This window comes from Somniosus microcephalus, chromosome 12 (assembly GCF_052327205.1).
Source record: "Somniosus microcephalus isolate GS21.2 chromosome 12, FLI_Smic_1.0, whole genome shotgun sequence".
NCBI classification, from domain to species: Eukaryota; Metazoa; Chordata; class Chondrichthyes; order Squaliformes; family Somniosidae; genus Somniosus; species Somniosus microcephalus.
Window position 1 is genome coordinate 44,786,094 of NC_140998.1, and position 144,179 is coordinate 44,930,272.

A 144,179-nucleotide genomic window follows, 5' to 3' on the forward strand; every position below is an offset into this window, starting at 1 on the left:
CAGTGCAACTCATTCACTGACACAATGCAACTCATTGACTGACACAGAGCAACTCATTGACTGACACAGTGCAACTCATTGAATGATACAGTGCGACTCATTCACTGACACAGTGCAACTCATTGACTGACACAGTGCAACTCATTGTCTGTCACAGTGCAACTCATTGACTGACACAATGCAATTCATTGACTGACACAATGCAATTCATTGACTGACATAGTGCAACTCATTGACTGACACAGTGCAACTCATTCACTGACACAGTGCAGCTCATTGACTGACACAGTGCAACTCATTGACTGGCACAGTGCATCTCATTGACTGAAACATTGCAACTCATTGTCTTTCACAGTGCAACTCATTCACTGACACAGTGCAACTCATTGACTGACACAGTGCAACTCATTGACTGACATAGTGCAACTCATTCACCGACACAGTGCAACTCATTGACTGACACAGTGCAACTCATTGACTGACACAGTGCAACTCATTGACTGACACAGTGCAACTCATTCACTGACACAATGCAACTCGTTGATTGACACAGTGCAACTCATTCACTGACACAATGCAACTCATTGACTGACACAGTGCAACTTATTGCCTGACACAGTGCAACTCATTGACTGAAACAGTGCAACTCATTGACCGACACAGTGCAACTCATTGACTGACACAGTGCTACTCATTCACTGACACAGTGCAATTCATTGACTGACACAGTGCAACTCGTTGACTGAGATTGCAACTCATTGACTGACACAGTGCAACTCATTGACTGACACAGTGCAACTCATTCACTGACACAATGCAACTCATTGACTGACACAGTGCAACACATTCACTGACACAATGCAACTTATTGACTGACACAGTGCAACTCATTCACTGACACAGTGCAACTCATTCAGACACAATGCAACTCATTGACTGACACAGTGCAACTCATTGACTGACACAGTGCAACTCATTGACTGACACAGAGCAACTCATTGACTGACACAGTGCAACTCATTGAATGATACAGTGCAACTCATTCACTGACACAGTGCAACTCATTGACTGACACAGTGCAACTCATTGTCTGTCACAGTGCAACTCATTCACTGACACAGTGCAACTTATTCACTGAGACAATGCAATTCATTGACTGTCACAGTGCAACTCATTGACTGACACATTGCAATTCATTGACTGACACAATGCAATTCATTGACTGACATAGTGCAACTCATTGACTGACACAGTGCAACTCATTCACTGACACAGTGCATCTCATTGACTGACACAATGCAACTCATTGACTGGCACAGTGCAACTCATTGACTGACACAGTGCAACTCATTCACTGACACAGTGCAACTCATTCACTGACACAGTGCAGCTCATTGACTGACACAGTGCAACTCATTGACTGACACAGTGCAACTCATTCACTGACACAGTGCAACTCATTCACTGACACAGTGCAATACATTGCCTGACACAGTGCAACTCATTCACTGACACAGTGCAACTCCTTGACTGTCACAGTGCAACACATTGACTGAAACAGTGCAACTCGTTGACTGACACAGTGCAACTCATTGACTGACACCGTGCAACTCATTGACTGACATAGTGCCACTCATTGACTGACACAGTGCAACTCATTGACTGACACAGAGCAACTCATTGACTGACACAGTGCAACTCATTGAATGATACAGTGCAACTCATTGACTGACACAGTGCAACTCATTGACTGACACAGTGCAACTCTTTTCTGTCACAGTGCAACTCATTCACTGACACAGTGCAACTTATTCACTGACACAATGCAATTCATTGACTGTCACAGAGCAACTCATTGACTGACACAATGCAATTCATTGACTGACACAATGCAATTCGTTGACTGACATAGTGCAACTCATTGACTGACACAGTGCAACTCATTCACTGACAGAGTGCAGCTCATTGACTGACACAGTGCAACTCATTGACTGGCACAGTGCAACTCATTGACTGACACATTGCAACTCTTTGTCTTTCACAGTGCAACTCATTCACTGACACAGTGCAACTCATTGACTGACACAGTGCAACTCATTGACTGACATAGTGCAATTCATTGACTGACACAATGCAATTCATTGACTGACAGTGCAACTCGTTGACTGACACAGTGCAACTCATTGCATGACACAGTGCAACTCATTCACTGACACAGTGCAATTCATTGCCTGACACAGTGCAACTCATTCACTGACACAGTGCAACTCATTGACTGTCACAGTGCAACTCATTGACTGAAACAGTGCAACTCGTTGACTGACACAGTGCAACTCATTGACTGACACAGTGCAACTCATTGACTGACATAGTGCAACTCGTTGACTGACACAGTGCAACTCATTGCCTGGCACAATGCAACTCATTCACTGACACAGTGCAACTCATTGACTGAAACATTGTAACTCTTTGACTGACACAGTGCAACTCATTGACTGACACAGTGCAACTCATTGACTGACACAGAGCAACTCGTTGACTGACACAGTGCAACTCATTGGCTGACACAGTGCAACTCGTTGACTGATACAGTGCAACTCATTGACTGACACAGTGCAACTCTTTTCTGTCACAGTGCAACTCATTCACTGACACAGTGCAACTTATTCACTGACACAATGCAATTCATTGACTGTCACAGAGCAACTCATTGACTGACACAATGCAATTCATTGACTGACACAATGCAATTCGTTGACTGACATAGTGCAACTCATTGACTGACACAGTGCAACTCATTCACTGACAGAGTGCAGCTCATTGACTGACACAGTGCAACTCATTGACTGGCACAGTGCAACTCATTGACTGACACATTGCAACTCTTTGTCTTTCACAGTGCAACTCATTGACTGACACAGTGCAACTCATTGACTGACACAGTGCAACTCATTGACTGACATAGTGCAATTCATTGACTGACACAATGCAATTCATTGACTGACAGTGCAACTCGTTGACTGACACAGTGCAACTCATTGCATGACACAGTGCAACTCATTCACTGACACAGTGCAATTCATTGCCTGACACAGTGCAACTCATTCACTGACACAGTGCAACTCATTGACTGTCACAGTGCAACTCATTGACTGAAACAGTGCAACTCGTTGACTGACACAGTGCAACTCATTGACTGACACAGTGCAACTCATTGACTGACATAGTGCAACTCGTTGACTGACACAGTGCAACTCATTGCCTGGCACAATGCAACTCATTCACTGACACAGTGCAACTCATTGACTGAAACATTGTAACTCTTTGACTGACACAGTGCAACTCATTGACTGACACAGTGCAACTCATTGACTGACACAGAGCAACTCGTTGACTGACACAGTGCAACTCATTGGCTGACACAGTGCAACTCGTTGACTGATACAGTGCAACTCATTGACTGACACAGTGCAACTCATTCACTGACACAGTGCAGCTCATTGACTGACACAGTGCAACTCATTGACTGACACAGTGCAACACATTCACTGACACAATGCAGCTCATTGACTGACACAGTCCAACTCATTCACTGACACAGTGCAGCTCGTTGACTGACACAGTGCAACTCATTCACTGACCCAGTGCAACTCATTGACTGTCACAGTGCAACTCATTTACTGAAACAGTGCAACTCGTTGACTGACACAGTGCAACTCATTGACTGACACAGTGCAATTCATTGATTGACACAGTGCAACTCATTGGCTGACACAGTGCAACTCATTCATTGATACAGTGCAGCTCATTGGCTGACACAGTGCAACTCATTCACTGACACAATGCAACTTGTTGACTGACACAGTGCAACTCATTCACTGACACAATGCAACTTGTTGACTGACACAGTGCAACTCATTCACTGACACAATGCAACTCATTGACTGACACAGTGCAACTCATTCACTGACACAATGCAACTTGTTGACTGACACAGTGCAACTCATTCACTGACACAGTGCAACTCATTCACTGACACAATGCAACTCATTGACTGACACAGAGCAACTCATTGACTGACACAGTGCAACTCATTGAATGATACAGTGCGACTCATTCACTGACACAGTGCAACTCATTGACTGACACAGTGCAACTCATTGTCTGTCACAGTGCAACTCATTGACTGACACAATGCAATTCATTGACTGACACAATGCAATTCATTGACTGACATAGTGCAACTCATTGACTGACACAGTGCAACTCATTCACTGACACAGTGCAGCTCATTGACTGACACAGTGCAACTCATTGACTGGCACAGTGCATCTCATTGACTGAAACATTGCAACTCATTGTCTTTCACAGTGCAACTCATTCACTGACACAGTGCAACTCATTGACTGACACAGTGCAACTCATTGACTGACATAGTGCAACTCATTCACCGACACAGTGCAACTCATTGACTGACACAGTGCAACTCATTGACTGACACAGTGCAACTCATTGACTGACACAGTGCAACTCATTCACTGACACAATGCAACTCGTTGATTGACACAGTGCAACTCATTCACTGACACAATGCAACTCATTGACTGACACAGTGCAACTTATTGCCTGACACAGTGCAACTCATTGACTGAAACAGTGCAACTCATTGACCGACACAGTGCAACTCATTGACTGACACAGTGCTACTCATTCACTGACACAGTGCAATTCATTGACTGACACAGTGCAACTCGTTGACTGAGATTGCAACTCATTGACTGACACAGTGCAACTCATTGACTGACACAGTGCAACTCATTCACTGACACAATGCAACTCATTGACTGACACAGTGCAACACATTCACTGACACAATGCAACTTATTGACTGACACAGTGCAACTCATTCACTGACACAGTGCAACTCATTCAGACACAATGCAACTCATTGACTGACACAGTGCAACTCATTGACTGACACAGTGCAACTCATTGACTGACACAGAGCAACTCATTGACTGACACAGTGCAACTCATTGAATGATACAGTGCAACTCATTCACTGACACAGTGCAACTCATTGACTGACACAGTGCAACTCATTGTCTGTCACAGTGCAACTCATTCACTGACACAGTGCAACTTATTCACTGAGACAATGCAATTCATTGACTGTCACAGTGCAACTCATTGACTGACACATTGCAATTCATTGACTGACACAATGCAATTCATTGACTGACATAGTGCAACTCATTGACTGACACAGTGCAACTCATTCACTGACACAGTGCATCTCATTGACTGACACAATGCAACTCATTGACTGGCACAGTGCAACTCATTGACTGACACATTGCAACTCATTGCCTTTCACAGTGCAACTCATTCACTGACACAGTGCAACTCATTGACTGACACAGTGCAACTCATTGACTGACACAGTGCAACTCATTGACTGAGAGAGCAACTCATTGACTGACACAGTGCAACTTATAGACTGACACAGTGCAACTCATTGACTGAAACAGTGCTACTCAATGACTGACACAGTGCAACTCATTGACTGACACAGTGGTACTCATTCACTGACACAGTGCAATTCATTGACTGACACAGTGCAACTCGTTGACAGACACAATGCAACTTATTCACTGGCACAATGCAATTCATTGACTGTCACAGTGCAACTCATTGACTGACACAATGCAATTCATTGACTGACACAGTGCAACTCATTCACTGACACAGTGCAATACATTGCCTGACACAGTGCAACTCATTCACTGACACAGTGCAACTCATTGACTGTCACAGTGCAACACATTGACTGAAACAGTGCAACTCGTTGACTGACACAGTGCAACTCATTGACTGACACCGTGCAACTCATTGACTGACATAGTGCCACTCATTGACTGACACAGTGCAACTCATTGACTGACACAGAGCAACTCATTGACTGACACAGTGCAACTCATTGAATGATACAGTGCAACTCTTGTCTGTCACAGTGCAACTCATTCACTGACACAGTGCAACTTATTCACTGACACAATGCAATTCATTGACTGTCACAGAGCAACTCATTGACTGACACAATGCAATTCATTGACTGACACAATGCAATTCGTTGACTGACATAGTGCAACTCATTGACTGACACAGTGCAACTCATTCACTGACAGAGTGCAGCTCATTGACTGACACAGTGCAACTCATTGACTGGCACAGTGCAACTCATTGACTGACACATTGCAACTCTTTGTCTTTCACAGTGCAACTCATTCACTGACACAGTGCAACTCATTGACTGACACAGTGCAACTCATTGACTGACATAGTGCAATTCATTGACTGACACAATGCAATTCATTGACTGACAGTGCAACTCGTTGACTGACACAGTGCAACTCATTGCATGACACAGTGCAACTCATTCACTGACACAGTGCAATTCATTGCCTGACACAGTGCAACTCATTCACTGACACAGTGCAACTCATTGACTGTCACAGTGCAACTCATTGACTGAAACAGTGCAACTCGTTGACTGACACAGTGCAACTCATTGACTGACACAGTGCAACTCATTGACTGACATAGTGCAACTCGTTGACTGACACAGTGCAACTCATTGCCTGGCACAATGCAACTCATTCACTGACACAGTGCAACTCATTGACTGAAACATTGTAACTCTTTGACTGACACAGTGCAACTCATTGACTGACACAGAGCAACTCGTTGACTGACACAGTGCAACTCATTGGCTGACACAGTGCAACTCGTTGACTGACACAGTGCAACTCATTGACTGACACAGTGCAACTCATTCACTGACACAGTGCAGCTCATTGACTGACACAGTGCAACTCATTGACTGACACAGTGCAACTCATTCACTGACACAGTGCAACTCATTCACTGACACAGTGCAATACATTGCCTGACACAGTGCAACTCATTCACTGACACAGTGCAACTCCTTGACTGTCACAGTGCAACACATTGACTGAAACAGTGCAACTCGTTGACTGACACAGTGCAACTCATTGACTGACACCGTGCAACTCATTGACTGACATAGTGCCACTCATTGACTGACACAGTGCAACTCATTGACTGACACAGAGCAACTCATTGACTGACACAGTGCAACTCATTGAATGATACAGTGCAACTCATTGACTGACACAGTGCAACTCATTGACTGACACAGTGCAACTCTTTTCTGTCACAGTGCAACTCATTCACTGACACAGTGCAACTTATTCACTGACACAATGCAATTCATTGACTGTCACAGAGCAACTCATTGACTGACACAATGCAATTCATTGACTGACACAATGCAATTCGTTGACTGACATAGTGCAACTCATTGACTGACACAGTGCAACTCATTCACTGACAGAGTGCAGCTCATTGACTGACACAGTGCAACTCATTGACTGGCACAGTGCAACTCATTGACTGACACATTGCAACTCTTTGTCTTTCACAGTGCAACTCATTCACTGACACAGTGCAACTCATTGACTGACACAGTGCAACTCATTGACTGACATAGTGCAATTCATTGACTGACACAATGCAATTCATTGACTGACAGTGCAACTCGTTGACTGACACAGTGCAACTCATTGCATGACACAGTGCAACTCATTCACTGACACAGTGCAATTCATTGCCTGACACAGTGCAACTCATTCACTGACACAGTGCAACTCATTGACTGTCACAGTGCAACTCATTGACTGAAACAGTGCAACTCGTTGACTGACACAGTGCAACTCATTGACTGACACAGTGCAACTCATTGACTGACATAGTGCAACTCGTTGACTGACACAGTGCAACTCATTGCCTGGCACAATGCAACTCATTCACTGACACAGTGCAACTCATTGACTGAAACATTGTAACTCTTTGACTGACACAGTGCAACTCATTGACTGACACAGTGCAACTCATTGACTGACACAGAACAACTCGTTGACTGACACAGTGCAACTCATTGGCTGACACAGTGCAACTCGTTGACTGATACAGTGCAACTCATTGACTGACACAGTGCAACTCTTTTCTGTCACAGTGCAACTCATTCACTGACACAGTGCAACTTATTCACTGACACAATGCAATTCATTGACTGTCACAGAGCAACTCATTGACTGACACAATGCAATTCATTGACTGACACAATGCAATTCGTTGACTGACATAGTGCAACTCATTGACTGACACAGTGCAACTCATTCACTGACAGAGTGCAGCTCATTGACTGACACAGTGCAACTCATTGACTGGCACAGTGCAACTCATTGACTGACACATTGCAACTCTTTGTCTTTCACAGTGCAACTCATTCACTGACACAGTGCAACTCATTGACTGACACAGTGCAACTCATTGACTGACATAGTGCAATTCATTGACTGACACAATGCAATTCATTGACTGACAGTGCAACTCGTTGACTGACACAGTGCAACTCATTGCATGACACAGTGCAACTCATTCACTGACACAGTGCAATTCATTGCCTGACACAGTGCAACTCATTCACTGACACAGTGCAACTCATTGACTGTCACAGTGCAACTCATTGACTGAAACAGTGCAACTCGTTGACTGACACAGTGCAACTCATTGACTGACACAGTGCAACTCATTGACTGACATAGTGCAACTCGTTGACTGACACAGTGCAACTCATTGCCTGGCACAATGCAACTCATTCACTGACACAGTGCAACTCATTGACTGAAACATTGTAACTCTTTGACTGACACAGTGCAACTCATTGACTGACACAGTGCAACTCATTGACTGACACAGAGCAACTCGTTGACTGACACAGTGCAACTCATTGGCTGACACAGTGCAACTCGTTGACTGATACAGTGCAACTCATTGACTGACACAGTGCAACTCATTCACTGACACAGTGCAGCTCATTGACTGACACAGTGCAACTCATTGACTGACACAGTGCAACACATTCACTGACACAATGCAGCTCATTGACTGACACAGTCCAACTCATTCACTGACACAGTGCAGCTCGTTGACTGACACAGTGCAACTCATTCACTGACCCAGTGCAACTCATTGACTGTCACAGTGCAACTCATTTACTGAAACAGTGCAACTCGTTGACTGACACAGTGCAACTCATTGACTGACACAGTGCAATTCATTGATTGACACAGTGCAACTCATTGGCTGACACAGTGCAACTCATTCATTGACACAGTGCAGCTCATTGGCTGACACAGTGCAGCTCATTCATTGACAGAGTGCAACTCATTCACTGACACAGTGCAACTAATTCATTGACACAGTGCAACTCATTGGCTTAAACAGTGCAACTCTATGACTGACACAGTGCAACTCATTGACTGTCACAGTGCAACTCATTCACCGACACAGTGCAACTCATTGACTGACACAGTGCAACTCATTGACTGTCACAGTGCAACTCATTCACTGAAACAGTGCAACTCATTGACTGACACAGTGCAACTCATTCACTGACACAATGCAACTCGTTGATTGACACAGTGCAACTCATTCACTGACACAATGCAACTCATTGACTGACACAGTGCAACTTATTGACTGACACAGTGCAACTCATTGACTGAAACAGTGCAACTCATTGACCGACACAGTGCAACTCATTGACTGACACAGTGCTACTCATTCACTGACACAGTGCAATTCATTGACTGACACAGTGCAACTCGTTGACTGAGATTGCAACTCATTGACTGACACAGTGCAACTCATTGACTGACACAGTGCAACTTATTGACTGACACAGTGCAACTCATTCACAGACACAATGCAATTCATTGACTGTCACAGTGCAACTCATTGACTGACACAATGCAATTCATTGACTGACACAATGCAATTCATTGACTGTCACAGTGCAACTCATTGACTGACAGAATGCAACTCATTCACTGACACAATGCAACTTATTGACTGACACAGTGCAACTCATTCACAGACACAATGCAATTCATTGACTGTCACAGTGCAACTCATTGACTGACACAATGCAATTCATTGACTGACACAATGCAATTCATTGACTGACACAGTGCAACTCATTGACTGACAGAGTGCAACTCATTGTCTGACACAGTGCAACTCAGTCACTGACACAGTGCAACTCATTGACTGACAGAGTGCAACTCATTCACTGACACAGTGCAACTCATTGTCTGTCACAGTGCAACTCATTCACTGACACAGTGCAACTCATTGTCTGTCACAGTGCAACTCATTCACAGACACAGTGCAACTTATTCACTGAGACAATGCAATTCATTGACTGTCACAGTGCAACTCATTGACTGACACAATGCAATTCATTGACTGACACAATGCAATTCATTGGCTGACACAGTGCAACTCATTGACTGACACAGTGCAACTCATTGACTGACACAGTGCAACTCATTCACTGACACAGTGCAGCTCATTGACTGACACTGTGCAACTCGTTGACTGGCACAGTGCAACTCATTGACTGACACATTGCAACTCATTGTCTTTCACAGTGCAACTCATTGACTGACACAGTGCAACTCATTGACTGACACAGTGCAACTCATTGACTGACACAGTGCAACTCATTGACTGAGAGAGCAACTCATTGACTGACACAGTGCAACTCATTGGCTGACACAGTGCAACTCATTCACTGACACAGTGCAACTCATTCACTGACACAATGCAACTCATTGACTGACACAGTGCAACTCATTGGCTGACACAGTGCAACTCATTCACTGACACAGTGCAACTCATTCACTGACACAATGCAACTCATTCACTGACACAGTGCAACTCATTCACTGACACAATGCAATTCATTGACTGACACAGAGCAACTCATTGACTGACACAGTGCAACTCATTGAATGATACAGTGCGACTCATTCACTGACACAGTGCAACTCATTGACTGACACAGTGCAACTCATTGTCTGTCACAGTGCAACTCATTCACTGACACAATGCAACTTATTCACTGACACAATGCAATTCATTGACTGTCACAGTGCAACTCATTGACTGACACAATGCAATTCATTGACTGACACAATGCAATTCATTGACTGACATAGCGCAACTCATTGACTGACACAGTGCAACTCATTCACTGACACAGTGCAGCTCATTGACTGACACAGTGCAACTCATTGACTGGCACAGTGCAACTCATTGACTGACACATTGCAACTCATTGTCTTTCACAGTGCAACTCATTCACTGACACAGTGCAACTCATTGACTGACACAGTGCAACTCATTGACTGACATAGTGCAATTCATTGACTGACAAAATGCAATTCATTGACTGACAGTGCAACTCGTTGACTGATACAGTGCAACTCATTGCATGACACAGTGCAACCCATTCACTGACACAGTGCAATACATTGCCTGACACAGTGCAACTCATTCACTGACACAGTGCAACTCATTGACTGTCACAGTGCAACTCATTGACTGAAACAGTGCAACTCGTTGACTGACAGTGCGACTCATTGACTGACACAGTGCAACTCATTGACTGACATAGTGCAACTCATTGACTGACACAGTGCAACTCATTGACTGACACAGAGCAACTCATTGACTGACACAGTGCAACTCATTGACTGACACAGTGCAACTCTTGTCTGTCACAGTGCAACTCATTCACTGACACAGTGCAACTTATTCACTGACACAATGCAATTCATTGGCTGTCACAGTGCAACTCATTGACTGACACAATGCAATTCATTGACTGACACAATGCAATTCATTGACTGACACAGTGCAACTCATTGACTGACACAGTGCAACTCATTCACTGACACAGTGCAGCTCATTGACTGACACAGTGCAACTCATTGTCTTTCACAGTGCAACTCATTGACTGACACATTGCAACTCATTGACTGACATAGTGCAATTCATTGACTGACACTGTGCAATTCATTGACTGACACAATGCAATTCATTGACTGAGAGTGCAACTCGTTGACTGACACAGTGCAACTCATTGCATGACACAGTCCAACTCATTCACTGACACAGTGCAACTCATTGGCTGACACAGTGCAACTCATTTATTGACACAGTGCACCTCATTGGCTGACACAGTGCAACTCATTGACTGACACAGTGCAACTCATTCATTGACACAGTGCAACTCATTCACTGACACAGTGCAACTAATTCACTGTCACAGTGCAACTCATTGGCTGAAACAGTGCAACTCTTTGACTGACACAGTGCAACTCATTCACTGACACAATGCAACTTATTGGTTGACACAGTGCAACTCATTCACTGACACAATGCAACTCATTGACTGACACAGTGCAACTTATTGACTGACACAGTGCAACTCATTGACTTAATTAAGTGCAACTCATTGACTGACACAGTGCAACTCATTGACTGACACAGTGCAACTCATTGACTGTCATAATGCAACTCATTGACTGACACAGTGCAACTCATTGCCTGGCACAATGCAACTCATTCACTGACACAGTGCAACTCATTGACTGAAACATTGTAACTGTTTGACTGACACAGTGCAACTCATTGACTGAGACAGTGCAACTCGTTGACTGACAGAGTGCAACTCATTGGCTGACACAGTGCAACTCGTTGACTGACACAGTGCAACTCATTGACTGACACAGTGCAACTCATTCACTGACACAGTGCAACTCATTCACTGACACAGTGCAGCTCATTGACTGAAACAGTGCAACTCATTGACTGACACATTGCAACTCATTGACTGACATAGTGCAATTCATTGACTGACACTGTGCAATTCATTGACTGACACAATGCAATTCATTGACTGAGAGTGCAACTCGTTGACTGACACAGTGCAACTCATTGCATGACACAGTCCAACTCATTCACTGACACAGTGCAACTCATTGGCTGACACAGTGCAACTCATTTATTGACACAGTGCACCTCATTGGCTGACACAGTGCAACTCATTGACTGACACAGTGCAACTCATTCATTGACACAGTGCAACTCATTCACTGACACAGTGCAACTAATTCACTGTCACAGTGCAACTCATTGGCTGAAACAGTGCAACTCTTTGACTGACACAGTGCAACTCATTCACTGACACAATGCAACTTATTGATTGACACAGTGCAACTCATTCACTGACACAATGCAACTCATTGACTGACACAGTGCAACTTATTGACTGACACAGTGCAACTCATTGACTTAATTAAGTGCAACTCATTGACTGACACAGTGCAACTCATTGACTGACACAGTGCAACTCATTGACTGTCATAATGCAACTCATTGACTGACACAGTGCAACTCATTGCCTGGCACAATGCAACTCATTCACTGACACAGTGCAACTCATTGACTGAAACATTGTAACTGTTTGACTGACACAGTGCAACTCATTGACTGAGACAGTGCAACTCGTTGACTGACAGAGTGCAACTCATTGGCTGACACAGTGCAACTCGTTGACTGACACAGTGCAACTCATTGACTGACACAGTGCAACTCATTCACTGACACAGTGCAACTCATTCACTGACACAGTGCAGCTCATTGACTGAAACAGTGCAACTCATTGACTGACACAGTGCAACTCATTGACTGACACTGTGCAATTCATTGACTGACACAATGCAATTCATTGACTGAGAGTGCAACTCCTTGACTGACACAGTGCAACTCATTGCATGACACAGTGCAACTCATTCACTGACACAGTGCAACTCATTGACTGTCACAGTGCAACTCATTGACTGAAACAGTGCAACTCGTTGACTGACAAAGTGCAACTCATTGACTGACACAGTGCAATTCATTGACTGACACAGTGCAACACATTGGCTGGCACAGTGCAACTCATTTATTGACACAGTGCAGCTCATTGGCTGACACAGTGCAACTCATTGACTGACACAGTGCAGCTCATTCATTGACACAGTGCAACTCATTCACTGACACAGTGCAACTAATTCACTGACACAGTGCAACTCATTGGCTGAAACAGTGCAACTCTTTGACTGACACAGTGCAACTCATTGACTGACACAGTGCAACTCATTCACCGACACAGTGCAACTCATTGACTGACACAGTGCAACTCATTGACTGACACAGTGCAACTCATTGACTGACACAGTGCAACTCATTCACTGACACAATGCAACTCATTGATTGACACAGTGCAACTCATTCACTGACACAATGCAACTCATTGACTGACACAGTGCAACTTATTGACTGACACAGTGCAACTCATTGACTGAAGCAGTGCAACTCATTGACTGACACAGTGCAACTCATTGACTGACACTGTGCTACTCATTCACTGACACAGTGCAATTCATTGACTGACACAGTGCAACACGTTGACTGAGAGTGCAACTCATTGACTGACACAGTGCAACTCATTGACTGACACAGTGCAACTCATTGACTGACACAGTGCAACTCATTGACTGAGAGAGCAGCTCATTGACTGACACAATGCAACTCATTGGCTGGAAAAGCGCAACTCATTCACTGACACAGTGCAACTCATTCACTGACACAATGCAACTCATTGACTGACACAGTGCAACTCATTCACTGACACAAAGCAACTTTTTGACTGACAAAGTGCAACTCATTGACTGACACAGTGCAACTCATTGAATGATACAGTGCAACTCATTCACTGACACAGTGCAGCTCATTGTCTGACACAGTGCAACTCATTGACTGACACAGTGCAACTCATTGAATGATACAGTGCAACTCATTCACTGACACAGTGCAACTCATTGACTGACACAGTGCAACTCATTGACTGACACCGTGCAACTAATTGACTGACACAATGCAATTCATTGACTGACACAATGCAACTCATTCTCTGACACAGTGCAACTCATTGACTGACACAGTGCAACTCATTGTCTGTCACAGTGCAACTCATTCACTGACACAGTGCAACTTATTCACTGACACAATGCAATTCATTGACTGTCACAGTGCAACTCATTGACTGACACAGTGCAACTCATTGACTGACACAGTGCAACTCATTGCCTGGCACAATGCAACTCATTGACTGAAACAGTGCAACTCGTTGACTGACAGTGCAACTCGTTGACTGACACATTGCAACTCTTTGACTGACACAGTGCAACTCATTGACTGACACAGTGCAACTCGTTGACTGACACAGTGCAACTCATTGGCTGACACAGTGCAACTCATTGACTGACACAGTGCAATTAATTGACTGACACAATGCAATTCATTGACTGACATAGTGCAACTCATTGACTGACACAGTGCAACTCATTGACTGTCACTGTGCAACTCATTGACTGAAACAGTGCAACTCGTTGACTGACAGTGCAACTCGTTGACTGACACATTGCAACTCTTTGACTGACACAGTGCAACTCATTGACTGACACAGTGCAACTCGTTGACTGACACAGTGCAACTCATTGGCTGACACAGTGCAACTCATTGACTGACACAGTGCAATTAATTGACTGACACAATGCAATTCATTGACTGACATAGTGCAACTCATTGACTGACACAGTGCAACTCATTGCCTGGCACAATGCAACTCATTCACTGATACAGTGCAACTCATTGACTGACACATTGCAACTCTTTGACTGACACATTGCAATTCATTGACTGACACAGTGCAACTCGTTGACTGACACAGTGCAACTCATTGGCTGACACAGTGCAACTCGTTGACTGACACAGTGCAACTCATTGACTGACACAGTGCAACTCATTCACTGACACAGTGCAGCTCATTGTCTGACACAGTGCAACTCATTGACTGACACAGTGCAACTCATTGACTGACACAGTGCAACTCATTGACTGACATAGTGCAGTTCATTGACTGACACAATGCAATTCATTGACTGACAGTGCAACTCCTTGACTGACACAGTGCAACTCATTGCATGACACAGTGCATCTCATTCACTGAAACAGTGCAACTCATTGACTGTCACAGTGCAACTCATTGATTGAAACAGTGCAACTCGTTGACTGACAGTGCAACTCATTGACTGACACAGTGCAGCTGATTGACTGACATAGTGCAACTCATTGACTGACACAGTGCAACTCATTTCCTGGCACAATGCAACTCATTCCCTGACACAGTGCAACTCAATGACTGACATATTGCAACTCTTTGACTGACACAGTGCAACTCATTGACTGACACAGTGCAACTCGTTGACTGACACAGTGCAACTCATTGGCTGACACAGTGCAACTCGTTGACTGACACAGTGCAACTCATTGACTGACACAGTGCAACTCATTGACTGACACAGTGCAACTCATTCACTGTCACAGTGCAGCTGATTGACTGACACAGTGCAACTCATTGACTGACACATTGCAACTCATTGTCTTTCACAGTGCAACTGATTCACTGACACAGTGCAACTCATTGACTGACACATTGCAACTCATTGACTGACATAGTGCAATTCATTGACTGACACAATGCAATTCATTGACTGACAGTGCAACTCGTTGACTGACACAGTGCAACTCATTGCATGACACAGTGCAACTCATTCACTGACACAGTGCAATTCATTGCCTGACACAGTGCAACTCATTCAGTGACACAGTGCAACTCATTGACTGTCACAGTGCAACTCATTGACTGAAACAGTGCAACTCGTTGACTGACACAGTGCAACTCATTGACTGACACAGTGCAACTCATTGACTGACACAGTGCAACTGGTTGACTGACACAGTGCAACTCATTCACTGACACAGTGCAGCTCATTGACTGACACAGTGCAACTCATTGACTGACAGTGCAATTCATTCACTGACACAGTGATTTTTAAAAGTATGTGGTGTATAATTCCATCAGCAATGCAAAAGTCTTTACTTGCAGATGCGCTGTATGGACAGTGAACTATACTCATTCGATGCACATCCACAGTATTCTGTTGACAGTCTGCATTTAAAGTCATTTCCATAATCATTTTGGGCTGGCTAAATTGTTGAAATGATTTGAATTTCTTTGTAAATACTCCTGCATAGAGAAATTATTAATATAGTTTCCAAGTATATATTTTATATTGCTAATAACTGTTTTGCTCGCCTGAGGAATTGTTTTCCAATATCATCCCATAAATAAAATTATATCGTTATTTCTGATTAGCATAAAGCAGGTCAAGTTAAATTTTATTCAGGTTATTTGCCAGTTGTAAATGAGGCTAATAAATCATCCTATTTATAATACATAGATGCCTTTGTTTCTTACTTATAAGACCCTTTGATCAAAATAACCAGAGATCTTCACAACAATTCCTGACACTAACAGCTAAATGTATCACTTAAAAAAAATTCTATTCAATGTTATAACTAGGATGGATTGGTACTTAATGTGCTGAATAGTTTCTTTACAAAAGAGCTGGATAAATATGGAGATTGAATGTTGATTATCTTAGGGGTCAGGGAGAAATTTCACAGAGGTTTATCTTCTTAGAGGTTTTACATGTAGTTAATCATGTCTCTTAGCAGGTTAAATTGGAGGCTAAAGGCCCTAAAAAAGTTCATTGGCCAATTTTTTGTTCTATATTTTCTTAAGCCTTGCATTACTGAAAATGGAACCTCTGACAAAATAGCTTGTTGCAACATACCAATTCCTAGATCAACGCTGGATAATAATGTCAAACACTGACTTGGTTGCATTGTAGGAAATTTGCCTTTAATGTGTCCTCAAAATGGAATCAGTAATCAGATTGAATGCTGGGAAAGGGCAGGGCTAATGCTAATTAAACCATGAAGGTTTATATACAAATAAAACATTCATTACCAGGCAGAGTAAACAAGCCATTAAGACCACAGGCCCAGAAGCGGCTCAGTAAAGGGGGCATAAAGATGTCCTAACTTCTGTGGATCTGCCTGTGACCATTTTGTCAGTAAAGACCTGAGAAAGTAGGGACTAAACAGATGTGGCAGGCTATCTTCACTGAGGGACAGTAGTGAACCATTTGTTTTTTTTAAATAATCAAGGAGCTTTCTTGGTCACCTTTTTCTGATGCCAGCCTATAAATTACCAGCTTCCACTGAAATCAATATCACAACTTGACATAGTGGTATCTGAATTCATGACTTTTGCTCAGCTAGTCCAGTGCCATAACTGGTAAGCTACCATACTTGCTACAGTTATCAAAATAAAAGAGTAGAGACAGTAGGGAAGAAAGGAAAAGACAAAAGCACCTCAGGAAGAAGCAAACACCCCAAAATTATGAACATATGAACAATGACAGACTGGAAAAGATCCTCTTGCCCACCCAGCCTGTCTCACACAAATTTGATACCTTGTGCATCACAATATATACATTCCCCACCTATTGAGCTTATCCCAGTCTTCCATTAAACTAGTGGCCATCAATATAAGATAGTCACCAAGAAATCCAATAGGGAATTCAGAAGAAACTTCTTTACCCAGAGAGGGGTGAAAATGTGGAACTAGCTACCACAGGGAGTGGTTGAAGCAAATAGTATAGATGCATTTAAGGGGAAGCTAGATAAGCATATGTAGGGGGTTTTGGTTTGGGGTTTGTGTCTGGCCAGTCAGTCGTGTCTGAGCTGCTCCAGCCCTGTGCGGTTCGAATCGCTTCCCCCTTTTTAGTTCTGACCACCGGACTTATTTACAAGTAACGATATAGACAAACGAGACCAGTGGTTCGGTGCAAAGAAAACCAATGTTTATTAAAATAGAGAAACAATTACTCTACAGAGAAAATCACTATGGATGCAACACTTAGCGGGGAAGGAGAAACAGACACATCGAGGGAAAAATGACTAAAATGACAATTTTAGCAATCCCCTTAACTCCCACCCTTTACACCTATCTAGGTTACCTTGTGATGGGCCAGAAAATTGATGCTCACCAGTCTAGGATGTTGGAACGCCTGCTCCGTGCCCCATTGCCTGCTGATGCCTTTAGGGTTTTCACCGCCCAAAGCAGAGATACCCCAGTGATTTAAATGTAACTGCGGATATCCTGCTTCCCTGGATGGGCTCTTCATCAACGATCCTCTCGCTGGGTTGATAATACGGCAGGGCACTGGAGGCGAGGCGAGAGAGAGAGAGAGAGATGGCTTCCCGAGGGACTAGTTATACCCCTCCTGGGAGTCCTTATCTCCCGCCAGATCAGCTTGTTCCTTTGTCTGACCTGGACGTGTTGAAGCTTATACAAAGGAAACCAATCTGGGCCCATCGACCTGGATGGCCAGTTAATCGGTTTTTGAACATCTCATAAGTGTTTCCCTTTGTCCCACTGGTTTCATGATGGGGCCATTCCAGCTTGAATGCCCTGCTGATCGTTTGCAAATGGTGTTGATGTCCTCTAACAAAGGCCTGAATGCTGCTATTACATATTGATTGACTGTGCAAACGGCCTTGATGGGTTTTAATCGGAGGCCCGAATGCCACTGGTTTGCTTCTCATGCATAACTGCAGAAGGTTTGTCTGCCTTCTAATTTCTGGAAAGTTCCTTCTTTGTCAGTCCAAACTGAAACTTACAGGCCTTGGCCATGAGGTTGACCGCAGCCATCTTGTTGAGCCCTGGAGCCCTGGATTTTAAACTCAGTCCAATAAGCCAAAAGTAAATCTTCGGGGGAGACATGAAATTTGCGAATCCTTTCACATATGAGGGAGAAGGTTATGCTGATAGAGTTAGATGAGGAAAGACAAGAGGAGGCTCAAGTGGAGCATAAATGCCAGCATGGACTGGTTGGGCTAAATTACCTATTTCTGTGCTGTATATCCTATGTAATCCTATGTAATTACATTTCAGGGCCAAAATCTTCAAACTTTTTTACTTTTAGAAAAATATGTATATTTTTAAAATAAAATTAATATTGCAGTAATAAACTTGCTTCTGACATGTGAATAACTTCTTCACTGTAAATTGCGATTTGTTTCCGCACCAAAGATTGTGATATGAATTGTTTTTAAAAATGGCTAGCCCAGGGAGTTTAGCTTTACTTGGAGCTACTGGCATTCAAATTGTGAATATGATACTTTCACTGAAGTTTTAACTATTTTTATCGAGCAGACCATAAAATGTGTCCCAGAGACTCATCCCTGCGTCATAGAAACCAGGAAGGTCCTGGACTCAATTCCCAATCGGAACTCAGCTGTGTTAGTTGATTTTAGCTGAAGACGCTCTACAAGGAAACTGCAATTAGCTGCAGTACTTTTAGGTTGAGGAACAGAAATTTGCTCACGATTCCTGCTCCTGATCACTAAACTGTAGATAAGTGTGAGTAGACGGGAGTGAGGACAAGATCTAATTGAACAGTGAGGTCCTCTGCAATTGGATAGCCTGCTGGTAATCATCCGTCAAGGCTCACTCGCGATAATGGCCCTTTGGGTGAAGCACCACAGGGCAACTTGGCTCGACAGAACCATATTCCAGTGAGCAAAGAAGAGTAGGGAAGAAAGTTGGAAGGGAAACATAATAGAGGTAATTCCATGATCCAGTGGTCCAAGCAGGGAGCTGCACCCACAGGGAGCACAAGTCAAAGAATCGAGGCTATAATATTATAGCCCTATCTCCAACCTTTGCTCTTTTTGAGTACAGCGTCCCTGCTGAGAATAATCTTACTGGATAGAAGGGTAGAAATTTTGCTTTTGTGTTTGCCAGCCCCCAATTTTTCCTTCTTCATTCAACAGATGTGGGCATTACTAGCAAGGCCAGCATTTATTGGCCATCCCTAATTGCCCTGAGGAGGTGGTGGTGAACTGCCTTCTTGAACCATTGAAATGCATTTATTTTTTGCCGTGGCTTGATACAACTAAGTGGCTTGCTAGGCCACATTAGAGGGCAATTAAGAGTCACCACATTGGTGTGGGACGAGAGCCACATATAGGCCAGAGCAGGTAAGGACGGCAGGTTTCCTTCCTTAAAGGACACTAGTGAACCAACTGGAATTTTATGATTTTATGGGTACTTTCCCTGATGCCAGCTTTTTATTTTCAGATTATTTAAAAAAAAACTGAATTAAAATTCTCAAACTGCCACATTTGAACTCATGGTCTGACTGAATTATAAGTCCTGGCCTCTGATTACAGCCCAGCAACATAAACACGACGCCACCATACCTGTACTTGCCATTAAAGTGAATAGACGGAAAATCATCAGTTAGCAATTCAGAAGTAGAATTGTTACCCCAGAAAGTTTATTCAATATCCAATATGGCAGCAGCCATGGAATCAACATTTTCATTATTTAAGATAGTTACAATGACCTTGACTAGCTGCTGAACTAAATTGTTGCATAGCAGACTGAATCAGATTGGGCAAATAATATTGAGAGGGTGTATCAAATAAACCAGCGCCAAATGCAAAAAGGTCAAATGTGCTCAAAGCAGTTCATCTGAACCCGAATGAACTTTCTTCGGGGTGATTACTGCAGTGCATTTTTATCATCTTGGGAGAGGGAAATTTATGCATATTGTTTAATATGCTGTTTAAAACTTACTGCTGGTTGAGCAGAGAACAAGCTCACCATTTGAAGATATTGATGAGGCCATTATACGAATTACCTATTTCCCGTGGTTGCATACAGTTGAGCTCATAAGGGGGATAAAAAGAGTTGAAGGCCTATGGAATAAATAAATTAAAATGTAAATTCAATGAAAAACAAAAATGTGATTACATTTATGGAGTGGTAACTTGCTCGCTTGTTTCCTTCCAAGGGCTGAATTTTTAAATTCAACTTAAAGCATAATTGTCACATCGATTACAGTCTAGTGGAGCTGGATCTAGTGATCCATTGTAATCTATGGCTTTGTGATGCTTGAATACCCTGGAGCCATGCTCCCGCGCTGTGCTGTGCATAATCAAACATGAGGAAAAGTACACAAAAATAAACTACCTAACACCGCAGCGATTAATCAGGTTTTGGTTTCAGTAATTAGCCTTAAGTGAAAGCATCAAACTAACATGGTTTTAAATGAATGATCAGCAAATTCTAAGAAACTCATTTGTCATGCCCCGTTTTTGCTGCTACTGAAGGATGATAATATTTTATAATATTATCAGGGCCACTGATTCAAAGTGAATGAAACAGAAACACAATTTGACTCATTCAGAGTATTGTAGGAAGGATGGGGTAGATCTTCCCTCTGTGTGGTTTTCAGGCAGTGGGAGGCCGGATCCATTGAGCGATCCGGGGCAGCCCACCAACTCTGGGCCTCTGCAATATCGGGCGGCCCGGCTGACTGACCCAGAGAAATGTAGGTCGGGGGGTTCATTCTCAGGTTGGGGAGGGAGCTTCTGGTGCATCTGCAGCTCGGGTTGCTTAGAGGACCACTCCTGCTGAAACCATGCAGATCGTGCATGGCGCACGCACCACCCAGTTGAGCCCGAAGCTGGCAATCGGGGTCTTATGTACGTCTTTGGACGCTGATTTGCATATTAAGAGGGCTTACTGCCTGACTCAGGCCAGCACTTTGGCCGTCCAGTGGTAGGCCCTTGGGAGTATGGCATCAGCTGCACCATCAGTGGGAAGAGGGTAGTAAGTCAGACCCCACCAGTTTCACAGCACCACCACTCCATTTCCATCAGGCCTCAAAATCTCCTGTTTCAAATTCTATGCTTGGGTGCATATTTTCTTGAAAACTGTAGGGGCAGTTTTCTCCTTCACTACCTGGGCAGTTATCTGACACAGCAACTCGCCCGCTCGCTATAAAACCCGTCAGATTGTCAACCGATTGAAATCGGCCATCCAACCTAAATGCACCCCATTCTCGACGGGTAGGTTATGTTGAAATTGGAACATAGGAACAGGAGTCAGCCATTGTGCCCCTTGAGCCTGCTCCGCCATTCAATGAGATCATGGCTGATCTGCCACCTAACTCCATATACCCGCCTTTGCCCCATATCCCTTAATACCTTTGGTTGACACAAAGCTATCAATCTCAGATTTAAAATTAACAATTATTCTAGCATTAGTAGCCATTTGCAGAAGAGAGTTCCAAACTTCTACCACCCTTTGTGTGTAGAAGTGTTTCCTAATTTCACTCCTGAAAGGTCTGGCTCTAATTTTTAGACTATGCCCCCTAGTCCTAGAATCCCCAACCAGCGGAAATAGTTTCTCTCGATCTACCCTATTTGTTCCCCTTAATATCTTGAAAGCTTCAATCAGATCACACCTTAACCTTCTAAATTCCAGGGAATACAACCCTAATTTGTGTAATCTCGCCTCGTAATTTAACCCTTGAAGTCTGGGTATCATTCTGGTAAACCTACGCTGCACTCGCTCCAAGGCCAATAGATCCTTCCTAAGGTGTGGTGCCCAGAACTGCTCACAGTGCTCCAGGTGTGGTCTAACCAGGGCTTTGTACAGCTGCAGCATAACTTCTACCCCCTTGTACTCTAGTCTTCTAGATATAAAGGGTAGCATTCCATTAGCCTTTTTAATTATTTGCTGTATCCGTTCATGACGTTTTAATGATCTATGTACCTGGACCCCCAAGTCTCTTTTGACCTCCACTGTTTTTAGCTTTTCACCATTTAGAAAGTACCCTGTTCTATCCATTTTAGGTCCAAAGTGGATGACCTCACATTTGCCTACATTGAAATCCATTTGCCACAGTTTTGCCTATTCACTTAATCTGTCGATATCCCTTTGTAATTTTATGCTTTTATCTACAATGCCGCCTATGGCATAGTGGTTAGCACTGTTGCCTCACAGCGCCAGGGACCCGGGTTCGAATCTGGCCTCGGGTGACTGTCTGTGTGGAGTTTGCACATTCTCCCCGTGTTTGCGTGGGTTTCCTCCGGGTGCTCCGGTTTCCTCCCACAGTCCAAAGATGTGCGGGTTAGGTTGATTGGCTATGATAAAAAAAATTGACCCTTAGTGTTAGGGGGATTAAATACGTGGGGTTACAGGGATAGGGTGGGATATGTGTTGGTGTAGGGGTTACGGGGATCGGGTGGGATATGTGTCGGTGCAGGCTCGATGGGCCGAAATGGCCTCTATCTGCACTGTGGGGTTTCTGTGATTCTGTGATCTTTATGTCATCGGCAAATTTGGATATATGACTTTCAATGCCATCATCTAAGTTGTTAATAAATACTGTGAATAGTTGAGGCCCCTACACTGATCCCTGTGGGACACCACTAGTCACATCCTGCCCATTAGCATGCCTACCCATTATCCCTACTGCTTGTCTCCTGCCGCTCAGCCAATTTCCTAACCAGGTCAATAATTTGCCCTCAATATCGTGTGTTTCCACCTTAGTTAACAATCTCTTATGTGGAGCTTCATCAAATGCTTTCTGGAAGTCCAGATAAATAACATCCATAGACATTCCTCTGTCCACTACTTTAGTCATGTCCTCAAAAAATTCAATCAGGTTTGTCAGGCATGACCTACTTTTCACAAATCCATGCTGTCTCTTTCTGATCAACTGAAAATTTTCAAGGTGTTCAGTCACCCTCTCCTTAATTACAGCCTCCGACAACAGATGTTAGGCTACCCGGTCTATTATTCTCTGGTTTCCCTCCCTTGCCATTCTTAAATAACAGAGTGACATGTGCAATTTTTCAATCTAAAAGAACGGTTCCTGAATCGAGAGAACTTTGGAAGATTATAGTTAGGGCATCTGCAATGTGCTCACCTATTTCCTTTAAAACCCTGGGATGGAAACCATCTGGCGCTGGGGATTTGTCACTCTTTAGTGGTACTATCTTCTTCAATACTGTTATTTTACTTACATTAATTTTATTGAGTCCCTGTCCCTGATTAATATAAGTTTCCTTGGGATTTCTGGCATGCTCTCTTCTTCCTCGACTATAAATACTAATGCAAAGTAATTATTCAACATGTCTGTCTTTTCCTTATTATCATTGACAATATCACCGTTTTCAGTTTTTAAGGGGCCAGCATTGCTCCTAACTACCCTCTTTTTCCGAATATAATTGTAAAAATTATTTGTGCTGATTTTGATATCCCTTGCAAGTTTCTTTTCATACTCCCTTTTTGCAGCTCTTACTATCTGTTTTGTGACCCTTTGCTGTTATTTGTATCTTTCCCATTCGCCAGGGCCTGTGCTATTTATTGCAGTTTTGTATGCTTTTTCTTTTAGTTTTATGCTATCCCTTTTCTCTTTAGTCATCCATGGCTGTTTCTTTTGGAAAGTATCGCTCTTGCCCTTCAGGGGTATAAACTAGTTCTGTAGCACATTAAATTATTTTTTGAATATATCTTCTGTTGTTTTACCCATTAACAGATTTGCCCAGTATACTGTGGACAGTCTCTGTCTCATCCCGTTGAAGTCAACCTTACCCAAATCTAGAATCTTAGTAGCTGTTTCATGTTTCTCCCTTTCAAACGCTACTTTGAACTCAATCAGGTTATGATCGCTCTTGTATAAATGTTCACGCAGAGTTAGGCTGTTAACTAAATCTGGCTCATTACTCATTACTAAATCCAATATAGCATGTCCCCTTGTTGCCTCTAGCACTTATTGTTGTAGAAATCTATCCCGGAAACACTCAAGGAATTTACTACCTTTTTGACAGGTGCTAGTCTGCTTATCCCAATCTATACAAAAGTTAAAATCCACCATTAAAACAACTTTGCCTTTACTACACGCTTGTCTAATCTCTGCATTTATACAATCTAGCATTTCACAGCTGCTACCACGGGGCCTATACACATCTCCCACTACAGTCTTAGGGGGAATAATTGAGTTGCGCCCCCTTTGGGGCACTAGCGCCCCAAAAAAATTAGAGCCCCCGCGACCAAAGTTCATTGGTAGTGCCCCAAGAGGGAAGCGGGGTGCTACTGGAAGTGCCTCGCCTCCCTCTTGGTGCACTGCGAGTGAATATCATGGTGCTATGTGCCGCAGCGCCATGCCCTGCGGCACATTGCGCCGCGGTACTGCAGGCCTTCCTCCCCTTCTTAAAGGGGAGCGGCCTTGCGCAGCGCGACCCGGGGCCCAGCTGGGCCACCAGGGATCAGAGTGCCAGCAAAAGAGCCTGGCACAAAAGAGAATTGCCAGGCTCATGCAGTGCAGCTGGCATTCCGTGGGGGGGCTTCAGAGGAGGCTGGGGATGGCAGAGGGGGCAGGTGCTGGCAGGCAGCCAGCAACAAAAATGACCGCCCGGCACCTTCCCATTAATTAACGCCACCCCGGCCGCAGGTAGGCCCTCCTGACCCCGTCAGACATAGCGTCCGGCAGTAAGTCAGGGGGCCCTACCGAAGATCGCGGCCGGGGCGCGAGGGGGACATTAACCTCCCGCTGAATTTCATGGGAGGCATTGGCGGCGCTGCACCTGTGCGCTTGTTGCTTTGCGCCCCATTAGTGCCCTCTTAGAGCGCTAACGGGAGGCGCAAAGCAATCGAATTTTTAGGCCTTAAATCCTTCCCTATTTCTTAATTCTATCCATAAAGTCTCCACTGCCTGCTTACCTCTCTTTATATCTTCTTTTATCATTGAAGTGATTTCATCTTTAATCACTAAGGCTACTCTTCTCCCTCTGCCATTTTCTCTATCTTTCCTGTAGGCCTTATAACCTGGTATATTTAGTTCCCAGTTCTGACTGTCTTGTAGCCATGTCTCAGTAATGGTTACCATGTTATACCCTCCAATTTGAATTCGTGCCTGCAGTACATTCAATTTATTCCTTATACTCTGTGCGCTTGTATAAAGAATGCTTATTTGGGCCACACACCCTAACCTGTCCTTCAGCTCTGATGTTTTACTTACGTTTCTTATTTCTCTCTCCTAGTTTAATCGCTTTACATCTTTTAGCTTTCCCTTTACCTGTAGCGCCTAAACGCAATTTCTGACTGTTACTCTACTCGCTTCCCTTTTGTTTGTTTTTGAACTACTATTTGTACCACAATTTCCACCAGAGCCCCCTCTCCCCCATTTACTAGTTTAAAGTCCTTGTGACCGCCCTATTTATCCTTTCCGCTAGGACCCTGGTCCCAGACCGGTTCAAGTGGAGCCTGTCCCAACGGTACTGTTCCTTCCTGTCCCAAATACTGGTGCCAGTGCCCCATGAAATAGAACCCCTCTTTCCCACACCACTCCTTTACCCCTGTGTTCACTTCCCTAATCATCCCTATGCCAATTTGCACGAGGCTAAGGTAATAATCCAGAGGTTATAACCCTTGAGGTCCTGTTCTTTAATTTAGCTCCTGGCTCCTGGTACTCCCCAAACAGGACCTCTTGCCTACTCTTCCCTATATTGTAGGTCCAACATGGATCACAATGTTTGGTTCCTCCCCCGCCCTCTCCAATATCCTATCAAGCCGGTTCGAGATGTTCCTCACCCTGGCACCAGGTAGGCAACATATCATGTGGGACTCTCGATCTTACTTACAAAGGATGCTATCTGTCCCCCTAATTATAGAAATACCTACAACTACCACATTACACTTCCTCTCCTCCTCCTCCTCCCCTCTTAGGATAGTCTCCTGCTCCAAAGTGCCAGGGTCTGCATTCTGGGTTTCCTTCCGACAGTCTTTATCCTTATCCTCACAGGTAGCAAGTACATTGTACCTGTTGGATAGGATCAGTTACTGTAGATCCTCGTTCTCTTTCTTACCTGGGTTCCCCTTACTCTGCACACTATCAGTCACACCAACCCCGTTCTGAACCTGTACCTCTCTTCGAGGTGTGACTGAAGTCTGGAGCAAACTGTCCAGATACTCCTTCCCCTCCCTTATGTGCCAGAGCGTCTCTAACTCGTACTCCAGCTCAACGGGTTGGATTTTACAAATCTCAGCGGGTCCGTGGCGGGTGACGTCGATGGCAGGTCCCAGCCTCGCTGCTAGTAAGCCCGTCCAGTGCGTTTGCCGGCCGGTTGAAGGAAGCGGGTTTGATGACGTCATTCGATATGCTTACGGAGAGAGTCACAGCACGCAGGGAGGTTCTCTTCCCTTCCAATGGGCGGAAGTGACTTCCCCAGGAGACCAAAGCAGCCTGGTTGCACATTGCACAGGAGGACACAAGCAGGGATGTCGTAAGGAGGACCAGGCTGCAGTGGCGCAAACCTTTCAATGATCTCAGTATATCACAAAACGTTACTGCAAAGCCACACTCAACCTCATCCTGCTGTGCCACTCATCACATCCCCATCACTCTGCCTTCTCTACCCTACTCCTGCACATCCTCACACACACCAACTTACCTTGCACCTCCACCTATCCCTCTCTATCTACATTATCACTTCCCCATCTCACTAGCCACCCCTCGCACTCACCCTCATCATAGCCCAATCATACCAACTAACAACACACAAGGGTAGGCACTTGTGTGTTTTAGCCAATGTTCATGTGAAGTTTCTGTTAATGTGCTGTCAAACATTGAAATCTTTATTTTCAACACTTTGTATTCATGGACAGATTTGTGTGAACCTTTGGAAGTGGCTTAGTGAGTTGCAGTGAATGGTGAGGCATAACGGTTCCCCCCGCAATGGTGATGAGTGTGAAAGGAATGGCTTGGGCATTGTAGGGATGCTTTATGATGTTGGGTGGTGCTAACCTGGCGCATCATGTGCCAGCCAGGATGTACAGCGTCAAGTGAAGTAAATCTGGCCATTGTGAGGCCATCCCTGGCGTCCCAGGCAGCAATGTGGTCGGATGCTGATGCCCTGTGTCCTGTACAGCATCAGTTGATTGCGGAGAAGGTTGGTGCTGTTGTTGCTGCTGCTGGTGTGCCTGGTGCTGCTGGTGTTGGGGCTGATCATCGTGGGATTCTGAGGACCAAGGTGAGACAGTATAAACCATACCCATTCTGATGTAATAGATGGCAGGTGAAGTTGAGATGACAGAAGCGATCTGTCAATGGTGAGAGAGGTTGTTCCAATGAGGTGACACTGGATAGAGAGTTTACTCTAAACACTTGCAACCTGCATAAAGCTCAATCTGTCTTCCAATTGCAGTAAGCAACAGCTTCTGAGCTTAGAAAGTAAACAACTGTGAGATGGGAGCTTTTATAGCACATTTGCAGCTGTCAAATAATGAGATGATTCCATTGCCATTCAACTCCCGCCCTGCTTATCTGACGTGATCCCTGAGCAGTGTAGACCCTGTGGGCGACCTGATAAACTCTGAAGGTGAGCTGAAAATACTTCTTAATCCTCTGTTAACAAGGTCATAATGACTTGAATTGTCTCCCCCACCACTGTGTATCAGGTCTGCTCAACAATGACAGACCCGACATCGGGAAAGATGCGTGGCGGCGGGTTGACAGCAGATTCCCGACCCGCTGCCAAAAAAAAACATTTTCCCATCCGACCTGCCACCGATCGCGCCCGCTGATCCCCCACAAAATTCCCCCCAATGACTCTGAGCCGGAGAAATTCGAGATGGATGCATCTACTGCAGATGTGTACACTTGGGACAGTCTTGCTGTCCACAAACTCCCACATACTGCAGTCTAGACATACAACCTGCTCTGCCATATCGTAGTCTAACATTGTTATATTTCATAGAATGATACAATGGTTACAGCACAGAAGGAGACCATTTGGCCCATCGAGCCTATGCCGGCTCTCTGCAAGAGCACTTCAGCTAGTCCCACTCCTCTGCCCTTTCCCTGTAGCCCTGCAAATTTTTTCCCTTCAGCTACTTATCCAACTCCCTTTTGAAAGCCGTGATTGAATCTGCCTCCAGCACCCTTCCAGGCAGTGCATTCCAGATCCTAACAACTCGCTGTGTAAAAACGTTTTTCCTTATGTCGCCTTTGGTTCTTCTGCCAATCACCTTAAATCTGTGCCCTCTGGTTCTCGACTCTTCCACCAATGGGAACAGTTTCTCTCTATCTACTCTGTCTAGACCCCTCATGATTTTGAACACCTCTATCAAATCTCCTCTCAATCTTCTCACCTCCAAGGCCAACAACCCCAGCTTCTCCAGTCTATCCACGTAACTGAAGTCCCTCATCCCTGGAACCATTCTTGTAAATCTTTTCTGCACCCTCTCTAAGACCTTCACAACCTTCCTAAAGTGCGGTGCCCAGAATTGGACACAATACTCCTGTTGAGGCCAAACCAGTGTTTTATAAAGGTTCATCATAACTTCCATGCTTTTGTACTCTATGCCTCTATGCCTCTTATCGAAACATATAAGATTGTGAGGGGGCTTGATCGGGTGGATGCAGGGAGGATGTTTCCACTGATGGGTGAGACTAGAACTAGGGGGCATAATCTAAGAATAAGGGGCTGCGCTTTCAAAACTGAGATGAGGAGAAACTTCTTCACTCAGAGGATAGTAAATCTATGGAATTTGCTACCCCAGAGAGCTGTGGAAGCTGCAACATTAAATAAATTTAAAATGGAGATAGACAGTTTCCTAGCAGATAAGGGAATTAGGGGTTACGGGGAGAGGGCAGGGAAGTGGACGTGAGTCTAGATTCAGATCAGCCATGATCCTATTGAATGGTGGAGCAGGCCCGAGGGGCCGTATGGCCTACTCCTGCTCCTACTTCTTATGTTCTTATGTTCTTATGAAGCCCAGGATCCCGTATGCTTATTTAACCGCTTTCTCAACCAGCCCTGCCACCTTCAACGATTTGTGCACATATACCCCCAGGTCTCTCTGTTCATGCACCCACTTTAGAATTGTACCCTTTAGTTTATATTGCCTCTCCTCATTCTTCCTATCAAAATGTATCACTTCGCACTTTTCTGCATTAAATTTCAAATGCCACATGTCCACCCATTTCACCAACCTGTCTATGTCTTCTTGAAGTCTATCACTATCCTCCTCACTTTTTGCTATACTTCCAAGTTTTGTGTCATCTGCAAATTTTGAAATTATGCCCTGTACACTCAAGTCCAAGTCATTAATATATATCAAGAAAAGCAGTGGTCCTAGTACCAACCCCTGGGGAACACCACTGTGTAACTTCCTCCATTCCGAAAAACAACCGTTCACCACTACTTTCTGTTTCCTGTCACTTAGCCAATTTCATATCCATGCTACCACTGTCCCTTTTATTCCATGGGCTGCAATTTTGCTGGCAAGCCTATTATGTGGCACATTGTCAAACGCCTTTTGGAAGTCCATGTACAGCACATCAACCGCATTGCCCTCATCAACTCTCTCTGTTACCTCATCAAAAAACTCAGTCAAGTTAGTTAAACACGATTTGCCTTTAACAAATCCATGCTGGCTTTCCTTAATTAATCCACACTTGTCCAGGTGATTGTTAATTTTGTCCCGGATTATCATTTCTAAAAGCTTCCCCACTACCGAGGTTAAAGTGACTGGCCTGTAGTTGCTTGGTTTATCCTTACACCCTTTTTTGAACAAGTGTGTAACATTTACAATTCTCCAGTCCTCTGGCATCATTCCTGTATCTATAGAGGATTGCAAGATTATGGCCTGCAGCTCCCCGATTTCCACCTTAACTTCCCTCAGCATGCTAGGATGCATCCCATCTGGTCCTGTTGACTTATCTACTTTAAGTACAGCCAGCCTTTCTAGTACCTCCTCTTTATCAATTTTTATGCCATCCAGTCTCTCCACTAACTCCTCTTTCACTATGACTTTGGCAGCTTCTTCTTCCTTGGTGAAGACAGATGCAAAGTACTCATTTAGTACCTCAGCCATGCCCTCTGCCTCCATGCGTAGCTCTCCTTGTTGGTCACTAATCGGCCCCATGCTTCCTCTTACTACCCGTTTACTATTTATATGCCTATAGAAGACTTTTGGGTTCCCTTTTATGTTAGCTGCCAATCTAGTCTCATACTCTCTCTTTGCCGCTCTTATTTTGTTTTCACTTCCCCTCTGAAATTTCTATATTCAGCCTGGTTCTCACTCATATTCTCAACCTGACAGCTGTCATTCGCACTCTTTTTCTGCTTCATCTTACTCTCTACCTCTTTTGCCATCCAGTGAGCTATGACTTTGGTTGCCCTACCTTTCCCCTTCATGGGAATGTACCTCCACTGTACTTGAACCATCTCCTCTTTAAAGGCAGCCAATTGTTCAATTACAGTTTTGCCTGCCAATCTTTGATTCCAATTTACCCGGGCCAGATCTGTTCTCAACCTGCTGAAATTGGCCTTCCTCCAATTAAATAATTTTACTCTAGATTTCTCCCTGTCCTTTTCCACAGCTAGTCTAATCCTTATGATACTGTGATCACTGCTCCCTAAATATTCCCCTACTGACACTTGCCCCACCTCATTCCCCAGAACCAGATCCAGCAATGCTTCCGTCCTTCTTGGGCTGGATACGTACAGAACAAGAAAGTTCTCCTGAACACACTTCAGAAATTCTTCCCCCTCTCTGCCCTTTACAATATTACTATCCCAGTATTTAATTATTTCAAATGATTATTAATAGTTATATTAATTAGTTTATCTAGTTAAGTTATTAATTTAATAAAGTACGTTATAGTTTCCCAGCTCTTAGCTGAAACCACTGTCCTAGCTTAGAGAGATAAAAAAAAGGAAATTCTCAACAACCAATCACCTACCTGCTGTCCTGTGATGTCACACCTTGTTTCTTTGTTGCTTTTCAATTCGCCGGAAGTGTACTGCCTCCTCAGTGCTGCCATCGCTCAGGTCGACACTGTCCTCACCTCCCGCTCACTCTAAGTACTGCCTCCTCAGTGCTGCCATCGCTCAGGTCGACACTGTCCTCACCTCCCGCTCACTCTAAGTACTGCCTCCTCAGTGCTGCCATCGCTCAGGTCGACACTGTCCTCACCTCCCGCTCACTCTAAGTACTGCCTCCTCAGTGCTGCCATCACTCAGGTCCACACTGTCCTCACCTCCCGCTCACTCTAAGTACTGCCTCCTCGGTGCTGCCATCGCTCAGGTCCGCACTGTCCTCACCTCCCGCTCACTCTAAGTACTGCCTCCTCAGTGCTGCCATCGCTCAGGTCCACACTGTCCTCACCTCCCGCTCACTCTAAGTACTGCCTCCTCGGTGCTGCCATCGCTCAGGTCCGCACTGTCCTCACCTCCCGCTCACTCTAAGTACTGCTCCTCAGTGCTGCCATCGCTCAGGTCCACACTGTCCTCACCTCCCGCTCAGTCTAAGTACTGCCTCCTCAGTGCTGCCATCGCTCAGGTCCACACTGTCCTCACCTCCCGCTCAGTCTAAGTACTGCCTCCTCAGTGCTGCCATCGCTCAGGTCCATACTGTCCTCGCCTCCCGCTCACTCTAAGTACTGCCCCCTCAGTGCTGCCATCGCTCAGGTCCACACTGTCCTCACCTCCCGCTCAGTCTAAGTACTGCCTCCTCAGCGCTGCCATCGCTCAGGTCCACACTGTCCCCACCTCCCGCTCAGTCTAAGTACTGCCTCCTCAGTGCTGCCATCGCTCAGGTCCACACTGTCCTCACCTCCCGCTCAGTCTAAGTACTGCCCCCTCAGTGCTGCCATCGCGCAGGTCTGCAAAGTTCTCACCTCCCGCTCACTCTAAGTACTGCCTCCTCAGTGCTGCCATCGCTCAGGTCCGCACTGTCCTCACCTCCCGCTCACTCTAAGTACTGCCCCCTCAGTGCTGACATCGCTCAGGTCCGCACTGTCCTTACCTCCCGCTCAGTCTAAGTACTGCCTCATCAGTGCTACCATCGCTCAGGTCCACACTGTCCCCACCTCCCGCTCAGTCTAATTACTGCCTCCTCAGTGCTGCCATCGCTCAGGTCCGCACTGTCCTCACCTCCCGCTCACTCTAAGTACTGCCTCCTCAGTGCTGCCATCGCTCAGGTCCGCACTGTCCTCACCTCCTGCTCAGTCTAAGTACTGCCCCCTCAGTGCTTCCATCGCTCAGGTCCACACTGTCCTCACCTCCCGCTCACTCTAAGTACTGCCCCCTCAGTGCTGCCATTGCTCAGGTCCGCACTGTCCTCACCTCCCGCTCAGTCTAACTACTGCCTCCTCAGTGCTGCCATCACTCAGGTCCACACTGTCCTCACCTCCCGCTCAGTCTAAGTACTGCCTCCTCAGTGCTGCCATCGCTCAGGTCCGCACTGTCCTCGCCTCCCGCTCAGTCTAAGTACTGCCTCATCGGTGCTGCCATCGCTCAGGTCGGCACTGTCCTCACCTCCCGCTCAGTTTAAGTACTGCCTCCTCAGTGCTGCCATCGCTCAGGTCCGCACTGCCCTCGCCTCCCGCTCAGTCTAAGTACTGCCCCTCAGTGCTGCCATCGCTCAGGTCCGCACTGTCGTCACCTCCCGCTCAGTCTAACTACTGCCTCCTCAGTGCTGCCATCGCTCAGGTCCGCACTGTCCTCGCCTCCCGCTCAGTCTAACTACTGCCTCCTCAGTGCTGCCATCGCTCAGGTCGACACTGTCCTCACCTCCCGCTCAGTTTAAGTACTGCCCCCTCAGTGCTGCCATCGCTCAGGTCGGCACTGTTAAATCTGTGAGTTGTTCAAGTAATTAATACTCAGACTTAATCAGTAACAATAAAACAGGTCTTTACTGGTTGGAGGTAGGGACTATACGTAGGTCTTTACTTCATGCCCACAGGCGGGAACTGAGGGGAGATCAGTACCCACAGTACTATTTATACCCCTATGGCCAGGAGTGGTACTGCGTATCACTACGCCCAACAAGTAGTGCAGTCCTGTCCATAGGTTCAAAGTAGCACACATATTACATACACAACATTCCTCCCTTCCTAGCTTTACAGTCATCTCCCCATTTAACATAACGTAATAACATATATACATATATAACTTCAGGTTTACATAACAGAATAACATAGATACATAGATAACTTCATGTCAAAACAGATCACAGATTCAGTCTCTGCGGAAAACAGTTCACAGATTCAATCTCTGTGGTGGAGTCGGTTCACGTTGCTGGAGTGACTCATTCAATAGTCCTTCCATGGATTTAACAGTTTGAACTTCTGAACTGAATTGGCTCCGTTCGGAGGGACCACGTGTGTGATCTGGTAGAGGTGATAATGGTTCAGATGGGTCATCTTCTGTTTTTACTTTTCCTTTTCTGCTTCTTGGAGACTCTCTGGGCTCCATTGTCAGCTGCCACAGCTGCCAGCTGCATGCGCAGTTCCTCCTTCTCTTCCTCCTGTTTCCGTCGTAGAGCCAGCTTCTCCCGATGTTCCGTAGACTTTTGGTGCTCCTCCATGATTTCTGCACTTTGGGAGTCGAAGTTACAAGCTGGGCAGGACAGGACATCGTAATATTCGGTGTCGTCCACCAGGTCATAGTAATATTCGGTGTCGTCCTGAGCTAGACCAGTGAGAGGGTCGTCTATTTCCTCCATACCCAGCTGGACGTTAGCCAGCTCTTGTTCCAAATCCAGACATCTTTCCTGAAGAGACTTCTTCATGTGTACCTCTGCATCCAGCTTTTTCTGGGCTTTCAGCAAGTCGTTTACTGGTGACCTCATTTGTGATTTTAATACTTCAACTTCCTTTGGAGATTGATTGATCGGACTATGCAATCCCTCTACCGGAGCAGCTGTTTCAGCGGTCTGTTGTTCTACGTTGACGTGAGTCAGCGTACTTTTGGCATCCAAGGGCTGCTCTGTTGCAGTCATCTCAGTCTGTGTTGCCACCTCAGCTCTTCCAATAACCTTTGAGAGCTCCGAACCCCTTTCGTTTGAATATTGAAGTTCGTGTTCAAGTTTTTCCCATTTCAGAGTCCTGTCCTTCAGCATATGCAGGAGTTGGCTGACCGTTAACTCCTCTGACATCAGACGTTTTGTGTGCTCCTGTTCCATTTTCTCCATCAGCTGCTTCTGTTGTCTTTCCAGATTCTCCAACTCTGTATCAAAGAACTCTTTCGTTGCATTCAACTCTTGCTCACAACGGCGAAGCATTTGTTCTAATTGCTGTTGTAGTTTGAAATGGAGTTGAGTTCGAGCCCGGTGTCCCTCAGAAATGGGCACATCAGTAGACTTGCCAGACTCAGAATCCACAGTTAAACTATGTTGTTGTTGCTCAGTGGAATTCTGTGCTGAAACTTTGTCTTTTGCACCTGAGTTGGGCTTACCATCATCCGTTCCAGAGTCTGGGCCGACTATCTTCACCGAGTTCTCACTCGTTATTGTTTGTAGGAAATGCCAGTCCATATTCATTTTCCTAATCCACTCCCGTCCTAGTAGTGGAGGACCTCCTTCAGATATCACATATAAGTCCATTATTTGACTGTCTTCGCCCTTGTGGACCACTGCAACCTCTATTTTCCCGATGGGGTACACTCTTTGCCCCGTGTATGTTTCCAATATAATCCCCGTATCCTGTAGGGGAATATGTTGGAATAACTTTCCGTAATCTTTCTTATTTATGACCGTCAATGCCGATCCAGTGTCCAATTCCAGTTTTACTTGGACTCCTTCTATCTGAAGAGTGACCCAAATTGTCTGGAGGTCTGCACCCTTACCAGCGTTGAGTACTCTTAAGCTAGCCAGTTCATTACTGCTAGCGTCTGAATCGGACTCCTGTTCGGTCACCTTGTGTACCTTTGCGTATTTTCCTTGCGGTGACTTCTTGTTGCTGGTCTTCTTCGCTGACCTGCATACTCTAGCTATATGTCCAAGCCTACCACAAGTTCTACATTCTTGGTTTTTAAACCAACACTGGTTCTGATCATGCGTTGTCTTTCCACAACGATAACATTTGCCAGAACTCACACCCAATTTGTGTGCACTGAGCTCCAGTGACCGTAGCTGCATTACTGCCGTGCCTCTCGCTGCGGCTTCGTGTGCTGCTGCCATAGTGACCGCCTTCTCAAGCGTCAGCTCATTCTCCTCGAGCAGTCGCTTTTGTGTATCCTGTTTAAATAAACAACACACAAATTTGTCTCGAAGTGCCTCTGTCAGTCCCGTTCCAAACTGGCAATATTTCGCTAATTTACGCAATTCCAGCAAATAATCAGCATTGCTTTCATGCTGTAGCTGCCTTCTGTCGTAAAATTTAAATCGTTCCGCTAGCATCAGCGGCGTGGGGTTTAGATGATCTTTCAGGACAGTAACAATCTCATCGAACGTCTTATCCGCCGGTTCATCTGGTGATAACAGGTGTTTCAATTGCCCGTATGTCTTCGCACCCATTAAATTTAATAATGTTAGAGCTTTATCTTGGTCACAAATTTTATTGGCCTTACAATAATTTTTTACTCTTTCAACATATATGGCCCAATCTTCGAGGTCACTATCAAAGGTGCTAATATTCCCGTGTTTAGGCATTGTAGATTTGCAATTTCTCAGATTTTTTTTAATTTTTTACTGCTATCCAAGATGGCGGCTTCCCGCTCTTGCCGTCGTCCTCCGCCCACAAAATGGCGGTTTTCCCGCGCTTGGCGGTCTTCACCCGTCCCCCAACGCCGTCTCCCTTCAGCCCCCGAGTGCGGCCCTTATCTTCGCCGCGATCGCCCGAGTGCGGCCCTTATCAGCGGATGCGATCGCTGGATCGCGAAGCGGCTCTCGGCTCTTATCAGGAGATGCGATCGCTCCGTTGAAACGCCTCCCGCTCGAAGCGGCTCTCGCGCCCTATTCCTCCAGCTCCCCCAGCCCCGTTCGTGCGGCCAACGCGGTCGACTGCCTGTCGCGTCGCTGCCCGGCTCAGACAACGGCATACCCACCACCAAGCTGGAGAAGAAGCTGACGGTCGCCGATGGAGGCTCCGAGGTCAGGATGTCTTCCAGTGGGGTGGAGAGGGTGGAAACCTCTCTGCAACGTCCTGGCTGTGGACGAAGCTGCCGTGGAGTGACTGCCGCAGGGTCCGAATCAGACTCGTCGCCAGTGTTAAATCTGTGAGTTGTTCAAGTAATTAATACTCAGACTTAATCAGTAACAATAAAACAGGTCTTTACTGGTTGGAGGTAGGGACTATACGTAGGTCTTTACTTCATGCCCACAGGCGGGAACTGAGGGGAGATCAGTACCCACAGTACTATTTATACCCCTATGGCCAGGAGTGGTACTGCGTATCACTACGCCCAACAAGTAGTGCAGTCCTGTCCATAGGTTCAAAGTAGCACACATATTACATACACAACAGGCACTGTCCTCACCTCCCGCTCAGTCTAACTACTGCCCCCTCAGTGCTGCCATCGCTCAGGTCCGCACTGTCCTCACCTTCCGCTCACTCTAAGTACTGCCTCCTCAGTGCTGCCATCGCTCAGGTCCGCACTGTCCTTGCCTCCCGCTCAGTCTAATTACTGCCTCCTCAGTGCTGTCATCGCTCAGGTCCGCACTGTCCTCGCCTCCCGCTCAGTCTAAGTACTGCCTCATCGGTGCTGCCATCGCTCAGGTCGGCACTGTCCTCACCTCCCGCTCAGTTTAAGTACTGCCTCCTCAGTGCTGCCATCGCTCAGGTCCGCACTGTCCTCGCCTCCCGCTCAGTCTAAGTACTGCCCCTCAGTGCTGCCATCGCTCAGGTCCGCACTGTCGTCACCTCCCGCTCAGTCTAACTACTGCCTCCTCAGTGCTGCCATCGCTCAGGTCCGCACTGTCCTCACCTCCCGCTCAGTTTAAGTACTGCCCCCTCAGTGCTGCCATCGCTCAGGTCGGCACTGTCCTCACCTCCCGCTCAGTCTAACTACTGCCCCCTCAGTGCTGCCATCGCTCAGGTCCGCACTGTCCTCACCTTCCGCTCACTCTAAGTACTGCCTCCTCAGTGCTGCCATCGCTCAGGTCCGCACTGTCCTCGCCTCCCGCTCAGTCTAATTACTGCCTCCTCAGTGCTGTCATCGCTCAGGTCCGCACTGTCCTCACCTCCCGCTCAGTCTAAGTACTGCCTCGTCGGTGCTGCCATCGCTCAGGTCCACACTGTCCTCACCTGCCGCTCATTCTAAGTACTGCCTCCTAAGTGCTGCCATCGCTCAAGTCTGCACTGTCCTCGCCTCCCGCTCAGTCGAAGTATTGCCCCCTCAGTGCTGCCATCACTCAGGTCCGCACTGTCCTCGCCTCCCACTCAGTTTAAGTGCCGCCCCCTCAGTGCTGCCATCGCTCAGGTCCGCACTGTCCTCACCTCCCGCTCAGTCTTATTACTGCCTCCTCAGTGCTGCCATCGCTCCGGTTCACACTGTCCTCGCCCCCCGCTCAGTTTAAGTACTGCCTCCTCGGTGCTGCCATCGCTCAGGTCCACACTGTCCTCGCCTCCCGCTCAGTCTTATTACTGCCTCCTCGGTGCTGCCATCGCTCAGGTCTGCACTGTCCTCACCTCCCGCTCAGTTTAAGTGCCGCCTCCTCAGTGCTGCCATTGCTCAGGTCTATAGGCACATATACAAGGAGAACCCAATCTACAATATCCTTCTCTCATCGAATGCATTGATAGTTATTGGTAACGGTCAACACGACTACAGATACAGCTGGCTCAAGTCTTTTTTAAGTCAGTACTTATATCGAATTAATACATAAACATAAAATACAGAAATCTTCCGGTTTTGAATCAGTAGGTTTGTGAACTTCATAAATATGAATACATCTTAAAGTTTTATTGCTTGATAAGTGTCACATTCCTATTAAAGCAAAGGTGGTATCTCAAATGGTAGATTTATTTAGCAGCAATGACGAAGTAAAATGAACTGTCACTCATTTGCCTCATAATAGAACTGAACAGGTCGCAAAAATACTTTAGTGCTTTGTGCCTTTTATTAGTTTGGTTCATACTGACATTTAATTATGGAGTTCTAACTATGGAGTTGTAGGGGGTTTTGCACAGGCGTGTTTGGGTCAGTCAGCTTTGCCTCTTGACTGCCTTCCTTGAGCGGTTCGAATCGCTCGCCACCTGGGTTCTGGACACCGGACTTAGATACAGGTAATGATACAGAGAAGACTCGAGTAGACAGGTGGTTGGATGCAAACAAAACCAAGATTTTATTGAAGAGGAAAACTGGATACAATCTTATGGAAAATTATTAGTGTACACTTCTACAGGCAAAAATTACAAGAGAGTCATAATAATACTATACTTAGACAGGGAATGGGGAACACACGGCACGTCGAGGGAGAACAACTATCTTAACAATCCCCTTATCCTTATCCCACCCCCTATACCTAACTAGGTTAATCTATGAGGGGTCAGAATTCATGCTCACCAATGAAATGGGTTTGTTAGACTCAAAACAGCGGTTGGGTTCGGGGTTCGCTCTTGGTGCTCTCTGGAGCCTGCCGTCATCACTGTTATGTCTGACATCTGGTGATAGGTACTTGATTGCCTTGGCCTGAGCACATGCAGTTTGATAGTGCTGTGATCATTGTATTGTGTATAGGTATTCGATTGCTTGTGCCTGGAAGTGTGTGTGTGTGGCATCCATATTAAAAGCAGCATGAACTGAACTCACTGACGGTCTCTGGATTATCTTTGCAAACGCAATATTTGGCGACAAGGATGGCTGAAATCTCTCTTCCACCACCTCCTCCCTTCCTTGCACTACCAGGTGAGCCCCCGATCCCATGGGTTCGCTGGTTACAGTCCTTTGAAACCTATCTCATTGCTCTTGCACTAGAAACTGTGAGTACGGCTCGGAAAAAGGCATTGTTATCCCATTGCTTGGGAGCGGAGGGCCAGCGTGTACTTGGGACATTATGCACAGCAGTCTCAATCCAAACATATGATGAGGCTGTGGCTCTGTTAAGCACACTCTTCTCTGCCCCACAAAGTGCCCTCCTGCGGCGATTCATTTTTAGACAGCGTCACCAACTCCTCGGCGAGTCAGTGCATCAATACGTGGCTAATTTGAGGGGGTTAGCTAGCTCGTGCAAGTTCGGTGCATTACAAGATGAGATGGTGCATGATCAACTAATAGAGCACACAAACAACGTGAGAGTGCGTGAAAGACTGTTACTCGAGTCCGACGATCTGTCGTTGTCACAGGCAGTCAACATTGCCTTTCAAGTGGAGTCTGCAGCCGAATGTGCAGCGAAACTAGCACACACACCCAGTGACAGCGCCCTTGGCGCCAACAGCTCTGACACGGTAATGCTTGTGCGATGGCAGCAACGCGCGATACCGCGGCAACAGTGTGGAAACTGCGGATCTCATTCACATGCTACCAGAGCGCAGAATTGCCCCGCGCGCGGCCAAGCCTGTCGAAATTGTGGAAAACAAAATCACTTTGCCAATGTCTGCCGCTCTGCCCCGGTTGCTACAAATGAACACTCTCAGTCATCAAGCACTATAATCCACAACGTGAGCTCTGGGCCAGTAGTGGCTTTCAAATCATGCACAATTAACCTGAATGATGTGTGCATCCCACTGTTGTTGGATACCGGTGCCAGCGTCTCACTGCTGAATGTGGACACATTCAATCACTTTTTCAGCTCCCTGCCACTCTCTGCGCCCTCCACTACCCTTTGTGGGTATGGTAATTCGAAAATTGGACTAGTGGGCTCAGTCAACCTCACAGTACGCTATGGAACAAAAGTTTTGCCAGATTTTTGTTTTCATGTGGCACGCCAAGGAGCTAACCTGATGGGACTGGATCTTTTCACTGACCTGGGTTTTTCTCTCTTGGACACCGGCGGGTCTGCGATTCTGCACGTCGCCTCACCGTGGCGCCAAACATGGCCAGCACTCTTCGAGGGTCTGGGCTGCCTGACTGCCTTCACCCACCAGCCCATGGTTGACTCCACCGTTACCCCTGTCATTCAGCCACTGCGCCACATCCTGCTTGCTCTCCGTGACGGGGTCACAGCTGAACTAAAGCAGCTACTGGAAGCCGGCATCATCAAACCAGTTGATGCCTCCCCATGGGTCTCCAACCTGGTGGTCGCAACGAAAAAGTCAGGTGGTCTACGCGTCTGTGTCGATCTTCGAGCAGTGAATAAGTCCATAATCCCTGACAAGTATCCACTGCCCACGTCAGAGGAACTCACAGCGCAGTTCTATGGTTCCATCCTGTTCTTGAAACTGGACCTTCGACAGGGCTATCTGGTCCTCCCCTCTCCAAATCAGCCGCCAACTTGGACCAGCCACTTTCTGCCTCACTGACGGCTCTCGGTGGCATGCCAGCCGCCTTCGGAAGGTGCCAGCACCCCCTGATGCGGGATTATACGGACCTAACCCCCAAGCCTTACCCCCAGAGTCGCGGGATGCACATGTGGCTCAGCCAGCCAACCCTCAAGCAGATGTTGTGCCTCAGCCTGCTCCTCACCAGTCCACACCTTGGCCTGTTCGTACACGTTCTCGCCCTGGCCACCTACAGGACTTTGTCACTACATTTCATGTTTGAAATTCTGTGAGGGGGGAGGAAATGTTATGTCTGACATTTGGTGATAGGTACTCGATTGCCTTGGCCTGAGCACATGCAGTTTGATAGTGCTGTGATCATTGTATTGTGTATAGGTATTCGATTGCTTGTGCCTGGAAGTGTGTGTGTGTGGCAGCCATATTAAAAGCAGCATGAACTGAACTCACTGACGGTCTCTGGATTATCTTTGCAAACGCAATAGTCACGTGGGCTCCGGGTGCAGCAAGGGCTTTGTCCAGGTTCGAGTACCCCAAAGTTACAGTCTCTGTTTGGGTACTTTACCTTGCAGGGATGATTCTTCGCCGACAGCTTGAGTTTGCATGAAGATAGTCGCAGGCCGGCTGAGGCTGAAGGCCTGATGATTCGAAGCCTACCCTCAGTTGGCCTTCCCCGGGTGGTCCTCCTCCTCCTCCCCTCGTCGTGTCCCGCTTCACCTGGCCTGAATTAGAAACATAGGCCTGGGGGCCGGAATTACCGCTCCAGGCGGAGCCGCTTGTGCCATCCCGATATTCCGTTCCAGCACCCCAAACGGAAGCAGGGCGCTGCTCGAGGCGCCCCGTGTCCCTCTTGGGGCGCTGAAACTGAATATCGCAGCGCAATGCGTCGCAGCGCCACACGCTGTGGCACGGCGCACTGCGGTACTGCAAGCCTTCCTGTGCAGGTTAGGTTGATTGGCCATGATAAAAAATTTGGCCCTTAGTGTTAGGGGGGATTAAATACGTGGGGTTACGGGGATAGGGCTTGGGTGTGATGGCTGTCGGTGTAGGGACCGGGTGCTAGGGTTTGGATGATCAGCCATGATCTCGTTGAATGGCGGAGCAGGCTCGAAGGGCCGAATGGCCTACTCCTGCTCCTATCTTCTATGTTTCTATGTTTCTATGAGCCTGCACCAGCGCGATCTCTGATCGCAAGTGCCGGCAAAAGAGCCCGGCGCCGAGGAGAAGTGCCGGGCTCTTGGGACACAGCCGGCACTGCCCGGGGGGGGGGGATCAGGAGGCGGGGAGGGTGGCGCGAGGAGGTGCTGGCAGGCGGCCAGAGAAAAAAAGTGGCTGCCCCGCACCTCCCCTTTAATTTGCGCCACTACCGTCACAGGTAGGCCCCCCTGAACCGGTCGCAGATTGCGACCGGTGCTACAGCGGGGGGCGCGACCCAATATCGTGTTCGGGGTGGTAGCGGGGCGCTGCGCACACCGATGACGCTACAGGCTAACGCTGCCATTAGCGCCCCGCTAAATTTCGCGGGAGGCATGGCCAGTGGCGCTAAAGCCACTGAGTGCCCTCTTTACGCGCTAACTGGTGGCGCAGCCCACCGAATTTCTAGGTCATAGAAACATAGAAGATAGGAGCAGGAGTAGGCCATTCGGCCCCTCGAGCCTGCTCCGCCATTCAATGCGATCATGGCTGATCATCCAAATTCAGTACCCGGTCCCTGCTTTCTCCCCATACCCCTTGATCCCTTTAGCCTTAAGAAATATATCCAACTCCTTCTTGAATATAGTTAATGTATTGGCCTCTACTGCCTTCTGTGGTAGAGAATTCCACAGGTTCACCACTCTCTGGGTGAAGAAATTCCTCCTCATTTCTGTCCTAAATGGCCTACCCCTTATCCTTAATGAATTGCCCGTGTTTGCCCGACCCGGTGTCGGGGCGAGTCCAGATGGAGTTGGAGAGGGCACAGGCAAAGGCCAGGGGGTAAGCGCGGGACGGGGGAAGAGCGGCAGCCACAAGGGCGAGGGGTCGAAGAACCGGGGAGCGGCAGTACCGACAGCAGCCGAGCAGCAGTTCCTGCTTCTTCTTCTACCGATTGCTACCTGGGGGCCTTCAATTATACCTTCGTCGAAAAACCCTTATCTGCCCGCCAAATCAGGTTAGTTCTTTGTTTTATTTTTGGCGGGCTAGTTAAAATAATGGTAGCAATCTATACTGACGGGTTTTTAGATGGCCGGTAATTGCATCTATCGGCCCGATAATTGACTCGTATTGTCCTGAAAGTCCTTGATGGGCTTGTCCAGCCTCGATGGATGTATTTAATCTGTTTCCGATTATGTATGCAGACTGTTTGATGGCTTTAACTGTAGGCCTCATTGAATTCAGATCTGCCTCTAATTCGGCCTAATACATAATTCACAGTTTGTCTAGGTCCCAAACCACAAAGTTCTTTTCACAGGAAACCTGCAGCCTTAGTTTCGATTTACCTCAAACTGCCTGGGCTGCAGAATCCATTTTGGAGACCCGCAGGCTTTCTGCCACGAGGCACGGACGCCATCTTGGGTACCCTTTTTATTTCAAAGAAATGTCCACACAGGGTCCCTTTTATCGATAATAACCTTTGGGGAAATGCACAAATTTTACGAATCTTACAGAGTACTGAGCACTTCATCGCAATATTTTAGGTCAACTATGTTTTCCTTTTGATAAATCTGATTAAAGCCAATTAAAGTAAGTGTAAAGCAATAAGTTGTCACTAATGAGTGAGATATCATCACTATTCTTCTTCTTAGGCAGTCCCTCAGAACCGAGGATGACTTGCTTCCACATTAAAAATGAGTTCTCAGGTGACTGATGAGTCCAGTGTGGGACCTACAGTCTCTGTCACAGGTGGGGCAGACGGTGGTTGAAGGGGCGGGTGGATGGGGTGCTTGGGTTGATGTGCGCTCCTTGCGCTTGGCTTCCGCTTGATCCCGGCGAAGAGACTCGAGGTGTTCGGCGCCTTCCCGGATGCTTCTCCTCCACTTTGTGCGGTCTTGGGACAGGGATTCCCAGGTGCCAGTGGGGATGTTGCACTTTTTCAAGGAGGCTTTGAGGGTGTCCTTGAAGCATTTCCTCTGCCCACCTGGGTCTCTCTTGCCGTGTCGGAGCTCCGAGTAGAGCGCCTGTTTTGGGAGTCTCGTATCGGGCATGCGGACGATATGACCCATCCATCGGAGCTGATCGAGCATGGTCAAAGCTTCGATGCTGGGGATGTTGGCCTGAGCAAGAACACTGACGTTGGTGTGCCTATCCTGCCAATGAATTTGCAGGATCTTGCGGAGGCAACGTTGGTGGTACCTCCCCAGTGCTTTGAGGTGCCTGCTGTACATGGTCCATGTCTCTGAGGCATACAGGAAGGTGGGTATCACTGCTGTTGTGTAGACCATGAGCTTGGTGCCGAGTTTGAGGTCCTGGTCTTCAAACACTCTCTTCCCGAGGTGACCAAAGGCTGCACCAGCACACTGAAGGCGATGTTGGACTTCGTCACCGATGTCTGCCCTTGTTGACAGTAGGCTCCCGAGGTATGGAAAGTGGTCCACGTTGTCCAAGGCCTTGTCATGGATTTTGATAATTGGGGAGCAGTACTGTGTGGCGGGGGCAGGTTGGTAGAGGACCTTTGTCTTATGGATGTTTAGTGTAAGGCCCATGCTCTCGTATGCTTCGGTGAAGGTATTGACGATGGTTTGGAGTTCGTCCTCCGAGTGTGCGCAGACACAAGCATTGTCTGCATACTGTAATTCAACAACAGAGAATGGGACAACCTTGGATCTGGACTGGAGGCGGCGGAGGTTGAACAATTTCCCATTTGTTCTGTAAATTAGCTCCACTCCAGCGGGGAGCTTACTGAGGGTGGGATGGAGCATTGCAGCAAGGAAGATCGAGAAGAGCGTTGGTGAGATGACACAGCCTTGCTTGGCCCCGGTCTGTACGTGAATTGGGTCTGTGGTGGAACCGTTGGTCAGGATCATGGCTTGCATGTTGTCATGAAGCAGGCGGAGGATGGTGACAAATTTTTGAGGGCAGCCGAATTTAAGGAGGACACTCCATAATCACTCATGGTTGACAGTGTCAAAGGCATTTGTGAGGTCAAAGAAGGCCATGTACAACAGTTGGTGCTGTTCCCTGCATTTCTCTTGTAATTGACGCGTGAAGATCATTTCCAATGTGCCCCTTAATGGACGGAATCTGCATTGCGACTCTGGGAGGAGCTCTTCAGCCACTGGGAGAAGACGATTGAGGAGGATTCTTGCAATAACTTTCCCTGTGCTAGACAGCAGGGAAACTCCTCTGTAATTACCACAATTAGACTTGTCGCCTTTCTTGAAGATGGTCACAATTATGGCGTCTCTGAGATCCCCTGGCATGCTCTCCTCCTAACAGATAAGAGAAATGAGTTCATGAATTCGCGCCAGTAGTGCTTCTCCGCCATGCTTTAGTGCCTCGGCAGGGATTCCATCTGCTTCTGAGGCTTTGTTGTTCTTCAGTTGTTGGATGGCCTTTTCAACCTCTTGCTGGGCTGGGGTTGTGCTGAGGTGGTGGCGGGTAGCGTTCTGCGGGATGGAGTTGAGGACACTCGCATCGAAGACAGAGTCTCGGTTAAGGAGATCTTTGAAGTGCTCCTTCCAGCGGGCACTGACTGCCTCCCTGTCCTTGATGAGTACCTCTCCGTTCTTGGCCTGCAGTGGGGTGGGGCCTTGGGTGCTTGGGCCGTAGGTGGTCTTGACTGCGCTAAAGAATCCACGCAATGAGTGAGATATCCTCACTGTTAATGCTAAAAGGAATATATATCCTGAATATGTGTTAAAATCCAAACAATAAACATAATTTGTACTATTAACCATTCTCGGTATATTTGTTTGCTATTTTACACATTTTTGACTTGGACAAATTTTGGAAATAGCTTCCAATTATTGAGTACACTTTTCTTGCTTGTATTTATGGCACTTTAAAGAAGGAGGAAGCAATGCCAAACAAGACAGTGAAACAGGAGATATTTATTGAAGATGGCTCCACAACCATCATTAATTTATGTATGCAATCAAACATTGGTCATCTACCTCAAATGTGGTAATCACATTTGGGCTACACTGGGCAGACATGTGGAGAGATCTGGAAAAGGTGGTGACAGGGGTGTAGGAATGTTCTGGCTCCAGTTTTACAGGAAGTAACACCAGGGTTCTGCAAAGGCCATATATGTTCATGAAATAATGTCAGTTTGTTATGTCGCTATGTTTGGCAGGCAAATAAATATCTCATGACCCCAGAATCAATACGATACGAATCTATTGGAATGGAAGAGTTTGGTTTACATGCCATTTTCTACAAACATTAGCGAGGTTTTGCCAGGTTGCTGGTCACCCACAGGTTCATGAGCGAATTCGCAGGGGTTTCCAGTCTTCAAGCGATGCCTTCATGTTTATGCGGGGAACAGAAGCGCAGCTGCAGTTTTTCTTCAATATTTCATATCAATCTATAAAGTCTGTGTATGTATTATGAGATCTTAAGGCCATGGAAGGTTATGCAATATTCTGTTAGTACCATAACAAAAATTGCTTGGACTGAACACAGGCCCCATAGAATCGTGACACACATTTTCCGTCATTTGTGCTTTAAGCCAGTGTCAATTTTGTATGATGTCCGCCCTCATTATAGTTGTCTTCAGCAGGACTATGCGTTGAACATTCGTGCCACAGAAGTGCCAGGCAATGACTATCTCCAACAAGCAAGAGTCTAACCACTGCCCCTTGACATTCAACGGCATTACCATCTCCGAATCCCCCACCATCAACATCCTGGGGGTCACCATTGACCAGAAACTTAACTGGACCAGCCACATAAATACTGTGGCAACAAGAGCAGGTCAGAGGTTGGGTATTCTGCGGCAAGTGTCTCACCTCCTGACTGCAAGGCACAAGTAAGAAGTGTGATGGAATACTCTCCACTTGCCTGGATGAGTGCAGCTCCAACAACACTCAAGAAGCTCGACACCATCCAGGACAAAGCAGCCCACTTGATTGGCATTCCATCCACCACCTTAAACATTCACTCCCTCCACCACCGGTGTACCGTGGCTGCAGTGTGTACCATCTACAAGATGCACTGCAGCAACTCGCCAAGGTTTCTTCAGCAGCACCTCCCAAACCCGCGACCTCTTCCACCTAGAAGGACAAGAGCAACAGACGCATGGGAACACCACCACCTTCACGTTCCCCTCCAAGTCACACACCATCCTGACTTAGAATCGCCGATCCTTCATCGTCGCTGGGTCAAAATCTTGGAACTCCCTCCCTAACAGCACTGTGAGAGTACCATCACCACACGGACTGCAGCGGTTCAAGAAGGCGGCTCACCACCACCTTCTCAAGGGCAATTAGGGATGGCAATAAATGCTGGCATTACCAGCGATGCTCACATCCCATAAACAAATAATTTTTAAAAATTACTGCATAAATGAAAAATAAAAATAAATCATCTTCACCACATCAATCTGCTGCAGTAATAATGCTAGCACATCTACTGAAAATAATGTACCCACACGTTTAAAGAGCACAAAAGCCTTCTGTGCATCTTTGTCTTCTCTGCTTTGAGCAGGGCACTTGGGTTCTTTTTTTTTAATCAAGTCCTGGTTAAGTATCTCACTCTAAAGACACAATTCAAGGCTTAATGGAGACAGGGAGAAAGTCTTTCTGGAACAGAATGGGTATTGGCACAGAAAAAGAGAATCAACTGGTAAGTGAAAAGCAATATTATTTGATAAGATCGGCCCTGCTGGGTCTTGAAAAAGCTTCAGCAGCTACAGCAGGTCCGTGGATCAGAAGGTAAACTTCCACTATCGGAATAAGACCAATAGCTTTATGTGACTCTGGCATTATCAGGACAACCTCACGTCTTTGCAAAAAATAGGTGAAGAGAAATAACAGCACAAGGTTTTAAGTGCAACTTAATGTGTTCACTCGCTTTAATAAGACCAAGCAGCACGATTACTGCCAGCATAAAGTATGTGGTACAAAATCTGACATAGGTTAAACAGTTCTTTGAATTCAATTCAGAAGGCGGAAAAAAATCTTTACACCACTGCAGTGGAGAGAAAATTGAACATTACAGAGAGTAATGCACCATTTATTTAAAAGGAAACTATTATATCCTCTCAATAATACTGTAGTAGCTTTAAAAATAACCAAGAATGATTCAAAAAATCACATTAAAATGTGCAGGGTGCAAACCTGGATAAAACCAGTTACTTATATTGTTAAAAAATGCCTATCATGAGGGTTGTGAGCGTTAATTTTGAACAATGGCATCTTTTGAGGCTTTGATTGGTCTATGGCAAAATTTTGACCATAAATATCATCTGTCATAGGTCCGTGGTAACCATTGGTGCTTTGTGAGTCATTTTTGAACAATGGAAATGACAAAAGGAGCTACATAGTGACTTTTTTCAGTTAGATTTCTCACCAGTTTTCCCAAGTTTGACAGAAGATAGGGAGATATTACTGAGTATCAGCTTGGTCGTGACAAGCTATAATATTCTTATGCAATTAAGAGAATGGATAAAGATTTTATTGTCATGCAGTATCTTTATAAAGATCCCTCTCAGCAACTTACCTTCTTGCCGATGAACCTTCCTTTGGTGCAGGACTCCCGCCGCTCGAACGTTCAGAATATAAGAATTAGGAGCAGGAATAGGCCATACGGTCCCTCGAGCCAGGTCCGCTAATCAATAAGATCACGGCTGATCTTCGACCTCAACTCCACTTTCCCCCCCACTATCCCCATATCCCTTGATTCCCTTAATATTCAAAAATCTATTGATCTCAGCCTTGAATATACTCAATGACTCAGCATCCACAGCCCCCTGGGGTAGAGAATTCCAAAGATTCACAACCCTTTGAGTGAAGAATTTCTCCTCATCTCAGTCCTAAATGGCCAACCCCTTACCCTGAGACTATGATCCCTAGTTTCTGACTCTCTAGCCAGGGGAGACAGCTTCCCAGCATCTAGAAATCCAGAGGCCGGGACTAATGATCCGGAGACATGAGTTCAAATCCCACCACGGCAGCTGGGGAATTTAAATTCACTTAATAAATTAATCTGGAATAAAAAGCTAGTATCAGTAATGGTGATCATGAAACTACCGGGTTGTCATAAAAACCCATCTGGTTCACTAATGTCCTTGAGGGGAGGAAATCTGCCGTCCTTACCCGGTCTGGCCTATATATGACTCCAGACCCACAGCAATGTGGTTGACTCGGAAATGCCCGAGCAAGCCATTAAGGGCAGTTAGGGATGGGCAATAAATGTTGGCCTTGCCAGTGACACCACATCCTGTGAAAGAATTTTTTTTTTAAACCGTCACGCCCTCTAAGAATATTATCGAAATTCTGCCTCTGCCCGCCAGCCAGCTATCGCTTTTCTGCCTGTTTCAGGCAGGCAGCTGACCAGCAGCATGCAGATAAGGCACCGGAATTAAAGTCACCCGGGCCTAACACTGCCGAGGTTAAAACCTTATTAAACAACCCCATCTTCAGGTACAACTTGCATCTATCTGGACCTGCATGCGGTCCCTTTCAACTCATTAGACCACAAAGAAAATCTGAAGATTTGCTCAGAACTGAAGCCCATTCCAGCTTCGATCCACACATCATTCTGATTAGTAGCACCGCTAGCTTCTATGATCCAGTTAGTAGGAACTCAAAATTGCAAAATGTAATTAATTTGATTTTCTCCTACTTGCAGAGTTGCAGATGTTACATTTCCCACTGTGAGCAGTATGCGGGTCCTCTGAAAAAAAAAATAAAAACAAAAAAGGCAAATGCTACTTCCTTTTAAACAGCTGCCTATGTTGCTTATAATTAGCTCAATTATTATATTTACTTCTGCCATCAGCCCAGTAAAACTAAAACAGATGGCCTAGTTATCGTGGAATTATGTTGAATCTGTGACATTGATACATTGATCAATTAAAACACAGGATTCTCCAAATTATTAACAGAAGATTTATACAAATGGCCAAAAGACAGCAAGGAGGTTGGCAATGACTGAAAAGTCATGTAGCATGAGATTTGCCGCAAAAAAAAATTGAGACTTTCCTGGGAAAACTGAACATGCTAATGTTATCTTCTTTACTGATATACAGAAATGCAAGGACAAGACTGCCAAAGCAGATAAAAATCTGTGACATTGGGGGTAATTTTAAAGACTCCACAATGGGCGGTAGAGAGTCAGAGGGTTAAAACTGGTAAAAAAAACTGGGCCCATGGCCCAGAAATTTGGGTCGGGGGCTTCCCGTGGGTGCAAGCCCCCGACCTGTACTTACCTTGCGCGCCGGCCGTTGTGCTGTGGGCCTGCGTGGGATTCCGATCCTGGGCCTCCTCCAACTGCCGGCGCGCAGTGCTTGCGTATCCCAGGGGCGCAGTTAGTTCGAAGCATCCCCTGGGATCACGTGGGCCATGGCGAGCCAAAGATAGCAGGGAAATGCCCATTGATAAAATTGACAGGAAGAGCTGTCACAACTATAAATACAAATCAGCTCCAAAACATAACTAAAACTTCAAATACATTTTATTTTTAAATCACATTTTTAAAATAACTATAAATTACATAAAATAACTATTTTAAACAATAATTTAAATTTTTGAAAAAATTTATTACAGTTTCTAACGGGGCTAAAAATAAACTTACCTTTCTTTAAAGTATTTAAAAATAATAAACCTGTGGAAAAATTGTTTTAATTTTAATTAATTCACCACTTACCTTGTTGAAAGTAGGCCTTGTGCCTGCTTTTTAAAAGTGTAACTGCTGGAGACTTACCCTCCCGGAGAAACCTGGAAAATAATGTAAGTTCCAGGTATACGCGCTGCCTCTCCAGCGTACGCGTTCGACCTCTGAACCCCTTCCTTTAAGGGAACGGAAGTTCCAGTTTCCCACGCATGTGCAGTGCATGCACGAAACCGGCACTTTCGTTGGGCCTACGGGTGGAGACCCGAATTTCTGGGCCATGAAATCCGACCCTAACCCGCTGCAAAAGCGCCTACTTCTGGTTTAACCGTGGCGGGTTTGGGGGCATCCGAGTAATCCACTCTGGAGAGGAGGGTCCATCATTATAATGTTTAAATGAGGCTCTGTTCTGCAGATTTTGGCAGCCATTTGAATTCAATGGCTGCAGGCTGGGTTTCCTAATGTGCGGGAAACCCGGCAGCTAAAGGGTGGCAGGAGCGGCCAGATCCAGCAGGTAAATGCTTTTTATAGCACTGCTTCTCATAGGACAGGAGGAGCAGAAGTGCTTGTCGCCGGCCCCGCAAGCAAACCTTCTGTCATGATCTCTCCCTCTCCACGATTAGCTGATCTCCCCGTGATCGGCTGACCCACCCCATGATCTCCAGACCACCCCCCGCCCGCGATCTCACCCTACCCACAATCGGCCAACTCCCTCCCTCTCCCCCATGATCTTCAGAACCCCGGGATCAGCCGACTCCCCATCATGACCTCCAAACCACCACCCCCCCGCAATCTCAGGACCCCCCACGATCAGCCGCTCCCCCCTCTCCATGATCTTCAGACCCCCCAGCGATCTCTCCCTCCCCATGATCGACTGAAACCCCCCCCCCACAGTGATCTTCAAACCATCGTGATCATCCAACCCCCACGATCTCCAGACTGACCCCGCGATCTTCAGACCCACCCATCGCAAACTCTCCCTCTCCACAACCTCTCCGTCCCCACAGTCTTCAGGTCCCCGGGATCGGCTGACCCCCCCGTGATCTTCAGACCCCCCCTGCAATCTTTAGAACCGGTCCCCCCCCGCCGCAACCACAACCTCTCTCTCCCCACAATCGCTCCCTCCCCATGATCAGCCGCCCCCCCCATGATCTCCCTCCCTCCCTGCTGCCGCGATCCGAGCCCCACCAGCCCCCCAACCCATCCCCCGATCTTCTCCAATTGCCGTGGACCAATTGCTTTCCCGCTCGGCAGCGAACCAGCCTCTCGATCTGGTCGGCTGCCGGGTGGGAACCGAAGTTTAAAAGAGCGAATGAGGCCCTGCAGTTGAATTCAGTAAGACCTTCGCCTTCCCACTCCGTTCCCGCATCACTGTAAACATTGGGGCCATTGTGCTAATTCTCTTCGGAAATTGGTATCCTTATCTCAGCAACAGAAAACAAAATCCCATGCTATATTCTTCCATTTAACCCAATGGAGATGTTCAAAACTGAATACTGTTCATTTCATTGGTACAGTTACTTTACTGTTATGCAAATAAAATTATAATTTACACAGACAAAATTAATTTTAACTCCAAATGCAATTGCAATATTAAAAGTGCTCTAAGAGCAAATTGGATATGCTTACATAAGACTTTTCTTTTTATTGCTTCTGGGTTGCTAGAGAACCCACAATAATAAATCTTAATGGGGGAGAAATTGGGTATTGCCCCGCTTGGGGCGCTAGAATTGGCGCTGCGCAAAATGTATCGCCAGGCGCAACTTATCGCCACCTCGAGCGATATTGGGTTGCATCGCCCCTGAAGGAGATTGCGGCGTAAAATCAGGCGCTGCACAGGACTCCTAAGGTGCTAGCCTGGCGGCGCTACTCAATATCTGAGCGGACGGACGCAGCGCAGGTGCTGTCAATACTCGATGACCACGAGATATGCTGGCGCCGGCCAGCTCTTAGAGGGGCGGGTCATTTAGGTTCAGGAGCCACACTCATCGCCCTGTAGGCCTCAAAATCGGCGCTGTGCATTCTGAGGCGTTACAAACTTTGACCAGATGGAGAGGGTGAGGCAGAGAGCAGAGCGCTTTACCGAGAGGGCATTGGATGCTTTGGTTGGCGCAGTGGAGCGCTGGCAAGCAGTGTTGTACCCTGACAATGGCAGGAGGCCTCATCAGAACGAATACCGCAGAGCTTGGAGGGAAGTTTGTCAAAGAGTCAACTCCAGCAGCGTGGCGCCCAGGACTCCTGTGCAATGCAGGAAGAAGTTCAACGATCTCACTCGGGTCGATAGGGTGAGTGGCTTTTTGGCAATCTTCTTCATCCCTCCATCTGCACCTGACTTTATGGCCAGAGGGTGCGCGATGCCCCAATGGCCATCTGTCAGCCAGCACCCATGGCCCTTTCTGGGAACGCACATGCACATTCAACTCAGGGCATACTGTAAGGGCTGATCCACCATGGGGGGCATGAGATGACAACTCAGGGCACACTGTTTCATAACTTCCTGTCCTTTCTCCTGCAGGCCAATCTGGCCAGGAACCGGAGGGAACAGATTCGTACTGGAGGAGGCCCTCCTCAGCTGCAGACACTGACGGACCTGGAGGAGAGAGTCCACCAGATTGTTGGAGGCCAGATGAGTGCTCCTGTCACCAGTTGCAGGAACCAGCAGGCTCCAGCAACGCAATGGGGGTGGGGAAGCTCGGGAACCATCTCCCCGGAGGGCGTGTTAGGCCACGATGACTGCTGCACAGAGCGCAGAAGAGGTGCGTTCCCTCGCAGAAATGAGCGCACAGGCTCGACTCAGGCACACTGAGCTGATGGCTGCAGTGGCAAGGATGCCTGAATCCATCGAGACACTGGCAAGAAGTGTGCAAGACTTCAGGACAGCACAGGCGAGGAGTGCACAAGACTTCGGGGCAGCACAGGAAAGGAGTGCCCAGGGCCGTGGTGCATCACTGGAAAGGACTGTCCAGGACTTCGGTGCATCACTGGAAAGGACTGTCCAGGGCTTGACTGAAGCACTGGCACCTGCCACGGAAGTGCTGAGTGCTGCCACGCAGTCCCTCGCTGGCCTCATGCAGAGGCAGATTGAGGCCACGCAAGCATTGGCTGCTGTCACCCTCGATGGATCAGGCAGGATTACCCGGGGCCCTTGCAGCACCACAGCAGGCCAGCAATCTGTGGACCAGCCGATTGGTGCGCATGCTGCGGTGCTGCCCCGTCAGAGTGCAAGTGTGTCGGCCGACCACGGAGCAGGTGTCCGCTCTCAGGATGTCAGCATTCCTGAAGCCAACGCTGGCACGACTCCACTGCAGCTGCCATCACCTGCAGGACAGACTGCTTCCACCCATGCCCATTTGGAGCAGTCAGCATCCGGCCCCTCCAGGCCCAGAGTCCATCCAGGCCATCCCTCAGGGGCATCTGCGCTTTCGGACAGTCAGCAGGTGTCCCCCAGCCTTCATGCAGCCACTGGGGTCCCATTACGGAGGAGCTGCAGAGAGGGAAGGGGCCGTTCTCGCAAGAGAAGTAGATCACCATCAAAGGGGAAAGAGTAGAAGGTGCTGCTGAGACGTCCTATTTCTAGAAATCAAGGCCGTGGATGCTGGTCTTAATGTTAGTCATGTTTTGGATAGTCTCCCGGGTGTGCGAGTCACTTATGTGTTAGTTTGTTAGTTAAGCTTTCTGTTGCCATTGCTTTGTCATGTTGGAAGGAAGCACATTTTTCCAAATAAACAAATAATTTTATTGTCATTGGCCATGTCTGCTATTTACAATCATTCTGGCCTTCATAGGCCATTCCTGGTCTTCGAATGGCACCAAGCAGTCCGTGAGAGGGGCCTAGAACCGACTCCTTATCAGCCTCTGACGGACGGCCCTTCCAGTTTCTTGGACCCTCCCATCTTGGTCCTCCTCCTCCTCCTCCTCCTCCTCCTGCTCCTCACAGAAAACCCACAGTGCAGATAGAGGCCATTTCGGCCCATCGATCCCCGTAACCCCTACACCAACACATATCCCACTCTATCCCCGTATTTAATCCCCCTAACACTAAGGGTCAATTTATCATAGCCAATCAACCTAACCCGCACATCTTTGGACTGTGGGAGGAAACCGGAGCACCCGGAGGAAACCCACGCAAACACGGGGAGAATGTGCAAACTCCACACAGACAGTCACCCGAGGCCGGATTCGAACCCGGGTCCCTGGCGCTGTGAGGCAACAGTGCTAACCACTATGCCACCGTGCTCCTGCTCCTCCTCCTCCTCCTCTGCTGGTCCTTCAATGTCTGCTGGCATTGGCTGGGTGCGCAGGGTGGCGAGGTTATGGAGCATGCAGCAGACAACGATGTTGTGTATGTACTTTTAAGAGAATAACTGGTCTCAGACTGCAATACCGGCAGTGACCACCCCTGTATAAAAGGCGCTAGAGAGCCTCTGTTTTGTTAGATTCGTTTATGCCTTTCACCAGTAAAGTTCTGTTTGTTTCTCTCCTGCTAGTCCATGTCTCAATCATTCACGGACTTAACACTGGCGACGAGGTAGAAAGAACTTACCTGCAACTCAGCAGTAGCTCCGCCGACGTTGAAGGTCGGAAGAAAAAAAAATAGAGTCCATTGAAACTCGAGGAATGGGCGTCGACCGTCAATCATCGGGTTCAAGGCTTTGCAGGAGCGACTTTCCAGAGCCAGGCTGGGTTCCTCGGTCCGTGGTTTCCCAGCTAATCGGGCTGGTGGCAGGTAGTGCTCTGATCCTTCCTGGGCTGCAACGGGGCCGGGCAGCGAGTCGGGAAGCAAGAAGAGAGAGAGAGGGTGGAGCATACAGGGCGCGGCCGGTGTTTCGAAGCTGGGCAGCGTTCGGACCTCAGAAGAGGGAGGGAAGTGTTCCAGAGGGTCCGCTCCATGACAGGAAGATAATAAAAGATAACGAATTAATATTTAACGTGCAGGAAACCGTGGAAAGCAGCGCTAACAACAGCGGGGAAGAAGGAAAAGCGCGGGAGGCGCCATTTTGTTAAATCGGAGAAGAAGGCAAAGCGCGGGAGGCGCCATTTTAGATTTGCAAGATGCCGAAGACTGGCTGTATCACTGCTTTTGATAATACATTAGAGGACTGGACCACGTATGTGGAAAGAGTAGAGGTATACTTCGAGGCAAACGATATAGCGGAGGGGAAAAAGGCATCGCTATTGTTAAACTTAATGGGTGCTAGAACGTACGGCCTATTGCGGGACCTGATTACTCCAGCCAAACCGAAGGCGAAGAGTTTTAACGAAATTGTTGCTGTTCTACAGGAGCACTTAAACCCTGCACCGCTGTTGATAGCAGAAAGATTTAAATTCCACAGGAGAACTCAGCACAAAGATGAGAGCAATGCTGAGTATCTTACGGAACTACGCAAGCTATCAAAGCACTGCCAGTTCGGAGCAGGACTGGCAGATACCCTACGGGACAAATTTGTCTGTGGACTCCTGAGTGAAGGAACACAGAAGAAGTTACTCGCAGAAAAAGAGCTGACGCTAGATAAGGCTTTCAGCGTGGCAGTATCGTATGAAGCAGCAGCCAGGGGAGCTGCAGAAATGCAACAAAAACCACAGGAATACAGCACCCACGAAATGACACGGGGATTTGCAAAATGTTATCGCTGCGGCAGAACTAACCATGACCAGAAGGACTGCTGGTTCAAAGACAAAATATGCAGACAATGCAGGAAGATTGGACACATTGCACGAGTTTGTAGGTCTGGGAAGAAGACCAGCGACAACAAAAAGGCTACTAAGGAACCGTACAAGAAAGTACAAAAGATGACGGACAGTAGTTCCGAAGACCAGATGAGCGATAGTGAATCCGAGAACAGGAGATTAAGCTGTCTCAAACTTCACAATGTAATCGCAAAAGAGGATCACCAAACCATTTGGGTCACCCTCACGATAGCAGGGTCCCAAGTTAAAATGGAATTGGATACAGGATCAGCGCTAACTGTCATGAATCGACGAGACTATGAGCGGCTATTTTCACACATACCCTTGAGAGAGACATCCATCGTCTTGACGATGTATACGGGGCAAAAAGTATACCCCAGAGGAAAAATAAGGGTGCCTGTCGAATACAATGGCAAGAAAATACGGAAATTGTATCTCTACATACTGCCAAATGGTGGACCACCGTTATTGGGATGGGAATGGATCAGGAAGATAAACTTAGATTGGCATTCCATTCATGCAATGACGGTGGACGGTAAAAAAGATGAAGACGTCACTCCTGGACGATTGTCAACAATCTTAGCTAACGCCAAAGAGGTATTTCAACAAGAACTGGGCACGCTTAAAGGCATAACCGCCTCGTTAAAAATAGAAGAGAATGCAGTTCCCAAGTTTTTCAAAGCGAGACCGGTACCATATGCAATTCGTCCAGCCGTCGAGGCAGAGCTGGAGAATCTGGAGGAGGCGGGCGTGTTGTCTAAGGTCGACTGGAGCGAGTGGGCGACACCCATCGTTCCTGTCATGAAAAAAACGTTAAACAATAAGTCCGGAGAGCCAAGGAAGATTCGCATCTGTGGGGATTTCAAGGTGACGGTGAACCCTGTCCTTCACACAGTACAATATCCTCTTCCAAGGATAGAAGACATCTTCGCCTCACTGTCTGGAGGGAAGCGTTTTACAAAAATTGACCTAGCACAAGCATATTTGCAGATGGAGGTTGAAGAGTCCTCTAGGAAGTATCTCACGATAAACACTCACAAAGGTCTTTACCAATATCATCGATTGGTATTCGGAGTAGCATCGGCTCTGGCGATATGGCAAAGAGTGATGGAACAAGTCCTGCAAGGGATTCCGGGGACTCAGTGTTACTTGGACGACATCCTTGTAACAGGTGAAGATGACAGTGAACACCTTAACAACCTAGAACAAGTGCTCACTAGACTACAGGAACATGGGCTGCGAGCCAACCGCCCCAAGTGCGAATTTTTTAAGAAACAGATATCGTATTGTGGCCACGTGATTGATGAAGAGGGGTTACATAAGTCCCCTGACAAAATTGAAGCGGTTGTTAAGGTCCCAGCGCCTGAAAATGTGTCGCAACTGAGGTCATTCCTCGGGTTGGTGAATTACTATCATAAGTTTTTGCCGAATTTGTCGACAATTCTGCATCCACTGAACGCCCTGCTACGAACGGGGGTAGCATGGAAATGGAGCGATGTTTGTAAACATGCTTTTCAGAAGAGTAAGGACTTAATCACTTCGAAGGAAGTATTGGCTCACTACAACCCAGCACTGCCAATCAGGCTGGCGTGTGATGCGTCTCCCTACGGCATTGGGGCGGTACTGTCACAAAAATTCCTTAATGGTTTGGAGAGGCCGATAGCTTTTGCGTCACGCTCGTTAACTTCTGCCGAGCGTAACTACGCCCAGATTGACAGAGAGGCCCTCAGCCTAGTGTGGGGGGTGAAGAAGTTCAATCACTATCTACATGGTCAAAAATTTACTCTACTAACCGATCATCAACCTCTTGTCTCCATTTTCAACCCTCAGAAGGGCGTACCGATAATGACAGCACAACGGCTGCAGAGATGGTCCCTTTTCCTAGGGGCACACCAATATGACATCGAGTACAGGGAAACTAAACAGCATGGAAATGCTGATGGATTGTCATGTCTACCGTTGCCGACGGTGGAAGAAGAAGACCTTGCAGTGGATCCAATGGAGTTATTCCACTCGACCATAGTCGAATGTCTCCCTGTGACGAATGCAAACATAGAAAAGGAAACACGGAATGACCCGACACTATCACGGGTCTATGATTTAACGGTGAAGGGATGGCCAGCACATGGCGAACCACTGCTGCCAGCATTTTCGTCAAGAAGAGAACAGCTGTCAGTGTGCAGAGGAACCTTGATGTGTGGATCCAGAGTAGTAATTCCACCTAAGTTGACGGATAGAGTGCTCAATGAGCTTCATGAGGGTCAACTGGGTGGGGTAAAAATGAAGAGCTTAGCCAGAGCGTTTGTGTGGTGGCCGGGAATCGATAGAGAAATCGAAGAGATGACCAAGAGCTGTGCAGGATGCCAGAAGGTCCAAAACGCCCCACCACAAGCTCCTCTGCATCCATGGGAGTGGCCCTCATCCCCATGGCAAAGGGTGCACATTGATTTTGCTGGTCCCTTCATGGACTCGATGTTTTTAATTGCGGTGGATGCACATTCAAAGTGGCCAGAGGTAATAAAAATGTCCTCAACTACCACGGAAAAAACTATCGCAGTTTTACGAACCATATTTGCCAGGAATGGGCTGCCTGAACAGATTTGCTCTGACAATGGACCACAGTTTGTGTCTGAAGAGTTCCGGAGGTTCTTAAAGAACAATGGTGTTAAGCATTACACATCTGCCCCATATCATCCAGCCACTAATGGATTGGCCGAGAGGTTTGTCCAAACATTCAAGAAGGCTATCAAGGCAATGTGTAATGAAGATATACCCCTACAACACAAGGTGGACAACTTCTTGTTTGCCTACCGGAATGCGACACATGCGGTTACCAACCAAACTCCAGCCATGATGTTCTTCAATCGAAGACTACGATGCCGCTTGGATTTGGTTAAGCCAAATGTCCGAAGAGATGTGGAGAACAGGCAGTTTCAGAATATGAATGAAAGGCCGACCAGGAGTTTTAAGATAGGTCAACCAGTTTTGGCCCGGGACTACCGCACTGAGAAATGGCAGCCAGGAACGATTTGTACACGACAAGGACCTCTCATGTATACCATGGACGTTGGGGAGAGCATTGTAAGACGCCATGCTGACCAGATTCTAGAGTCACTGGAAAACGTCAACTCCACACCACGATCTGATACACCTGGTAATGAAATCAACGTTCCAATTGCAGCTACCGCAGAACCGGTAATATTGGAAGCAGATGAACCAAACAACGACATTGATTTCGACTCAACATTGCCAGAAGAACCTGATACTCCAAAGAGGCGTTATCCAGACAGAATCAGGAAGCCTCCTCAAAGACTGAACTTATAATTGCTTAAACTTAACCAATGTATCTAGCAACAGTAATTGTGATTGTAATTCGTTATCATTAGTGTTAAATGAATGTTATGTACTGTTTATCTAAAAGGGGAGGAATTGTTGTGTATGTACCTTTAAGAGAATAACTGGTCTCAGACTGCAATACCGGCAGTGACCACCCCTGTATAAAAGGCGCTAGAGAGCCTCTGTTGGTTAGATTCGTTTATGCCTTCCACCAGTAAAGTTCTGTTTGTTTCTCTCCTGCTAGTCCGTGTCTCAATCATTCACAGACTTAACAAATGACAAAGTGGGAGATTCGCTCTGGTGAGTACTGCAAGGCGCCTCCCGAATGGTCCAAACAGCGGAACCGCTGCTTCAGCACGCCGATTGTGTGCTCCACAATGTTCCTCGTCGCCTAATGGCTGACATTGTAGTGCTCTTCAGCACGGGTGCTGGGCGTATGGAGCGGGGTCATCAGCCATGGGCACAGAGGATAGCCCTTGTCACCGAGAAGCCAGCCTTCTGGGTGAGCCGGGGCCTCGAAAAGGTCAGCGACTGAAGTCTGGAGCAGGATGAATGCGTCGTGGCTGCTGCCTGGAAACTGAGCATTGACCGCCAGGATCAGCTGCCGGTGGTCACAGACCAGCTGCACATTCAAGGAGTGGAACCCCTTGCAGTTGCGGAACTCCTCAGGATTCAAAACAGGCGCCCGCAAAGCCACGTGCGTGCAGTCAATGGCGCCCTGCACCATGGGGAAGTCCGCGATTGCCGTGAAGCCCTCTGCGCGCTCCCACTGCTTCTCCGGTGTCACATTAAAGGAGATGTACTGCCGCCGCCTTTCAAACAGGGCATCTGTAACCTGCTGGATGCAGCTATGCACCGCAAACTGGGAGATGTTGGCAATGTCCCCAGTTGCTGACTGAAAGGAGCCGGTCGCATAGAAATTCAATGCCACTGTTATCTTCACAGCCACCGACAGAGAGGTCCTGCACCTTATCTGCGGCTGCAGATCTGCCTGAAGCAGGTGGCACAGTTCAGTCACCACCTCCTTTCTGAATCGCAGCCTCCTAACACACTGCTCCTCCGACATGTTGAGGTAAGAGAACTGCTGCCTGAATACCCTGGCAGCGTAAGGTCTGGTGTGGCGACGTCTGTTGGCCCTCCTCCATCTGGCCATTCCTGGCCCTCTCTCCCGCCGTCCCTGTGCCCTTTCCAGATGGTCGAGTAGCAGGACGTTCCCCTCCAAAGCAGCCCCCATAATAATAGGTCACCAGAAATTAAATAGGGTGTAAACGCTCACCAGCAGCAGGGTGATGGTATGAAGGCTGAAGGTCCTCTGGCAGCGCTGGGTCACTAGTGATATGGCTCAGAGTTCAACTTTGCAACTCTGTGTAAATCTCAAAGAAGTTGTGCTCCCAAAATGGCTGCCGCTTTTATACCAGTGCAGTTCCCTTTAAAGAGCGCCCCCCTAAGCCCAAGAGCGACTGGGGAACGTTCCAGGAAGCTGCCCTTATTAGCGCCGGTCGGAACGGAGGGGGGCGCCACTGAATTTCTGGTCCAGGGCGCCAAAAAGGCGTTGCACACTGAAATAACGCCATGATCTGCCTGCGCCCGCAAGCGGGTGCTAAGATTTAGCGCCGGCGCTAAAACCCACTCAATATGGCAAGAGGCGCTGGGTTCACTGCGCCCGCCCGAAAATTGGGTAATGCCCCAATTCTCGGCCTCTTTAGGCGCTACCAACCGAATTTCTCCCCCAATATATTTCTAGGTTTTTTTTAAATATTGGAAAATGCAAATACAAAGCATATCATAATTGTTTTACAATAATAACAGATTAAACGAGTTGATGCCATTTTGACCTTGTGTTCATAACATGAGCTTGATCAAAAAAAATCTCATCTATGCCACACTCAATGGAAGACTATGATGACAGCACTGACAATCTTGCAAAGCGTTGCCCTGTGTTACCTTTCATGACTTCCCAAATGTCAAGTTTCCAATTTTGGCTGCAGAAAAATACAGAGGGCGAGTCAGTCTAGTATTCGTTTATGCACTTTCTAGTGATAGATACTCCGGCTGCCAGAGTTTTAAGTTGAAACTCAGTATTTCAACCCAAGTGTCAGATTGTTAGTGTTTCACAAGAAAGATCAGCTTTTTCACTGAGGTTAGAAGACATTAGTGTCAACCAAGCAGGTCAGTTGAGGCAGATCCTGTCAGAACTAATCAGATCAGTTGGAGACCAGAACCGAAGACTATGAGAACCAATCAGAGTGGTTGGAGTGTGGACTGGCACTTCTCATAATTAATCAATCGTATATTAATATATTACATTCTCCCACTCTTGGTTTTCTTACCCAGTCTACTTTAGGTTATTAAAGTTCCACATAATTACAATTCTGCCACTACTACAATCCTCTCAAAGTTGCCTACATGTCTTACAATCATTGCATAGAATCATTGAATGATACAGCACAGAAGGAAGCCATTTGGCCCATCATGCCTGTGCCAGCTCTTTGGTACAGCTATCCAATTAATCCTACTCCCCTGCTTTTTCCCCATAGCCCTGTAAATGTTTTCCCCTTCATTTATTTATCCAATTCCCTTTTGAAAGGTACTATTGAATCTGCTTCCACCGCTCTTTCAGGCAGTGCATTCCAGATCACAACAACTCGCTGCATAAAAAACGTTTCCTCATGTGGCCTCCGGTTCTTTTGCCAATTACCTTAAATCGGTGTCCTCTCGTTACCAACCCTTCTGCCACTGGAAACAGTTGCTCCTTATTAACTCTATCAAAACCCTTCAAGGTTTTGAACACCTCTATCAAATCGCCTCTTAATCTTCTCGACTCTAAGGAGAAGAACCCAACTTCTCCAGTCTCTCATAACTGAAGTCCCTCATCCCTGGTACCATTCTAGTAAATCTCTTCTGCACCCTCTCCAAGGCCTTTACATCCTTCCGAAAGTGTGGATCCCAGAATTGAACACAATACTCCAGCTGAGGCCGAATTGGTGTTTTATAAAGGTTTGGAGTAACTTCCTTTCTTTTGTACTCTATTCCTTTATTAATAAAGCCAAGGATCCCAAATGCTTTCTTATAGTTCATTTATTTTTTCATTATTCAGTGGTCTGTAACAAACCCTCAAAACAATAACAAATCCCTTGTTATTTCTTAATTCTACCCGGGCAGCACCTTTAATAAAAACTTTACTTTCTATGGTTGAAATGGGCCTCCCTTTGGTAATCTGGGTGAGCTGCGGGCACCTAGCACACCTCCTGAGGCAACTCGACCATTTCCAGAGGGTGAAGTTTGGGCCGTTTGCCTCTCCTGCAGTGGCGATGAGGTAAGTCCCGGGCAGAGGGCTGAGGACAATGGGAGGGGGGCTGATCACAGGTCGGCAGTGCTCGGGAGTGCTTCTCCTGGCTCCACTTTAAAAAAAATGTACTTACTTTTTTATTGGCAGCCGTTGAGTGGCGTCAGCAGTCGCTGAAGATTCCTGAGCGAAGTAGGCCCAGAATCTTCTCCGATGAGCGACAGCCAATTTAGCAGAGGGGTCCCAAAATATGCATCAAATCATTTACATATGTAAGGAGCATAGCGTCTATTTTAGTTATTTACCAGGGACAACTGTATGGGGTCGGACGTCTTTCAGGTGACCTTGGGGCACCAGGTATTGCCCCCAGAAATTGATACTGTTTGCGTCTGTTTTCTGACCAGACAATGGGTGCAACGAGGACCAATTTCTCCCCCGCTGTCCTCCATTGTAATAAGTGTCGTTAAGTCGCCAGCTTTGCACGTTGACATCGAAACACTGCAACCCTGAAACATTCATACTTATCAGTATTCTTTTCCCTTCTATTTGTTCTCATTCTTCCCATCACTATCCTTCTCCTTAACCTGTCTTCCTTCTGTCCTAAGGTACATATCTCGCCATATCACTGCCCTCTTGTGCTTACTATTTTAGTCTGCTTTGCCTATTCACAATACCTGTTCTTAAACCCCTCCCCACCCCATATTCCGTAAGGTGTGTCCTTCTCCTTGCCATACTCATCCTCCTCTGCTGCTCTATTTACCGTCCCTGTGAGGACGTTGTTACTGGTTCAGTTTAGATGAAGCCCACCCCACCTGTGGAGCATCTTCCTGTCCAAGAACTCATACCAAGGCCCAAGAAATCAGAAACTCTCCCTTCTACATCATCTGTCTGTTGTATCCGTGTGTTAATGGAGACACGGAATGCAGGAGTTGGTTTAACAGGTGTTTACTGAACAAAGTCTGGAGGTGAACTAAAAGATACAAGACACTATACAGGCTTATATAGCCCGAGTGGCCACTACCGGCATTACAGTACACAGGGGCTCTTAAAGGCACACACACCACAATTCCTCCCCTTTTAGACAACCAGTACATAACATTTTAAGTAATCATTAATTAACATGTTTACAAGAACAATAATCTACACATTTGCTGCAGTTAATCAATTATAAGTCAGTCTCTCTGGAGGCTTCCTGACTCGGTCCGGATAACGCCTCGGTGGTGTAGTAGTTTTTGGTGGTGTAGTAGGTTCTTTTGGCAAGGTCGATTCAGCTTGAATGCCAGTGTCGGGTTCATCTGGTTCCAGTATCACCGGATCGGAGGTAGATACTATGGGTATCTCTGCTTCATCATTAGGCGTATAGAGTTGTGGGGTAGGTTGTCCCTTTTCGGATGACTCTATGATCTGGTCAGCATGGCGCCTTATTATGCTTTCTCCAATGTCCACGGTATACATTAGCGGTCCTAGTCGTGTGCAAATAGTTCCAGGCTGCCATTTCTCGGTACGGTAGTCCCGGGCCAAAACTTGTTGACCTATCTGGAAGGTTCTAGTTGGCCGTTCATTCATGCCTTGAAATTGCCAGTTCTCTACGTCCGTTCTGATGTTTGGCTTGATCAAATCCAGCCGGCATCTTAGTCTTCTATTGAAAAACATCATGGCGGGAGTTTGGTTTGTAACCACATGTGTTGCATTCCTGTATGCAAACAAGAAGTTATCTACCTTATGCTGTAAATTTATGTCTTCATTACCCATGGCCTTTATGGCCTTCTTGAAGGTCTGGACAAACATTTCAGCCAATCCATTGGTAGCGGGATGGTATGGGGCGGACATGTAGTGCTTAACCCCATTGTTTTTTAAGAACTTCCTGAATTCTTCGGACACAAATTGCAGTCCATTATCAGAACAGATCTGTTCAGGCAGCCCATTCCTGGCAAATATGGTCCTTAATACTGTGATGGTTTTTTCCGTGGTGGTGGAGGACATCTTTATTACCTCCGGCCACTTGGAGTGTGCATCAACCGCGATTAAGAACATTGAGTCCATAAATGGACCAGCAAAGTCGATGTGTACCCTTTGCCATGGAGATGAGGGCCACTCCCATGGATGTAGAGGGGCTTGTGGTGGGGCGTTTTGGACCTTCTGGCATCCTAAACAGCCCTTGGTCATTTCATCGGTGTCTTCATCGATACCTGGCCACCACACAAACGCTCTGGCTAGGTTCTTCATTTTCACTCCACCCAGATGCCCCTCGTGAAGCTCCTTTAGCACTTTATCCTGGAGTTTGGGTGGAATCACCACTCTGGATCCACACATCAAGGTTCCTCGGCACACTGACAGCTGTTCTCTTCTTTGCGAGAATGCTGGCAACAGTTGTTCGCCATGTGCTGGCCATCCCTTCACCGTTAAATCGTAGACTCGTGAGAGAGTTGGGTCATTTCTCATTTCCTTTTCAATGGTAGAATTTGTTACTGGTAGACATTCCACTATGGTTGAGTGGAACATCTCCACTGGGTCCACTGTAGGTGCCTCTTCTACCGTTGGCAACGGTAGGCGCGATAAACCATCAGCATTTCCATGCTGTTTTGATCCTTTGTATTCTATGTCATATTGGTGTGCCCCTAGGAAAAGGGACCACCTCTGTAGCCTTTGCGCTGTCATAATGGGAACGCCCTTTTTAGGGTTGAATATGGAGACGAGGGGTTGATGGTCAGTCAACAAGGTAAATTTTTGTCCGTGTAGGTAATGGTGAATTTCTTCACTCCCCATACCAGGCTGAGTGCTTCCCTGTCGATCTGGGCATAGTTACGCTCAGCTGAGTTCAATGAGCGTGACGCAAAAGCTATCGGCCGCTCCGAGCCATCAGGGAATCTATGCGATAATACCGCTCCTACGCCGTAAGGGGATGCATCGCACGCCAGTCTGATTGGCAGTGATGGGTTGTAATGAGCCAAAACTTCTTTGGACGTGATCAAGCCTTTGCATTTATGGAAGGCACGTTTAGTCTTCGCTCCATTTCCTAATTACTCCCGTTTGTAGCAGTTTGTTAAGAGGGTGCAGAACAGTTGACAAGTTCGGTAAAAATTTATGATAGTAATTTATCAATCCCAGGAACGACCTTAATTGTGAGACATTTTCAGGTGCTGGGGCTTTTATGACCGCCTCAATTTTTTCAGGTGACTTATGCAACCCTTCTTCGTTAATTATATGGCCACAATATGATATTTGTTTCTGGAAAAATTCGCACTTGGGGTGATTTGCTCGTAGGCCCCGTTCTCTCAGCCTAGTGAGCACCTGCTCCAAATTGGCAAGGTGCTCGTTGTCGTTTTCTCCTGTTACAAGGATGTCGTCTAGGTAGCATTGAGTCCCCGGAATCCCTTGCAGGACTTGCTCCATAGCTCTTTGCCAGATAGCTGGAGCTGATGCTACTCCGAAAACCAGTCGATTGTACTGGTACAGGCCTTTGTGTGTGTTTATCGTGAGATACTTTTTAGAGGCCTCCTCAACCTCCATCTGTAGATATGCCTGTGCCAAGTCAATTTTGGTGAAACGTTTCCCTCCGGATAGTGAGGCGAAAATATCTTCTATCCTCGGAAGAGGATACTGTACCGTGTGAAGGACCGGGTTTACAGTCACCTTGAAGTCCCCACAGATGCAAATTTTTCTCTGTTCTTCAGATTTATCATTATTCAACGTTTTCTTCATGACCGGGACGATGGGTGTTGCCCACTCGCTCCAATCTATCTTGGATAATACGCCTGCCTTTTCCAAATTCTCCAGCTCTGCCTCGACTGCTGGACGAATTGCGTATGGCACCGGCCTTGCCTTAAAAAACTTGGGAATTGCCGCACTTTCCACTTTTATTGAGGCGGTGATGCCTTTCAAGGTTCCTAGTTCCTGTTGAAACACTTCTTTGGCGTTGGCCAAGATGTCTTTTAATCGTTCAGGTATGACGTCATCATCATTTATTTGCTTACTGGTCACCGTCAGTGCCTGAATGGAGTGCCAGTCTAAACGTATCTTCCTGATCCATTCACATCCCAACAGCGGTGGACCACCATCTTGCAGAACGTATAAATACAACTTCTGTATTTCCTTGCCATTGTATACAACAGGCACCCTTATTTTCCCTCTGGGGTATACTTTCTGCCCCGTACATGTTTTCAAGATAATGGATGTGTCTTTCAAAGGTGTATGCGGAAATAGCCGCTCGTAATCCCGTCGACTTATGACGGTCAGAGCTGATCCTGTATTTAGCTCCATTTTAACTGGGGACCCCGCTATCGTGAGGGTAACCCAAATGGTCTGGTAATCTTCTTTGGCAATTACATTATGTAATTTGAGACAGCTTAGTCTCTTGTTTTCGGAGTCGCTATCGCTCTTCTGGTCTTCGGAGCTACTGTCCGTCATCATTTGTACCTTCCTGTACTTTTCCTTATTGACCTTTTTACTGTCAGCGGATTTTTTTCCAGCTCGGCATACACGTGCAATGTGTCCCATCTTTCCGCATTGCCTGCATGCTTTGTCCTTGATCCAGCAGTCCCTCTGGTCATGGGTGGATCTGCCGCAGCGATAACATCTCTCGAAACCCTGTGTCATTTCATGGGTGCCGAAGTCCTGTGGCTTTTGCTGTATCTCTGCAGCTCCTCTTGCTGCTGCTTCGTATGATACAGCCACACTGAAAGCCTTGTCCAGTGTTAAATCTTTCTCAGAAAGTAGCCTTTTCTGTGTTCCTTCACTTAGGAGATTGCAGACGAATTTGTCTCGAAGAGAATCTGCCAGTCCTGCCCCAAATTGGCAGTGCTTTGACAGCTTTCTTAATTCGGTGAGGTAATCAGCGTTACTTTCATTCTTGTGCTGATTCCTCCTGAAGAATTTGAATCGTTCCGCTATCAGCAGCGGTGTTGGGTTCAAGTGCTCCTGTAGGGTATCAACAATCTCCTTAAAATTCTTGTCCATCGGTTTGGCTGGAGTGAGTAAGTTTCATAACAGCCCGTATGTCCTTGCGCCCATTAGATTTAGAAGTACCGATGCCTTTTTATCATCCTCTATTTCATTCGCTGTGCAATATACCTCCACTCTTTCCACATATGTGGTCCAATCCTCTATATCACTATCAAAAGCAGTAATATTGCCAGTCTTAGGCATCCTGAAAAAAAATGGCGCCTCCCGTGCTTTCCTTTCTTCCCTGCCAAGAAAAAATGGCGCCTCCCACGCTTTCCCGCCGCTGCCACTGTTGACAACGCTGTTCTCCGCGGTTTTTATTTACACAGATATTAATAGTTGGAGACTCGTTCCCGCCGGACTCTCTGAGACTTTTCCCTCCCTCTGCTTGGTCCGAACGCCGACCTGCTTTGCAGCGCCGGCCGTCTCCCGAGTGCTCCACCCTCTGTCTCTGTTTGCCTCCGCCTTCGCTGCTCGGCCCCGCTGCAGAGCCAGCCGATCGAGCCCCAGCCCACCGCCCAGGAAGGATTATTGCAGTACCTGCCACCAGCCCAGCTAGCTGGTAAAACCACAGTTTTTTCTTTTTTTCTTCGAACTTCGTCTGAGGAATCGATCTCCTTGAGGTGCTGCCGAATTGCAGGTAAGTCCGTTTCCAATTCGTCGCCACTGTTGTATCCGTGTGTTAATGGAGACACAGAATGCAGGAGTTGGTTTAACAGGTGTTTACTGAACAAAGTCTGGAGGTGAACTAAAAGATACAAGACACTATACAGGCTTATATAGCCCGAGTGGCCATTACCGGCATTACAGTACACAGGGGCTCTTAAAGGCACATACACCACACTGTCAAGTCAGGCATGAGTAATCTACTTCTCCCTAATTGGCCAAGCACATGGCATCAGGGGTAATTCTGAGATTATTGCCTCTGGAGCTCCTGGTTTTTCTGCTACACCTGACTCCTCAAACTCATTTTACATCCTGTTCTTCCCTGTGTCATTAATGTCAGTGTGAATCACAACTTCGGGCTGCCTACCCTGTCTTTCCAAAATGTTCTACAGCTACTCTTTTATTTTCCTTACCCTGGCACCTGGGAGGCAATAAAACATTCTGAAGTCCCAGACAAGTTTGCAGAGAAGACCACCTAGCCCTCTCATGATAAAATCACGTATGACTACCACTTGTTTTTTCTTAACATTATGATTTCTCTCCCACCCTCCCTGTCTCGTCCCCCCACCCCATCCCCTCCGCATGGTAACCACTTTTTTCATGAAGCAGTGATGTTGCTTGTGATTTTCTTTCCCTGTGCCCAGTGCAGTACTGAGGGAGTGCTGCATTGTCAGAGATGCTGTCTTTCGGATGAGACATTAAACCAAGAACACCTCTGCTCTCTCAGGTGGATGTAAAAAATTACATGGCACTATTTCAAAGAAGAGCAGGGGAGTTATCCCTGGTGTCCTGGCCAATAGTTATCCCTCAATCAACATCACTAAAACAGATTATCTGGTCATTCCCACATTGCTGTTTGTGGGAGCTTGCTGTGCGCAAATTGGCTGCCGCATCCTACATTACAACAGTGACTACACTTCAAAAGTACTTCATTGGCTGTAAAGCACTTTGGGATGTCTTGAGGTTGTGAAAGGTGCTAAATAAATGCAAGTCTTTCTTTTTTGCCTGGACTGCAAGCATCCAGCATCTAATATTTTTGCATCCAACATTCTGAATGAGTGGAAAATCTGGCTCAGGGCATCTCTCTATCTATATTATTGACATAACTAGTGGTGTCAGCTTCCCTGTAACCACCAACTCAAGGCTGTTAAAGGTGTCTGGAGACAGCTCTGCTGGCAAAGTTCATTAAATTTTATGAAGAAGAATATAGCCCAGTTATTTTCTGCAATATCCATCCTTTAAGGCTGAAGTCTAGTAAGTGCTGTACCTCAGCCAAACAATATTAGGCAGCATCTAGTAATAAGAGCCAAACTCCTTAATAAGAAGAGGAATGCTTGCAATTTGCTTCTTTTACCTCAAGAGACAAATTTCACTTGAGATCAAGACCCTTCATGCAGGTAATTGAGTCTAGATAAGAGAGCCTGGAGTTAAAGAATTTTCTAAATCTCTTTGATGACACCTCTGGGGAAGCAGAATGAGCTTGAACGAGATCAGTGAATGCAGCCAAGACGTTTCATTACTCTGAATAAACAAGCAGTTTGGAAAATAACAAAACCTTAGGCATGCATATTGGGCAGCATTTGCTAGACAAAACAAGAGAAATTATATTCCAGGGGAAAGAGGGAAAAAAGGAAATTATAGAATGTGGCCACTAAAGATTTAGGAAAAGTAGAGGAGTTTACAAACTAATCATCTAGTGAATTGCCCGTGGTGCTGCTCCTGGTAAGTCAGAACATCTCCTGTTTTATAAGGACAGGCACATACTTTGTAAAACACAATTGGGTACATCTTGACTTTGTGCGATAGTCTAAAACGGGTGATAGTGAGTCAGCAGCCCATTTCACATCTCTCCCGATTATTATTTCCATTGACTTCAACGGAAATAAAAATCGGGAGAGTTCTAACACAGGCTGTTTAACACTATCGGCCAAAGTCAAGATCTACCCCAATAGAATGAGCCGGCCAACAGTGGGAGATTGCAGGGCTAGGCAATCTCAGAGGGGGCCTCGAATGTGCTGGTAGCGGACCAGACATTTTAATTTTTTTTTTCATTGGCCTCTAGCAATCTCTGTCAGGACTGCTAGTTAGGCCGTTCAATGCCTGGTAGAACTGGGCAGAGCAGGCACTGCTGACTCGACCCATTTGTACCTGAAAACTGAAATCAGGGTCCTACATCTGGCGTAGGACCCAATTGGCATATTTAAGTAGCCCTATGCCTGTTTCAGGCGATTAGGCTGCTTGGCCATTTACAGGCCCGTCTAAAAATTGTATCTGCTGGGGCTTGGGCGTCAATGGGGCGTAGGAGGTGCCCCTGCACCCCCTCCCCACCGGATTTCTGATTGCTGGCTGCCCATTTTTCAGTGAGAAACAGGCTGCTGGCAGATAAAAATCGTCCCCAATACATTATTCTTAAATTGTTATGGCGTGGGCCCTTTTAAGGCAACAAAATTTAATTGATGTTAGATAAACACTGTGGCCTAGAAATTCAGTGGGCTGCGCCACCAGTTAGCGGCCAAAGCGGGCACTCAGTGGCTTTAGCACCACTGGCCACACCTCCCGTGATATTTAGCGGGGCGCTAATGGTGGCGTTAGCTTGTAGCGCTGCGCCGCCACCGATGACGTCATTGGTGTGCGCAGCGCCCCGCTCCCGCCCTGATCATGATATTTGGTCGCGCCTGCCTCTGTAACGCCGGTCGCAAATCGCGACCGGTTCACTGGGCCTACCTGTGGCGGTAGTGGCGCAAATTAAGGTGGAGGTGCGGGGCGGCCATTTTTTCCGGTGGCCGCCTGCCAGCACCTCCTCGCGCCGCCCTCCCCGGCCTCCTGATCCACCCCCCGGGCAGTGCCGGCTGTGTCCCAAAAGCCCGGCACTTCTCCTCGGTGTCGGGCTCTTTTGCTGGCACTCGCGATCGGTGATCGCGCTGGTGCAGGCCCCTCCCCCTTAAGAAGGGGAGGAAGGCCTGCAGTACAGCAGCGCGCCGTGCCACAGCATGTGGCGCTGTGGCACGTAGCGCGGCGATATTCAGTTTGAGCGCCCCAAGCAGGACGCGGGGAGCCTCGAGCAGCGCCCTGAGTCCCTCTTGGGGCGCTCCCACTGAATATCGGGAGGACGCAAGCGGCTCTGGCCGGAGCGCAAATTCCGGCGCCCAGGCGAGCTTGGCGCTCCAAATGCGGCGCCACCGAATTTTTAGCCCTGTGTGATTTCATGCAAAGTTCAATTAAAAACTGCAAAAATTGTCGAGTAAAAATTGGTATATTCCTTTCGTCTCTTTCTGGGGTCTGAAATAGGTGTCGGAAGTACACACAACACCATTTTGGTTGGGATGCTTGTTCGGCATAAGGCGTACCTGATGGCCGCTTGAAACAAATGCAGGCACCATTACAATACATTAATATAAATTGGTGTCTGGGAGTGCCTGAGCTGTCACTTCCTAAACCCATCCAGCATATCTACTTTGATTTAAAACCCAACCGTTAAAACCAATTATTTCCTCTCCACCCCCCACCCCAAAAAAATGCATAAGGGGTATACCTAATAGGGAACTGTTTATAGTCTCTTTAGAACTGAAAGAGGGGAAATGGGTGTCTTATAGCAAAAGGCAAAACAGTAGATAGTAAAGCAGTCACAGAATCACAGAAACCCCACAGTGCAGATAGAGGCCATTTTGGCCCATCGAGCCTGCACCGACACATATCCCACCCGATCCCCGTAACCCCTACATCAACACATATCCCACCCTATCCCCGTAACCCCACGTATTTAATCCCCCTAACGCTAAGGGTCAATTTATCATAGCCAATCAACCTAACCCGCACATCTTTGGACTGTGGGAGGAAACCGGAGCACCCGGAGGAAACCCACGCAAACACGGGGAGAATGTGCAAACTCCACACAGACAGTCACCCGAGGCCGGATTCGAACCCGGGTCCCTGGAGCTGTGAGGCAACAGTGCTAACCACTAAGTCGTCAGCATCCAAAAACACATTTTAAATGATAAAAATCGACTGAAAATGAAGCTTATTATGATTCTTTTAAAGGTGCCTATTGGGTCCTTTAAATAAACACTGGACATCTATTTTATACAAGCATGATTTATATTCAGCATTAATAATGGGAAATCAGGCATATGACATTCATTGCTGCCTATTTAAAATGGCAGCAGACACGACTGGCACCAACAGCAACAACTTGTATTTATATAGCACCTTTAACATAGTAAAACGCCCCAAGGTGCTTCACAGGGGTGTTGTAAGTCAAAAATTTGACACCGAGCCACATAAGAAGAAATTAGGGCAGATGACCAAAAGCTTGGTCAAAGAGGTAGGTTTTAAGGAGCGTCTTAAAGGAGAAAAGAGAGGTAGAGAGGCGGAGAGGTTTAGGGAGGGAGTTCCAGAGCTTAGAGCCTAGGCAGCTGAAGGCTCGGCCACCGATGGTTGAGCGATTATGAACAGGGATGCTCAAGAGGGCAGAATTTGAAGAGCTCAGATATCTCGGAGGGTCGTGGGGCTGAAGGAGATTACAGAGATAGGATGGGGTGAGGCCATGGAGGGATTGGAAAACAAGGATGAGAATTTTGAAATTGAGGCGTTGCTTAACCAGAAGCCAATGTAGGTCAGCCAGGTGAAAGTAATGTTGAAAAATCAGGTGGGCAAAAAGTGAGCTGGATATCTAGCATAACAGGTTTTCTCTTGATCTCCCACCTCCATCCACCCGAGTGTCATCACTGGCAGCAAAGCCTGGAAAATTCTGCTTTGTGCTGTTGGTGCTTCTCAGTCTCTCTATCCTTTTGTGTGTTTATTTTTTCCTGCCTGTTTCTTCTCTTTTCTTTCTCCAGTTCCCTTTGTTGTCTTGTGCTTGTTGTTATGATATTACAGATTAAAGATATTAACTGCACCTAATCTCGCAGACCAGAAGAAAGAGAAGATATTACTTACCTTCTGTAGCCAACTGCGCACTCAAGTTATTTTTAGTACACTCCTGAATTCCATGATGTTTACTCACTAACCCAGGTCACCTATTGTTGCAAATATGAATCCTCTGTTCCTTCAGTCATTTGCTACTGACAAAATAATTTGATATGTCTGAGGATCCTTGGCAGCTGGACGCCTGTCCAATTTAATTAGCATTCCAATTACACCATGGATGCTGTTTATTCTTGTTCACTTCCAGTCTGTCAATAGAGAACACAAGTTTTGCCTTTTAAGTATATAAAAGCAATGACACCCCAACCAAACCCTATTTAGTTGAAAATGCGCTGTGTATAATTTGTACATGAATACAGTAGTGAGCTGTATGAAATTAACCCAGTTAACGCAGTATAGTTCCAACCTCGTATCTCCAGAATAACAGTTCAGAATCTGGTTTTGCCCGCAGTCATCAGGGGTACACAACTTATGATTTAAAAAAATGCATTAGCCCTGTACATTTCCGCACATTGTTGTAATTTAGCTTCATGAAAACTGTACACCATTTGTATGCCAATTAGCATACTTAGAAGAACCCTGGGCACATGTTGGGCCACAGTTTGACTCACTGTTATAAGCAAGCTCCCTCCTTGCAGTAGGCTGACTGACGTAGGCTGTGTTAGATTCGCAACACAGATGGAGACAGAAACCACAGTCACCAGTGATAAATATGTTATCACTCAAAGCGAATGAAATAAGCTAACCACCCACAGGGGGTGAAATTGGTCTCGGGCAGTAGTGTAGAACGGGCGATAGTGAGTCGGCAGCCCATTTTACGTCCCACCCGAGTTTCTTTTCCATTAACTTCAAAATTGAGCAGGCTGTAAAATGGGCTGCCGATTCGCTCTCGCCCATTTCACCCTAAGATGCTCAAGACCAATTTAACCCCCACAGGTTCTTAACTACACATATGTGGGATCTAAACACCTAATGCCAATAAATAAATGATATAATCTATACCCTCTAATACCCTAGATAAAATGGACCTTCTGATGAACCCAGACCTCAATCATCTTGGTTGCAGGGAGCACAAGCAAAGGGCCATCTTAAAGATTAGATGGTTCTAGTTGGCAGGAACATGAAATTGGACACACATGCAATGGGTGCCAACAGTTAACAATTGCAGCCAAACACTCATAAAAAATAATTATGAATGATGGTACCAGGAACATTCCTGTTACCACATGACCTACATCAATTTATTACTGCATTCATAGTGTATGTTTAGCATTAAGTTATGTTTAGATGTATTTATTTTTTGAATGAATGTGCATTTTTGTATGAAAGGATTTTAATGTCTTTTAAAGGATTTAAATTGCTTTGATGATGAATCACAACCTAAAGGTGCATAACCAGCCCTTTCTATTGATCCACTTTAATAATTCAGTAACTTGACTGCATGAAGTATGACAGGCACCTTTATTCATCATCACTACAGCGTTAGGAATCTTGGGACCCCATTATGTATGTTTTTGTTCCAGCAGAAGCCTGGATTCCGTCTGTGCTTACGAATGCAATGGCAATTACGTGACCAGTTGTTCCGCTCCCCCGCCCCTCCTCCCCCTTGTAAAGTCTGTGGGTTGTATAGCGAAGTAATACACAGACTACAAGAGTAACTTAAACAGGACTTTACTATTCGAAGGTCAGGGCGAATCTGCCCAATAAATTCTGCCACAGCACTTATATACTGGTGTGGTCACCGTCGGTATTACAGTATACAGCAGCCAGGATAAAGTAGTGCCACACCTAAAATGGTTCTCTTAAAGGTTGACGGTTACATACAATAGTTCTCTTAAAGGTAGAACAGTTACATACACTACAATCCTCCCTTTTTAGCTTACAACATACTTATTCCCCATTAAACATAACCTCCTAACATATATCCAACTTTATGTTAAAACAGTTCACAGATGTATCTCTGCGGAAACAGTTCACAGATTCAGTCTCTGCGGGAAACAGTTCATAGATTTAGTCTCTGCGGGAAACAGTTCACAGATTCAATCTCGGTGGATGCGCCTTCCGTGCTTCTTGACTCGGTCCTGACAACGCCTCAGTGGTGCAGCAGTTCCCCGTGGTGTAGTCGGTTCACGTTGCTGGAGTGACTCATCCAATAGTCCTTCACTGGACTTAACAGCTTGAACTTCCGTCCTTCTGAACCAGCATTGTTGGCTTGTAAAACTTGAGTACCTTGGGAAGTTTTCTACTTCCAAACTGATTTGGCTTCGTTCGCAGGGACCCCGTGCGTGATCTAATAGTGATGATGATGGTCCAGATGATCATCATCTTCTGCTTCGTCTTTTCCTTTTCTGTGGTTCAGATGGTTATCATCTTCTGCTTCGTCTTTTCCTTTTCTGCTTCTTGGAGACTCTCGGGGCTCCATTGTCAGCTGCCAGCTGCCTGCACAGTTCCTCCCGTAGTAGCGCCACCATCTCCCGATGTTCCTTAGACTTTTTGTGATTCATCAAGGTTTCTGCACTTTGGGAGTTTTCATCACAAGCTGGGCAGAACAGGTCCTCGTAATATTCGGTGTCGCTCAACAGGTCATGGTAATATTCGGTGTCGTCCTGAGCTAAGCCAGCGGGAGGGTCTTCTATTTCCTCCTTGCCCAGCTGAACGTTAGCCGACTTTTGTTCTAAATCCCGACATCTGTCCTGAAGAGACTTCATCATGCGTTCAGCTTCATCCCGCTTTTTCTGGGCTTCCTGCAAGTCTTTTACTAATGACCTCATTTGTGATTTCAATACTTCAACTTCATTCGGAGATTGATTGATCGGACCATTCAATCCCTCTACTGAAGTAACTGTTTCAGCATTCTGTTGTTCTGCATTGACGTGAGGCAGCGTACTTTCGGCATCCAAGAGCAGCTCTGCTGCAGTCTTCTCAGTCTGTGTTGCCACCTCAGCTATTTCAATAACCTTTGAGAGTTCCGAACCCCTTTTCTTTGAAGATTGAGGCTCGTGTTCAAGTTTTTCCCATTTCAGGGTCTTGTCCCTCAGCATATGAAGAAGTTGGCTGACTGTTAACTCTTCTGCCATCATCCGTTTCCCATTAGCTGCAGGGCTGTTTATAAACTTGCCCTGGGGCTCCTTTGCTGTTTCTACTTTGCCATCATCCGCAGCCTCCACCATTCGAATTTCCACAAATGAATCGTCCGGTGATGCTGCACCCAACTTCAGTAGGAGCTCGGAAGTCATGTCAACCAAATCAGCCTTTTCTGCCTGCAACCTGCTAACAAGCGCCTTCAGTTGCTGCACATCTTGTTCCACCAGATTAGAGCACGCACCTTCAGAAACCGAATCAGCTTTGATTCGTTTGGCCTCCTCTCGCAGACGGTTTGTGTGCTCCTGCTCCCTTTTCTCCCTCAGCTGCTTCTGTTGTCTTTCCAGATTCTCCCATTCGGTGTCATAGAACTTTTTCATTGCTTTCATCTCTTGTTCGAGACGACAACTCAATTGCTCTAATTGCTGTCGTAATTTGAAATAAGTTTGAGTTCGAGCTCGGTGTTCCTCAGTAATGTATATGTCTGTAAACTGAACAGACTCAGAATTCTCTGTCAAACTATGTTGTTGTTGTTCAGTGGAGTTCTGTTCTGAAACTTTGTTCTCCTCTGGAGCATAAGCCTTTATGCACGCCTTCGTTTTTCCAACCTTAGTCAGCAAGTCCATTTTAGCCTTGTCTTTCATACTTGGGCTGGACTTATCGTCATCCATTTCAGAGTCTGAGCTGATTGTCCGCACCGAGTCCTCACTCGTTATTGCTTTTAGGTAGTGCCATTCCATGTCTATTTTCTTGATCCACTCCCGTCCTAGAAGTGGTGGTCCTCCCTCAGGTAGTACATATAAGTCCATTCCTGGGTGTTCTTTGCCCCTGTCTCTCACCTTGACTCTTATCTTTCCCATGGGGTATACTTTATGCCCCATGTATGTCTGCAATATGAACTTGGTACCTCTCAAGGGTATATGTGAGAATAGCCGGTTGTAATCCCTTCGATTTATGACTGATAGGGCTGATCCAGTGTCCAACTCTATTTTTACTTGGACTCCGGCTATTTTTAGCATGACCCAGATAGTTTGTAGGTCAGCTTCCTTACTCACATTGTGAATTCTCAGACTACCCAGTTCCTGGCCGTTTGGGTCTGAATCCGAATTCGGTTCATCTGAACTCTTCTCAGCCACCTTGTGTACTTTGTTGTACTTTTCCTGTGATGGTTTTCTTTGGTTGTTGGTCTTCTTCCCTGACCGGCATACTTTAGCTATGTGACCCAGTTTGCCACATTTTCTACATTCCTGGTTTTTAAACCAGCATTGGTTCTGATCGTGTGTTGTCTTCCCACAACGATAACATTTCGTTGTACCCGAAGTAATTTGATCCACACTGAGTACCGCTGCCTTTAGCTGCATTTCCGCAGTTCCTTTCGCTGCGGCTTCGTGTGATGCTGTAATAAGAACAGCCCTCTCAAGTGTAAGGTCGTTCTCTTCGAGCAGTCACTTTTGCGTTCCTTCCTTCGACAACCCGCACACGAACTTGTCTCGCAATGCCTCTGTCAGATTTCCTCCAAACTGGCAGTATTTCACTAATCTACGCAGTTCGACCAAGTATTCCGCGTTGTTTTCCTCTTTCCGTTGCGTTCTCGCATAAAATTTGAATCGTTCCGCCAACATCAGCGGTGTGGGGTTCAAGTGATCCTTCAGAACAGCAACAATATTAGCGAAGGTCTGATCCGCCGGTTTAGCTGGTAATAGAAGATGCTTCAATAACCCGTATGTCTTCGCGCCCATCGAGTTTAGCAAGGTTATAGCTTTATCATCATCTTCTATTTTATTGGCCTCACAATATATCTCGATACATTCTACGTACGTGGCCCAATCTTCCACCTCGGCATCGAAGTTGTTGATGTTACCATGCTTAGGCATCTTCACTATCTCTCACTATCTTTCTGCGAAACAACAGGATTTCTCTTTAACTTTTTAACTTTTTCTTTTTTCCAAAAATGGCGGGTTCCCGCGCTTGTCTTCTTCCCCGCCTACTGGCAAAATGGCGGTTTCCCGCGCTTGTCTTCTTCCCCCCTACTGGCAAAATGGCGGTTTCCCGCTCCTGACTTCTTCCTCTGGTGGGAGGGGTAAGCTTTGCCCTCGGGCGACGACCGCTGGTTTACGGGGTTTGTAGCCTGTGCGCCGGCTTCAGTTTATTCTGAAGCGCGCGCTAGAAAAGCCGATCGTGTTCCTTGTTCCCCCCCCCCCTTCTTTTCGGCAGGGGCAACCGGCGCTGGGAACAACCAGTTGGCGTCGGACAGATCCAGCTCCTGGTCCTTCACGGCAGCTGCTGCAAGCAGCTGGCCGGAACCTCGCTCGGTCTCTCTCTCGGGCTCTGTCTCTCCCGCTCGCGCGGCTCTCGCTCGCTCTCTCTCGGGCTCTGTCTCTCCCGCTCGCGCGGCTCTCGCTCGCTCTCTCTCGGGCTCTGTCTCTCCCGCTCGCTCGACTCTCGCTCGCTCTCTCTCGGGCTCTGTCTCTCCCGCTCGTGCGGCTCTCCCTCAGCGGCTTTAAACGCCTCTCCCAGACCTCCCGCAGTCCGGTCCTTTCCTCCCCGGCTGCGGTTGATTCTTCGCGGGTTATTTAGTTATTTATTTATTTATTGCCTCCGCGCCTTATGATCCCGGTCGCAGCGCCTCGCGGCCTCGGTAGGTGCCCGGCCTTTTTCGCTCCAATCGCGCCTCCCAGCCCTCTCGCAGTCCGGTGCTTTCCTCCCCGGCTGCGGCTGAGTTCTCCGTGGCTTAGTTATTTTTATATCTTCCCGCGCCTTACGATCCCGGTCGCAGCGCCTCATGGTCGCTGTAGTTGTCCGGCCTTTTTCGCCGTCGCGGTCTAGCCGTCTCACAACGCTCCCCAGCCCGCTTGTACCGCGGCTTCCGTGCTCCACGCTGCCCCGTCTCAGCGCCTCTGGGCCCGACTTCTGTTCGGCTCCTTTCCCCCTCGACCGTGGTCGAGTTCACTGCCCTTATCCTCCGTTTATTTTTTTTTATTTTCCCTTTACTCACAGTCACCGTGGCCGACTTGCTTCTCATGTTGATCGGCTCACTCACCACCGTGGCAGAAGGGACAATCCATGCCTGTTGCTGATGGAAGACTTCGTGTTTGAAATCTTCCTCCTTTCTTGGTCTGCAGACTCGAGTTTTCTCTCAGCAAAACGACGAGGGCGGTTGCCTCTTCTCGACGCTTCGTTAACTGCTTCGGACGTATTGCTGCACGCAGGGTAAGATCGAACTCGTCGCCACTGTAAAGTCTATGGGTTGTATAGCAAAGTAATACACAGACTACAAGAGTAACTTAAACAGGACTTTACTATTCGAAGGTCAGGGCGAATCTGCCCAATAAATTCTGCCACAGCACTTATATACCGGTGTGGTCACCGTCGGTATTACAGTATACAGCAGCCAGGATAAAGTAGTGCCACACCTAAAATAGTTCTCTTAAAGGTGGACGGTTACATACAATAGTTCTCTTAAAGGTAGAACAGTTACATACACTACACCCCTCACCCAATTTTATTTTAGGACTGACACTTAGGAACAGTACTGGTATAGATACAACAAAAATTGCAAGTCAACTCAAAAGTTTTTGCAGATCAACGGATTCTTCAGAATTCTCAGTTCTGCCATTAGTTTGCATCAAAAACATCATTTAATATACAAGCTTAGGAATTATGTTCTGCAGTATTAGCAAAGCCTTTATATGCTATTTGAACAGAAGTGTTAACAAATTAAAAATAAACAGGTAAATTTTCTCCTTAAAATAGCAGTCGAAGATATTTCATATGAATGAGCTTAATGTTTGTACATTAATATCATACAGTGTAATTTCTAACTGAGCGTATTTGGTAATATAAATCAGTATGGTGGGTAATTATCAGGGGTTTATAGATTAAAGAGGAGACTTTAACCCAACACTTTTTGTCTTTATCAACTACTTCCATTCAAGTAGCCTAATATTGTCTTTATTTGGAGTTAATTAAATAAAGTTGTCCCCTCGTGGGGCTGATAGCATCAAGTCAACCATTTGATGTGTTCATACCTTAGAACACACTGCAGACTGCATGTTATGCTAATGTTAATACTTCATTACCAAGGCAGCATAGTGCAGTACACTGTGATATGTGTCACCATGGTTTTAGCAGAGTGACTGCTGAGATTATATCAATGCATGAAATAATAGATAATTAGCCTTGAGGGCTCCTTTATTGGAAAACCGCATTATTTTAAACATAAAGCAAGGATTTCTGAGCTTTTTTTCAGTGCAGGAATACTTTTGACATATGCAAGTTGACAAACTATAAGAGGTGCAATTTAGCTACAAAGGTGCAATGCATAGAGGACACTCATTGGGAAATGGCAGAATAACAAATTTATTCCAGTCAAGACGATGAAGAGGACAACCTTGTTAACTTACTTATAGAATGAATTCTGTGAATGTTGCAGCTCCCCACAGAATACTCTGGGCCAAATCCTCTGTGATTGTGGAATTAGGGCACACGTTAGGGCAGGACCACCACCTGCCACAGAGGTACAGCCCTGACCCAGGCCACAAGATCATTTACATGATTTTGGTGAGTTCTGCCAGGAAGCGCACCCAGGAAAGGGGTGGAAGTCGCTGCCGTCGTCATCGGGCTTCGTGCTGCTGGTTGAAGATGTTAAAGAAAATTTTAAACATTTGAACATATTAAATAGAATCATTTGTAAGTTGAAAAAGAGTCAACTTTGTATAATGCCTTGTTACATCTCTCAGAAATATCGCAAAGCATTTCACATATAATTAATTACTGTTGTGAAATTGTTTTAGGACATCTTGATAACGTGAAGGGTGTGTTATAAACGCAAGTTCTTTCTTCTTTCTTTTTTACTCCACTTGGTGTGAATCCCAAGCAGTCTATGATCAGGAATAACAACAGAAAATGCTGGAAGCACTCAGCAGGCCAGGCAGCATCCGTGGAGAGAGAAACAGAGTTAACGTTTCAGGTCTGTGACCCTTCATCAGAACTGGAAAAGGTTAGAGATGTAACAGGTTTTAAGCAGCTGCAGAGACAGGGAAAGGGGGAGGGGAGGGGAGGAAGGAGCTCAAGGAACATTCTGTGCTAGGATAAGAGGCAGGAGAGATTAAATGTTGCAAATGGGGATGACAGAATCATAACAGCCTGAAAAATGGGGGCAGGGGTTATAGTCTGGAATTGTTGAACTCAATGTTGAGTCCAGAAGGCTGTAAAGTGCCTAATCTCCACATTCCACATTCAACGGATCATCCTCTGCCATTTCCGTCACCTCCAACTTGATCCCACCACCAAACGCATCTTCCTCTCACCTACCCTTTCAGCATTCCGAAGGGACTACTCTGGACCACTCCTCAATCACCCCCAACAGCCCTTTCCCTTTGCCCGGCACCTTCCCGTGCAAGCGCAGGAGATGCAACACCTGCCCTTTTACCTCCTCCCTTCCCACTGTCCAGGGCCCCAAACAACCCTTCCAGGTGAAACAGTGATTTATTTGTACTTCTTGCAATCTAGTATGCTGTATTCGCTGCTTACGATGCAGTCTCCTCTACATTAGGGAGACCAAATGCAGATTGGGCGACTGCTTTGCAGAACACCTCCGTTCAGTCCGTAAGGGTGACCCTGAGCTAACGGTTACCTGTCAATTTAATTCTCCGCACCACTCACACTCTGATCTCTCTGTCCTAGGCCTCTTACACTGTTCCAGTGAAGCTTAACGTAAGCTCGAGGAACAGCACCTCATCTTTCAATTAAGCACTTTATCTGTCATCCCCATTTGCAAAATGTAATCTCTCCTGCCTCGTACCCTAGCACAGAATGTTCCTTCCTCCCCTCCCCTCCCCCTTTCCCTGCACCTGCAGCTGCTTAAAACCTGTTACATCTCTAACCTTTTCCAGTTCTGATGAAGGGTCACAGACCTGAAACGTTAACTCTGTTTCTCTCTCCACGGATGATTCCTGGCGTGCTGAGTGCTTCCAGCATTTTCTGTTGTTATTTCAGGTTTCCAGCATCCGCAGTATTTTGCGAGTCTATAATCAGCACCTGACTGCTGAGTTACACAGCCAATTTCAGGTCTATCTTAGATATTCTCTTGAGTTCTGTGGTGCTGGTCTCTCCCACAACTGAACCCCACTCTCCTATGTTCAGGAGTTCTGTATACTACCCAATATCTAATTGTACAACAGCCGAACCCAGGGGTGTAACAGTGGGTCTTCTTTCTCTATGAATTGGATATTATGCTCTTCTCACGTGTCCTCAAGTGTACTTCTCCAATCTCCCAGAGCGCGAACTGATTCAAAATTTAATGAGACATAATGTATGCAAACTAGTTTGTTTTGCAATTGTTAAGTTATCAAATAGATAAGCATTTTAAGTAATTACTACCACAATAAAGCTTGATTTTGTAGCCCTTCTTGTAACAAATAAATAACAAATATGCCGCACTGACCCAATTAGCAGGCTAAAGGTTCATTTTGCCTTTGGGCGATAGTGTTAAACAGGCGATATCAGATCATTCACCCGTTGTAGACCTTTCCATTTTCATTTCCACTGACTTCAAGGGGAGCAGAAATTGGGAGCAGTGTTTAACGGGTGGGCAATCCTGCTCGGAGCATCAGAATAAAGCATTATTTTGTTGTTCACCAGTTGGAGATTTCACATGGAATAGTTACACAATTTCACAAAACAGCAAAGGCTGGTTGTACTTGGCAGCCTAAAAAAACGAAAATCTTCTCATTTGGAGGCAGAGAAGCAGTACAGCACTGAAAAACAGATTGTTATCACAGGTATAAATGCGAGAACATTTCTGCAATTTCCGTTCCTTTGACAGGTTTGTGTGATAACACGTATATCAGCTGTTTTCAAAGAAACCTGGAGCTTTGAACATCAAAGGATGCGGTGAGGATGTTTCCACTGATGGGTGAGACTAGAACTAGGGGGCCTAATCTTAGAATAAGGGGCTGCCCTTTCAAAACTGAGATGAGGAGAAACTTCTTCACTCAGAGGGTAGTAAATCTATGGAATTTGCTACCTCAGAGAGTTGTGGAAGCTGCGACATTAAATAAATTTAAAACAGAGATAGACAGTTTCCTAGCTGATAAGGGAATAAGGGGTTACGGGGAGAGGGCAGGGAAGTGGACGTGAGTCTAAGTTCGGATCAGCCATGATCCTATTGAATGGCGGAGCAGGCCCGAGGGGCCATGTGGCCTACTCCTGCTCCTACTTCTTATGTTCTTATGTTCTAATTCTTAGCGCAGTTTTAAACATTTACCAAAATGTTGACTAGCACAGCAGTTAACTGAACTTTTGAGCCAGTGTTATGTTCATAAATAAATAGACGTTTTCATTATGAAAAGCTAGCTTGAGCTAGTCATTTATTCAGCCATGTGGACTAGTGTACAGGCATCCATCTTGACTACTGCCTTGTGGGTAGCCCCCTACTAAACATACAGCTCCACCTAGTGTACCATTCTAGAATGACATGTTACTGATCATTATATCCCCCTTCCTTAGAGGTTAAACAAAATCAATATCAATCAATCATAACGAAGTAAACATCTTCACAACAGTCAACACATTTTCAAAGCTTTACTTTGTGAACTCTAAGCTTTTCATTCTTTTATTATAGTTTTCTTTGTACTCAAAGATTAAGTCTATCAGGCTTTTTTACTTCACATGTGGATCTTCTCAGCACAGGTAAGTCTGATGTGTTTTCATGAGAGCCTGTATGTGTGTTTGTGTTAGATTGTTCTGGTGGTGAGTGACAAGATTCAGTTGCGGCATTGTCATTGATTTGCTCTTGGATAGTTTCTTGTGTTTTCAGGAGGGAACGGCGGTTCCTCCTGAGAATCTGTCCTTCCTCAGTTCTAACAGTGTATGACCTTGGTCCTACTTCCTCAAGAACTGTAGCTTTCCTGTTCCAAGCATCTGGATCCTCAATCCTAACAACATCATCCCTTGTCAATGGTTTCAGAGTTTTGGATGACTTGTCATAGTGTGATTTCTGTTTCAGCTTTAACAGTTGAAGTCTCTGTCTCAGTTCCTTACTCTGCTTTTCTTTTGCACAGCAGGGTAGCGTGGTGCGCAACTTGCGACCCATTAGGAGTTCAGCAGGTAAAGAACCACAGTCCAACGGGGAGGCTCGGTAGCTCAGCAGGGCAAGATAAGGATCAGACTTGTTTTCTGTTGCTTTCTTCAGTAGCTGTTTGAGAACTTGAACACCTTTCTCTGCCTTACCATTCGACTGAGCATACAGAGGACTGGATGTGATGTGTTGAAAGTCATAATGTGCTGCAAACTGTTGCCACTCCTTACAGTTGAAGCACGGACCATTGTCGCTAACAGCAATCCTGGGAATCCCATGTCTGGCGAAGATGGATTTAACATGCATTATGACACTGCTTGCTGTGGTGCTTGAGAGCAGCGCCATCTCAGGATAGTTAGAATAGTAGTCAATCTCTATTAGATAGTCTTTACCATTCAAATGAAAGAGGTCCATACCAACCTTTTGCCATGGTGCTGTTGGTAAGTCAGCTACTATCATTGGTTCCTTTGCTTGTTTGTTTTGGTGTTTCTGACATGCCTCACATATGCCTATCATGTTCTCAATGTTCTTATTTATGCCAGGCCAATAAACAGTGTCTCTTGCTCTCCTTTTGCATTTTTCAATTCCGAGGTGTCCCTCATGAATCCTTTTGAGCATGTCTTGATGAAGAGCCTGTGGAATGACTATTCTGTTCTGTTTTAGTAATAGTCCACTTGCGACACTCAACTCTGACCTGATGTGATAGTACTTTGGACAGGAACATTTTGGCCAACCATGATAAATGTTCTCTATTACTGTTTGTAACACTGTATCTTTTACTGTTTCTTCTGCTATTTGCTTTGATTTTGTGTCTGACACGGGCAGCACAGCAGTGACCATACTCACATGAACATCCACGTCTTCCTCAGTAGAGCTCACATGACTCATTGTGGGTGCTCGGGATAGTGCATCTGCTAACACTATGTGTTTGCCTGGTGTGTAGATCAGTTCAAAGTCATATCTTTGCAGCTTCATCATGAGTCGTTGAATCCTTGGAGACCTCTCATTCAGATTTCTTTTTATGATGGCAACCAGTGGGCAGTGGTCTTTCTCAACTGTGAAGGTGGGAAGTCCATATATGTAGCCATGGAACTTTTCTAGTCCAACTACCAAGCCTAGACATTCCTTTTCAATCTGGGCGTATCGACACTCAGAGTTAGTCATAGACCTGGAGGCATAGGCAACAGGCTTCCAATCTTCACCCTCTGCTTGTAGCAAGACCGCGCCTAGGCCATCTTTTGATGCATCCATTGACACTTTGATTCTCTTTGTTGGGTCAAAGAAGGTGAGTACAGGTGTGGTTGTCAGCACTGTTTTGAGGTTCATCCACTCTTGTTCATGTCTTTCTGTCCATGCGAACTCATTGGTTTTATGTCGCAGGTCTCGCAGGCAGGCTGTCTTGGCTGACAAGTTAGGAATGAACTTTCCAATGAAGTTTATCATCCCCATGATGCGTAGCACTCCTTTTTTGTCAGTGGGTCGGGGCATTTTGAGTATACACAAAAGATTATTGCTCAAGATAAAAAATCACGGGATTGGGGGTAATATTCTGGCATGGGTGGAGGATTGGCTCTCTAACAGAAAGCAGAGAGTTGGGATAAATGGTTCATTCTCAGATTGGCAACCAGTAACTAGTGGTGTTCCGCAGGGGTCAGTGCTGGGTCCCCAACTCTTTACAATCTATATTAACGATTTGGAGGAGGGGACCGAGTGTAACATATCAAAGTTTGCAGATGATACAAAGATGGGACGGAAAGTAGTGAGTGAGGAGGACATAAAAAACCTGCAAAGGGACATAGACAGGCTAAGTAAGTGGGCAAAGATTTGGCAGATGGAATACAATACTGGAAAGTGTGAAGTTATGCACTTTGGCAGGAAAAATCATAGAGCAAGTTATTATCTTAATGGCAAGAAACTGGAAAGTACTGTAGTACAAAGGGATCTGGGGGTCCTGGTGCACGAAACTCAAAAAGTTAGTATGCAGGTGCAGCAAGTGATCAAGAAGGCCAATGGAATGTTGGCTTTTATTGCTAGGGGGTTGGAATATAAAAACAGGGAGGTATTGCTGCAGTTGTACAAGGTATTGGTGAGGCCGCACCTGGAATACTGCATACAGTTTTGGTGTCCATACTTAAGAAAAGACATACTTGCTCTCGAGTCAGTACAAAGAAGGTTCACTCGGTTAATCCCGGGGATGAGGGGGTGGTCATATGAGGAGAGGTTGAGTAGATTGGGACTCTACTCATTGGAGTTCAGAAGAATGAGAGGCGATCTTATTGAAACATATAAGATTGTGAAGGGGCTTGATCGGGTGGATGCGGTGAGGATGTTCCCAATGATGGGTGAAACTAGAACTAGGGGGCATAATCTTAAAATAAGGGGCTGCTCATTCAAAACTGAGATGAGGAGAAACTTCTTCACTCAGAGGGTGGTAGGTTTGTGGAATTTGCTGCCCCAGAAAGCTGTGGAAGCTACATCATTAAATAAATTTAAAACAGAAATAGATAGTTTCCTAGAAGTAAAGGGAATTAAGGGTTACGGGGAGCGGGCAGGAAATTGGACATGAGTCTGGGTTCGGAATGGTCATGGCCCTGTGGGTAGTGGAGCGGGCCCAGGGGCCGTGTAGCCTTGTTCTGCTCCTACTGTGTTCTAATTCTGTTAGATTTCAGGAGATGGTTTTATCCCTGTTCCTGGCTGGGGTGGAGATCGCCTTTACAGAAGGTAAGTACTGTAGAAAATATAGGGACAGGGTGATCTCCTGGAAGAATTTCGATCGCCTAGATGGGTCGGAGAGGAATTTCCCAGATTTTTTTCTCCCAAATTGGCCATTGGGTCTTTATCTGGTTTTTCGCCTCTCCCGGGAGATCACATGGGTTCGGGTGGATGCAGAGTGATAGAAGATTTGAGGTTAGGATCAGATCAGCCATGATCTTATTGAATGGTGGAGCAGGCTCGAGGGGCCGATTGGCCTACTCCTGCTCCTATTTCTTATGTTCTTATGTTCTTATAGCGTTTACTTTTTCCATATCTGGCTCTATTCCTTTACCAGATAGATTATCTCCTAGGAAAGTGACTTCCTGGATGCCAAACTGACACTTGGCTTTGTTGAGCTTCAGTCCATTCCGGCATATGCTCTGTAGCACTTTAGTCAGTCTCTCGTTGTGTTCTTTCAGTGTGGAGCCCCAGATAATGATGTCATCAACATAGACCCGAACCCCTTCCAGACCTTCAATTATGTGTTCCATCACTCTATGAAAGATTTCAGATGCAGATATTATCCCGAAAGGCATTCTGAGGAAACAATACCTGCCAAATGGTGTGTTGAAGGTACAGTATTTGGTGCTTTCTTCATCCAGTTTTAGTTGCCAAAATCCTTGTGAGGCATCTGTAATGATCAAAAGCATGTCATTCTATAGTGGACACTAGGTGGAGCTGTAGAGCTGTATTAAGACTACACTACCCAGCTGTATGTATATTAAGACTACACTACCCATGAGGCACTAGGCTACCCACAAGGCAGCAGTCAAGATGGCAGCCTGCACACAGGAGCACACATGCTGCATCTCTACAGATACTGTACCTAGAGAACGTGTACTGAATAAATGACTAGCTAGAAGCTAGCTGTGTTCATAATAAGAATGTCTATTTTTAATGAACATAACATGGTACCAGGATGGTGAAGATCTGCTGAAAATTGTGAAAAGCGACATGGAGAATTTGAAGCCACCAGAGCGTTTGAATCTCGAGGGAAATGTCGACTACAATTGGCGGATTTTTAAACAACAATTCAAACTCTACATTGCCGCCATTGGATTCGGTATGAAGCCAGACGCAAGGAAGATAGCGTTGCTGCTTACGGTTGAAGGCCCACAGGCAATAGAGGTATTTAATACATTTGTATTTAATCCAGAGGAGAACAGAGGAAAATTAGAAGATGTGCTAAAAAAAATTGATGCACATTGCTCTCCCAAAAAGAATGAGACGTATGAAAGATACATCTTCCGTTCTCGGACACAGCAACAAAATGACACTTTTGATAACTTTATAACTGATCTGAAACTGAAAGCACAGACATGTAATTTCTCTGAGCTCAAAGCATCCATGATTCGTGACCAGATTGTGTTTGGTATTCATGATAAAAAAAGTCAGGGAACGTCTGTTGAGAGAAACCGAAATAAATTTGGAAAATGCGGTGAAAATATGCCAAACCAGCGAGCTAGCTCGAAAGCACGTGAAGACTTTCAGTGAAATCAATAATGATGCGATTGTAATGAGTGATAATGCTGCTGTCGGTGCTGTGTCCTACAAGGGGAAGAAACGTGGGCAGAACAGAAATGAAAAGCAATCGGAGGATGACATTTTTAATTGTAAACGCTGTGGTTACAAACACCAGTTAAGACAATGCCCAGCATTTGGAAAAATGTGCACAAAGTGTAATGGAAAGAATCACTTTGCCAAACAATGCTTTTCAAAAGTAAAAACAACGAAAGGGCAACAAGTTAATGTGATTGAGGACACTGATTTAAGTGAGACATTTTTTGTAGGAATGGTGTCATGTGACGATATCAAAAAAGATACAGAAAATGTGCAGCCCTCAGAAATGGACAATGCTGAACATAAAGTCAATGCAGTAAAAGTGGACAAATGGATGATCCCACTGCAGATAAATGGAGCATTAGTTACATTGAAACTGGACACTGGGGCAAAAGCAAACTTAATCAGTATGAGTGACATTAACAATATGAAAGAAAAGCCCAAAATACAGAAAAAGTCAGTACTACTGAAGGACTATAATGGACAGAAAATAGATAGCTTAGGTGTATGCAGACTTAAAGTGACAGTCAAAGACAAAGTGCATCATCTCATGTTTCCTGTTGTGGCTGAAAAACTTGATTCGATACTAGGTGACAAAGCTTGTGAAGACTTAGAACTGGTCAAGAGAGTCTACCGTATAAACTGTGCCATAAGCAGACCAGATGACTCAGGTGATGAAGCAGAGAGCCCATCAAGGATGAAAAGGCCAAAGGGTATCCATGTCTTCAAAAAGCCTAGTTTCTCCAAGAAGAAAGAAAAAGACTTTAAGGTCAAAGAGAAGCCAAAGGAAGAAAAGCACAAAGAGGAAAAACACAAGGAGAAAAAGTCCAAAGATATAACCGCAGCAGATGTTGTTAAGCAGTGGAAAGAGAAAAAGAAAAAGAAGAAGCCTGCACCAGAGCAGGAAGCAGTTCCGGTGGATACTCCTTCTTCCCTCAGGCCAATCTTTGGTGTTCCATTAGCCGAGGCTGCTGAGAGGACTATGCTGTATGATGGGATCCAGCTGCCAGCAGTTTTTCGAGAGTGCATTGACTACATTGAGAGTTATGGCATGAAGAGTGAAGGAAACACTGAAACCCTCTCCAAGCAAAGATCGCAAGGAGACCTCGATCTATACAAGAGCAGATTGATGACAATGCCGCAACTGCATCTTGTCATTCACCGCCAGAACAATCTCATGAAGACACATCAGACTTACCCGTGTTGAGGAGATCCACACGTGAAGTAAAAGAGCCTGATAGACTTAATCTTTGAGTACAATGTAAAGCTTTGAAAATGTGTTGACTGTTTTGAAAATGTTTATGTTTATAGAGCACTAACAAAAGTGTTACTGATATTATCTTTATTGTTTTCTTGAAAGTTGATTGATATTGATTTTGTTAAACCTCAAAGAAAGGAGGATGTAATGATCAATAACATCATGTCATTCTATAGTGGACACTAGGTGGAGCTGTAGAGCTGTATTAAGACTACACTACCCAGCTGTATGTATATTAAGACTACATTACCCATGAGGCACTAGGCTACCCACAAGGCAGCAGTCAAGATGGCAGCCTGCACACAGGAGCACACATGCTGCATCTCTACAGATACTGTACCTAGAGAACGTGTACTGAATAAATGACTAGCTAGAAGCTAGCTGTGTTCATAATAAGAATGTCTATTTATTAATGAACATAACAGCATCGAGCTTTGTGAAGTATCTGGCACCTGACATTTCACTGGTGATTTCTTCTCGCTTGGGAATCTGGTAGTGTTCACATTTTATGTTTGCATTTAAGTCCTTTGGATCCATGCATATTCTTAGATCATTGTTCTTTTTCTTTACACATACCATGGAGTTAACCCAGTCTGTTGGTTCTTCGACTTTCCTGATGACTCCTAGTGTGGTCATTCTGTCCAGTTCTTTCTTGAGCCAGTCACGCAGGGGTGCTGGAACTCTCCGTGGAGCATGTACCACTGGCTGAGCATCCTTCTTTAGCTGGATCTTGTAAGTGAATGGTAGAACTCCAAATCCTTTGAACACATCCTGGAAATTACTATCTACAGAGTCCATTGAGTCATCTGGTCTGCTTATGGCACAGTTTATATGGTAGACTCTCTTGACCAGTTCTAAGTCCTCACAAGCTTTGTCACCTAGTAGTGAATCAAGTCCTTCAGCTACAACAGAAAACATGAGATGATGCACTTTGTCTTTGACTGTCACTTTAAGTCTGCATACACCTAAGCTATCTATTTTCTGTCCATTATAGTTCTTCAGTAGTACTGACTTTTTCTGTATTTTGGGCTTTTCTTTCATATTTTTAATGTCACTCATACTGATTAAGTTTGCTTTTGCCCCAGTGTCTAGTTTCAATGTAACTAATGCTCCATTTACCTGCAGTGGCATCATCCATTTGTCCTCTTTTACTGCATTAACTTTATCTTCAGCATTGTCCATTCCTGAGGGCTGCACATTTTCTGAATCCTTTTCTATATTGTAACATGACACCATTCCTACAAATAATGTCTCACTTAAATCAGTGTCCTCAATCACATTGACTTGTTGCCCTTTCTTTGTTTTTACTTTTGAAAAGCATTGTTTGGCAAAGTGATTCTTTCCATTACATTTTGTGCACATTTTCCCAAACGCTGGGCATTGTCTTGACTGGTGCTGGTAACCACAGCGTTTACAATTAAAAATTCCATCCTCCGATTGCTTTGCATTTCTGTCCTGCCCATGTTTCTTCCCCTTGTAGGACACAGCATCGACAGCAGCACAGTCACTCATTACTGTCGCATCATTATTAATTTCACTGAAAGTCTTTGCGTGCTGTTGAGCTAGCTCACTGGCATGGCATATTTTCACAGCTTTCTCCAATGTTAGTTCGGTTTCTCTCAACAAACGTTCCCTGACCTTTTTATCATGAATACCAAACACAATCTGGTCACGAATCATGGATGATTTCAGTTCAGAGAAATTACGTGTCTGTGCTTTCAGTTTCAGATCAGTCACAAAGCTATCAAAAGTCTCATTTTGCTGCTGTGTCCATGAACAGAACACGTACCTCTCATAGGTCTCGTTCTTTTTGGGAGAACAATGTGTATCAAACTTCTTTAGCACATCGTCCATTTTTTCTCTGTCCTCCTCTCGATCAAAGACAAACGTATTAAATACTTCTATCACCTGCGGGCCTGCAACCGTGAGCAGTAACGCTATTTTCCTTGCATCTGGCATCGTACCGAACCCGATGGCGGCAATGTAGAGTTCGAATTGTTGTTTGAAAGTCTGCCAATTGCAGTCGACATTCCCCGTGAGTTTCAAACCCTCCGGTGGCTTCAAATTCTCCATGTCGCGTTTCACAATATTCAGCAGATATTACCAATCTTGGTACCATGTTATGTTCATAAATAAATAGACGTTTTCATTATGAACAGCTAGCTTGAGCCATGTGGGCTAGTGTACAGGCATCCATCTTGACTACTGCCTTGTGGGTAGCCCCCTACTAAACATACAGCTCCACCTAGTGTACCATTCTAGAATGACATGTTACTGATCATTACACCCAGTACTGTAAGGTATACATCAGTGCAGACTAGGCTGGTACTTTGCATCCATTTTAGCATGATGCTGGGGAACTGGAACTTACGGCCTAAATAGTTTGGGTCATCACTTTTGTCTCAACAACAAATTCAATTGGCCTGTTAGGAATAATACTCTGAGAATTAGACTTATTACAATACCGAAGGGGGAAAAAAGAAGGAATGAGCGTATATCTTCGTGCCTCACTCCTTGGGGGTCCAGTAAAACATACTTTATTCGAAAATAACTGGAAATGAAAATGTTCAAAACCTTATATTTTGCTTCTCTGTGCTGATTAAATTTCCATGTACCAAAAATACCAATAACCATTGGGTTTAAAACAGTTGTAGCACTGGAGAGCACGAGCAGAACAACAATGACAAATTTTCTCTTGAAAGGAGGGACTACACTGGGGTGGATCTTGACTTTGAGCGATGTTTAAGTCAATGGGAATAAAAATCAGGAGAGATGTAAAGCGGGCTGCCGACTTGCAATCACCTGTTTTACGCTATTGCACAAAGTCAAGGTCTACCTCATTGATTTTTGGTTAACTACAAAGACTAGTCATCAGGAATTAATTCAATTTTACTGTTGAAGCTGCTTAAAAGGTTGCATTTATCTCTGGCATCTGCTCAGTAGAAGCACTCTTACCTCCGCATCAGTAAGGGTTTGGCTTCAAAACCCCCTCCAGCGACATAAGCATACATTGAATTTGGTGTTTTGTGATTGGTTCCAGGATCTCTCCCTCTCTCTCTCTTTTTCACAGCGATAAGAAAATGTAAACATTTTAATTATTATGAACCAAATATGGGTGGTAGTTGCAGCTTCAGCTCTTTTGCTTATTATTTTGAAAAAAACATTAAATAAGAAAAGACACGGGGGGGGGGAGAAATTTGGTTTCACATCAGGTCCCGGTGTGAAGTGGGCAGCTCAATATTGAATGCCTGAGGCTTGCTCCAAATTGGCCTCATTTCCATAAGACCAGCAAACAATGGACATCAATCAGGCATCCTGATACAGCTTGTCAGTTGGGGCCTTATCAAAATTGTCCGGCTCGGGTAAGGTGTGAAAGAATCTTCCAGTGTTGCCATTTGCCACGACCATGGCCTCGCTCCCTGCCCGTGATCTCCAGCATGTCCTCCTCAACTGGGGAAAGGGTGTGCAAGTGGATTCACCCTTCTCCAGTCCCCATCTGCTGCCTCAGGTTGTGTGCGGACTTCTCCTGCAAGAAAGGAGTGTGTTACTGACAGCCTTGTAAGCTGTTTTGAGAATGAGCATGTCATCATCAAATAGTGCCGCTGTTGTGTGAAAAATGTGAGGTGTGGGGAAGTGAGGAAAGTTCTGGGAGTAGGTGGTGCAGAGTGTGTGAGTAGGAGGAGAAGAAGGTGGAGTGTAGTATGGTGCATTGATTGTAGGAGAGTGCAGGGAAGTGAGGGAGGGGAGTCATAGAGTCATAACGGCACAGAAGAAGGCCATTTGGCACATTGGGTCCGTGCCAGCTCTCTGTAGAGCAACCAGTCAGTCCCATTCCCCCGCTCTATCCCTGTAGCCGTGCAAGTTTATTTCCCTCTAGTGCCTATCCAGTCTCCCATTGAAAACCTTGAGTATGTCCGCTTCCAGCGCTTCCGTCGGCAGCGAGTTCCAGGTCCTCACCACTCGCTGCGTAAAACATTTTTTCCTCACATCCCCCCTGTATTTCTTGCCCAAAACCTTAATCTGTGTCCCCTAGTCCTTGTACTATCAACTGGTGGGAACAGCCTTTCCCCGTCTAGCCTCTATCAAATCACCCCTCAGCCTTCTTTGTTCTAATGAAAATAAATGCAGCTTCTCCAACCTGTCCTTGTAGCGAAGATCCCCCATCCACTGAACCATTCTGGTAAATCTCTTCTGCAATCTCTCAAGGGCCTTCACATCCTTTCTAAAGTGTGGTGACCAGAACTGGATGCAATACTCCAGTTGTGGCCTAACCAGCGCTTTATAAAGGTTCAGCATAACTTCTCTACTTTTGTACTCAATAGCTCTATTTATGAAACCCAAGATCCCATATGCTTTGCTAACCACTCTCTCAATATGTCCTGCCACCTTCAGGGACCTATGCACATTAACTCCCAGGTCCCTCCGTCCCTGCACACTCTTTAAAACTGTGCCATTAAGTATATATTGCCTCTCCCTGTTCCTTCTGCCAAAATGCATCACCTCGCACTACTCTGTATTAAATTCCATCTGCCACTTGTCTGCTCATTCTATTAGCCTTTCTATGTCCTGTTGTAGTCGATTGGTATCATCCTCACTGTTTGCCACACCCCCAAGTTTGGTGTCATCGGCAAATTTAGAAATTGTACTTTGTATTCCAATATCCAGGTCATTTATATATATCAAAAAAAGCAGTGGCCCCAGCACTGACCCTTGGGGAACACCACAGTCTACCATCCTCCAGTCTGAGAAACAGCCATTTACCACAACTCGCTGTTTTCTGTCTTTAATCCAATTCCTTATCCAAGCTGCCACTGACCCACCTATTCCATGAGCCTCAGTTTTGTTATCCAGCCTTCTATGTGGTAATCCGTGAAATGCCTTCCTAAACTCCATGTAGACAAAACCCATTGCATTCCTTTCATCGATCCTCCCTGTTACTTCATCAAAAAATTCAATTAGATTAGTCAAACATGATCTGCCTTTTACAAATCTGTGTTGGCTCCCCTTAATTAGCTTAAACCTCTCCAAGTGCCCGTTAATTTTTTCTTGATTATTGTTTCTAAAACTTTACCCACCACTGATGTTAAACACACCAGTTTGTAGTTACTAGGGTTGTCCTTACCCCCTTTCTTGAACAATGGTGTCACATTTGCCACTTTCCAATCCCCAGGCACCTCCCCCACATCTGAGGAAGGATGTTCTTGCCACCTTATCTGAGGAAGGATGTTCTTGCCATGGAAGGAGTGCAGCGAAGATTCACCAGGTTGATACCTGGGATGGCAGGAATGACGTATGAGGAGAGTTTGGGTCGATTGGGCTTGTACTTGCTGGAGTTTAGCAGAATGAGAGGGGATCTCATTGAAATTTATAAAATTCTAACAGGACTAGACAGACTAGATGCAGGAAGGATGTTCCCGATGGTCGGGGAGTCCAGAACCAGGGGTCACAGTCTAAGGATAAGGGGTAGGCCATTTAGGACAGAAATTAGGAGGAATTTCTTCACCCAGAGAGAGGTGAACCTGTGGAATTCTCTACCAAAGAAGGCAGTTGAGGCCAATTCATTAAATATCTTCAAGAAGGAGTTAGATATATTTCTTAAGGCTAAAGGGATCAAGGGATATGGAGAGAAGGCAGGAACAGGGTACTGAATTTGAATGATCAGCCATGATCTCATTGAATGGCGGAGCAGGCTCGAGTGGCCGGATGGCCTACTCCTGCTCCTATCTTCAATGTTTCTATGTTATCTAGGGAAGATTGGAAAATTATGGCAAGCACTTCCGCTATCTCCTCCCCCAATTCCCTTAGCAATCTGAGATGCAAGCTATCTGGATCGGGCGGCTTATCCACTCTAAGCATACCCAGCCTTTCTAGTATATCCTGTCTATCATAGAATCATAGAACCATAGAAAGTTACAGCACAGAAGGAGGCCATTTCAGCCCATCGTGTCCGTGCCGGCCAACATAGAGCTATCCAGCCTAATCCCACTTCCCAGCTCTTGGTCCGTAGCCCTGCAGGTTAGAGCACCCCAAGTGCATATCCAAGTACTTTTTAAATGTGGTTAGGGTTCCTGCCTCTACCATCCTTTCAGGCAGTGAGTTCCAGACCCCCACAACCCTCTGGGTGAAGAAATTTCCCCTCAAATCCCCTCTAAAACTTCCACCAATTACTTTAAATCTGTGCCCCCTGGTTTTTGACCCCTCTGCTAAGGGAAATAGTTCCTTTCTATCCACTTTATCTATGCCCCTCATAATTTTATACACCTCAATAATGTCTTCCCCTCGGCCTCCTCTGTTCCAAGGAAAACAGACCCAGCCTATCCAGTCTTTCCTCATAGCTCAGATTCTCTACTCCCGGCAACATCCTTGTAAATCTCCTCTGTACCCTCTCTAGTGCAATCACATCTTTCCTGTAATGTGGTGACCAGAACTGCATGCAGTACTCCAGCTGAGGCCTAAATAGTGTTGTATACAGTTGCCGCATAACCCCCTGCTCTTGTATTCTATGCCACAGCATTCCGTTTGCCTTCTTAACCACCTTATCTACCTGGCCTGCTGCCTTCAGGGATCTGTGGACATGCACTCCAAGGTCCCTTTGTTCCTCTACACTACTCAGTGTCCTACCATTTAATGTGTATTCCCTTTCCTTATTAGCCCTCCCCAAATGCATTACCTCAGACTTCTCCGGATTGAATTCCATTTGCCACTGCTCTGCCCACCTGGCCAATTTATTGATATCTTCCTGCAGTCTACAGCTTCCTTCTTCAGTATCAACCACACACCCGATTTTAGTATCATCTGCAAACTTCTTAACCCCCTATATTCAAGTCTAGATCATTGATATATATACCACAAAAAGCAAGGGACCTAGTATTGAGCTCTGCAAAACCCCACTGGAAACAGCTTTCCAGTCACAAAAACACCCATCAACCATTACCCTCTGCTTCCTGTCTCCGAGCCAGTTTTGAATCCAACTTGACACTTTTCCCTGGATCCCATGGGCTTTTAACTTCATGACCAGTCTGCCATGTGGAACCTTATCAAAAGCCTTGCTAAAGTTTATATACACTACATCAAACCTCATGTACCCTCCTTGTTACCTCCTCAAAAAATTCAATCAAGTTTGTCAGACACGACCTTCCCTTAACAAATCCATGCTGACTATCCTTGATTAATCCATGTCTTTCTAAATGAAGATTTATCCTGTTCTTCAGAATTCTACCCAATAATTTTCCCACCACCGAGGTTAGGCTGACTGGCCTGTAATTACTCGATCTATCCTTTTCTCCCTTTTTAAACAAGGGTACCACATTAGCAGTCCTCCAGTCCTCTGGCACCACATCTGAAGCCAGAGAGGATTGAAAAATGATGGTCAGGGCCTCTGCAATTTCCTCTTTTGCTTCGCTTAACAGCCTGGGATACATTTCATCCAGGCCTGGGGATTTATCCACTTTTAAAGCTGCTAAACCCCTTAATACTTCCTCTCTCACTATGTTTATTTCATCTAATATTTCACACTCCTCCCCCCGATAGCAATGTCTGCTTTGCCCCTCTCCCTTGTAAAAACAGACACAAAGTATTCATTAAGAACCCTACCAACATCTCCTGCCTCCACACACAGATTACCCTCATGATCTCTAATAGGTCCTACCCTTTCTTTAGTTATCGTCTTACTCTTAATATATTTATAAAACATCTTTGGGTTTTCCTTGATTTTACTTGCCAAGAGTGTTTCATGCTCTCTCTTTGCTTTCCTAATATCCTTTTTAATTGCACCCCTGCACTTTCTGTACTCCTCTAAAGATTCTGGAGTATTTAGCCCTCAGTATCGGTCATACGCCTCCTGTTTTTTTTTATCCTACCCTGTATGTCTCTAGACATCCAGGGGGCTCTAGGTTTGTTAGTCCTACCTTTTTCTTTAAGGGCACATATTTGGTCTGAACTGTTCGGATCTCCTCCCACTGCTCTGACACTGATTTATCTTCAAGTAGCTGTTTCCAGTCCACTAAATCTGGCTAAATCCCCTCTGAGCTTAGCAAAATTTGCTTTTCCCAAGGTGGGAACTTGTCTATCGATTTTCACCCCTTCCATTGCTTCAACCTTTTCCACTGCTACCAATATTTTGTCAGCATCACCTTCTTAGTAAACACCGATACAAAGTACTCATTGAGTATTCTAGCTCTAAGCGTATAACACCTTCTTTGTGGCGAATAGGCCCCACCCTGCCTCTTACTACCTGCTTACTGTTTACATGCCAGTAGAAGATTTTTGGGTTCCCTTTTATGTTAACCGCCATTCTACTCTCATATTCTCTCCTTGCCAATCTTATTTTCATCTTCACTTCCCCTCTCAACTTATTGTATTTGGGCTGGTTCTCCCTTGAAGAATTCACCTGACATGCATCATACATTCTCTTTTTTTGTTTCATCATCTTCTCCATCTCCCTCATCATCCAAGGAGCCCTTGCTTTGGTTCCCTTACCCTTCCCTCTTGTTGCCTGTACTTGGAACATCTCCTCTTTAAAGTTCACCCATTGTTCCATTACAGTTTTTCCTGTCAGTCTTTGGTTCCATTTTACCCTGGCTAGATTCTTTTGCATCCCAAAGGCCTAGAAATTGAGTTTTGGCGCAGCCAGGGCTTTAGCGCCGGAAGTTAGTGCCGGAGCTAAGTCGCGCTGGTCGGGCCCAAAATTCAATAGTTCTGCGCCCAAACGGCTGCCGGCGCTGCTGAGAGCTGTTTGCGCCTGAAAACTGGCGCAACGCGCTGAATTTCGGCGCTATTCCGGCGCTGCGGCGCCCGCTGCGGTGCGGCAGGTTCGGGAAGTGCAGGCCTCCTCCTTCCCTTAAGGAGGAGCTGCCTGCACCCGGCCGCGGCCCGCGAAAATCTTTTTAAAAATGAGCCCGGCACCTCGGACAAGTGCCGGGCTTGCTTCTGTTCCGGGGGGGGGGGGGGGGGGAAGTCCGGGGAGGGAGCTGCGGCCAGGCGGCCGGCGGGAAAGCGGCCGGCCGCCGCGGGGCCTTTAATGCGCCGGCGCAAAAACATGTTGGACTCTGTTGCCAGAATCTTAGTTGCGGCTGCCACGGGCGAGGCGGCCGCAACTGAATTTCGGCGCTGGGGCCCGTCGGCATGGCAACCGGGACGCTGCGCACACCGATGACGTCATCGGTGCCGGCGCAGCGCTACCGGTCTACCACGGCGGAAGGGCCCCAGGCAATTTAGGCGCCGGCGCCAATTGCAGCGCTAGGCCCTCTAGCGCCGCAAAATCGGCGCTAAGGGCACTGAATTTCTAGGCCATTGAATTTGGCCCTATTCCAGTTTAGAAGTTCCTCTCTAGATTGTTCCTTGTTCCTCTCCATTGCTAATCTAAATCTTATGATACGTTGATCACTCATACCCAAGTGTTCTCCCACAGACGCTTGGTCGACCTGGTCCACCTCATTGTGAGTATTGTGAGTAGTGTGGCTGCAGGTGGTGCAAGTGTGAGGAAAAATTAATTGAGGTGAGAGATAGAATTTTTACCTTGAAAACTCTGCTGAGGTCATTAAACTATTTCGGCAATGCAGCCATGTCCCAGGAGCTAAACTCCTCGCATTGGCCTCCTCAGCCAACTCATCCCACTAACAATGGAGGTGTTGCCTGGAGGGCTTCTGCTCCCAGGTATGAAAGAGGAAGTCCCTCCTCCTGTTCACTACCTGGATCTGAGCCTCCAAAGCGTCACTGGAGAAACTGGGGACCCAGCCTAAAACTCTTGCAGCCATATTCTCTTCAGAAGCGTTCTATCCTGTCTGCAGCCAGAGAGTGCACCTCCCATTCAAGAGGTGCAGACTGTTTTTAAGTGGTATTTGAAACACCCACACCACACCCCCCCAAACAGGCGTGCAGCCAATAAGCAGTGCGGATAGTGCTGGCTGTGCACATAATCCGTTATAATGAGGCCCCAGTATCAATCGTACATAGTCAGAATGCCCATGTGATCCGGTGCGTTCTGTGCATGCCTTGCTCCCTGTATGCCTTTTTTCAGGCATGCTCGAATTTCTGGACCAAGGTCTTTTACATAGTGAAAGGTTAAGCAGACTATTTAACTTGGTCACTGACCATAAGACTAGAGGACACAAAAACAAATTTCACAAGCTTTGAACAAGGGTAAAGATTAGGAAATACTTTTTTCCCCCCAGAGGACAATGAACATGTGGAATGGACTCCAGAGAAGGTTTATGATTCAGGGTTAAAAAGGATCGTGTCTTTAATCGCTATCAGTTGAAAAAGGAGATTGATGGTTCTAGAGATATCAATAGCACTGCCTGTTTCTTTTCAGCGGGGGTGGGTAGAGCAACGAATATTGTCCGAGAAATTTTGTGGGGCTACCACCAGACTCGAGTCATAACTCTGTCAAGAGACCGACAGAAATCCCAGCGAAACACGTTTTCAGCCATTTATGCCATTTTTCTTGTCCTTCCACTGGTCTCCCACTGGAGCTACAGTGAAAGGCCGAGAGAGGCCGTGAGGGATTTCATGACCATTGTTCCTCAAAATAAACCAGCAGATAGTACAAGAGGAAAATCCATGATAATAATAAGCAGACTGTGATTAAAGCCCGCCTAATGTGCCCAATCACCTTTTCTGACTCGAGACTACTAGATATATTGGCCTGTATTTTCCAATCCCTATGGGTGTGTACGTGCTGTGTGCACACCCGTAGGGACATCGGAAATGCCGGTTTCAGGCATGCCAAGCGCATGCACTGAAAACCGGCATTTCCGATCTGCCAAGAACCCTCTTGCCTCTGCCCGCAGAAAACCCTTAGAAATCTTACGCCTGGTAAAAGCATGCATAAGTCCTGCTTTTACAAGTATAAGAATTGAAAAAAGTAAAAAATATTCACTCATTTATCATTTAAAAATACTTTAAAAAAGGTAAGTCTATTTTTAGCCCCGTAAAAAACTTTAATTATTTTTTTCAAAAAATTAATTTTTGTTTAAAATATTTAATTTATTGTAATTTCAACTAATTTTAAAAATGTGATTAAAAAAAAAAGTATTCATGTTTTACAGTGTTTTTGGGATGATCTCCATTCATATATTTGACAGGTCTATCTGTCAAGTGTATGAAGGGAGGTTCCCTTCTTTGACTGGCTCCCCATGGCCCACGTGATCCCAGGGATGCTTGTAAACCGCATGCACCCCTGGGATATGTGGGCCCTGCGCACTTGGATTCAGAGAGGCCCAGGATCGGAGATGTACGGACCTCGGGAGCCCTCAGATAAGTCCGTAGATTTTTTCCAGATCGGAGGCCTTCGCACGCAGGAAGCCTCCGATCGGAAAATACGTGCCATTCTTGTGAAATATATCGGACCTGAATTTGCAGTCGGTGGCGAAGTTAAGAATACGCCGCCAACATTGCAAGTAAATCCGCACCTACCTCCTGCAATCCCCCCCCAGCGAGAACTTCCTTTAAAATGCTGCAGAGTTCCGCTAAGCATCCTCCCTCACGGGGCCCAGGAGCGCCCTATTATGTGTATGCGAACCTGGGATCACGTGGCCGGTGGTTCTCTTACTTCCCGATTCTTAGCCTATAAGCTATTCATTCGGGTCTCGCCAGCTTTAATGATCACATTCGCATTAAATCTCTCATTTCTTACAGCTTCCTCATTCATTGAAACTTGCATCTAAGTTCCATGTTGTTGCCAATCCAATGCTCCCAAAGTTAAATTCTGGGTAAACTCAGCAGGAACACCAGGGACCTCTCCTTGTCTCTCCTTTACACAGATTATATAGATTTTAGTTTCTGTTTAATTCAACGTGACTCCAAAAAAAATTCTATCGTTAATCTCAAATTTTCGCTAAATTATCCCACTTCAAACGACCTGACATTTTTCTCTCTTTCCCCTCCAACCGAATGTACGTAACGGGCATTAACCACTTAAACATAATTTTCACATTGAATCAAAAGGAAAGCTCTTTAAATTTAAAACAAGTGACTGCCTTGAGATCATTCTGGGATGTGCTTATGTTACTGTAGATCGCGAGACAGTCACTGTCCTCGGTGGCGTATATTCTACAAAATATCTCGGTCAATTTCCTCAGTAATTACAACACTAAACATACCGGGGCCAACATTTGCGATCGGAGGCTTCCCGCGGACGGATGCCTCCGACCTGCAAAAATTCTATGAATGTACCTGGTGGCCCGGGAGATAAGGAGGCTTGCGATCCTGGGCCTCTCTGGGTCCGCGCGAGCAGAGGTCCCCGTATCCCAGGGATGCAGGTGGTTCGTAGTCGCCCCTGGAATCACGTGGGCCGGCCCAACCAATAAAAGAAGGGAATCCCCATTCATACTTATTGGAGTTCCGTACATATGGAACCCCAAGAAGTATGAATGGGGATCACCTAAAAAATACACCAATACATGAAATACATTTTTTTTAATTGCATTTTAAAAATTAATTAAAATGCCATTTAATTAAATATTTTAAACAAAAATTTTTTTTTTTTAATTATGCGGGCTAACGGGTTGCAAAGCAACTTGCGCCCGGGTGCGGCACCGCTAACACCTTCCGCGAAATTCAGCAAGAGGCTAGAGGCAGCGATAACTGTTAGCGCCCCGCGCCGCTGCGACTCCGGCGATTACATCATTACCATGCACAGCATCCCGCTCGCGCCCCGGCCGCGATCTTCGGTAGCGCCCCCTGACTTATCGCTGGACGCTATGTCCGACAGGGTCAAGAGGCCAGGGCGGCGCAAGTTAAAGGGGAGATGCCGGGCGGCCATTTTTGTTGCTGGCTGCCTGTCAGTAACTGCCCCCGTTGCTGTCCCAGGCCCCCTGTGAAGCCCTCCCACGGGGTGCCGGCTGCGCTCCGTGAGCTTGGCATTCCTCTTGAGTGCTGGGCTCTTTTGCTGGCACTCCGATCCCTGGCGGCCCAGCTGGGCCCTGGGTTGCGTTGTGCTAGGCGCCTCCCCTTTAATAAGGGGAGGAAGGCCTGCAGTACCGCGGCACATAGCGCCGCGATATTCCCTTGCAGCTTCCTCTTGGGGCGCTACCAGCTAATTTTTTCGGGGTGCTAAAAGTAGGTCAAAGGGGGCGCAACACAATTTTGCCTCCTATATGTTTTTAAAAATTGAAAGTGTAATTACTTCGGAGTAGGTGGGCAATTAACCTAACTTTTCACCAGCACATTGATTTCTATCAGGAGGTGAAAAACAGAGCGAAGCCTCAATGGCCCAGAAATTCGGGTCTCCACGGGTGAGTATGCACGGGGTACTCACCCGTAAGCCCAATGGAAGTGCCGGTTTCCTGCATGCACTGCGCATGCGCGGGAAACCGGCACTTCCGTTCCCCTGAAAGAAGGGGTTCAGAGGTGAAACGCGTGCGCAGGAGAGGCTGCGCGTGCGCATCGAACTTACGTTTTTTTTGCAGGTTTTCCCGGGAGGGTAAGTCTCCAGGAGTTACACTTTTAAAAAGCAGGCGCAAGGCCTGCTTTTTACAAGGTAAATAGTGAATTAATTAAAATAAAAACATTTTTTCCACAGGTTTATTATTTTTTAATACTTTAAAGAAAGGTAAGTTTATTTTTAGCCCCATTAGAAAATGTAATTAACTTTTTCAAAACTTTAAATTATTGTTTAAAATAGTTATTTCATGTAATTTATAGTTTATTTTAAAAATGTGATTTTAAAAAAAAATTATTTGGAGATTTAGTGATGTTTTGGGGCTTATTGTATTTATAGGTTCCTGTCAAACTTATGAATGAAGCATTCCCTGCTACCATTGGCTCTCCATGGCCCACGTGATGCCAGGGGACGCATCGAACTAACTGCGCCCCTGGGATATGCAAGCACTGCGTGCCGGCAGTTGAAGGAGACCCAGGATCGCAATTCCACGGGGGCCCACAGCTCAACGGCCAGCGTGCAAGGTAAGTGCAGGTCGGAGGCTTGCACCCACGGGAAGCCTCCGGCCCAAATTTCTGGGCCAATGTATTCGTAACTTGACAGATCGCAAGTTCGGGATTGAGTGCATGTGCAAGCGTATGCAGAAATCCTGAACTTGCGGTCAGTTTCAAAGACAGTATGATGGCGAAAGGTGACAGTTCACCGCCATGCCGACCGCAAATTCAGGGCCATCGCATTGTCCTCACCAATGCATGCTGAAAAGAAATATGTTTCTTCTGAATTTCAGAACAAAACTGACAGCTACTTTTTATCAAATGCCTTCAGCAATGACATTTGCAATACTTTTGCCCAAATTCATACTTTTTATTTTGAAATCTGACTCTTATTACAACCACAAGCTGTTGTGTCCTTTGACGGCTAAGCTGATTTTGCTGTACTCTGGCTATATCGTCCCCAGGCAAACCAGGTAGAGAGATTACACTCTTGCGCATTCAGGCTTAAATGAATGAACACAACAAAAAGCTGCAAAACAAAACAATACAGAGATTTGCTCCGAACCAATTTTCAGTCTATTCACAATATTACATTTCTACATGTAAGCAGCCAGGCTGTGAACATCCCAGTGGGCATTTGTACAATGTTGTATCTTTTCAATGGGATTCTTGCAACAACCTGAAATACGTAGCCTGAAATGACGAATGGTCCATAATCTTATGGTTCTCAATTCTGCAACTGTTGTGAATAGCAAGCGATCCTCGTCAGATCTCACTACAGTATCTCCCAAAAAACAGCCATGCGCTATCCAAATTTGATCAGCAGAATGGAAGAACATTCAATTCCTAGACATCGGTATCAGAATTCTGAAGCGTAACAGCAGTTTAGTTGCTGATAAGTTACAGAATATATGGTAAGAAAAAGCAACTCTTCCATTAACTCTGCATCGCATTGCACAGGAGATAAAATTCACCAGCAATAAAATATTAGCAGGAAGTGCAGTAAAGTGGATGAAATATTTGATTCTGGAGAAACTTTTTCAGAATGTCTTCTTTTTACCTTTTGTAACAGATGAATTTGTCTGTTCTGTACTAAAATGAATAGAAATCATGAACATATTATTATTGGGGATAAGAACATAAGACGTAGGAGCAGGAGTAGGTCATTTGGCCCCTCGAGCCTGCTCCGCCATTCAGTAAGATCATGGCTGATCTGATCTTAGCCTCAATTCCACTTCCCTGCCCGCTCCCCATAATCCTTGACTCCCTTACCTCTCAAAAATCTGCCTATCTCCACCTTGAATATATTCAATGACTGCGCCTCCGCAGCTCTCTGGGGAAGAGAATTCCAAAGATTCACGACCCTCTGAGAGAAGAAATTTATCCTCATTTCCGATTTAAATGGGTGTCCCATTATTCTGAAATTATGCCCCCTAGTTCTAGATTCCCCCACAAGGGACATAATGGTCCAGAATTTCCTGTCAATTTTCACTAAGAAAAGACGTAATCATGGCAAAATTCCGATTTCCAGTGCAAAAGATCAAGGAAATTCTGACGAAAGTGACTTGCGCCTGTTTATCTGCTAGGCTCAAGCCTTCTTGATCTTTTTACGCCATTCCAGCAAAACCTCCACCAAAAGCTTCAGCCGCTCATTAACATAGCGCCGCCACCGTGCAACAGTGCAAAGTGCAAAGTGCAGCTCACGCAAACCTCCTAAATTTACGGCAGTTCTGAGTGGGCTATAAATTTATAACAGGACCTGAAGTCATATTTCTGGCACTCTCGGTCAATTTGTTTCAGCCATTATTTTTTTATTTGTTCTCACTGAGACCTAAAATGTATGTCTAAGGCATCATTATGGAAACAGAATGATTTTGCATTAAGTACTGAAACACTTCCAAGATTGCGGTTTCTTAAACATTCTGGGGGAGAAATTGGCTCGAGTCGCAAAACCAGGCAAAGAGAACGATCCCTCTTCTGTCATGGAGCCAATATCAGGAATTTGGCCACACAGTCCCAAGATTTCCATCGCAGGAAGCACGATTCCAAATTCTGCACAGGAGCTCAGGCAGGACAAGGCTCAGATGTGTCATCCATGAGGCTCCTTTCTGACTGGCAAGTGAAAAAATATGGGCAGTACATTAGAACTTGGGGGCATAGTTTCAGAATAAAGGGTCGCCCTTTTAGAACTGAGATGAGGAGGAATTTCTTCTCTCAGGAATCTGTGGAATTCTCTGCCCCAGAGAGCCGTGGAGGCTGGGTCATTAAATACATTTAAGGTGGAGATAGACAAATTTTTGCAAGATAAGGGAGTGAATGGTTATGGGGAGCGGGCTGGGAAGTGGCTTTGAGCCCAAGATCAGCCATGATCTTATTGAATGGCAGAGCAGACGCGAGGGACCAAGTGGTCTATTCCTGCTCTTATTTCTTATGTTCTTATGTTCTTATTAGCTTGAGAGTACTTCTCAGAGCAACGCTTTTTTGGAATGAATTATGGAGCAAACGCAGTTAAGTGCTTCAATTCAACAACAAACTCAAATTGTCTTTATTGTAGGCATAAGGATTTCTGATAAATTAGAATAATTGTATGTTTTACAACAATCCTGGGGTTTCTTTAAGTCTGTTGCAAAGTGTCTATTAATATGTATGTGTCATGTTGTTACTTGAACTGTTATATCTTAAGCAGTCCAGATTTTGTTAATCAAGCAATATTCTTAAGCTTCCCTGTCTTTGTTTTTTCTTTCCTTTTTTTTCTCTTTAATCCATACTATTGCAATGGCCCGGATTTTGCAGTAGTAATGACAGCAAAACTGTCAGTGTTCACCATTATCACTCCTCTAAAACTAACAGCAACTTCTGGAGTCTGCACACGGCAGATAAATGTGGAAATCCAGAAGTTGCTGTCAGTGATTCTACGCTTCTCCACAGTTAAGCCTTTTTGAAAGAGGTGTAACTGGGTTCTTAACGGCATACTGACTGCTGAACAATTGTTCTGGTCCTGAAAAAACTAATTTTATATTTGTGGAATGTCAAATTTTTCCATTATGATAAAAAAAAATCCATGGTTTTTAAATATATAGGGGCTGAATTTGCAGTCGGAGGCTTCCTGCGGACGGATGCCTCCGACCAGCAAAAAATCTACGCACTTACCTGATGGTCCCAGAGGTTTGGACACTTGTGCTCCTGGGCCTTTACACGTAGGCCTGCAGGTTTGGTTCGCAAGCGCCCCTGGGATCATGTGGGCTGGCCCAACCAATCAAAGAAGGGGTTCCCCTTCGTACTTATGGAGGTTCCGTTTGTACGAGCCAGCAACCAACAAAGCTGAAAAACCAGTAGAACGAGACACCCAGCATAAGCATGAATGGGGATGACATTAAAAATAGATTTAACATAACACGCAAATAAAAAAAAATTACATATTTAAAATTAATTAAAATACAATATAATTAAACATTTAAAACAAAAAATTAGTTTTTTGAAAAATAAATGTACATATTTTAAATGGTCTAAAAATAAAACTACCTTACATTAATGTTTAAATGAATGAAAAGATTTTTTTTTAATGCTTTTACCAGGCGTAAGAATTTCACGGGCATTCGCTGGGCAGAAGTTGGGCAAATAGCCCAACTCTCCACCCGCGGAGGCCTTTCTCCTGGGGATGCAGAGGGTCTGTCAAGGTGATTCTTGACAGATTACAAGCTCCGGGTTTTAGCGCATGCACTTTGTATGCCTAAACCTGGAACTTGCGAGGCCCCTACGGGTGGGTACACACCTCGTACACACCCGTAGGGGCCACAAATTACGGCCCAATATTTTTTTTAAAGTTTGTTTATGATATTTCAGCTTCTACCTTAATCCCACATGTATGTCCCAATCTTTATTTCGCTCTCTGTAAAATGATTAAAACGTGAAGGGAAATGAGTGGATTTTACCTCCTGGTTTGCTGTCTGTGAGAATTCTTCAATGTGATAGGCTGCTTGAAAACATCACTGTTGCTGGACGTTGAAGATCCCCTTGACTTGGTGCCAGAATGAAATTTACATCGGGAGAGGTGAAATCCACACCACAGAGATTGCTAGATCTTTTTGGGCAGCTTTCTCCGAGGTCAGCGACGTGTGCCATCGCTTCGCCACTGACCACAAAATCCGAGCCAATATCTTAGTCTGTCCTTGACTCATATCTCCAATTCTTTTTCTGGACCTTATTAAGAGTTTACTTAAATCTTGTCTGGCCCATCTTTTCTTGTTGTTGACATTATTCCAAATTTACAAAAATGTTCTGCTTATTCTCTCCAATTTGCTCAAGTTTATTAGAACATAAGAAATAAGAAATAGAAGCAGGAGTTGGCCATTCAGGACTTCGAGCCTGCTCCGCCATTCAATGAGATCATGGCTGATCTTCTGCCTCAAATCCATTCACCGGCCCTATCGCCATATCCCTTGAGGCCCTTACCAGTCAGAAATCTATCGATTTCTGTTTTGAATATATCCAATGACTGAGCCTCCACAGCCCTCTGGGGTAGAGAATTGCAAAGATTCACCACCCACTGTATCCACCCTATCAAGCCCTGTAATAATTTTGTATGCTTCAATGTGATCCCCTCTCATTCTTCTGAATTCAAGAGAATACAGGCCTAGTTTACTCAATCTGTTCTCACACGACAGTCCCGCCATCCCAGGAATCAATCTCGTGAACCTTCGTTGCACTCCCTCTATGGCAAGTATATCCTTCCTTAGGTAAGGAGACCAAAATTGTACACAGTACTCCAGGTGTGGTCTCACCAAGACCCTATATAATTGGAGTAAGACTTCTTTACTCCTGTACTCAAATCCTCTTGTAATGAAGGCCAGCATACCATTTGCCTTCCTAATGGCTTGCTGCACCTGCACATTCACTTTCAGTTCCATGAGGAGCTCTTCGTTCCTTCACCTCTATCCATGGGAATCTGCTGCCATCCTTTGCCCTTTCTCTCTCAAATCTTCTCTCTTCCACTGTTCAAATTCCCCTGGCTCCATTTGTTGGTGCATTTTAGCACTAACTACAAGTTAATTACAAGTTAACTGCTATTTTAAACATCTATTACCGATCCCCCACCCCTGTGCCTGCTCTCTGCTTCTCTCACTGGACTGCTGAATCGCTTCTCAAATTTGGTTTCCAAATTCCCGGACTTCTCTGGACATCAAGACTGTGCCTCTGCACTGGACAACACTGGATTACACCATCAGGCTGTGTCTCTGATTCTGCTGCTAAAAAAATTCTAAGCAACTTTCGCCATCTACAGCCCTACCCCCATTGCTGCTGTTTCTCTGCTGAGCTGAGTGTCTCGTTCTACTGGATTTTCAGCTTTGTTGGTCGCTGGCTAGTGGTTTACATTTCTCCGCCGCTTCTGATCTACGGTGACCTCCAACTTTGCATCAACTTCGCCATCACCTTTCGACACCACAACCGATTCTGCACATCTCCTGGATTCTCATTCACACAAAAATAACCTCTATCCTCCAATTCTCCACCTTCAAATAGCTTCTAGATTTCACTCGCCCGCTACCCCTGTCTTCGAACTTCGACAACAGATTGTCGATGCTCCATGTCGGCTCCACCCGACCTACACCAATTTTATCCCACCACGGGACCATCAACTTAAATTCTAGACTCTCTCCTATTGTTTCCTACCTATTCCCTGTTACTACCAGGAAATGTGTATCCCAATAATTGCTACATAACCAGGCCTATGTAACTTGAGTTTTCCCTGTGTCCATTCACATGCGCATTTTAGCTGCTGCTCCAGGCCTGATGCAATCATTTCTATTTCCCTTTTTTTCCCCCCTCTTTTCTTTTCTCCCTGTACCTCCTTGACTGCTCTCTCCTGTTGTCATGCCTCCTTTCATCTCTCCTCTCTCGGATACTCTGCCCTCCCAAATTTCAACCCCAGCCGTTCATTACTCTTCGACCTTCCTACACTCCTGCCATCATCCCAGGCTTGAGTCCCTCTTAGATAACGCTACAGCTTCCCTCTGTGCCTCTCTTTGCGTCCTGCAAAGGCCCATCAAGGCACTCATCACTGCCTCCTCATGAGCATCAACCCCAACTGTCCCATCCTACTCGCTCACCGACTTTCCTGCTCAGCACGCCCACTGAGGGCTAATCTTGCCAATCTCCTCCCTATCTAATTCACCCCGCCCAGTGCTGACCCTGTTGACTCTGGCAGTGAATCAGCTATCACCAACCCTCTCCGCATCTCCCTGCAGAATGTCTATTCACTTGTGAACAAGGCCCTTGCCATCCATGAACTTATCGTGGAAAATTGCAACGACATCATGGCCCTGACGGAAACCTGGCTGAAGTGTGAAAGACGGGAGGAGGCTCGTTTGGAGCATAAATGCCGGTATGGACTGGTTGGGCCGAATGGCCTGTTTTTGTGCCGTATATCCTATGTAACCCTATGTAACCTTACTCCTAAATGAAGCCTCCCTGCCTGGCTATACCTTCCAGCACTTGCCCTGCTCAGACCACCATGGTGGCGGTGTGGCTCTCATCACCAAATCACACCTTGGTCTGTCCCCCTACTCCTCTGGCACTTTCTCCTCCTTTGAGCATCTCACCTTATTCCACCACTCTCATCTCTCATTTAAAATTCTCATTCTCTACCGCCCACCCAAGTACCATAAAAATGTATTCACGGAGATATCGTCACTGCTTTCCTCCCTCAGCCTCTGCACCGAGCAACGTCTCATCCTAAGTGATTTCAACTTCCATCTCAATTCATCATGCTCTCCCTCCTCTGAGTTTACTACCCTCCTATTCTCCCTTAATCTCTCCCTCCATGTAAACTCCACAACCCATATTCAGGGCCAACCCCTTGATCTTGCCATCTCTCATGGCCTCACTAATCCCATCGTGTCAATCGCAGATAAGGCCATCTCTGACCACTTCCTTGAATCGTTCTCCACCCACACCCCCCTTCCCCTCTCCAACCCTACTTCCTTCTGTGTCCTGGTAAAAACTCTCTCCCAACTCACTTACAACTGCACTTAAAAAATCCCAACTGTCCAGCTTTTGGCCCTCCATTTACCATGACATTTCTACAGCTACCGATCTGCTCAACCACACCCACACCACTACCTTTGTTGCCCTGGTCCCTATTAAAACCATTACTCTCTCTCACCCTGGCCATTCCCCCTGGTACGGCCCTCATCTTCACTCCCTTAAGTCCAAGGGACACAGACTTGAATGGATATGGCGGACAACTGGTTAAGCCACTCATCGCCAGATCTGGCTGGACCACATACAGCATTATCAGGTCCTCTTCTCGTCTGCCAAAACTGCTCACTATTCCAGAATCATTCTAGAATGCAAAGATAAACCCTGGCTTCTTTTCTCTACTGCTAGTCATCTTCTTAAACCCCTCTCCCCTGTCTCCTCCACTCTCACCTCCGACAACAAGTGTAAGAAGCTCATGGACTTCTTTCTCTCTAAGATTGAGACCATCTGATCAGCTGCCTCTGCCACTTCCCTTCCTTCCCCTAGCCCACCAGGCCAAACTTCCTCTAAGTTTCCCCCCCTGCCCTAACCCTGAACTCACATCTTTCTCCAATTTCTCTCCGATCACCCCTCATGACCACTCTGCGCTCATCTTGTCCATGAGACCCACTTCCTGCTCCCTCAACCCTATTCCCACTAAACTGCTGACCACCCATCTTCCTTTTCTGGCTCCCATGTTAGCTGACATTGTAACGGTTCTCTCTCCTCAGGTACTGTCCCCCACTCCTTCAAATCTGCTGCCATCACCCCTCTACTCAAAAAAAAACCTTAACCCCTATATCCTTGCAAACTACCACCCCATTGCCAACCTCCCTTTCCTCTCCAAAGTTCTTAAGTGTATTGTCGCCTCCCAAATCTGTGCCCATCTTTCCCGCAACTCCATGTTTGGATCAACTCCAATCAGGTTTCCGCCCCGTCACAGTACCGAAATGGTTCTCATCAAAGTCACAAATGACATTCTTTGTGACTGTGACAAAGGTAAACTATCTCTCCTCATCCTTCTCAACCAGTCTGTAGCCTTTGACATGGTTGACCACTCCATCCTCCTCAAACCCCTCTCCACCATCGTCCAGCTAGGTGGGACTGCACTCGCCTGGTTCCATTCTTCTCTATCTAATCGTAGCCAGAAAATCACTTGCAATGGCTTCTCTTCCCACTCCCATTTCGTTACCTCTGGTGTCCCCCAAAGATCTATCCTTGGCCCCCTCCTATTTCTCATCTACATGCTGCCACTCGGCGACATTATCCGAAAACACAGCATCATTTTCCATATGTAAACTGACAACACTCAGCTCTACCTCACCACCACTTCTCCAACTTCTCCACTTCTCTAAATTGTCAGACTGCTTGTCCGACATCCAGTACTAAATGAGCAGAAATTTTCGTCCCTGCCTCAGCTCATCTGCTGCTGAAACCCTCATCCATGCCTTTGTTACCTCTAGAATTGACTATTCCAATGCACTCCTGGCCGGCCTCCCACATTCTATCCAACGTAAACTTGAGGTCATCCAAAACTCAGCTGCCTGTGTCCTAACTCGCACCAAGTCCCGTTCACTCATCTCCCCTGTGCTCGCTGACCTACATTGACACTCGGTTAAGCAACGCCTCAATTCTCATCCTTGTTTTCAAATCCCTCCATGGCCTCACCCCCTCCCTACCTCTGTAACTTCCTCCAGCCCCACAACTCCCAGAGAGATTTGCGCTCCTCTAATTCTGGCCTCTTGAGCATCCCTGATTTTAATCGCTCATCAATCGGTGGCCATGCCTTCAGCTGCCTAGGCCCTAAGCTCTGGAATTCTCTCCCTAAACCTCTCTGCCTCTCTACCTCTCTTTCCTCCTTTAAGACGCTCCTTAAAACCTACCTCTTTGACCAAGCTTTTGGTCATCTGCCCTAATATCTCCTATGTGGCTCAGTGTCAAATTTTGTTTTATAACACTCCTGTGAAGCACCTTGGGATGTTTTACTACGTTTTCTACGTTAAAGGCGCTATACAAGTTGTTGTTCTTCTTGTTGTAATTCTTCTGTCAATATTTCCATACAGTACCAACATTATTTTCAAAACCTCCTCAGCCTGTTGATTCAGAGACAGATTATTTTATATCCTCAAGGCTTGGTAATGAGATTACCTCCTCTCTATTTTCCTCAATTTCTTCTTTATCTCTGGTAGAGGCGATATTCGCTGATTCACCAGAGCGTATCACGTTTTCAGCACCACATTTCAAAGTATCTTCTCACTGCCGTTGACACTGTAGATTTACTTTATTCATTGCATTTGCTGGTTGATTATTCTGGATCCTTTATGCTGGGACAAATGCTAATTATATTACGTGCACTACTTATAACTCATAATTTAAAACCCCAATCATTACCATTATCTCTGTTGACCTTATCCTGTTCTGTTACAAAATAAAAATAAAAAGTGCTGGAAATACTCAGACAGCATCTGCGGAGAGAGTAAGAGATTTAACGCTTCAGGTTGATGACCGTTTATGAGAACTTTCTTTCCCCAACTCCTGTTATGTTACCTCTGGCATATTCAGGAAAACCGTAGAAATGTTATCTGAGATTGTAAATGTTTAATTTTTATACTTTAAGTTAAAGTTCTGTTTTCATTACCATTGCAGTGGTCCACCAGAGCTAACATATTAGCCTATCCTTGCTTTTTTATACAGAGGCAGAGTACCACACTGCTCGTGATAGAGGCTTGTGTTTTGACGATATTTATTTATTCCAGTTAATTTCAACTGAAGCCAAGCTTTATTCCCTTGCCTCTGCAAGGGCACAGAATCTTCTAATCCATTTTTAAGATTAGGCAACATAGTTTTCCAATCAATTATCATTGCTCTTCAGTTGATGCTGACCATGAGTTTCTCAGCCAGGCCACGAGATAGAAAGCTTTGTAAATATATCTGAGAGTTAGCTGATGCAGTGTGCATGGGAGAGAGGGTGAACCCCAATGGACCCTTCGTTTATCTATATTAATTAGTGCTTCTTCCATTTCTTTGGAGGCTAATTCCAGATAAATTTGCGCCATCGCGATTCCACTTGGAGAACAAGAATCATCTCTCATTAACTGCATCAAGTAACTTTTTCATGCTTATTAAATCACAATTATCCCGGATAATGTAACATCTTACAATTTTGATAAATAGTGTAATGAGCTATGGGTTCTGGAAGAATCTTAGGAAATACTAAAAACCGCTTAGTTAGAATCCTTTAATTGCCGTTATAATTGTTTGGTATATATTCTGTTAATCCAGTTAAAAAAATTAAGGGCTTCCTGAATGTAATTGTGTGCTTGTAGGTGTTATGAAATATTGGAAAGTTTTACTGACAACTACTTACCCTAGATTATACGAAGCGTAGTGTTGGCCCCTTAGGAGAATGCCTAATAGAGTAGCAGTGACCATTTCGCTGAATTTAGGTGAGAGTACTATGCATCTGATCCAGTAATTCTAGAATAAAGCCCGAAGGCTAGACCTAATTCTTCCTATTTGACCTTCTTGATGGAAACTGCAATGTTACTATATAATAGTGTTCAGATAAGGACTGTTCAAAACAGTGAGTTTGCTTGGAGTGTCTGATCATAATTGTAAGCAATTTGTTGCATTATATAAGTAATTATTAAAATAAAGACCATAATATAAACGTACCTACATGACACCGAGTGGAGGAAGGTGTCTCTTGACATGAGGCAGAAGGCATCACAACTGTATAGAACAGGCTAGAAGGGCCAGCTGGTCTTTTCATGTCCAATGTTTTTGTACGTTCGTATATGCTACTCCAGATGTGGCTAACTTAGCATCCAATCAGATTACGATAGCAAAATTCTGCGGATGCTGGAAATCCGAAATAACAACAGGAAACACTGGAAAAACTCAGCAGGCCAGGCAGCATCAGTGGAGAGAGAAACAGAGTTAACGTTTCAGCTCGATGATCTTTCGTCTCTGAACTTCCTGCCCCAGGAGTCCCTCTGGGAGACCCATCAGATATTAATGGCTGGAGCTCATTAACATCCTGCCATCCAGCTGCCTGACACCCAGCTAAGTCTGGGTAGATTTTCCCTTGGTGCGGTATTTTGGCAGTCATCCAATGGATCATGCAATCTGGCCATCCGATATTGACGGCGGGAGTTCCAGTCCATTTTGGTTGCTGGGCCTCATTAACACACGGCCGGTGAGCTGTGGCCGAAAAATGAGGGCTGCGGAGAATCTGTCGGGACATTTTCTGAATAAACCTAGCCCGCTTTGGTGTCATGGACAACAGTTTGGATTGCCTGTGTTACCAAAGTCCTTTATAGCAACTTACGTGCCTATAGCATCGTAAGCTGCTTTACAGAGGGTGCGGTGGACGTCGAGCATGAAGAGGAGGAAACCAAAGACATGATCAAAGTTGTAAGTTTTAAAGGAGCTTTTGATCATGAGGGGAGAGGTGGCAAAGTGAAGAGGTTTGGGGCAATTGCCAGAATGCAATTAAATGCAAAAATACATTGGGGTCGATTTTCCCGAAGCTGTCGGGAAGAAGGCGGGACTACAACTTTCGGGTTTTAGACCCGCCTACATCGACGTCCGGCCAATCCGCGCGGTTTTCCCTTGATTGACCTTGTTAAGCCCGCCCAGTGGGCTCAGCAGGCCAATTAAGGGCCACCCGGCAACAGGTGATGTCACAGACTGCAATTTCACCTGTCAAGAGTTCTTCACAGCTGTTTGAAACTGTGAAACACTGACAGTCTGAGTTCTAACATGAGTCCTTCTGCACAGACTCAGTTAGAACTCTCAGCAGCACTCAAAGCTGAAGGCTGTCACTTTTCACAGATTGCAACCATTCAGCTTTAAGTGCCGGCTGAGTGGTGGGCTCCCGATGGCTACAGGAAGAAAGGTTGTTAAGGTAAGTACAGGTAAGTAAAAGTTCTTTACACACTTTAGACACACCAAACACACTTACCTTTGCACTCATGCACCCATCACTCACCTGAACACCAACATCGCGACCCCTCCAACTCCTTCAACCCGACGGCCCGCCTACTCTAACCTGGCGTGGTTTGGAGCCATCGGGAATCCCACACGACACCCCTCAAAATAGGGATTTGGCTAAAAACTACCTGTTAATTGGCACTAATCCCTTCCCGCCTGGGGTCGGCGGTTCCCAGTGCGGGGCGGGTACCCGCCGCCTCTGAAACTTGCGTGGAGCGGGGTTTTGGCGGGATGGTGTCGGGACCCCCGAATTCAGGATTTTCCCCCCCACACACACCTGCAACCCCGCCTGACGGCTCCAGGAAAATCGACCCCATTGTTTCCGTTTTCAACCGATTTTCACAGTCACCTGTTTATATAGAATTACATAGAATGTACAGCACAGAAATAGGCCATTTGGCCCAACTAGTCCATGCTGGTATTTATGCTCCACACAAGCCTCCTTCCACCCCTCTTCATCTCACCCGATCAGCATATCCTTCCATTCCTTTCTCCCTCATGTGTTTATCTAGCTTCCCCTTAAATGTATCTATGCTATTTGCCCCACCTATTCCTTGTGGTAGCGAGAAGTTCATTTGAATTCATTTTTTTATGGAATGTATGGAAAGCAACACTTTCTGTTATATGTAGCTTTGCAGTCCGTAATCCCCATTCTCACCTTGCAAATGTTAATTTTCAGTCTGTGTGTTGTAATATCATAGGTGCCATATTTATTTATGTGTAAAGTTTGGCAATAAAGTAGATATGAGTAAACATGAGAGCAAGTCCAGCATGATGCTCAATATTGCTACAGACAGACGCACCACCTTTCTTGAACAAGGAGCACCAGGACAGCAGGGAAGTTCAAGAAGGCACGGGTGCACAGAGGCCTTCAGTAGCAGACGAGCCAACGCATTGAGATAGGTGCAAGGAAAAATGGCCCACTGAAGGATTTTGGACTTTTGACACTTAAAGAAGTCTAAAATAATGGACTTGAAAAACTCTCACTTTTTTGGTAAAGCATACAGCTGTCAGCTTGACTGAAGCCCAAATGCATATAGTCCAGGATGCTGAGAGAGTGAAACGTATGTATTAACCAGACAAAATGGAGCCTTCATAAGATTATACCTGAAGTAACTGATAAGAAGAAGTAATACAGACAGTTGCAGAGATAAGGAAGTAGGGTCAGAAAACTAGTAAGAGATTCTTTGATGTTTGATAATTAAGCAGCAGATTTTGGAAAGGAGACCATATGAAACAGCTCATCCTACAAGGGTTTTGAGGAGAACCATGAACAAGATGCCATAGTAAAGGAACCTTTGTTTTCTACCCAAGACAATAACAACAACAACTTGCATTTATATAGCAACTTTAACGTAGTAAAATGTCTCAAAGCGCTTCACCAGAGTGTTATAAAACAAATACTGATACCGAGCCACATAAGGAGATAGTAAGACATAACCAAAAGCTTGGTCAAAGAGGTAGGTTTTAAGGAGTGTCTTAAAGGAGGAGAGAGAGGTGGAGAGGTTTTGGGAGGGAATGCCAGGGTTTAGGCAGCTGAAGGCACGGCTGCCTATGGTGGTGCGATTAAAATCTGGGATGTGCAAGAGGCCAGAATTGGAGGAGCGCAGGGATCTTTGTGGGTTGTAGGCTGGAGGAGGTTACAGAGATAGGGAGGGGCGAGGCCATGGTGGGATTTGAAACAAGGATGAGAATTTAAAAATTGTGGCATTGTCGGACCAGGAGCCAATGTTGGTTAGCAAGATGGGTGAACGGGACTTGGTGCGAGTTAGGATACGGGCAGCAGAGTTGCTTTGTCTTGACTTGTACTCGCTAGAAAGAAAAAGGTTGTATGAAAAGTTACTACTTTCTTTCTGATATGCGTTGTGACATGAACCTTGTCATTCATGTGGAAATGACTTTTGAAGTAATACTGGGCGGCCTGATGGTGGCGCTGTCCAGGGAGAGTATAAATATTCGGGCATGGGCCCAGCTTGCTCAGGACATTCTTTAACAGGAACTAGTGAAGGACACAACTAGATCTCCATGTTGAAAAACAGTTGATTAAAGCCTTGTTTAATACTCAGACCAAGTGCCTAGTAGTTTTCTTACATCACGTTGTATCTCAAATTAAATTCTTTAAAGTTAGGAAATACCACAGTGTCCAGCTTGATTTCTTAACCTTTTGTATTCTGATGAAGAGAGAGAAGTAATCTTACAGTACATAATTTTCTACTGAATATATTTACAATCATGGAACCGCTAGTCACTTAGCCTGTCGAGCTTTTAGTAAGAACCGTATTTGTTCAGTTTGCTTTACTTTTGAAACATATGTTTTCTTTTCTACACGATAAAAGAATGACAGACTGGAAGGTATATTAAAAGTGGCACAGTTTTATTTCATGTATGAGTGCATGTTTGAGAATATAGTTACAACTTTGCAAGGCAAGGCTCCTAGTCTCATTCAGTGGGAGCAGGGAATCAACGAATCAGGTGCGGAGTTCGCTAGAAAGTTGGGCACTCCAGGGATCAGGCACACTGAACTCCATGCCCAATTCTCTGATCACGCTCCCATCAAACTGCATCAGGTGTGGAGTCTCACAAATTTTACCCTCATGTCAGCTTGGAACAGTTGGCAACATTCACATCTGGGTCAGGATACTGTTGGTTGAGTGCCACAGTAGGACTGGAATACATAATGTAGGCTGATCCTCCAGAGCAGTGTTGGTAAGTGCCGAATTATCACAGCAACTATCCTTCAAATAGCAAGTTAAACCAACGTTTTATCTACCTATTCAGGTAATTGAACAACAGGGACCTCTCTCGGTGTCCTGGCCAAGTTTCCTTTCTCAGTTAATAACACCAAGAACAGGTTAACTGGTCACTCATCTCTTTGCCGCTTGTGGGACATTGGTTGCGCAAAATGGCTGCCATAGTTGCCTACATAACAATAGTTATTGCATTCCAAATATAATTCATTGTATGAAGCAGTGTGAGGCGTTTCTGAGAGATGTGAGAAGGCAACGTATAAATGCAAGGACTTCTATGTGGTACGCAAACAGAAACTGCTGGAAACACTCAGCAGGTCGATCAGCATGTGTGGGGAGACAGATAAGAGTTAACATTTGGCAAGTGAACCTTCATCAGAATATCCTGAGTTTTTCTAACTTTTTTCTATTTTTACTTCAGACCTTTTTGCATTTTATTTCTATGATTTGTCCTTGTGATTTGTATATTCATGCATGTTGCACTCTGCAAGTGTCCTGCTGCTAAGTATTCCTAGATGAAGGGGTAGCAGTGGCAGCTAAGTGATGAGCCAACTTGCAAGCTGTTTGTGATTCAAAGACCCACTATCTGTACCGACTGGTACTGTGCTTTCATTTGTGAATTATCAGTGCAGATACATTGATGTAACAGATGGTGCAAATCATAGAATATATGATTAATTATGATACATATCCACGTGATTCATGTGCCCCTCCAAACTCATGAGCACTCTTGCCTTCCAGAACTTCATTCCCTATTAATTCCGCCAATCTCTCTTCATGTGCCATTAAGAGCTGCAGTGAGGATCCATCAACTGTTCCACTCCTTGCCCTCTTATGTGTGAGTTTCGCCTTACAATGTAAGAGAATGCAAATTCAGAAAGAATGGTTTGAGCCCTGAAATTTTTTCCCAGCAGTACATTTTCTTTATTACTCTGGTATGTGTAATGTAATATCATTAGCTTGCTGTTGCAGCACGTTCTTTGGCACATCCCTGTAAGCATTTATTTGTGTGAGTATAGCATTTCTTCCACATATTTGTAGCATTTCCCACCTTTAAATTCCTACATATATGTCTTTTTATCTCCATACTAAGACAGAATGGTACTCCTTTACAATTCATGATACTTTTTCTGGACCTCCTCCCATGTCCCCATAATAGTCAACCCCGAGTTAACCAATTTTGTGATGTACTGCCACGTTCTTTCTTTCAAGTTCCAATTATAGGGTTCCTTCCCTCCCCAGATGGCTCCACTACCTCAAAAAGTTGATTTGGTTCCTCAAAAATGCTGTCAATCAAGGCATCCATGTCCTGGTCAAACTAGGGGGCTTCTTTTCATTTTCATTGTGCTATTATTCAAAAGTTTTGCACACGCCACAGGTAGATGGATGAAATATTAGTCATTTATATTGCCCAATTTAGCAGCTTGAGAAGTATGAAAAAATCATTATTATGGTTTTGATCCATTAGTTTGGTTTTGTTCCTGTAACAATTGTACTAAGTTATCCACAGCAAAGTCATGCACAACTGTCATTTTAAGTTGCAAAAACCAATAAGAGCAATTAACACTTTATTTGTAAAAAGGGTGAAATATGGCCCTAAACTCTTTAAATATTTCTAATCGTTCCCATCATAAATATTCAACAACACCTTCCCAAGCTACAAAGAAATTCAGCTAATGAATATGCTTAAGAGGAATGTATTATAGCTGCGGAGATTTCATACATTCTGTAGATAGGAGTCTATGCCTCATTTCAGCCCAAGAGATTTACCAGATGGTAATCTCAGACCTGTCAGTACAGCCATAATATTATTGCTGAGAATTAATGTGCAGTGATTTTACTGAACGCATCTGTTTGCATAGCTACTAGAAGTAGTAAAATTCAGTTCTGACAATTTGCATGTCACACTAGGATTATAGAGCCAATCCAATATCTCCTTGGGAGTGCTAATTACATTTTCTTATAACAAGGAACCCAAGTCAACATTTTAAGGAATGATTTACTACTCGTTCAGATAGATTTACAAAATCATTTTCATTTGTCGGTAGCTATCTTTTACACAGCTGTTGAAAACGGGTTCCATTGTCACCCCACTGCAATTATTAACCTCTCCCATATGTATGCTCACATTGTGCTGGTCACAGCCAATTACACATATATTTCATTCAAATCTGCAATCCACTTTTGTGAGTGGGATTAGGCGATATATATTTGTGTTAGAAACAATTTTATGAAGCTGAATTTCAGTTATGATTTAAAATAAGCAAAAATATCTGTCAGGGGATACACATTGCTACTTATTAGATTTTTCTGTAACAATGTGTGATAGGTGGCCATGTGCCACTTCTGGCTAATAACACAGTGAAAAAAAATGATTACATATTATGACAAGATAAACAACCCAGCAAGCCACATAACCCTGTTTATCTTCTTGCTTGGTCCATCCATCTTCACCAAATGTCTATCAGTGTTACTGTTTGGTAATTCTACAATAGTGCAGTATTCTACAGTATGGTTGTAGTGTTTGGAACGATGAACAATAACATATTTGAAAAGCTTCTTAGAAGCTTATTATAGTTTACCTTTTATAAAACCTAATGAGTAAAAGCATTTTCACAATGCCAATGTGCACACTATCATTATTGAAGTGAATGTATGTGCTACATTATAGCTCTCCTGTGCTTGGGTTTGTGGAGTATACTAAACTTCAGCTTCAGACAATAGCTCCTAATGCCTACAATTAAGTTAGGGTGGGGTGAGGTACTAAGCGGCCCCAAAGATCAGAGTTGGAACCATGACGGTCACTAATTTACATCAATGAATTGGATTCAGCAACTCAGTTGTGTTAGTGGATAGGCAAGTGATTTGGAGCCTTGACTGTTGCGTTGTTCATTCTTCTCGATCTTCCTTGCTGCAATGTTCCATCTCACCCTCAGTAAGCTCCCCACTGGAGTGGAACTATTTTACAGAACAAACGGGAAACTGTTCAACCTCCGTCACCTCCAGTCCAGATCCAAGGTCGTCCCATCCTCAGTCGTCGAATTACAATATGCAGACGACTCTTGTGTCTGCGCTCACTCGGAGGTCGAACTCTAAACCATTGTCAACACCTTCACCGAAGCATACGCGAGCATGGGCCTTAAACTAAACATCCATAAGACAAAGGTCCTCTACCAACCTGCCCCCACCACACAGCACTGCCCCCCGATTATCAAAATCCACGACAAAGCCTTGGACAACGTGGACCACTTTCCATACCTCGGGAGCCTACTGTCAACAAGGGCAGACGTTGACAACGAAGTCCCACACTGCCTTCAGTGTGCCAGTGCAGCCTTCGGTCGCCTGAGGAAGAGAGTTTTTGAAGACCAGGACCTCAAACCCGGCACTAAGCTCATGGTCTACAGAGCAGCAGTGATACCCATCCTGCTGTATGCCTCAGAGACATGGACCATGTACAGCAGGCACCTCAAAGCACTGGAGAGGTACCACCAACGCTGCCTCCGCAAGATCCTGCAAATCCATTGGCAGGATAGGCGCACCAACGTCAGTGTTCTTGCTCAGGCCAACATCCCAAGCATCGACGCTTTGACCACGCTCGATCAGCTCCGATGGACGGGTCACATTGTCCGCATGCCCGATACGAGACTCCCAAAACAAGCGCTCTACTCGGAGCTCCGGCACGGCAAGAGAGCCCCAGGTGGGCAGAGGAAACACTTCAAGGACACCCTCAAAGCCTCCTTGAAAAAGTGTAACATCCCCACCGACACCTGGGAATCCCTGGCCCAAGACCACACAAAGTGGAGCAGAAGCATCCGGGAAGGCATCGAACACCTCGAGTCTCTTCGCCGGGAGCAAGCGGAAGCCAAGTGCAGGCAGCGCAAGGAACGCACATCAACCCAAGCACCCCACCCACCTGTCCCTTCAACCACCGTCTGCCCCACCTGTGACAGAGACTGTAGGTCTCGCATTGGACTCATCAGTCAGCTGAGAACTCATTTTTAATGTGGAAGCAAGTCATCCTCGGTTCCGAGGGACTGCCTAAGAAGAAGTTCATCCGAATGTGGTGTTGAGCTAAGAGTGTAATTGTGTGATTCAGAAACCAATGGGAAAAAAGTATTGTATCCTGACAGAGGGGCAAAGATTAGATCCCATCCCATTTGCTTACACATTGGAGCAGGTTCAACTGTAGATCTCTTATGAACAGTTAAATATTTGTGATGACAAAGATGGTTGGCGTCATCAGACCAAGAACAGAAGACAGTGTTCTGCTGTGAATCTTGGGCCCTCATGTGCCCACAAAGGTAATTTGCAGCTTTGGCTCCAGATGTGATTTCTCTTGCTGACTATGCTCTGGGATTGTAATGAGTAACAGCTAAAAGATCAATCATTTAAATATAGATGCCTATTTCACTGGCATATGCTAAGATGCCACATCAACCAAAAGACATTTTATAAAGACTCTAGGGCTGGAGTTGCCAAAAGGTAGCCATTACCTGGGAAATTTAGCCTGAGATACCTACAATAATATGATCAAATAGCTTCATGACTGAAGACATCTTTTAGCTCTACTACAACTAGCCAGTCTCCTGGTCACATTAGCTGAATGACTTGAGGCAATGTTACTAGTTTGAACCATTCCATATAAAGGAACTGTTTTGGAGCAAGGTAGCAGCTCAAACAAAGTGTCACCAGTATCTGCTTATGGTTAGACTAGAGGATAGCAACAAAGTGCCAGGGCTCGTGGTCAGCCTATTGGAGCAGTTCAGCGTAACTCAGCCTGCCAATAGCACAATGAAGCATGTGCCTCTGATCCGCCCACATAGGCATGGACTGCTCGCTCCGACTATGGAATTGACCTCAGCCCTGCAAGTTGGGACAGGGTCTACAGGAAACTTTGTGATATCCGGCACCGACAGGACTGAGCTGTTGCCATTCCATCAAAACTGCCGGACAAACCAGCGCTAATGTTGAAGCATACGGAGCTTTTCAGCTCTGTATCTGGCAACAAACACTGTTGCTTAGCAACAGCTTCTAAACAGTCGGCCGTACCTTGGAAGCGTCTCTGTAGCTTAGCAACAGCTTCAGAGAGACTTTGCAGAGCCTGACTGTTGGAAAAAAAAGCCACGAGAAGAAAAAAAACCGAACAAAACAGCTCCTGATTTTTGCCGATGGATCGAGCATTCCAGACAATTAACCTCCGGATAAACCAAAGTTTCCTGTCCATAGAAAGCCATGTGTTGCCAGAGTCCTGCTGTACCAGAGCTGGGACTTCAGAGTTTCACAGCAGGCTCTTTTAAGAAAGATACCATTGTCAAAATGGTTTCTGCAACTGCATGCTGGAAAATTCACTTTTATTCTTAGGCTCCATGTGAAATGTATCAGAAAGAAGTCTGTCAAGCCAATATTCTTGAGATTTGTTGCACTACTTGTCCGACATCCAGTACTGGATGAGCCAAAATCTCCTTCATATCCTAACTCGCACCTAGTCCCGTTCATCCATCACCGCTGTGCTCGCTGACCTTCATTGGCTCCTGGTCCAGCAATGCCTCAATTTTAAAATTCTCATCCTTGTTTTCAAATCCCTCTATGACCTCGCCCCTCCCAATCTTTGTAACCTGCTCCAGTCCTATAACCCTCTGAGATCTCTGCACTCCTCTAATTCTGGGCTCTTGCACATCCCCTATTTTGATCGCTCCACCATTGGCGGCCATACCGTCAAGCTGCCTAAGCTCTGGAATTCCCTGCCTTAAACCTCTCCGCCTCTCTATCTCTCTCTCCTCCTTTAAGATGCTCCTTAAAATCTACCTCTTTGTCCTAATATCTTATGTGGCTTGGTGTCAAATTTTGTTTTGATAACGCTGCTGTGATGCGCCTTGCGATGTTTCGCTACGTTAAAGGCGCTATATAAAAGTAAGTTGTTGTTGTTGTTATAATAGATGTGTGGGTCTGGTAAAACATTCACAAAAAACACACAAGTGCTAGAAACAATTAACATACATCACTGGGACTATTAAACATTGTAATAATTAATCAGGATAGCCCTATTATAGACAGCACTTGCTAGACACCACAGGGGTATGTCAGACAATACAGGGGTAACTTTACAAGGCTCCATTCCTCATGTGAAGTCCTCCTAGGTGGTTGCAGAATCAGTCTTTACATTGTTATGGTCCTAAGTCCATCATGCTCTTGTCAGAGTGAATACAACAAATGTTAATAAAATATCGCTATATTGATGTCACAACATGAGGGAGTGTTGTGGGATAATAGAACATTCTACCCAGATGCTGTGAAGAACTAAACTTGAAACATGAGGGGGGTGATCTTAGGCCTTTTATATTGTGAAGGTGCCACAATTTCTCCCCAGGGAACGTACCCTGGTGCTAGCTCACTGCAGCGGTCTGTGAAGGATGCATTCAGAAGAAGATGCATTGTAATAAGTCGTGAAAAACCTTAGCGCTTTTTTAATTACAAACATGATGATTTATTGCTGGCATGTGTCAAATACTCCCCTGTTACTTTGGCTTCTTCTGTTTGTACCATTGAATCCTGTTGACTTTCATATTTCACCTTCAACATGTCATCTTCTTCAGAACCAGACAAAACATTTCAATTCTGTTGCAGAGTCACGTTCCAAGATAACAATCAAGTAATACATTGAATAGGTTTTGGATGCTCTATCATGAGTGTGAGGAGAGTGATAGTCCATGGTTCTGGTAAGATTAAGATATGGATTTAGATTACAGCATCAGGAAAGCACATTGTAGAGGAAGCATTGATCAAGGCAATAGCTACGTAATCTTCCAGGAAATTGGGTGAAGTGGAAAAATGTCAATATGGTTGTGTAGAATGAATGCCCTTGATAACATGGTAATCCTTACACTAACTGCAGCCAATGATGAGATATTTCCAGTTACATTAACCCACTAAGTCCTAGATCTCATTCTGATTGCAGATAGTAAATATTGTGACCCTCCAAATCTTTTTTGTCCCCTTACTGATCTGCTTCACTGAATAACGTATCGAGTGTTGACTCCAGCATATATCTTTTGCATAGGCAAAAGAACCTATTTGGGGGTAATCATTGAAGGGATTTAAAGTTTAGCATGATCCACCCTTTAGGTGTTGATTTTAAATGTTGGTTTCAGAATACATGCATTTATGATTTTCTCAGCAATTTTTCTACTAATATTCTCCATGCTCCTCCTGTACTGAAACCAATGACACCTTGGCTGAACGGTTTCATAGGTGACTGGCTGCCTGAAGTACCCTGCTCAGTTGGCCATTATTCTTTTGTGAACCTTGAGAGTGAGCAGTCTGCAGGCTGAGAGACCACAGGGGAAATCACAATCAAGTCTAATCCTCTCCTCACCCAACATCAGCAAACATGCACTTCCAGCAGGGATAATAATCAGAAGCAGAAACCCTGTCTGTTATTTCCCTTTCTGACCATAGGGGAACTGAGAACACTTTGACAGCCACATCTAAGATTAGCTAACTCAGCACAGACCGGGAGCCATCCTGGTCTGTATCGCTAAGCCTGCATGGCTCAGCTACTCTTTAGTTAAATTCACTGGCCTTTAGGGGAGCCTTACATATGGAAATGATGATGGGCAGGAGAAGGCTTGCTGGCTCATCAAGCTTGCCCCACACCTCATGATAATGGGAGCATTATGACTAGACATTTCCTACTCCCCAGCGGCCATGGAATTAATCTCTTGGGAGTGGAAAAAAAAACACCAAGGCCGAAAAGGGGGAAAAATCTGGAAAATTCCTCTCCGAGCCCCTCAGGCAATCAAAACCAGTCCAGGCGATTACATTGACCATGCATACGTTAACTGTTCAATCACATACTTTGCCTTCTCTGAACATGTAGAATTATATTTAACACAATTCTACAGTACAGCTCAATGAAAAATCTTCCTAAACACAGACATTTTATAAAGACTGGCTGGAAATAGAGATTAGATCATGTTCTTTTAAGTCGGGACTCAGAACTTATGTACACTTAAGCTTTTACATCAATTGTTCAATCAATTGTAAATATTGCTATCAGTTAGTAATCTTATAGTTAAGTCAGTTAAAAATTAACAGTTCATGCGCGTGTGATGCAAGTTAAATGTGACTGTGTCCCTCACAGTTGATGTATTTTCTTATGTTAAATTATAGCTAACACAGAAGACTGATGCCCGGACAAAATACGTTGGTGATTGAGGGACTCGTGTTCATTTATCTTAAATAGCTCCAGCATTTGTACAAATCTGATTTTATACATCAGTTATCAAAGAGCAAATGTCCCTTTGATGAAAAGGCAAAACTGTAAATGTTGGAAATCTGGAATAAAATTAAAAATGCTGGAAAAGCACAGCAGGTCCATTGCCACCTGAAACGAGAAAAGACAAATTAATATTTCAGAGACAGCCAATTCTGATAAAAAAGATCCACCAATAAAACATTAAAATATCTATTTTCTTTTCAGATGCCAACTGACCTGACATACTGTGCCATTTGCTGCATTTTTTTACATGCCTCTAATACTAATGTGATGCATTTAGGATACATGTACCTGTTCTAGCTTTTATGTGATGTGTGCTGATCAAACGGTGCTCTAAGAACATAAGAGTATTAATTAATGAAGGAACTGGTATTGATGTACCATGCATCTTAGAGGTGCAGCAGCCACACAATTGGTATATTACCTCCACTTCAAATGTCATACATCTCCCACATAACACAATTTACGCACACATAATGTTCCCTTTTACACAATGTGCACTGTAGTTTCATATTGTTTTTGGGCTCCTGCAGTCAAAAGAAATTGCAAAGAATTGTAATGCTTAAAAGTTAAAGACATCATTTAATAGCAAGCTTCATGAGTAAAATAACTGAAAAAGTGATAGCCTAAAAGCCATCCTTCCTGTGTGTGAATGTCCATTTTTATCAGTGCAGTTCATTTTCCACCCTACTTTAGTCTGCTCTGCACAGCAGATTCATTCTTGAAAATACTTCAATGGCCCAGAACTTGGTGTCGGGGGCTTGCCGCGCGTGCAAGCCCCCGATGTGCGCTCACCCTGCGCGCCAACATCTGAAACCTGGCCCGCAGTGGATTTCCTTTCAGTGGCCAGGTTCTGATGTCGGCGCGCTGTGCTAACCTGACCCAGCGGCGTAGTTAGTGCGGTGTGTCGGCTGGGATCAGGTGAGCACTGTTCAGCCAATCAGGGGAGGGGAAACTTCATTCATAAGTTTGAGAGTAAGAACTGTCAAACTCATGAGAAGTACTGCACCCCAAAACACTACTTAAACTTTAAATAAAATTTTAAAAAACATCCCAATCATTAAATTAAGTATAAATAAGTTAAAAAAAACTAATTTAAACAATAATTTTTTTTTTGAGAAAAATAAATTTTTAATAAAAAGGGTCTAAAACTAAACTTACCTTATTGTAGATTCTTTAAAATAATAAACCTGTGGAAATTTTTTTTCTAAATTGCACTAAAACACCACTTACCTGTAAAAATAAATACTTACGTGTGCTTTTTACAAGCGTAAAGACCGGAGGCCTTTACACATGCGCAAATCCCCCAAAACAGAGGAAATCCAAGACGCACACGCTGCCCCCTACAGCGCACGCGCTAGCCTCTTCAACTCTTGGGCTGGAGGAGAGGAAATGTCGGTTTTCAGCGCATGCGCTGTGCATGCTGAAAACCGGCATTTCCTCCGGCCAGACGCGTGAGTACCCCTTCCGTACTCACGCGTTTGGGGAGGAATTTCTGCCCCATTATCTTTCTCAGCAGTGGGTCAGTGTTGTTACTAATGTCAGATATAAGACATAAGTCAACAATATGTAAAACCTATGAACATTTCTGCTCCATTTAATCCTAAAATAAAAAAAACCATCAGATATAATGTTTTCAATTGATTCATAATTAATGTGAATTGAAGCTACATATTGCAAAGCAGATCGGAGGAGGCCAGTGCTGAAAGAGAGTGGTAAGGCTCTCTTCCGAGCAGGAGAGTAAACATCGTGTAGCCCCGTGGACCTGGATTTTTTTTTATTCGTTCATGGGAAGTGGGCGTCGCTGGCAAGGCCAGCATTTATTGCCCATCCTTAATTGCCCTTGAGAAGATGGTGGTGGGCCGCCTTCTTGAACCGCTGCAGTCCGTGTGGTGAAGGTACTCCCACAGTGCTGTTAGCGAGGGAGTTCCAGGATTTTGACCCAGTGACGATGAAGGAACAGCGATATATTTCCAAGCCAGGATGGTGTGTAACTTGGAGGGGAACTTGGAGGTTGTGGTGTTCCCATGCACCTGCTGCCCTTGTCCTTCTAGGTGGTAGAGATCGCGTGTTTGGGAGGTGCTGTCGAGGAAGCCTTGGCGAGTTGCTGCAGTACATCTTGTAGATGGTACACACTGCAGCCACGGTGCGCTGGTGGTGGAGGGAGTGAATGTTTAATGTGGTGAATGGGGTGCCAATCAATCATGCTTTCTCCTAGATAGTGTTGAGCTTCTTAAGTGTTGTTGGAACTGCACTCTCCAGGCAAGTGGAGAGTATTCCATCACACTCCTTACTTGTGCCTTGTAAATGGTGGAAAGGCTTTGTGGCGTCAGGAGGTGCAACACTCACTGCAGAATACCTAGCCTCTGACCCGCTCTTGTTACCACAGTATTTATGTGGCTGGTCCAGTTAAGTTTCTGGTCAATGGTGACCCCCAGGATGTTGATGGTGGGGGATTTGGCGATGGTAATGCCATTGAATGTCAAGGGGAGGTGGTTAGACTCTCGCTTGTTGGAGATAGCCATTGCCTGGCGAATGTTACTTGCCACTTATCAGCCCAAGCCTGAATGTCGTCCAGGTCTTGCTGCATGCGGGCATGAACTGCTTCATTTTCTGAGGAGTTGTGAATGGCGCTGAACACTGCAATCATCAGCGAACATCCCCACTTCTGACTTTATGAGGGGGGGAAGGTCACTGATGAAGCAGCTAAAGATGTTTGGCATAGGACACTGCCCTGAGGAACTCCTGCAGCATTGTCCTGGGGCTGAGATGATTGAACTTCAACCACCACAAGCATTTTCCTTTGTGCTAAGTATGACTCCAGCCAGTGGAGAATTTTCCCCCCGATTCCCATTGACTTCAGTTTTACTAGGACTCCTTGATGCTACACTCAGTCAAATGCTGCCTTGATGTCAAGGGCAGTCACTCTCACCTCACCTCTGGAATTTAGCTCTGTTGTCCATGTTTGGACCAAAGCTGTAATGAGTTCTGGGGCCGAGTGGTCCTGGCAGAACCAAAACTGAGCATTGGTGAGCAGGTTATTGGTGAGTAAGTGCCACTTGATAGCAGTGTCGATGACACCTTCCATCACTTTGCTGATGATTGAGAGTAGACTGATGGGGCGGTAATTGGCCGGATTGGATTTGTCCTGCTTTTTGTGGACAGGACATACCTGGGCAGTTTTGCACATTGTCGGGTAGATGCCTGTGTTGTAGCTGTACTGGAACAGCTTGGCTAGAGGTGCAGGTGGTTCTGGAGCACACATCTTCAGCACAACAACCAGGAAGTTATCAGGGCCGATAGCCTTTGCTGTATCCAGTACGCTCTGCCGTTTCTTGATATCACGTGGAGTGAATCGAATTGGCTGAAGACTGGCTTCTGTGATGGTGAGAACCTCAGGAGGAGGCCAATATGGATCATCCACTCAGCACTTCTGACTGGAGATGGTTGCAAATGCTTCAGCCTTGTCTTTTGCACTCGCGTGCTGAGCTCCACCATCATTGAGGATGGGGATATTCATGGAGCCTCCTCCTCCCGTTAGTTGTTTAATTGTCCACCACTATTCACGACTGGATGTGGCAGGACTGCAGAGTTTTGATCTGATCCGTTGATTGTGGGATCGCTTAGCTTCCGCTTTTTAGCATGCATGTAGTCCTGTGTTGCAGCTTCCCCAGGCTGGCACCTCATTTTTAGTTATGCCTGGTGCTGCTCCTGGCATGCTCTTCTACACTTCTCATTGACCCAGGGTTGGTCCCCTGACTGGATGGTAATGGTAGAGTGAGGGATATGTTGAGCCATGAGGTTAAAGACTGTGGTGGAATGCTGCTGATGGCCTACAGCACCTCATGGATGTCCAGTTTTGAGCTGCTAGATTTGTTCTGAATCTATCCCACAGTACAATGGAGGGTGTCCTCTGTGTGAAGACGGGACTTTGTCTCCACAAGAACTGTGCGGTGGTCACTGCTACCAATGCTGTCATGGACAAATGCATCTGCAACAGGTAGATTAGTGAGGATGAGGTCAAATAGGTTTTTCCTTCATGTTGATTCTCTCACCCCTTGCCATAGGCCCAGTCTGACAGTTATGTCCTTCAGGACTCAGCCAGCTTGGTCAGTAGTGGTGCTACCGAGCCACTCTTGGTGTTGGACATTGAAGTCCCCCACCCAGAGTACCTTCTGTGTCCTTGCTACCCTCAGTGCTTCTTCCAAGTGGTGTTCAACATGGAGGAGTACTGATTCATCAGTGCAGTGCAGGAAGAAGTTTAATGACCTCACACGAGTCGTTAAGGTCAGTGAATTTATCTTCAAATGCCATATTCCACCATCTGCATCATGAGCCTCACACACTGCTCAATGCACCACACCCCAATCACTCACTTACTAACAATCTACATCAAACACGATTCAGACCTCACACTGATAGCTTAACCTCACCCTCACACACTTACCACTGTTGCAAGCCTCACACTCACATCTCACAGCTTGCACACAATATTCAACCATGACAGGCACATCGCCCAAACACTTTGCACCACACTCACTGTCACACTTCCCTTTCTCATGCAGGACAAGGTGGCTCACAACCAACGGCAGCAGGGGCTACCCACAAGGAGACAGGCGTGCCTGCATGAACTGGCCCCCATGGCGGAGACGGTGCTGGAGATAATTTGGGTGGCCATCACTGAGCCCGCGGCCAGCGGCGGGGCTGAAACAATACAAGTCAACAGTATCCTCATACCTAATCCTCCTTCTCACATCCCACTTCCTCATAATCCCACAATCTCTTCTGACTTACAAGCTGCAGATGGTGTAAGTATGCACATCCTGCTTCCCGCCACCCCCTACCCTCCCCTCACCACAACCCTGTCCTTGTGACTTTCCCCTTTCAGATAGCCAAGAACTGACACCTGGTCAGGCAGTGGTGGAGGAACAGGAAGTGCAAGAGGAAGAAGGAAATGATGCAGAAGATGCACCGTCGCTCGATTTCACACTCGCAGCCACCAGCTCAGATACTGTCACTCCATATTCTATAGAGGACACGGGATCTGCACATGGTGCGACGCCGGGCACAAGTGGCCTGCAGCCAGGACAGGGGGAAAGCTTAACACAGGTGCCAGCTCCCCAGAGGGCGAGGTCACACACGAGTTCTGCTGCACAGGACTCAGATGAGGATTTCGATGGAGCGGCCTACAGAAGAAGGCTGATGGCTATGCAAAATGAAATGCCTGGTGCATTGACAGGCCTGCCAGAAAGCCTGAGTGCAATGTCAAGGAGCATGGAGGAGTCCAGCACCAACCTTGCACAGGGCTTTGCGCAGAGCTTGGAGCCCATCCTTTCCAGTGTGAAAGTAATAGGCATCTCCATTAGTGCACTTGTGGACCCAACCATGATGCAGCCTCTAATGGCCGATGTCTCAGCTTCCATTGCAGCACAAGCAGAAGCTACCCAATGTCTGAGTGCTGCAGTGGAAGCTCAGACTGAAGTTACGCAAACTCAGCTTGCTGTCATCATGGCTGCGGTTACCAGTGTTGAAAGGGGCTTGCAGGGTGTCTCAGCAGTCCAGCAATCTCTCCTCCAACAGATTACTAGGATTGCTCAGTCACTGCCCTGGGGGAGTGGCAGCGGCTCCGTGGAGCAAGAATTTTCTATCCTTTCTCAGGATGACAACATTCATCTTCCCACCACGGCCACTCCGCCAGTGCCCTTGCTGTTGCCTGTCAGCCCAGGCTGCTGCTGCCCAAGCCAAAGTGATGCAGTTATAAGCCACGCCTTCTAGGCCCAGAGCTGCTCGAGGTCATTCTCCAAGGCCATCTGCAGTCTCCTCCACTGAAAGGCAGAAGCCTTCCACCAGCCATGCTGCAGCTACTGGGGTAGCACAGCATATAAGCAGTAGGAAAGGCTAAGGAACAAGAAAGACAGACACTAAGGGAATAATACACAAGGGTGATTAGTTGACTTTTTAATGTAATATTTGAAATAATCATTTATAAATTATGGCCTAGAAATTCAGTAAGGCGCTGCCAGCTTTGCGGCCAGTTACCGCCCAAAGAGGGCTTCTGCGCCAATAGAGGAGTTTGCGCTGATATTCAGCGCAGCGGTAATGGCGGCGGTAGCCGTTAGCACTGCGCCGGCACCGATGACGTCATCGGTGTGCGCAGTGCCCCGGTTCCGCCCCGATACCGGCCCGATCCCCATATTTAGTTGCGGCCGCCTCTTCCGCAGCGGCCGCAAACAGCGATCAGAAAACGGGGCCGTACTGTAGCCTTAGTGGGGCGCTTTAAGGTGGAGGTGCGGCCGGCCGCTTTTTTGGCGGCCGCCTGCCCGCACCTCCTTCCCCGGCCTCCTCCACCCCCCCCCCGCGGCATTGCCGGCTGCTTTCCGCGAACCTGGCACTTCTCTGTGGTGCCGGGCTCATTTGCCGGCACTATCCAGCGGCGATCTCCCCGTTGCAGGCACCTCCCCCTTAAGAGAAGGAGGAGGCCTGCAGTACCGCAGCCTGCCGCTCCGCAGCGGGTGGCGCAGCAGCGCCTAGAGCGCTGAAATTCAGTTTCAGCGCCCCAAGCGGGGGCGGGCACACCCTGGAATAGCGCCCGGTTCCGACTTGAGGCGCAAAAACTGAATACCTGACGGTCGCAACTGGCTCCGCGCTCAGCGCTAACTTTTGGGCGCACGCCAGCTGGCGGGCCCAAAGTGAATTTCTAGGCCTATGTTTGGAATGTTTGTTTTATGGTGGCTTTCATTTCAGCTTTGTGCTCAAGAGGGCGCTGTGATGTTCCATGACAGAGCGATGGTAAGGTGGGGATCTGGGGCTTCATTCATTGGAACCAAAGTCTGATGATGCGCTCACGGACAGCCTGTCTGGAATGGGAATTTGCTGCCTACCTCCTCCCTTCCTCCACCTCCTCTTCCTCCTCCTCTTCCTCCGCCTCGTCTTCCTCCTCCTCCTGAGGTGGTCTTGGAGCCTGTGGTGGCAAGGGCTGTGCCCTCATGATGGCCAAGTTGTGGGGGACGCAGCAGACCACCACGAAATGGGACACCCACTCCAGTGAGTACTGGAGAGCTCCTCCCGAGCGGTCAAGGCAGCAGAGCCATTGCTTCAGCACCTTGATGGTTTGCTCAATGAGGTTCCTCATGGCAGCATGACTGTCATTATATGACTGCTGGCCACGAGTGGTGGGGTTGCGAAGGGGAGTCATCAGCCAGGTGTAGAGCAGAAAGCCCTTGTCTACGAGCAGCCACCCTTGGGTTTGGCATGATGGCTGGAAGTTTGCTGGCACACTGGACTGGCGCAGGACGAAGGCATCATTACTGCTGCCAGGATATCGGGCATTCACCATTATGATGTGCTGGGCGTGGTCGCATACTAACTACACATTAAGTGAGGGGTAGCCTTTGCAGTTGTGGTACATCTCAGGATTGATATGCAGCGCTTGCAAAGCCAAATGTGTGCAGTCGATGGCGCCCTGCACCATGGGGAGGCCCGATATCCTGGTAAAGCCACATGTGTGTGCAGTTGATGGTGCCCTGCACCATGGGGAGGTCCGATATCCTGGTAAAGCCACATGTGTGCAGTCGATGGCGCCCTGCACCATGGGGAGGACCGATATCCTGGTAAAGCCAAATGTCTGCAGTCGATGGCGCCCTGCACCATGGGGAGGCCCGATATCCTGGTAAAGCCACATGTGTGCAGTCGATGGCGCCCTGCACCATGGGGAGGCCCGATATCCTGGTAAAGCCACATGCGCGCTTCTCCTGCTTCTCTCCGTTCAGACAGAAAACAATGAATTCCCTTCTCCTGGAGTTCATAGCCTCTGTGACCTCCCATATGGAGCAATGTACGGCAAATTGGGAGATTTTAGTTATGTCGCCTGCTCCAGACTGGAAGGATCCGGTGGCGAAAAAAAGTTAGGGCTGCTGTCACCTTGAGGGCCATTGGCAGTGCTGTCATCGCCCTGCTCTGAGGCTGCAGGCCTGGTTGCAAGAGGTGGCAGAGTTCCGTGACCACCTGTATGGTGAAGCGGAGCCTCTGAATATACTGCTCCTGGCTTAAGTGCAGGTAGGAGAAGTGCTCCCGGAAGTCCCTAGGTGGGTAAGGCCTCCTGCTGAGAACCCTCCTGTCCCTTTTCCTCCTTCCTCTGTGAGCAGCATGTCCTCTTCTTTGCTGCCTCTGCTCCATCTCCCTGTCATGCTGTAGCATGAGGGGGACTGCAAGTAGAGTCCCCATGAGAGGAAGCAAGTGGTCTGAGCAGAACCCTTGAATTCAGAAGCAAGGCCTTCTCCTCTTGCAGCAACACTCCCTGTCACCTCACCAACTTTAAACAACTCTAGAAAGCTCCAAACAGTTCCACAAACTTACACAGAGCCAGAAGAAATAAAAAGCAAGTTACCTGAAAGTTGTTGCTGATCCCTTTAGATTGCTGGTGGCGGGTGTCCTTCGTGCAGCTGAATGCACGTTCAGCTGTGCGTGCTTTGGAGAGGGCGTGCAGTCGAGCGGCGACATCCAAAATAGCAGGTCGTGCGTCAAATCAGCGTTGAATGCTGATTGAGGTCACAATCTGCCTCATTTGCATTCTTCTGCCAAACACAGGCAACGACCGCGCTACTGACCTGCCCAAAATGGCGACTGCTGGAATGCCGCACCGGAAGCGAGACGGCCTCCATTTTTCTGCCAAAAGCAGCCTTAAATGCCGGCGCTAAGAGGAGAATTTCGCAGCCATAGCTTTTCACTGCTGGCAACTAGTTGCAGTGATTTCAATGTAGATTTATTTAGTGTGCCTTCCTTGTGTCTCCATGCCCAAAGGCCTCCCCACCCCCGGGTCAAATGCAGTGCCTTGTCTGGGCTATTTCGCAAATGAGATATAGACCATGGGGGAAAAATTCAGTTGTTTGTGCCTCCCGTTAGCGCCTTAAGAGGGCGCTAATGGGGCGCAAAGCAACTAGAGGCCGGGCGCAGCGATGTTTGCGCTGCTCGCAAAATTAACTAGCCATTTTGCGGCGGTGCTAAACACTACCACCACGATCTCCTGCTCTGGCAGATTGTGACGTCAGTCAAGTGCGCAATGCCCCGTTAGCGCCCCGGACCGGAAATTGAGTGGCGCCCCCTGCCTTACTGCCTGCCGCTAGTAACAACAGGTTGAGGGGAGCGTTATGCTGTCAGAAAGGGACTAGGGGAGCGTGTTGTGTTTTTTGGATGTTGTATTTAAATTGTCCCACATAGCTTACCGTAGTTGTGATGTGCAATGCACTATGGGAAATAGAGTGCATGAAGTGGAGAAGATTCTCTGGAAAGATGGCTGTTAACTGAACTCTGTCTCCTGCGTACTCTTTTAATTGTTATACAAGCAAGGTTATTAAACTCTTGAGATTTAACAAAAGTGGCGACGAGGACGTCTGAACTTACGTGGCTCTGCTGTGCAGAAGATAGTCGGGTTTTACGTGTTTAAAACTGTTATTTTTGCCATGGACAGTTAATTAAAGTGAGGCTGGCTCGAGGATAAAGGAGCTTGAAATGGCGGGAAGATGAGATGGAGTATAAGGTACTAACGACTTGAGGAAGGGGAGGAAAAACAGTGAGTAAATCGGGAAGGACATTTATTCAACTGTGAAACGATCTGTGAATTGAAGCACTTAACTGATAGTGATTTTAGTTGAGTTCAACATTGGAAGGATCCTCAGTGAATGATAATTAGGAGCCTGAGAAAAGGAAAATGGCTGGAATTATCGGTAACATTGGACCGTTTGATGAGAATGTTGAACAATGGAGCTCATACACAGAACGATTTGAATACTTCACACAAGCAAATGACATTGGAGGGAACAAAGTAGTACCTACATTGTTAAGTGTGATGGGACCAAAGACTTTCAATCTTTTGCGTACTTTAGTGCATCCAGATAAACCAGGGACTAAACAATATAGCGAAATTGTGGAGATACTAAAAGGGCATTTTTCACCCAAACCCCTAGTCATAGCTGAGAGGTTTAGGTTCCACAGGTGTAACCAGGAAGAAGGAGAAACAGTGACCATGTTTGTAGCTGCACTAAAAAGACTATCAGAGCACTGTGAGTTTAATGATGTGCTAAATGATACTATAAGAGACAGGCTAGTGTGTGGTATGAGAACTGAAGCCATACAGAAGAGACTATTAACGGAGAGTAATCTGACTCTACAAAAGGCCATTGAAATCAGTATTTCCATGGAATTGGCAGCTAAGGGAGCTCAACAGTTGGGTGCAATAGAAAAAGTCCACAAAGTAAGAACAGAGAGCCAAGGGCCATGCTTCCGTTGTGGCAAAACGGGGCATCTTGCGTCTGCATGCTGGTGTGTGGACATGGATTGCCACAGCTGTGGTAAAAAGGGACATATTCAGCTGGCATGCAGAAATAAAAAGGACACAGAGAAAACGTCAAAGACGGAAGGAAGAAAAAAAACATTCAGACAAAAGACAAAGAAGCATGTCTGCTCTGTAGAACAGGACAAAACAGAGGCAAGTGACACTTCAGAGGAGGAACTATTACTGAACGTGTTGACTGTAGCTGGGGATTCGCATGGCTACTGGGTCTCACCCTTGTTAGAGGGGCAGTCTGTGCGAATGCAAATCGATACCGGGGCAGCAGTATCTCTTATGTCAGAGACAGTCTACAAAAAGACATTAAAGCACCTTCCACTTCAGCCAGCTAACATAGCGTTGAAGACATATACCAATGAAAGAGTAACTGTGAGAGGTATCACTGAGGTCACAGTTCAGTTGAATGGACAAACTAGGAAGTTACCACTCGACGTAGTTAAAGGAGACTACCCCTCCCTGCTGGGACGTTCGTGGATGGAGAGAATAAAATTAGACTGGTTATCAGTCCACATGATGTCACACAATGATCCAGGCTTACCCGCCATCTTAAAGAAACATGCAGAAGTCTTTAATGGAGAACTGGGTAGCATGAAAGATATTACTGTGAAGCTTCGTATTAAGCAGGATAGCAAACCCAAGTTCATGAAGGCACGACCCGTACCTTATGCCAGCAGGCCAAAAGTCGAGGCTGACTTAGAAGCCCTAGTTGAAAGCGGAGTACTAGAACCAGTCAGCGTGAGTGAATGGGCAACGCCCATCGTACCAGTGCTCAAGAAAGGGGGTGGCGTTAGGATATGTGGAGATTTTAAAATAACTGTTAACCCTGTATTGTCAGTGGAGCAATATCCGCTCCCCCATATTGATTTGTTTGCGGGACTTGCTGGGGGCCAGAGGTTTAGCACAATCGACCTCTGTCAAGCCTACCTGCAAATGCATGTGGATGAACAGTCATGAGAAATGCTGACTATTGTGACGCACAAGGGCCTATTTAGGTATCGTCGACTTCCTTTCGGAATTACATCAGCTCCAGCGCTTTTCCAAAGTGCTATGGACCAGATCCTTAGTGGATTGCCTGGAGTCCAGCGTTACTTAGATGATATCTTAGTTACTGGGTGTGATGACCAAGACCATCTACGTAACTTGGACGCAACGCTACAGAGACTGAGGGATTACGGACTCAGAGTTCGCAGGGATAAATGTGATTTTTTTCAGGCATCAGTTGAGTACCTCGGTCATGTGATCGATGCCACAGGCCTTCACAAGGCACCGTCCAAGACCAAGGCAATTGTGGATGCCCCAGCACCTGAAAATATCAGCCAGCTGCGTTCTTTTTTAGGGTTACTGAACTACTATGGATGGTTCATACCGAACCTAGCCTCGATGCTGAGGCCGCTGCATTGGTTGCTATGTAAAGACAAGAAGTGGGAATGGACTAACAAGTGCCAGGAGGCATTCATGACAGCAAAGGACACGCTCCTGAAGTCAGAGGCTTTGACACATTTTAACCCTTCATTACCAATACAGTTAGCTTGCGATGCATCATCATATGGTGTGGGAGCGGTCGTTTCTCATATCATGCCAAACGGAGAAGAGAAGCCGATAGCATTCGCATCTAGGACTTTGAACAGAGCTGAAACTAACTACGCCCAAATAGAACGAGAAGCACTGAGCATCGTTTTTGGCGTTCGCAAGTTTCACCAATATTTGTACGGGAGACAGTTCACCCTACTAACAGATCACCACCCTCTCACGACCATCTTCGGGTCACATACAGGGATTCCGTCACTTGCTGCGAGCAGAATGCAAAGGTGGGCGCTGCTGTTGTCTGCACACACATTTGACATTAGATATCGCAAGTCTGACCTGCACGGCAATGCCGACGGTCTTTCCAGGTTGCCGCTGCCTGTCACCAAGCCTATGACGCGTAGCATGGACATCTGCTATTTTAGGCAGGTGGAGAATGCACCTGTTACTTCGACAGAGGTCCGATGAAACACCAGAAACGACCCAGTGTTGTCTGCAGTGCTGGACATTATCGTCAGGGGCAAGCTTGACAGCGATGACCCAATCCTGAAACCATATCTCTTAAGGAGAAACGAACTGTCGGTGCAGTCTGGATGTTTGCTGTGGGGGAGGAGAGTGGTTATTCCACCATCGCTACGGAAACCAGTGTTACAGCAACTACACTCCAGACACTGCGGAATGGTTCGCATGAAAGAAATAGCGAGGAGCTACTTCTGGTGGCCGGGTATGGATGGACAGATTGAGGACAAAGTTAAAACCTGTTCCTCATGTCAGAGAGTTCATAATGTGCCACAGCTTGCACCTCTTCACCCCTGGGACTTTCCGGAGGAAGCATGGCACCGCATTCATGTAGACTTTGCAGGTCCATTCGAGGAGAGAATGTTCCTGGTGGCTGTTGACGCGCACAGTAAGTGGCCAGAGGTTGTTATAATGAGGTCCACCACTGCTGAGAAGACCATCGAGAATTAGGTGAGGTGTTCAGCCGATTTGGATCTCCGATGCAACTTGTCTCAGACAACGGTGCACAATGGGTGTCACAAGAAATGGCTACATTCCTGCAGGTGAATGGCGCACAACATATCAGGGCTGCACCATACCAACCTGCGACCAATGGTCTAGCTGAGAGGTTTGTTCAGACCATGAAACACTCTCTAAAGGCATCGCAAGGCCAGGGAACGCTTCATCAGCGCCTGAATAATGTCCTGTTGAGTTACAGGAACACACCACATGCGACCAGAAAAGCATCACCTGCCACTCTACTGCTCAAAAGAGAGCTACGAAGCAACTTTGACCTGCTGAAACCGCCAAAGGTGAAAGATGTGGTACAGTATCAGCAGGACAAGCAGATCAAGCGACGTGAACAATGCTCCAAAGACAGAGTCTTCAGTCCAGGTGAACATGTGTTGGCACAGAACTACAGTGGTGGACCTAAGTGGGTTCCTGCTACTGTCATTGCACAGACTGGTCCAGTATCCTACACTGTACAGACACCCGAGGACATTGTCTGGAAGAGACACACCGATCAGCTTCTACGAAGTGCAGCAACACCCACTGAACCACCAACAGCAGGTTATCTGCCATTGGGTGACGCTGTGGGTCATCCGCCTTCTACACCGAGAGGCTCACCTTCTGAGGAAGCAGCCGCTTCAGCCCCTATCTCATCAGCAAGGGAGACCTGTATACAGGCACCTCAGCCGCCTACACCTGTGTCACCTGTGAGAGACAATGAACTGGAGAGCCAGGTTGACCGCCGGTATCCTACCAGAGAGCGGTGGCCCCCTATATGTTTGAACTTATAGTTCAGAGGCTTATCCTTTATCTGTGTTTTATTGTGTTATTATTGTGTTTTAAAAATTTTGAATTATTGTGTTTTTAAATTTTATGGTGTGGCAAAGCCACCAAGAGACTCTTGCAGTAATGTATATAATTGCCTTTAACAGGGGCTTGTTACCTTTAAGTGTTTGCTCTGTATAAACAGCGCGGGTTTGGTAAAATGGCGATCCAGCGCGATGATGTCATCACGCAGGTCACGTGACGTTCCCAACAGCGGGAAACGTGATGACGTCATGACGTCAGAGGGGAGAGGGGAGAGGCGTTCCCTCTCTGTGCTGGTGGAACCAGTTGGTGCACAGACCTGTATAGAGTTTCTCCTGCGTTTTTGTTTGTAACTTTTACTAGTGCATTAAACCACGTTTGGTTAACTGCTAGTTTCAGTCTCAGTACTTTCGTTAGGAGTTCAAGCACTCCTACAATGGTTCTATTGGGACATCTAATGTAAGAGGGGAGGAGATGTTGTGTATTTTAAATGTTGTATTTGAATTGTCCCACATAGCTTACCGTAGTTGTGATATGCAATGCACTATGGGAAATAGAGTGCATGAAGTGGAGAAGATTCTCTGGAAAGATGGCTGTTAACTGAACTCTGTCTCCTGCGTACTCTTAATTGTTATACAAGCAAGGTTATTAAACTCTTGAGATTTAACAGAGCACTATTTAAAGGCGACCGCTTCCTGCCTTTTTTGTCGGTGACATTTTTGCACCACGCATTCTGAGAGAGAGATTCAACGCTGTGTGAAGGAGTTTTGAGTACTGAGCAGCACTTTGCAGGTTTATTTTGATTTGCCCTTCCTTGCTTCACCAGCGCTCTGAGGTAGCGCCTCGCTCTGAGGCCTTTGCGCCTTAAGACAGGTGTGTAGTGCCTGATTTAGCGCTCCAATCACCTCCAGGGGCAATAGAAGCCAAGTTTGCTGTCGGAGGCGATAATTAGTGCCAGGCGCTAAACTTTGCGCATGGCCGATAATGGCGCCCCAAAAGGGGCAATACTGAATTTTTCCCCCCATCTCTTTTATAACCCCTGAGTCTGTCAATGGCATTACCCCTACGGCAATCCGGACATCCTGCTAGCAGCCTACAGCAATGTGGTTTCACATCTTGCCATAACATGAATCTTTGAAGGCTCTCACGGGTCATTCACAATTGAGACATTAAATCTATCAGTGCTGAATCCATTCAGTTTGAGCTGAATTCCAGCTCAGCCAGAAAGACCCTTTCCACTACTGACAAACCAAGTTTGCTCAAGATAACTAGGTCGGTCACCTGACCACCCACAGCCCCAGAAACCTTTCTCGAATCCCATTAAGTCATATCCAAGCCAGTTTCACACAAATATAAAATCTTTATCTTCATGTACTCAGACAATACAATCCAGCAAAGATAGCCTGAGAGGGAGATCTCTATTTTAGATCCCTATTTAACACTGAGTAGGAACCTGTTTCAAAGGCAAGGGATACAGCTACCACCTGCAGCAAATTATTGAAAGGATTAATTAACAACAACCTTAAAATCAACCATTGGACATACTACACCCATCCCTCATCTGCATAAACAAACTGAGCTTTGCAATGGTCGGTGTCATTTGGTGCCATACTACAAGGTACTAAACGATCAGGGAGCTACAGAGGCATGTTTCATGACAAAAATCCTCACTTCAGAGCAGCCTGAAACAATGGAGCCCAGCAGGTCTCAACCGGTGTGTGCTTCTCTCAGAATAGAACCAATTTTTCTCCTGATGCCTGCAGCAGCTTTTTACTTTATGCTGCTCACATCTGTTTTGCATTTCTTTTCATGTTAAATTTTAAAGCTGTTTTATTAACAAACCGAATCATAAATGTATCACCTGCCTACAACGGTCTCTCTCTGTCTCCCTTCTGATGAGAACAGTAAAGTGTTCCCTGCGACTGCCTCTCGACATCTTTATCCAGCAATTGGGTGATATTTACAGCCAGGGGCATTTTATATCCTTGCCTTGTTTTTTTTCCTCAAATTTACAGAGGAAAAATGTATACCACTTGATTTGACCTTTATGAACACATTTTTTCGAGGAACTTTTGCAGTTTATAATTGTGATTTACAATGCACCCAACCCATTTAATCAAAACCGGAATCTAAAAACAGGCTCCGGTACGAGCAAGCTGATTTACCAGCACAGAATAAATCAGTGCAGGAGACAAATATGTTGTGTAAATTATAACATGTATAGTAGATGGAGAAACATTTTGAAAGCTAATATATTTGCACTTGCAAAAAGATAC